Source organism: Rhipicephalus microplus, chromosome 9 (genome assembly GCF_043290135.1).
Source record: "Rhipicephalus microplus isolate Deutch F79 chromosome 9, USDA_Rmic, whole genome shotgun sequence".
NCBI lineage: Eukaryota > Metazoa > Arthropoda > Arachnida > Ixodida > Ixodidae > Rhipicephalus > Rhipicephalus microplus.
Genome location: NC_134708.1, coordinates 13897046 through 14041224, shown reverse-complemented (window position 1 = coordinate 14041224; position 144179 = coordinate 13897046). Strand labels below are relative to the sequence as shown.

Below are 144179 nucleotides of genomic sequence, written 5' to 3'. Positions count from 1 at the left end.
TCTTTGATTACTTTTTCCAACTGCTTTTGTTTTTCTTTGTTGGCGGACGAAGTGTCAAGTACTTCAAGAGCATGCTTTCATTTTGCTTTTAGAAAATTTCAGCATTAGTTATTTTCTTAGCTAGTTTCTGAGCCGAAACAAAGTTTTTTTTTTTCATTCCATTCCATTCCTTCTAAGCCACTTAGTTGCTGCTTCAGGCGCAGTCTCAGGGTCTTGATGAACTACTTTTGCTTCGTTTATCCACGAGGCTGTCAGCTCGTCCGTCTCGTTTATCAAGCGCGTCGACCTCTGAGCAGGCTTGTCTCTGCTATAAACACTCGCTGTGCGAGACTTTGAATAATGTACGATGATGTCAGGCGCTGCGAACGCTCCCCGGGAATGTGCGCGGTGTGTGTCGTGCGCCGGCGGCGCGAATTCGGGCAGTGTGAACCCTAGCCGTGCGACGAGAGGCCGAAACCCGAGACCGAGACCGAAACCCATAATCATATGGTGGTTTTGGGACGTAAACCCCCACAAATCAATCAATCAATCATTCCGAACGGCATGGCGGCGACCGGCTTCGCTCGTGTCTGATTGAAGTGTACTTATAAAATATCTGCTTTGTTAACACAATCTGTTCCTTTAAATGCAAATTTATTTAGACCCCCTACTAGCCAGTGGCTATGGGTCTAACCGGTGTTGTGTATTTTCATGTAATAAGAGAACTTGAAATAAAATAAAATGAAAAAAAAATGTTCGTGAGCGACAGCGGCGACCCGCCATCTTCCGCGCAGCGCACTGACATCTTCGCTTCAGCGCTGAAGTCCCTTTATATTCACGTGACGCCATCAGATTTAAAGCAGCGCAAACTACAGGAAAAGAAGTAGGCGCTCACAAGTGTTGTCAGTGTCTGCTTCTTGTTAGACGAAGAAAGTGCTTAACAGCGCAAACGAGAAGAGGGGATAGATATAGACGAGAACAGAGCGCTGAACTATAACAACCACTGGCCAACTGTCCTGTAGTTTGCGCTGCTTTAAATAATATGGAATCATACCAACGACTAACCCAGCTGTCGATATTGTTGCGTCATATATGTATCAAGGGCTCTTCATTAGAAGTGGGGGACAATATTCACCAATGCGCCTCCCCCCCCCCCCCCCCACCTTCCCCCGTTGGTGGAGTCTGCAAGAAAAGAAGCGTCGCTATGGATGCAAACATTCAAGTAAACGAATCGTGCGCTGCTCGTAACGTCTAGCTGGTTTCGCTCTTCAACGCTTTCAGACACCACTTATGAAGAACTGTGTGTCAAATATATGCAACGCTTTTTCGAGGCACTCAGTATTATATTTTAAAAAATGTCAATAAATTTTAATGTGTATGTGTTATAGGAAGTATTTCAAACGAAACTGCAATTTGGTGTCTGCTTATACTGTAAAACGGCAGGAGGGAGGAAAAGGGAGCTTACGATAAAAAAATCCGTAAACAGGAATCGTGTGCCCGAGCAGACGTTTCGACAAGCCGACATGTATCGAAAACATATTGAGCGCTTCATAACAGGGACGTAAGAGAGGCAACGCAATGTGCGTGTGTTGTCGTCTCCCACGTCCCTGTGTGCTGGTGATGATATGTTTTCGAGTTACGTTTACCAACACGCTCCAAAAAAATGGAAGGACTTGTCTTTCTTAAGGCTGGAACTAGAACATAACTGTTCTAGCCTTGAGGAAGGCAAGTCCGCTTTTTTAGACGGTGGTTCGAACACACAACTCCTATTTAAGGATTTATTCAACCTGTAGTCATTCATGGTCTATTTTGGCAGATGTAAAATAAAATATCAGTCTATAAATGCAGTGCAAACTCATTTTTGCAGTTCAAACTCAACTTTACAGTACAAACTCAAAATACAGTGCGAACTCAAAATTTAAGAATCCATCCAGGACGACTGGATTTACAAATATTTGTCACACGCTGCAGTGGCATTCTCTCTTCTCTCGTCTTGACGAAAGCGTTGAAAGCTAAGCAGGGAGGTATGACAGGGCCATGGAGAAACGTCATGCGAGCCCCGTGACCTTGAGCACCTTTCCCCCCTTTTTTTCTTCGAATGCGCGGCTTTCTCAGTGTGATCGCGCGCGCACGCTTGGACAAGTAGCGGCCTCCCGCGGCGATCTGTGTAACAAGTGAGCCCGCCACATTCAAATCAGTCAATGGCTGATAGATTGGCTTGCTACGTGGGATTTTTGGGTCTATTGCGTGATTTGTCGAGAGAAGAGAAAGCAACTTTGAGCTGACTTTGATAATTCATTGTGAATTTTAGGCCACGCGCGGCGCTATAATATTTGGCTCGCGTGTTGTCGGAAGCCTCTAATACCGATCGGCAACGTTTTCTGACCATGCTCAAGAAGTGTTGCAGGGTCCTTTTAATCTGAAGACGTAGCAACATGGCCAAGCTTGAATTCCATAGTGCAAGGCTTGAAATTGCGAAGCTAGACAATCCCTAAATCTTGTTGCTTCTGGGTGGTAGCTGGGGTTTAGATAGGTGATGCTGGGTTGTTCCTGTAGGCTGGTTCTCAGCGTAGATAGGTTCGAGCTAAATTACACAATGGCACGGACACGACACGAATTTCCTAACTACAGACACAGAATGAATCACGTTACTGAGCCTCTGCTCCTTCCATGGATCTACGGGCACACCGTCGTTCGCATCCTGTACGACTGTCCGTTGTATGACATCCAGAGACAGTCACTGGCATCCGTTCTTGCGCGCATCGACAACAGCCAAATGTCTGTGGACCCTATTCTGTCAAGTGCCCGAGAGAAGACATTGCAACAGAAGGCGACGAAAGCTCTGTTGAAATTCCTACGTGACACGGACTTGAACAAGCGGCTGTAACAGCAATGTCACACACCGCGAAAGACAAGACTCGACTATGACTGAGTGTGCGCGCGTGTGCTGCAGAATGTGCTGTGTTAATCTTTCTTCCCTCTCTGCTTCTATCCTTTATCTCCCTGTATCCCCCTCCTATGCGCAGGGTAGCAAACCGGCTGCATATAGTCTGGTATACCTCCCTGCTGTTTTTTTCTTCCTATTTTGCTTCTTTCCTTCGTCGTTCGCATAGTACTTTCATCGCTTCGGGGTTTTCTCGCACTCAATGTTTTCCAAAGGCAGTTTTAGAATAGGGGCCCCGCAAGCTAGGTGCCCCAAAGTCTTTCGCGTGTGCTCGCTTTGAGTCGAGCAGGAGCTGGAAGTTTTCGAATAGGGAATGTGGCAACTTTGCAATGGATACTCCTCCGACTCCAGGTCACTTCAAGTCTTGGCGGTGACCCGTCACTGTACTGCGTGCAGTCATGTTCGTTTGGGGAAGGATTTCGAGCTCCAGCATATCAAAGCCGGTTGATCACAATGTGTGCACTACCAGAAAAGAGCATGTTTCTGACATCTTTGGAGGGCAAAGCTGGCTTCACTATTGCTGGTGAAGTGTTTTTTTAACCTTTTTGGTTGTCACCGATTAGAGTGATTTATATATAAGGCGCCTTTTAGAGGGATGCCTGGATGCCCTAATGTTTAAGAGAATTTTATTTCTTAAAAAAAAAGCATACATACACAGAACACATTTATGTGTTACATTTTCGTTCTCAAGACATTGCTAATATATGTCAAGATATATTCAAATGCACAACAGGAACCGTTTGTACCTGTAAACAGAAATTCGGACGTGCTGAAAGAAAATTATGCGCAGGGGTGCGTACAATTCATGAAAAGGAACAAAAAACCGCATTTTTAAAAAATGCGTGTGTGTTTGGAAAAAGTTGTTGATGGTTTAGAGCACCTGGTGCTCTACTATGTCATTGTGTCGAATTACTTGAAAGTTTTATTTTTGCCATGATATGCCAGAGCCGTTCTGGCTCTTCCGCGTGACTGTTATCTGCAACTGCAGCACTTCACGTGCAAAATAGCTGCATCTGTCATTAGCTTATATTCTTCGGCAGCTGTTGAACGCTGCAGGATGCGAGGGCCCTGAAGTACGTCCACCGGGCGTGTATGTCGCGCAGATTTGCTTAGAGTTTGTAAGTTGGCAAATTGGTAGTGCATTAAATACTAAAAAGGTCGCTCGGTCCCTTGACCATTTGGCTGAGACAAATCGGAGCTGAAAGCCTTCTTTTAAAATACTGCTCTTATAGGCATGCATTACCGTGCGGAGCTTAAATTCTAGTACGTGAAACCGCGGTTATTACTAATTACTGGCGCTGTTTTGCCAAGTTTGATCAGTCATGTCCGCAGGCTGATGGTCGTAAGCGCAGTTAATCTATCAACCCCGATGCCAAGTAATATTTGGCTCACGTGCGCTATATTATAGGTGTCCGCCTTGATACGTGTCTTTAGGTGCGGTAGTCGCGTAATTGTTATGAGAAAGGAAGCAAGCAAGCAAGAAAGAAACAAAGAAAGAAAGAAAGAAGGAAAGAAAGAAAGAAATGAACTGGGACAAAACATCCAATCAGTTTAATCAGCAACTCTGTTAGCGGCGTTCCGCCAGTTCCACCCCATATACCAACAGTGGTGTGCTCAAAGGCACCTCGTACGTAATTAACGATCGAACCCCGAGGCTTGCGTAGTCAGTCGAAGCGCGCGGCAATTCTCGCGAGCGTTATCACTTCGCACAGTATATTATACCTCCGGCGAGTATGGCTGGTGGCAGGGGCTTTGGGAACTGCACAGCAGTATAATACAGGGGAAGTCGAGAAAGCGATGTACCGAAACTCCGCTTCACTTTTTTCCGACGTCATCACTTTGTGTGTGTGTGTGTGTGTTTGTGTGTGTGTGTGTGTGTGTGTGTGTGTGTGTGTGTGTGTGTGTGTGTGTGTGTGTGTGTGTGTGTGTGTGTGTGTGTGTGTGTGTGTGTGTGTGTGTGTGTGTGTGTGTGTGTGTGTGTGTGTGTGTGTGTGTGTGTGTGTGTGTGTGTGTGGTTTGCTCCATCTTTCCACTTCCTCATTAGAGATGCCGACCGGGTAGAAGCTCCGTGGAGTTCGTCTAACGATATACCGAGGAGACTGTCTCCTTTCGTGTGATCATGCGCGCGCTTCTCGTCGTAATCGCATTCGAGGTTCAGAGAGCTATTCCTGTCAGCCTCCCGGAAAATCGCCTCCACTGGCGCTGAAAAGAGCCCAGGGAAACCCCGCTGTATCGTATTGAGAAATACCTGCGATTATCAGAGTGTGCAAGAGGGAGACGGCGAGTGTGAATGCCAGTGAAGCCTGTAGCATGCGTTACCGGGGGGCTGCAAAAAAAAAAAAAAAAAAAAAAGACCGCGTGGTATTGCAGAATTATGAAATATAACTACCATCCAATTGTGCTTCACTCGTGGAAGTGAAAAAAAGTGTGCTAAGTATAACCGTCGTGACAATTGGCTAGCCAGGCGGGGGGGCACAATTGCCCTATCCCCTGATCATAGACCTGCGCAGGGTTCCCCATCAGGGGGGGGGGGAGGCAAATGTTCATCACAGTGTCCCCACCCCCCAAAAAATTGGCAGATTCCACGCACTGTGGGAATAGATGATATGCGAAGCACGAATGAGAAAGGTTGATATGTCACTTTAAAATCAGGAAACGTTAAGAGGTGGAGGTAAATGATGCCGTACATGACTTCCGTGTCATGATTATCATGTTTGGATGCGTCGCTTACCTTCGTAATCTATTCACGTCATGTGATACCAAATCTAGTATATGTGGAATTAGCGAAACGGCCGTGAGCACGCTATGAGCGTGGTATGTTGTGATGTTCTTACATGACACGCGTGTCAAGATTATCATGTTTGCACCAGTCATATGTTTCGTCATCCATTGACGTCACGTAACACCAAATTTGGTATATGTGGAGCTAGCCAAACGGCTGCGAGCACATTATGAAGGGCATAATATACTCCAATGTAGCGTTGAAGCGCGCGCGCTGGACACTATGACGCTACGTTAGCAGAACGCTGACGCCAGGCGCGACCGGAGCCACCGGCGCGACCAGCGTCCGTCGGCGCGGCCCGACGGCAACCGGCGCGAAATGCGACATGCGGCGTTTCGCGCAGATGCGTTCCCAGACAGCACTGCGTCTCCCTCTTTTCGTGACGGAGGGACGCCGGACGCGCTGAAACGCGCATGCGTCAAAGCACCCCGGCGCGGCGAGCACCTGCGAGTATATGGCGGGACCGGTGCCTAGCGTGGCAACGCCGGCTTGACGCGTCGAAATGAACGCCGGCGAGCACACACACCGCGTCACGTCGAATTGTATTGGCGCCTTGACTGTGGCATGTATTCATGTTCTCACATGACACGAATCTCATGATTATCATGTTTGCACCAGTCACGTACCTTCGTCATTCATTGGCGTTACGTAATACCAAATTTGGCATATGTGAAGCTAGCACAACGGCCACGAGCGCAACATGAGTGGGGCATGTAGTCATGTTGTTGCGTGACATGCATGTCATGATTTTCATGTTAGGGTCTGTCGCTTGTGTTCACCATGCAATCATGCCATACCATACCAGTTTTGCGACATGCCACGTGAATGAGACCGCCAAAAGAGCAGCAAGACCATGAAATGTAATCATGACATGCATGACATACATATTGCCACGTTCCATTTCACAAGTTTTTGTTATCGTTCCGAAACACCACACGATTCTCGGCGCAAACCGCGCCTGCAGGTTTCGAGAAGGTTCCGGACTGTAGTAGATCATTTCGATAAGATCACGCCCACTGTGCGAACGGTACAGATTGTTCTGGAACATACGCCACCGCCAGCGATAACGCTAGAACATTCGACGGCAAGGGTATAAATGCCGACGCGCTTCGCCGCTTGTCAGTTGTTGATCGAAGGCCGACGCTGCGTTCGCCGCTATCAGTCCGAGACTGCTATCGGTGCAAGACTGCTGCTGTAATTAGACTTTCCCTTTACCGGGCACAGGTTCGCCCAAATAAACAGTTAAATCCCAACTCGAAGTTTCCTGTCTTGGCCACGTCACGACCCAGTGACATCTGGTGGAGGTGCTGCTTCGTTCATGTACCGGACGCCCCCGTCAAGCCGTGAACCCAGCCCCCTTCGCGGAGAAGACACCGACGCCAACCAAGAGCAGCGAACGAGCCGCCGACAGCAAGGTCTCCCACCGGAGTACGGCCTGCTACAAGACAAGGCGCGGAAGACCAAGACCATGACCTCGACTGCAGCGACAATGACAACCGGAGCATCCCAGCCCGCGATCGTCATTCGTCAACCCAGGGAACCACCGACGTTCCATGGCTCATCCTTTGAAGACCCGGAAACCTGGCTAGAAACATACGACCGTGTGGCCGCCCTCAACCACTGGGACAACGAAGAAAAGCTCCGTCGTGTGTACTTCTACCCCGTGACAATATGATAATTTTCATGTTATGACCAGTCAAATATGCTCGTCATACAGTCATGTTATGCCATACCAAGTTTGTTATCGATACCATTATCGAAACGGCCAGGAGAGCTAAAAGTCGTAGGCGGCTAGATAGATAGATAGATAGATAGATAGATAGATAGATAGATAGATAGATAGATAGATAGATAGATAGATAGATAGATAGATAGATAGATAGATACGCACGCTCGAAGTCGCTGAAGTTCGCTAAGAAATGCTTCGCATTTAATACCTTAATTGCATTGGGCAGATCTTACGCCCCTCTTTCTTAGGTTACCAGGGGGTGGTGCGTCCCCCCCACCTTGTGCCTTGTGATGACTGTGATGTATGGACCCCAATCAAAGTTACGCCATTGGGACATGAACTCGAGACACCGGAAATGAGACCACGTGCATTACTGAGCCCTAACTTTTCGCGTTTCCACCCGTGAGTAGCCGCTTGAGGAACTGGATATAGCCAGGAAACCGGTCATTTTTCATTGGGCTTCCTGGATGTAGCCAACAGTGAACCAGGACCTTATCAAGAGTGTACAGTACACGTGTAGTGGGATTATGTGCATTCATTCTTTCGCTTACTTTCTATTTGGCCCCTCTCTCCTCCCCACTTGTGGTTTGGCAATGTGGACAAACTGCAGTAAATGTGACGCCTGCCTCTCCGGTGTGCCCCCTCACTCTATCTTCCCTCTGATGAAACAAGATTTCTGTATCTATGCTATCCATATCTATATCTCTGGATATACCACTATGAATGGACTTTCTATATCTGCAGGTATGCTATAATAGCGAAATTGTGCAGCTCACTCGCGTGTTGTATAGTGTAATGAAGGTTGGGAAATGAATGCGAAATCGAGGATGAGGGAAAGCAGGCGGGAGACGGTAAAGCATCGTATGATATAGTATAGTATAGGTTTGGGGTGCAGTGCATAGGTTTCTGTTTGTGTGTATGTTTGTATGTAGAGCACTTTTTTTGCTGCCAATTGTGTAGTTCTATTCCTTTATTTATTGATCGTATGTGACGTTACACCTGTACGTGCAATGTTTTTAAATTTTTTTCTTCTCGGTGACTACGCTACACTTTTTTCTGCTTTGTGTTGTGATTTATTTACTTATTTACAAATACCACAGGCCCGACTCGGGCCCAAGCAGAAGTGGGAATATCATTAAAAAACAATACCAACAATAAAGCTTGGAACTATCGACAACTTAAGTAGTAAACCACAATTACCAAGCAAAAGAAAATGAATAAATAACTAAATATTATAAGTGATAAAACATGCACGTACAATATTTCAACACATGTCACATAAATATATTTTTTGTGGGGCTTCTGATGCACTGAAGCTACAGTTTAGTAGCTTTTGGTCTTGGGCCCCTTCCCCCCTTTGTACGAAACAAAAAAAGAAAATTATTATTATTATTATTATTATTATTATTATTATTATTATTATTATTATTATTATTATTATTATTATTATTATTATTATTTTATAGCATGATCATGTCGATGCGTCCGAGGAGCATATTTTTTTTATATTGTCCCTAATACGAGCAACAACGCGCTGAACTGAGGGATTGCTTTAACTGACTCGGCAGACGACCATTTACGATTACAAAAACACTTGGACCGTGGCTGCATTCGGATAATCAAAAGCGCGCAGTGAGCGCCATCTGTGATTTTTTTAATGGACACAAATCTAATGAACTGTCTTTAGTTCATGTTATACCTTGTCGGTATTTGTACGGACTCTATCCGCAATGTGATCCCGATATATGAACTGGACTATGACCATACATATTAAGCTCATTCGTGCTTTATAAGCCCTATATAGTACGCTACATATTGTATATAGTAAATACAGTATGTATATGTACGCTACATATTGCTTCTGTATATAGTACCTATATAGTATGTATATAGTACATAGTATGTAGTACATGTATATAGTACGCTACATATCTCTTCTGATTAGTTCTTTTTTTCTTATTTTATCCTTAATTTTGCTTTTTTGTGTTTACATTGTACATTACTGTTATGATGTTGTGATAGCCGGCTCTAACGTAACCTACCTTCCCATGTTCTGCCAAATATAAATAAAAAAATGGGGAAAGTAAATGAGGGTGAGGGGAAGGAAAAAGAGGAGATGAAAAAACCAGAAGGGGAGAGTGCGTTACATCATGACAACTGAAAGCTTCTCTCCATGAATGCCAAGCAGTCTGCACGTTTGAAAGGCCCGCACAGGTGAACCCCCGCTCCAAACTTCCTGCAGTTTTCACGTTGAGGGCAGCTGCATACATTTTTGTTTTGTCCGTGTGTGGTGTAAATGTTGACACTGATCGGTTACTTTTCGCGTTTGGTGGCGCATATCCGGATTTCGCCTTAAACCTTCACCCCGTTCACGACTGGATCCAGCAATGAGAGACATAGCAGGGACCCACTGTTAATACAGGCATTGGTAAAAGTTACGCAGCCGCGTTTTTTGCTACTTACTACCCGGGTGGGTTAAGCCATTAATCTTGTCCAGGGTGAGGGGCAGGTTCAGCTACACTCCATGTATGTTTGTGCATCGTTTACATGAGCGCACGACCATAAAAATATGCAAAACTGAGACATTCAGGCTGCGGGGAGGAGTCACCCTTCGCCCCTGTAACTGCCCGTAGCTCTGGCTACAGTAGCGCTACATACGATTTCTTGGAAAAGCATGTATACATACTATGATGACAGCGCTGTTTCCAGGACTGAGGTTGGCTTGCTGCAAGTGCAAGCACAGACGGGAAATATAAAAAAACAAAAACAAAAAAAAAACAAATAGACCTGGTTCATGGTCACGTCGTCCTAAGAACGTGGCCGCAGGGGTAAATGAAGTAAACGCACGGTTGAAGAAAAGTAGGGTCTAGTGCGCATAATTAGAGGTTTATAATGGGTAGCCGGGTGATAAGGTAGGCAATAAAACGGAAAGGCTATACGGACGCAAGTGAAAACAAAGAAAAACCCCGGCAGTTATAGTTAGGCTGGTGGGACTGAATATAACTAATGTAAGGATGAACTCGGCTCGGCGCTCGCGCGGAGAGACACTGATGAGTGGGGAAAGGGTGCCTGCGGGTCCTTCATTACGCTCTAATTTGGCACTGGATGCAGGGGCGAACACTGATTACATGACACGCATGACGGAATAGACGAATTAACCGCGACTGCTGATGCATCCAATAATCCGTCAACGGGGCAAGCGGAAGACAGGCCAGTGATGGAAAAAAGAAAGAAAGAAAGAAAGAAAGAAAGAAAGAAAGAAAGAAAGAAAGAAAGAAAGAAAGAAAGAAAGAAAGAAAGAAAGAAAGAAGAAAAAAAGGAAGAAAGAAAACTTATTCGAGTTGGGGTGCGTTCATGTTTTCTTTAGGCCGCTTTGTCCCCTGTTCTTTCTCGCAGTTAAAGAAAGATAGAAAGATAGAAAGGAAAAAGAGAAACAAGAAAAGAAAGGCAAAGGAAATAGCGTACCCGTGACCGAACCACCATCATTTCCGATGCAGCATCACCGGACCCGACGCGGTCGATATTTCTTTTTATTTTTTTGTGGCCGTCTCCAGCCCGTTTCCGGCGAGTATGGCAGCCTCCAGCGCAAAATACTCTTGGTACTGTTGTAGTGCAATGCATAATGGGCAAATGACGACGGATGACACAGGGCGCAAAGCGCGCACTCGGCGATGGGGGGGCTTTTGGGAAAACGGTTCGCAACGCCCCCCGTCTTTCTCGCATTTTCTTGCAGTGCCTTCGCGCTGCTTTTATTAGCGTCGTATTTGTATTTTCACTGCTTGCGCTTGCGCGCTTGCGTGTGTGAGTGTGTGTGTGCATCCGCCAGGAGGCAATGGTAGTGCATTCGCCCGGCGCGCTGCCGGGATCCCGGCACTTCTCGGAAAGCCGGGGAACTCGTGCAACCAGCCGCGAATTCTCGAGAGGCGGTACTGGTGTCGCCCTCTGGGGCCCTGCTTGAAAAACTTCGGCTCGCTATCGCTCGCACGAGCCTAATGGCGGTTTAGCTGACTCAGCGACCGTATGAAGGTTTGTTCTTCCCGTTTTCGCTTGTTCTTTTCATTTTTTTTTTTGCTCCTTGAACATGCGTAGGAGGCTTTTGGCAATTTGCGGCACTCTAGCCCGGATTTGCTTCTATTGAGATTACGGCAGCGCTTTGCTGTTGCAACGGTCGGCGTGCTCCAATTCTTAGTATTTGTATGTTGAGTGCCGGTGCGTACGGGCTTTCAACGAATGATATATATATTTTTCTTTTGCTCTAGTTGAGTGAACGAAGACACGCAAGCCAATAAAAAAAAAGAAAACATTTGCAACTCGTGAAAAAATATTGATGACCAGAAGCGCTTGCTACTTCATTTATTGCCAATCCAGCACCACTGATTATTTCGAGAAGCCGGGGTGTAATCACATTTTTTTTTTCCTTAGGGAGAGGCGGGGGGGGGGGGGGGGCGTGTGGGTCTGAATGTCTTCGTGCACGTTAGTGAAACTCATTGGGTTAGTTAGTGCGTGTTTCTTTCGCCTATATTTTTCCTGGTGTTTTGCGTCGTCTAAGTTTTTTGGGGCTCGAATAAGTATGCGAAACGTATAAATTTCGGTGGGAAAGGCGTTTGAAACCCATAGCCACCTCTGGCTGCACCAACAGCAAGTTATTAGTTAATTGGAAAGCGTCGCTTGTGATTCGCTAAACGTAACCGATCCTAGAAGTGCGGGAACAAAGTTCGTTGTATTTCGATGAATATATATAGTCTAAAAGTATCGAACAACTGCAGTAGTAGTAGTAGTAGTAGTAGTAGTAGTAGTAGTAGTAGTAGTAGTAGTAGTAGTAGTAGTAGTAAACATTTATTTAGAAACTGCAAGAAATTCCAGCGTCAGTAAACATTGTTTGTGTTTCGCATGTGTGTCCTCTTAATAAACAGCATACAACGACAATACAGAAGCAAACGAAGTTATCGAGCCTCTCCTTCGGGAAATCCATCCGAACGAGATTTGCTCGGTCGCGGCATTCGTGGTGACGCTCCCAGCTATGAATACGTGGCCGGATCGGAATTACAAGCCTCCCGTGCCGGCCTGCACGCAACTGCGCTGCAACCGCCTCAAATTGCAAGTGCGTACGTATTCGCGCACGCTACGGCAGCGTTTCCCCTTGGCACCAAAAACCGTGCAGTGCTGTGGAATCCAGACGGAGAGTTGCATGCTGCTCTTGAGGATTGTCGCTACCCAACGGATTGTCACAACCTCTCTTGTTTGGCCGTGACGTTCTGCCTGGATATATTCACTGTCCACGTGGGAGGTAGTGGCCAGATACTGCACCAGGGTGGCCAATCCTTATCTGGTGAGGGAGCGGGTTACCGGTGGTTCTCACCGGTGAGGCCGCACTCTAAGCCTTTAATGCGAATCCATAATCACGCGGATAACTTCTTTTTTGTAGTCCAGTGGGGAATCGCGTGGTACCGGAATTCGAACCGCGGACCTCTTGCACGCGAAGCTGATGCTCCAACCACTACGCCATCGCTGCTATATCGTGGTAGCAGCAAGCACAGAACATAGCTGCCTGATGGAACATGGGAGAGGCCTTTGTCCTGCAGTGGGTGTACCCAGGATGATGATGACGATGATGATGATGATGATGATGATGATGATGATTTACAGTCAGGTCCGATGCAGTACGCTTGCTCATTTTGATGTTCATTGTTGCCATTCTCTGTGTCTCTGTTTTGTTGTTCATTTCAGCCCATTATTTCTCACAGCCAGAGTAGCTGTAGAAAACTCCAGTACAGGCAGAAATTTTGTTGTTGAGCACCCGGTTCCCTTTTACGGATGTCTCTGCGCATGTTTTATGGACAGAGGTCGTGCACTTTTTCATCCAGCGGCCGTGGCATGGGTGCGCGTATATACACACACACCCAAGGTGTAAGATAATCGGAGAACGTGTGTCCTGGATCCCTTCAACACTCCTCCCTTACAACGCCGTCTGGTGGACAGGTCGGAACCGCTCGATTCGCGCTGCACCATTTCACTTGAACATTCGTCGAAGCGCTACGATTATTAGCAATTACTGAGAACTCCGATGAACATGAATGCAGTAAAATAACACAAAATGAAAAATCAGACAATGGTGAATATTGGAAGGGTTGCATTGTCATGTATACTGCCGTGACCACGTCTGTGTAGAGCGCTCGAACTGCCGGTTTTCGCTCCGCGGGCCGAAACCTTGAGGCAGTTTTGGGCTCTGAAGTGGTGTATCAGGAGCATGCACGGCCTAGTTGTCAGGCTGACCACGTCAGAGCCATTATACTGCCCCAAGGTTTCGCCCCGCAGAGCAAAAACCGGCAGTTCGCGTGCTCTTCTACACAGACGTGGCTGTGGCTGTACACTGTGTATTACCCGACTTTGGCGCGTTGCTTCTGTGTTAGCCACGATCATCATAATCATCTTCGTCATCAGCATCCACATCACCCTTTATTACGCCCCGCCGCGGTGGTCTAGTGGCTAAGGTACTCGACTGCTGACCCGCAGGTTGCGGGTTCGAATCCCGGCTGCATTTCCGATAGAGGCGGAAATGTTTTAGGCCCGTGTGCTCAGATTCGGTCCCTGCACGTTAAAGAACCACAGGTGGTCGAAATTTCCGGAGCTCTCCACTACGGCGTCTCTCATAATCATGTCGTGGTTTTGGGACGTGAAACCCCACATATCAATCATCATGCAATCAACATTTCATTAATATCAAATCGAATTTCATTAGTATACATCAAAATACACCATTTTTGTTAGACCCATAGCCGTAGTATAGTTGTTAGTGCAAAATTAACACGTCTAATGGCTAGAACAAGTTGTGTTGGCAAAACGGATATTTTATAAGAAGTGCACCTACATGAAAACAAGACGTATTTTTATTTTTGAGAACATGGGAGAGGGACGGTGGTACGACGAAGGTGAAGGAAATAGTTGCTTAGTTGATTAAGAGAGGTCCTCAAGATAGCTCGTGTTTGGGTAAGGGGAGTGGGAGAGTGGTGCTGAAACATTGCCGGACTATCCTCATCAGGCGCTGCTCATTCGAAACGAGACAATGCAGCAGGAATCGACCGTCGTTCACTGTTCGCGAGTGACCTATCTCCAATGGCAAGGGTAAGCCTGACGCTGCGTATAGCAGCGCGTTCACGCCAGAGCATGTGACATACTTAGGAGCCCCAACTAGGCACTGCCTGCCAGGGCTGTAGCCACAGTTGCAAGATGTTACCTACCTAGAGAGAGAGAGAGAGATAAAGATGCAAGGAAAGGCAGGGAGGTTAACCAGACGCACATCCGGTTTGCTACCCTGCACTGGGGAAGGGATAAAGGGGAGAAAAGAGGTTGCAGAGAGATGAGAAGATACACACAATCACGAGCACACTCGGGGAGCACACCCAGTTTACAGGTGGTCGCTCAGGTTTGTTGACTTTAGGTAAAGTAGCAGTGCTTTAGTTGCTTTCTGCGCAACTGAGGCAGATGCCCAAGGTCCGAGTATCTTCTGCACACAAAATGGTCCGGGGTCAAGTTGATTCAAAACCATCCGGAGCTGGCATCGCTGTGTGTCGTAGCAAGCGCAGCTGCACAGGACGTGTTCGATGGTCTCTTCAGCGCCGCAGTAGTCGCATGTAGGAGTATCTGCCATACCAATGCGAAAGGAGTACACCTTTGTAAATGCAACACCCAACCAAAGGCGGCATAACAGTGTCGCATCGGAGCGGGAAAGTTGCGATGGTAGCTTTAGCTTGAGCGAAGGATCCAGTTCATAAAATTGACACCTTTGGAAGCTGGTAGACGACCTACCTACAAGTAAATAAACATATCTGATGCCCTCAGAAAGTGGCGTGACGTTCGCGAAGAAGCCAAAAAGAAGCGGTAATTTAAGGAATTTAACATTCCTTAAAGCATTTTGAATTATCATCAAAATGACACCCAAATATGAAGAGGAGTAGAAAAAAAAGACATCCGTAAAAATTTTGTTCAGATAAATATGTGCTACTATGAACGAAACCACACAGTCACTTCATTACATTGCATTCGGGGTAGTTTTTATTTTAATACACGTTTGTAAGTGCATGATTGACGTTACTTGTTGATTAAACCAACGTATGTTTGTCATCAACACTCAATGCCATAGAAAGGTGCCCTATTGATTAACGCGATGACCACTAAAGCAAGCACATTTGCTGAAAAAAAAATGCAAATATGCCCTCCTTCTCTTAAAAAAACTACAAAACATGTTAACAGGTGACTGTAAATTGTACAAACGACTCGCCGATAAAATTAGCCCAAGGCCGATTTACAAGCGGAACTGACAACTCTGCCCTAGTACTCCACCTACTCCCCCCTGAAGTCGTCCGTACTGAAATATTTTATTAGGACGATATACATTTAAGCGAAGCATATAATACTATTATAAACTAAATAATAATCAGATTTTACAGACAATCGTGCCAAGGAAAGTATAGGGAATGTTATATGAGAGTTTGTAATGTAAAGAACAGCGAACGAAAAGTGGATGGAGAGCATTGGACGCGCTATTCGAAGGTGTCAGGTTCAGTCTCTATTCACGGAAAGTTACCTGTTCATCCACTTTTCTTTCTGCACATTTACAATAAAACTGCCTCATATAGCATCCCCTATACTTACCTTGGCACGATTGTCTGTTAGATCTCATTAATATGGCATCTAAGAACGAAAACGAGCCCTTGAACGTACACTTCTTTCTTTTGTTAATAAACTAGTTGTTTAAAAGTCACGTCATTCACGCTCTGCGATCTTTACCGAAAATAATTACTGCAAAATAGGTGCTTTCCTCAAACAGTCTGAGTCCTCAGCAAGTGCTTCTCCCCATGTTCCTCCAGAAGAGTCTGGCTAGGGTACTGATTGATTGATTGATTTGTGGGGTTTAACGTCCCAAAACCACCATATGATTATGAGAGACGCCGTAGTGGAGGGCTCCGGAAATTTCGACCACCTGGGGTTCTTTAACGTGCACCCAAATCTGAGCACACGGGCGTACAACATTTCCGCCTCCATCGGAAATGCAGCCGCCGCAGCCGGGATTCGAACCCGCGACCTGCGGGTCAGCAGCCGAGTACCTTAGCCACTAGACCACTGCGGCGGGGCTGGCTAGGAAACCGCTGCACGGAACTATGTGCACCGTGGCGGAGTGCGATGCCAAGGGCCTCGCGCAGCTTTTCTTGCGGGTGAGGGAAAGGTAAAGAGAAGAGGAAGGCTGTCATTTCCGTTTTAGAGGAGGAGGAGGAGGACGAACAGATGAAGAGAAAGCTTGGTTTGCGGCGCCGGAAAAAGCAGGGGCCGGCGCCAAGTTCGAAAAAAAAAAAAGTCACGCCACCACCACCAGCACAGAGTAGTAGGGGGCGCGCTGACGAGTCGCAGCGGCGGCGGCCGGACCACCTTGCCTTTATTAGAAAAGGCAGCTGTGATGACGACTCGCGCCAGCAACTGTTCCTGCGAGTCGCCACACCAGCCCGCGCGCGCGTTTCCTTGAAAAGTGTCGGGCGGCCGCCGCCGTTCAAGGCGAGTCGGATACGCGGATTTCGTCACCTCTGACCGGCCGTCACAACACGGTCAGTTATTACGAGGGTGCCACGAATGAGGCCCGCTCGGATTGGTGTCGTTTTCGGCCTCTTAGACGAGGCATCTTACGGGAAAGCAGACGGTGTTTCCAACGGCAGTTTCCGATAGACCAACGAATAAAAGATACGACCTAAGTTCGAGGAATAGAAAGGGGAAAAAAAGTACAAAAAACAAACCCTGGTGATCTAAAGTGATCGTGATTGAACTGAATGCAGGAACAGCGCAACCTAGTAGTAGTTACTTCGTAACTACGGAAGCGAAAAAAACAAGGGCAGCGCTCTTTTCTGTCCTTGTTTTTTTTTTTTCGCTTCCGTAGTTACGAAGTAACTACTTCTAGGTTGCGCTGTTCCTGCATTCAGTTATGCCCTACCAACTTGCCCAAGCTTCATAATAGTGATTGCTTCGTTTTTACGTCCCAAATGACGACATGATGAGCCACGCCGTAGCGAAGGACTCCGGGAGCTTTAATCACCTCAAGTTCTTTAACCTGTCCCTAAATCTAAGTACGATGGCCTCTATTTAGCATTTCGCCACTATCATAATGCAGCCGCCGTGGACAAGAGTCGATCCCATGACCTTTTTTTTATTATTTATGGCGCGAAGTATCCTAATATGTCGGCACCATCGTCTGCTGGTTGATTCCTTATTGCGTGCTCTCCTTTCTATACCTAAATAACGCCCGCGCTGAAAATTTCTGACACCGTGCTTTGGTCAGTCCGGCACACCACTAGACACAAAATGATTTGCATATATGTACCGGAATACCGGGAGATTAACTAGGCATGCTTGTTTCCGAAGACAATGGCCTCACCTTCGAATGCGCTCGCATTCCAACTCAAATTAGCAAGTGGCCGTCGTGAGCTCTGCAGCTCGTTAAGTCCGAACTACGCTTTAATTTACTGCATGTAGATGTCGGGAAGTTCCGACAGCGAGGTGTTCGTGTGGATTCGGAACCGTTATCGAGGGTCATGCTCAAAGAGTCGCGGCTAGACTCGGCAAGTGGTGATTGGCGCTCCTGGAATCTTGGAGGACAAAGATTACGTGTTTGTTAGTCGTCTCTTGTTCTCCATAGCTGGTGCCACGTGGCGGCAGCTGAGACCAATGGCGTAGCTAGGGGTAGCAAACCAGGCCCGCGCCCTCCCTCGCCCGCCCCCCCCTCCGAATTTTTCGTCATTACTCATGACATTCAGAACACAAAACAAGACAACTATATTGGGCTGCCTGGTCCTAAACCATAAATTCCCCCCCCCCCCTTCCCCGGAAAAACACTTCTGCCTATTCCCCTGGCTGTGGCACATGGTATTTGGTACTACGCTACGCCTTTGCGGTACCGGAATACGGTACAGACTAGGAAACGCTAGCATGCGTACATGCGTCAGCTACTGTGCCTCTGTGCTACCGTGCCGAACTCCATTTATGGGCTACACGTAGCAAACTGCGAGAAGTTCCGCTTAGCGAGACATGCCACGCATTTGTTTTATCTCACGCGCAGCTCACTTTCCCCAAGTTTCAACATGGGCGAGGCACGTCGCGCTGTTTGAAAAGGAAGTGTCTGCTGGGATTGGCGTTATCGCGGTGAAATTTCCGGTTCACGGCGAATGCCTGCGTGCTGTTGCCATCGTCCGGTGTTTATCTCATCCCCAGTGCGCACTGCCTCTTTCACTTATCTCATTCGAGAGGATCGCGTGTGCATTGCAAAAGTACCTTGCGCTGCTCAGCCGAGGCATGGAATGAGTCACGTTTATATTGATCGTTACGTCAACGACGCAGTCTGCAGCAGGGCAGTAGAGTCTGATCTACCATACAAATCTCTTTTTGTACATAGACGAGTGTATTTTCTGAGTGAGTGTAAAGCTCAGAAATGCCAATATTAAATTTGTTACAGTGAAAGATATTATGAGGTCACTTTTCGGGTCCAGTGCAGTTGTTGTCCGCCGCCGCCGCCGGTGTCCGTGACTACATCGCGCGAAATTAGAAAAAAAAAAAAAACTTCCACCAATGACACAGTGGGGCTTGAACCCGGGCCCGCTAGATGACAGTTTAGTGTTCCACCACGGAGCTTCACCGCTGCTTTTTTTTTCTTTAATGAATGACATTATCACCAGTAAAGTACACAGAACATACTTCATCAGAAGTCAGGCAAACACACACAAGCGTCAAGAACGGGAAGCCACTCCGGACTTGTTGTCAAACTTGCCTTCGGCAGGCTTGATGTCGGGACAGCAATCGCGTTAATACGACTTATAAATCGTTTTACAACAGCGAAAGAACAACCAGTCGTCGTACAATGCGAATAGCGCAACGAGCTGGCCGTCCAATTCTCCAAATGATCACAAAAGCTTGTTCTTGTTCCCCCATTAACTGTGGCGCATACCCGCTTCAGCCATAATTCCTCATCGCCGTCCGCCACTGCATGGACAATTGGCACAAACTTGATTCCTTGCAAGTGTTTAGCGGTGACCACGCTTCTCAAAAGAATGACGAAAAATAGCATAGCGAATGCAGGCCTACTACCGGAAAGTTTATTATTAATGCCCTAGTGAGTACCAAGCAAGTGTGCTCACAGTACTTACCCATTGAGTGTTTTGAAAAGGCTCTGAAAGGCCACTCTTCTATATAGCTTTCGCCGTGACTGTGCTGTGCCTACCGCGCAGGCTGCCCTTTTTTGACACCCACTCAATTTTCACCCGGTGCATCTACAACATTGACATTACAGCTAAATCAATATTAACATGACGTCAGACCGCAGTATCGATTCTGGTGACTTCACGAACCAGTGTGACTAGATGTGATGACGTCAAGTACCAAACAAGGTAGCCCATTGAGCGTCGCCAACGCAGCCAACAAGTGGAGCGGCCTTGCGAACGTCATGATATATAGCGCGACCACTGGACGAGAAGCTCTTACCGGGTAGTGACGTCAGAATGCGGTAGAAAGAAAAACTAGCTTTCAAAACACATCGTAAATAATTTTACAGGGAGCGCTCACGATAGCCGTTGCATTCTCAAGGCTTTCGAGGGCTCATTCTTTCATAAGATTTAAAAAAAATTGCTGGATTTTTTTGTGGCAACACTGGTGTAAATCATGAGGAGGTAAGGGGGGTCATGCCTCCAAGTGCTCAGGGTGGGGGGGGGGGGGGCGTCTCTTGCAAGTGTCCGTCCTTAAGATTTCTCTTTCAAAGATCCCATGTCCTAATCAGAGAGAAAGAGAAAAAAAGACAAAATAAAATATTTTCTAAACTGATAATGTCCTAATGGCTTGATAATTATTTATAGCGCGTTCAACTCTTTTGATGCCTGTTTTCTTTGTAGCGTGTATCTATGTTTAATACCCATCACCTGTGTCAGACTATAGAAATCTCAACTGCCTCTCGATTGGCGGTTTCAGTAAAAGACGCAGTAGGACAACGCAAATAGGTGAGTTGAATATTTATATTCGTTTTTAAATTTGGTGTGAAGGCATGATCTTAATTTTTAGAAAAGTGAAAACCTACCAAGTTTATGAAAACAAAATGACCGCCTTGACACGGCGTGTCCCCCCTTGTGACTTTTCTGAATTTACGCCACTGTGGGTGGTTACCCGTCCGGGACTAATATATAAGTTCAGTAAGGTGGGTTAGTATAGTCTGATGTAGTTGCAAACAAATTTAGCTAAAAAAATTTATACACTGGCACACCAGTTAGGCAGGATGGTGGTAAAAAATTTCCAATTTCACATGCGTGTTTATATATATGCACACATATAAACGCACGAAGGAGCATATACTAAGTATGTTAGAAACCCCTCCAGCCCCCTGGATATACGATAATAATAATAATAATAATAATAATAATAATAATAATAATAATAATAATAATAATAATAATAATAATAATAATAATAATAATAATTTTGCTACGCTACTGCCCGGGCACGCTAGTGAACCACGGATGAGAATGGGCACTATTGCCAACTGCCTAGTTCACTCAACACGGCACTCAATATAAGTTTTAAAAGTGATTCATATAAACATGTTGCACGCCACACCCCACAGACAGACAGGCAGATGGACAGACAGACGGATGGATGGACCGATGGACGGACGGACAGACAGACAGACAGAGAGACAGACAGACAGACAGACAGACAGACAGACAGACAGACAGACAGACAGACAGACAGACAGACAGACAGACAGATAGATAGATAGATAGATAGATAGATAGATAGATAGATAGATAGATAGATAGATAGATAGATAGATAGATAGATAGATAGATAGATAGATAGATAGATAGATAGATACATGCTGATGCTAGTTTCTGATAGCACTATTTAAGAAGTCCAGTGTGGCATTATACCTGGTATTTAGCCACTTTGGTTAGCTTGCTCGTTCCGTGTAAGTGAAAGTGCATATCCTTGTCGCTGGCATTGGTGTTTTTTTCCGTATCAGGAAGCCGAGATGTTTCGCAATGAAACTTCAAGGCGAAAAAAAAAAGAGCGTGTTCGTAAGTAACGCGGCAATTTTGCGAATTTCACTTAGTGTTGCTACGAGTAATATCTCAGCGGCGCATAAAACTTAATTTAACTGCGCCGCATCATTTCGTTTATTTTGACTGGGTTGATGATGAAAACGGCACCTCAATTAGTGAGCTTTATGTCTATCGCATGTCCGTGTAGTTCTTAGAAACAGCCGACGTTGCGTCCGTATTGTCATGCATGGTATCAGCTGCAGACTCAAGGGCTGGCCGGAAAGTTGCACACATTCGCGCCTTATATTCTGCTTCCTCATCTTTTATTTTTTTATTTCATTTAAAGCAGTAACAAAAGTACACTCAAATGTAGAAAGAGTAATGATTTTGGAGGAAATTACGGAGGAAATTATGATTGATGCGGAGTCACCGGACACCGCCACCTTCCGCTTGAATGTTAAAGCCATTGTTCGAGCTCGCCGCGTCGTGACGGCGAAGTGTTTGGGCCGAGAAGTTTGAGGGTCAGCTGAGCGTTACAGGAGTGTCATTATGACACCCTCGCGTACACCAGCGAAGACAGCCACGGGGTCTTTGTTATTGAGCTGTTAATCTATGCTGTACTAGATCTGAGTATATATCTTGTTGAAGGTGCACACAACACAAAATGATGTAAGTACATGCGAGATATATTAGTGAAGCCCGCATCACCCTGGAGGCGATGTATAATTGGACGAAATAAAAAAAGAGAAGTGGTTCGCACTCATGAGGCAAGTCGTGGTCTTAATTTCGTGCGAAACCCCCCTTGGCAACCTTATGGACAGCGCGGTGAATATATCTTCGCCGACACGTTTACAAGGTCACGACCGGGGCTACGCGCTGGTGAAATTACTATAAGAGGCCTGCCCTATTTTGGAAATTACTGGCTAGGTACACCATGTGATTGATTGGAAAGGGCCTTGAAAGCCCAATGGAAGGTACACTCACACACATAGAGAGAGAGAGAGAGAGAGAGAGAGAGAGAGAGAGAGAGAAGGAATGTAGGAAAGGTAGGGAGGTTAACTAGACTACGCGTCCAGTTTGCTACCCTACACATGGGGAGGGGAAGAGGGAAGTAAAAAAGAGAGAGCAGGATAGACACATGTCACATCACACACACAATGCCGAGTTTCACAGGCGAGAGAAAAATACAGAAAAGGTAGGGAGGTTAACTAGTTCTTCAATGTGATGGAGCGAATAAAACGGGACAGCATGAAGGAACTCACAACGAGATCCTAGTCCGTGTGATGCTGTAAGTTCCTTCATATTGTCCTGTTTCGTTTAGGCTGCGCGTTTGAAAACCTTGAACCAACTCACCAAAATCAAGGTATTATTGCTGGTTAGACTATATTGTTTGCAACCTTACACATGGGAGGGGGGTAACAAGTGGGTGAGAAAAAGAGAGAAAAGTTCGATCACTGAGCACGTTTCGCAATACGCAGGCACATTTCAGCGCTTCACAGGTGCTCGCTCAATGCGTCTTTTTTTGTATGCTTTTTTTTGTGGCGCCATGGCGCATGGGTTTTTTCCCCTGGCAGGAAAGGCTCGAAAGCGGTGGTAGGGTTTCCGCGAGTCTTTGGATCCAGGAGGATTTTGTTCTGGCAGGCCTGGATGTCTCCGATCACCACAGCGCGCCCCTGCGGAAATGGCAGAGGGCTAAAACAAAACTAAAGAGCTAAAGCGGATTTTGTTGCATTGAAGGACCTCAGCGGGGTTCGTGCTCGTTTTCGGTGTTGATTAGCTGTGAGGCCAGGTTACCAAGATCTTTTCCTCAATAAGAGGCTGATCATCAGATATCTTCGAGGCCCCCTCGAGAGTCCGGCGATGTTGGGCAGACTGAGGAGAGTGGTACACTAGGGGATGGATAGTATCCGACACAGTTGCACTTATCACTCATGTGCGAATCATCCGTCATTCCAATGCGATCGCTGAATGAGGTCGGGAATGCTGATGGATAACGAAGCGCATAGAAAGGGCAGGGAAATAAACACGTTGCATCTGATCAACTGCTTTACACTGGCGGATATAGAAGAGGAGTGGAATAAGGGGTAGGAGGGAAACAAACAGCAAAGATAAAGATGTGTGTGTGTGTGTGTGTGTGTGTGTGTGTGTGTGTGTGTGTGTGTGTGTGTGTGTGTGTGTGTGTGTGTGTGTGTGTGTGTGTGTGTGTGTGTGTGTGTGTGTGTGTGTGTGTGTGTGTGTGTGTGTGTGTGTGTGTGTGCGTGCGTTTCTTATGGGGCTTCAAATTCCTGCAACTAACAGTCGCAAAATCAGCATTAAAGTAAGTACGCAAACGCCGCAAAAGTAAGGTACGATTCAGATAAGGTAATGTTCCTAAAGAACAATCATTTTTAGCGTATAACGTGCATGTTCCATACTTTCGAGGGCGTTGCGGTTTTGTAAACAAAACTGCCCCTCATTACCTCGGCCCGGGGCGCGCAGGGCGTCTAGACGTCGGGCGACACTTCCTGCTGGCAATCCGAACTTGGATTGAAGTTATTTGCTATCAAATGCATAAAATAACCATGAAATAACTGCAGGGCAACTGCTGTAGATGTGCCCTGCCTCGGCGGCACAGTAGTTATGGTGCTCGGCTGCTAAACCGAAGGTCGGAGGTTCGATCCCGTCTTTGGTAGATGCATGTCAGCAGAGGTGAAGTCTTTAGATACTCGTGTTCAGGTGCCCCAAAAGTAAAACGGGGTACGTGAGCTGTGGCAAAAGTGCATGACACCGTGCTCTATCAATTAAGTCGCTCTTTTTTTTTTTTTCGAACGGACATGTACCAGGGGAGAACCACTTCTGTGATAGAGCACACTGGCATGCAGTTTTTGCGTAGTTTGGCCCCGGCTCACATGCTTCGTTTTACTTTTGGGGCACCTGTACTGTGCTATCTCAGTACGCGTTAAGAAACACGAGATGGTCGAAATATCCGTAGCCCTCCACTACGGTGTGCTTCGTAATCAAACCACGCTTCTGGCCCGTAAAGCCTCAGATGTTATTTAAAAACTCCATGCGTAACTTGAAGAGGCCGAAAAGATGTTTTTATGTAAGTAAGTTGTTATTACATAGAATATCACACACATTCGTTTACGAAGGCACAATTTCAAGGTAAGGGACAGGCTCGGAGAGAGTAAATATTTTTGAACAACGAAAAATGTGTGAACAGGAGTGCACACTTTTTTTTGTCCACTTCTTCAGTCATTTACCCAATCACACAAAAGGAGAAGCAAGCAGCCAACGCCAGCAAATTTATTCAACAGCTATATTTCAGGATTGAAAGTAATGTGGTACAATGCTATTATCGGGGTATATAAGTTACACACGTGAATGAGAATACAGTGCGCATAGATACATTCACTGGTTATAAGATGAAAAATGTCTCGCTTTCCAACGGTTATAATCTCGTACATGAATAGACTCGTTTTCCGCGCAATATTAGTCACGCAGACAGTATAGGTACCCGGTTCTTGGCGCATGGATTTCGACACTACCGTCTAATCTGCAAAAGCGAATTAACAATTGTGTACGCAGGTATTGGTACGCCCGGACGCGCGCACATGGTGGCCAGCACAAGAGCGCTGGTGCTTTTTTTTTCACTATCTTTGTATGGCTATTGTTGCAAGGGTGCACGGCAGTTGTTATTAGGGCTAATTGCATGCATCCGTTCTTGCTTAAGTATTTTGTTGCTAGTTTCTGCACGACATCAAGGTGCGCATTTGCTCTCGTGCTACTAAGGCTTTCCTTTTCGTAGGCGTTTCACAGGCATACTCATCGCGAAGCCGGTATGCAAACTAGTACACGTCCTTTCTTGATAATCAGTTTACGCTATGCATTGTTCGGATATAAACTGTGGCTACCATCGCAAGGGCAACATGCAAACTACTAAGGCGAAAGTCTTATTTGCCTCGTCAAACACGAGAAAAGGGAGGGAGAGAGAGCGAGTGTAGGAAATGTATGGAGGTGAACTGTAGTACAATCCAGTTTGCTCTCTAAACGTAGGGAGGGTGGAATAAAGGAGTAAAATAGAGTGAATAGAGGGAAATAGAGAGGCCCATTGCACACCACACACACAGTGCTGGATTTCAGAGGTGGTCGCTCAGTGTACTGCCTTCAAGTACTGAAGGAGAACTCGTGTGGCTTTTTGCGCTGATGTACTGTGAGATCATGATCTCAAGATCTTTCCTTGAGTGAAGGGTCTATCATTGAGTCTCCGTACGGCCCACTGGAGAGTCAGGCGGCCTTGTTCGTACATTGAGAACAGTGGCGCAAGAGATGGTCAATAGTCTCTACACAGTTGCAGTCATCACACTTGGATGAGTTAACCATGCCAGTGCGATAGCTGAATAATTTGTTTAGCACCTAATCCACAGTCAACGCAGCATTGTCGCGTTACGTATAGAATCTTGGATGATGGTCATAGTTGGAGTAATGATTCAAAGTTCTGTGAGTGACGAGCGGATTTCACTGGACATTTCGAGTGCGTGCGCGATTTGACAAAGTTCTGTTGCAGCGCCGACTTGTGGGCAGCGTCGTCGATGAGGTACCACTGATCCCACGGTGACCAGGCCGCCATTGTAAGACTATGCCGTGTCCTTGATTAGTTTCGAAATGACCCATTTCATTGATTGGAGACGCCAAACACGAAAACCAACTCGTAGCCAAGGCGTCAAGGCGAGTGCGATATCTCACTGATTCTCCCAGAGGTTAAAGTGCACATCATTGCTCAACAAAGTGGATGAGAGAGCACCCATCTTTGTCGCTGAATTGGTACAGTATCGTACGCGCAATTAGAAGGTTCTGCGTTGGGATTCCTTCGACAAAAAGGGTACCTTTTGGTCCGCTTTAATTCCGTTTACCTTAGATCATAATAACTAGATTACCGTTGAAGATACAAAAAGGTCACATGTGTTCTTGTCTTGTGTGTTGGCTTAATTTCGTTCAGTCGTAGCTCGTGGCTAGTACTCTAAAGAGTGAGAAACAACACGAAACAAAAAAGGAAAGCGAGCTGCAAGCAAAAATAACAAAATAAAATAAATAGCAAACAAGCAAGTGTATCAATCTTCTATCCGAGCTATGTGTGCATGCCCTGCATTGACTATTTCCTTCAAAGTTGATCACCGTGCGTAAATGCCGTAAATGTGGGCATCCGCTGTTGCGTGTGCGGTATCGCAGTTTCTCGCCTCGGGAAATTATACCTGTCATCAATGCATGTCGAAAGACTTAACGACCGCATTGAGACAAAAGACTCAAGACAGAATAAGACCAAGACGAAATGAAAAGACTTGGCGAAGCTGTATCGCAACGACAGGAAACACTAAAGCCTTTCATGAACGATGTGCCATTGTTTCTGAAAATGTTTCGCATATGTTTTCACGCGTTTTTTTCTCTTTTGACGACTTGCCTCTGTACTGGTTTCTTTCTTTCTTTCTTTCTTTCTTTCTTTCTTTCTTTCTTTCTTTCTTTCTTTCTTTCTTTCTTTCTTTCTTTCTTTCTTTCTTTCTTTCTTTCTTTTCTTTTCTTTTCTTTTCTTTTCTTTCTTTCTTCCTTTCTTTTTCTTTCTGTGTTTCTAGCAAAGCTATTCCTCAATCGTAGAGAGACTTGCCGAAAGCGCTAATAACCGTCGTGCGGGAATCTTCAAACACTCGGTGATAGTCCCAAAGAAAGAAAACACACACTCACGCCCACAAAAAGAATGGCTGATGGGTCTTCAAAGCTGTAGTCCGGGAATCTTGTCTGAATGGGCTGTCACCGGTGTTCTTGCCTTCGGTTTTTTGTTGTTCCCATCTTATACTTTCTCCACACTTTGTTTCTTCCGTTAACTTCATATATCTCTAGGTGCGTTTTTTTTTTTTTTGCATCATCAGCATTTCCCAGCTCTGCGTCGTTCGTGCGACGATCGTAAGCTCAGTGGCTGTATGGGGCTTAAAGAAAAAGAACGAAAGGGAAAGGTGCGAGGCTTAAAGTGTTGTAGGTTCCGGGAAACGTAGGCGATTTAGGATTTCCGATGAGGAGGTTCCACACGACGGACTGGCGATGCTTCCTCCACAGCCATTATTTTCTTAATTTATTTCTTTTTTTTTTGGTCTTTCTGCATGCCACGGGTCTTGTATTGCTTCACAATCTATCTTTTATTTATTTTATTTTTCGTGTTTGTTTCTCTCTCTCCGCAAGCCTCGCTTTCTCCGCTATTGCCGTATACACGTCTCCAAGGTTACGCATAATGCATCGTCTCACCTGCCGTGCCATACTGATTCTTTTCCTTTTCTTTTTACTCAGCTTGTCTAGCCTCGTAAAATGAGCGCTTCCTGTGACTAGACCGAGCTTTCGTCTAAGTTGTCACGAAGGCAGATGTATACCAATCAATTCACTTTTGTTCTTCTCGCTGAACATTGAATTCTTACGTGATTGGTTCGCATCTACTTTGGGTGATTGATCAGGAATTGATTAGCCCACTATAAAAAGACGTAGCTAAGTTGTATGTTTTTTTAAATTATAATAATCGACGTAACCTGATAATGGTAGGTTAGGAAATGGGATGGAACCGGTGTTTACGCAATTAAATATTTTCAGACCCGACAGCAAATATGCCAAATAAAGTCCTAATAAGAAAGCTCCCAAATAAATCTTGAAAAAACAAAACAAAAAAGAAGACTAGGTGCAATAAAAATCGAATAAACGCTGCTTTGATTACTTTTTTGTCTTTGTTAACGAATTCAACTGAATGATAATAGTGATCAAATGATACTTCTTCATCTGCTTCTTCGGTTGTTATTCTTTTTCAAAACTCACATGTCGAACGTTTTCGCGAACATGTCCAGCTTCGTTGTTGGGACATTTGTATAAAATTGACATGTTCCGCCTGGGTAAATTACTTCTATTTGGGTGGCTTAATGATTAGCATGAGTCACAACACTTTGTCAGTCACTAAAGTGGCCTTTTGCTGACCCTGTCCACTTATCTTGCATGCATGATCAACGTGCCGTATACGGTTCGCCGTGGTGGTGTAGCGGGTAAAGCTCTCGGCTCCTGACTCGATGGTCGCGGGTTCGATTCCGGCGGGGCGGCTGCATTGCGATGGATGCCAAATGGTACAGGCCTGTGTCACTGTGCGACGGCAGTGCACGTTAAAGAAAGGGGAGAGGCCGGCCTGGAAAGCGGCTTTCTAGACTGCTACTCCTCACGGGGGTAAGGAAAAAAAAAGAGGAAAGAATGCAGCAATGAAATTAATGGTGGCAGTACTAGGGGCCACAAACTGGACTCTTTCGACAGCCGCGATGGACAATGACATTCGTTTTATGCAGATTAGGAAGAGTTATTACAAGATTACCGCAAACGTGTTTTATTTAATCGAATCTAAGTTGAAAGATATCAAAAGACAATTGGCGTTGTAACCAAGGATAGCAAAAATACTAAATAAAAAACGCAGCGGCCTTGCTGGAGACAAGGGAGCAACACCCGAAAAAAAAAAAAAGAAAATAAACGTGTTGCGAATAGGCACGTAAGCAAGGGTGTTTCAGCTCCACTAACGTGATACCTTAGTATGAGCGAAGCGTGCAGTGTGCGCCGGTGTTGCCCACATCAAAATATTTTATCTTTACTCGCCACTGGTCCACTGACACACCACTACTTTGCAGGTTCTGTACGTTTCGAGAAGCGGTGCTTCAAATAGATGACTGCACTGTGGAGTGCACATTTGTGTCACTGGTTTTATGTGTAAAAAGATTGAGTGCCTTGGTGAATTTCGCTGGGAATTCTGCCACCGCTGCGCAGCCAAGAGTGATGTTTTAGACAGTAACGACAAAGATTTAACTCATAATATACACGTACCGGTGGCGAGTAGTGGCATTTATTTAATTTTTGGTGGCGCGTGCCTTGGTGAATTTCGCTGGGAATTCTGCCACCGCTGCGCAGCCAAGAGTGATGTTTTAGACAGTAACGACAAAGATTTAACTCATAATATACACGTACCGGTGGCGAGTAGTGGCATTTATTTAATTTTTGGTGGCGCATACCACACACACAAGGTTAGCTAATATCTGCTTGAATAAAGACTGAAAGGAAAACCACAAACATTATATGTCCAAACATGCTCGTTATAAAATATAACTGCGTTGTTCTGGGAAAAGGGAAGCGCTCAATGTCTCAGTGTTTCCTTTTTGGACTGGTCTTTTATGGTAGTGCGCACTGGTTTCTCGCTCCTCTTACTTCGCATCGTGGGTGATCTGTGGTATAACAATCGAATATGTAGCTAAAAATATGAAGCTAAAAAGGTTGTTACTGCAAGATCTTGAAGGCTCGGAAAAAGGGTGCACGGAGGAAGAGATGCATTGGAGACAGGGTTCCGGACGTCGGAGTTACAAGATTTGCCTGTATAAGCCTTTCAGACTGCTTCAGAGGAAAGCGGCGCTGCTTTTCACTGGCGAGTTCATTCACGTTGTTCCCCGAACCGCCCATTTTTCTTGCTTTTAGAAGAAAACTCGGTGCATTTGGCTTCGCACGATGAGCTTTCCGTTATCGCTCAGGCTTGGTAATAAGTGACGCTTGCGGTGCTCATTTTTATTTATTTTTTTCTCTAGGAAGCAAAACTGCCGCTATAATAGCGCAAGACGGATGACACGCAGAAAAGGATCGTTCTGGGAGAAAGTGGACGCTTCCTTTCGGGTGTTCTTTCTTCTCTGACTGTGCAGTGGTCCTTCCGAAAAAGAAGAGGAAAGAAATAAAAATATAAAGATGGAGAGCTGAGTGACGAATCTTTCGAAGAAGCCGCTCGGTCTTTCTTGGGCACAGCACAAAAGGAGCCGCCCGGGATAACGCGCGAATCTTTTACAACCGGCTGCAGTGCAAAGACGGTTTTCACGAGTCGGAACGGCTGCGTTTCTTTGTTGGTTACTCTCGGGGCTGGAGATAGGATCGGGTGTGTGTGTCGGGGGAGGGGGGTTCAGAAGTGTTATTGGATGCGAGTTTCCCCGCCGTCTCGGTTATCTCTGCACGAAATCTGCCTGAGTGTAACCAGCGGCAAAGCTAGTTTGAAGGCGGAGCGGTGACAGTGTGCTCCGGTGCGGTTAGGAAGATCCACGTGGAGATAAGATATGACGTGTATTCGAATGGAGGGACGGCGACGTTTCTTCGGGGGTAACAATTACGTAAGTGGCAGGGTACCAACAATTAGTCGGAATTACCGACGTGCGCCTGTGTCGCGTGACGATAGTTTTCGTCGTGCTCGGTTCATTTGTCACGACTCATCATCATGCCTGCATTGCAACGAGTCAAGTTGATAGCTGTAAATAGCAGCTTCAAGCAGATCAACCAGAAAATTAAGACACGTAGAAAATGACAATAACGTTCACGAGTGTGACTCCTCACCCCCTTGGAAGTTTGGCAGCTTGGGCTAGTTGGTATGGCATGACGATAGTTATAGCGCGAGAACAATACGACGACACAGAGACAAGAAGGACACGAAAGGACACGGTAGCGCTCGTGTCCTTCGTGTCCTTGTTGTCTGTGTGTCGTCGTATTGTTCTCTCGCGCTATAACTATCGTCCTAACCCACATTTTGTAATAATAAATTTTAAGTTTCACACGTGTGGTACTCATTCATCTTCATCGGTACGCTCAGACACCGCCTGCTGCTTCCTTTATTGCAGGGTAGCAAACCTTCCTTTAGTGCAGGGTAGCAAACCGGATGCTTGAATTTCTGGTTAACCCACCTGCCTTTCCCTCATTTTATTCCCTTCTCTCTCTCTCTCTCTCTAGAAGTTATGCTGATGAGGAATTGTCGAACAGTGTCGCCGGACCCGACGTTTCGGAGAGAGTTCTTGTCTTCGTCTGACCAGCAACAGATGGGCAGCAACGGCGAGACGTCCACTTGTCGAAACTTCAACTCACTCGCTGTTCAATGATGTATGGTCGCTCAATGCCTCCATCATCTCTGGAACGTCTGTGTTCTTCATTCGTCTGATTGACAGACGACAAGTTACCTAAGTCACAACTGCAAGCTCGAAGATGACGCTGTAAGGTAGAAATCATGACAATTTGCTCATCAACTTTGAACTTCTCAGTCGTTTACTTTGTGCCTTTCAGCTGGAAAGTTACGAGAAACTTGAGTAATATGCGGTGTGCACTTTCTTATGAGGTTTTCTCTTGTTTTACTGTGGTGCACTCTTAAGAATGCATGCATACGTCTCCCAATGCAGTTACAGATATCGAAAACTGCAGAATGATAGCGAACGTCATCGAAGTAATGTAGGTTAGGCAGCGATTATGTCTGCCAGCATCCCTGTGATCTTACGGAAGAGAAACATTTACAGCCGATATGGTTTATTATCTCCTAAGTTATCTCCGCACAGGCCTGGCGTTTTTTCTTTGCTTTTGTCGTCAATTCTGTGTAACATAAAGGGAGCGGGTACGCTATGTTTTAGCCAAAAGCAATTAGGATAGTAGAGAGTAATTTTCTTGAGATTAGTTGCTGGAATTCATTATGTTAATGTATTTCTCGTTACTCTAATAATATGAACAATTTTGTTACTAAGAATAATACTTGAGTTTTTACGTTTCTATAAACTTCGATATGATTATGAGAGACGCCGTAGGGGAGGACTTCGCTAATATTGATCATTTGGTGCCTGTTAACGTGCGGCTTCTAGCATTTCGCATCGGAATGGGACCGCTTATTGGTTGTGGTTCGACCTGGTGACTTTTGGGTGAGCAGGCAATTTTATTACAATAATTACATTACTGACAAGTCTGGTTGACATTGTGGGAAAGGAAAACTGGCTTAGTCTGTCACGCTGGTTTGTTTCGTCGTTCATGGGTCTGTCAGCTGACCTGACTTCTTGGAAAACGAGTTTCACCCCAGTGGAATGACAGAATTCTGACAAGCCTGCACGAAATTCGGTACGTCTGTTTCTTAATTCCGTCTCGTTCTTTTGTCCTGCCCGAACAACCCGCACTTAATTACACATTCAAAGGCGAGCTGTGCTGTTTGCCAAAAAAGCAACCGCGTGACACGCTTTGTGATGCATCACGTGGCGCCTTTCAGAGAGCGCTAAATGAAGGAACTCCTCACCAGGGGTTGAGGTTGTAATTTAGTAGTCGGAATGACTGTGTTTGACGGTTTTCCTGCCAGACGACCCTTCCAAGGGTGTCGCGTGTCTGCGCTTTGTCAGATTCAAAGGCTGGCGAGAACTATTGCTCGTCTTGGACGTCCAGAGTTCTCTGAAGAGAAAAGGAGGGCTCACAACGAGAGAGGTACCACCTGTTTGCGCGTTTGTTGAAGAACAATGAAGCTGATCTTAAGGAGAATGTAACGCAAGGGTCACTGTCTCGCGCGTCTGGTCTTGTCGTAACCCAAGGCACTGGGGAAAAAAAAAAGCACGATTGTCTATTTCACAAATGAACCATTGATTTCCTATGTTCCGAGTGACTCGTTGATTTAGTAGAGTGACTGACAAAGTGTTTGGTTGACTATGATCGATTGTCTGCCTCAATCTTGAATAAATTGATGATCACTGTCTCAAGTGTCTGTTCTCGTCGTAGACTAAAGCGCTGGATAAGAAAGGCGCGATGGTCCATTCCTTAAGTGAACTATTGACATCGTATGGTCTGAGTAGCTGGTTGATTTAGTTGAGGGATTGCGAAAGTGATTGATTAACTTTTGATTGATTGTCTGCCTTAATTCTCGAACTATATCAATGGATAAATGACTGATCACTTGAATATCTGGGTGATCAATTTATTGACTGATAAAATGACCGACTGAATCAGTGGCTAATATACTTAATGGCAGACCTGTGGAGCGACTATTGGGCTTCCTGTTTGCAAGCAGCCAGACTGACTTGTTAGTCAGCGCCTGCTACAAAGACTGCAGTTCACCGGTGCCTGATAACCTATGCATTTCATTTCACGCACCTACTTGACATCTCCGCTTTTTAGGGGCGAAGCTCCTCAAAGCGGCACCCGTTTGTCCCTCGTAGTAGTGCGTAACGCTTTGACCTGCAAGGTGGTGCCGATGGGAGATTTCTCCTGTGCGTTGTTGAAGAATAAAAAAATTCGCAGCGTGCGCGTTAACCAAAAGCCGAATTCTCCTGTCTCTCATTCCCCAATAGCAGCCATTGACATGTACATTGAGCACTATCTGACAAGAAAGGGTTGCTACTTCATACTCGCTGAGCATAACCTCTTTGGTTTTAGAAAGGTTTAGCGAGCGTTAGGCCGCAGTGCCATGAATACAGTGAACTAGTATATACCATGAACTCGAGGTTGTTAAAGATGGGAAGTAGACACGAAGCGCAAGCCGTAAGAAAGTGTGCGTGTGCCACCTCTTGTGTAGTCCTTGGAATGTCCGCTGAATGGCGGTGCTTCTATATGCGGAATATATGATGAAAATATGCGAGATGGTGGTACTCGGAGTGTTGACTAGATGGACGAACGGACACACAGACAGATAGATGCATGGACGGACGCATGGATGGCTGCACGAACGGATGGACGCATGGACGGACGCAGGGGCGGATGCATGGACGAACGCAGGGATGGACGCACGAACAGACGCACGCACGCGCGGTCACACAGACGGACGCATGGACGGAAGGAAGCAAGGACGAATGGACGGACGGATGCCTCGCCCCACTCTCCATCATTCACCCCGTGGATATGCTGCTATTTTTTTTTCCTGCTTCATTTCTGTTTTTCCCTTCTCCGTAAAACAGCATGGCAAACCGGAACCTTTTCTTCAGACTCGCATCCATGCCTCTCTCAATTGGCTGTGTGGTGATTGGCTCTGGCGACAGCTGGTTCACGCTGTCTTACCCAGAGCCAAAACTAATACGCGGCTTCAGATCAGTAATGACGACTATGGGATTCCTAATGCGTCGATATTTGATGTGTTGAAATTGATGGTCATACGCGCAAGCTTCAGACGGATGCCTTCCTCAACCAATGACTTGATGGCTATATGGCTATAATACCCACCCTTCATGACACTACACTGATACTGCTCACACGTGGCGTAAACATTCCCGCAGTTCACTGACGCTTCACAGACGGTAGCTACGTGGGAGTCCCTCCTGTGTACCCCCGACTCGGCCCAGCAGTGCTGGGTAATCTTGTGCGCATCGGAGGCTGCAGCATCCGAGAAGATTCCTTCGCCCTCCTCTTCGAACCGACTATAGGTTGGTCCCTTTTGCTTTGATGGGCAGACGCCTTTGGTTGTCCACGTGACCTGGTAAAATGCTGGATATATGTGCGTGTATCTTTCAATAAAGTTTCGTTGCGAGTTCAGTGCGGGGTCGTCTCTTCCTCTGTCCTTGTCTATATATTTTCGCACTGCTTTTACTTCCCAAGTATAAACCACCAACAAGCCCAACTTTCGCTATTATTGGTCCCCTCTTTCAGGAGAAAAAAAAAAAGTTGACCATCATCATTGTGGGCGGGTGCACTAGGGGGCAAAAGGGCGGAGGTGGACTAATAACATAAGGGGCGATGCTGTCTGTCCCATACGTTTACTCAGTCGCACCTCTCTGGTCTTTGCATAAAGAGCAGGATTGTGGCTGCGCAGGTTCTTGCCGATAATAACAGCTAAAGGAATCTAATATTTCCGATCTTTCCTTCAGCAAAGCATTGGACCAAACGCAGGCCATTGGGAAGAGTACGTCAGTGCCCCTTTTTTTTTTTTTTTGTAATCTCTTTTGGCTGCGGCGGCTGCATTTCCGATGGAGGCGGAAATGTTGTAGGCCCGTGTACTCAGATTTGGGTGCACGTTAAAGAACCACAGGTGGTCTAAAATTCCAGAGCCCTCCACTACGGTGTCTCTCATAATCATATAGTGGTTTTGGGGCGTTAAACCCCACATATCAATCATCATTTGTAATCTCTTTTGAAGCAAGCTGTCTTCTGGGCTGAACCAATGGAAGGAAGGGGGAGGTGGAAGAAGAAGAAGAATAACTTTATTTATGAAGTCCAGCGAAGTTGATTTGGGGCGGGCCTAGGCGTCGGCCACGAGCCCTTGGGCTCGGGCGGCTTCCTCGGCTCGCTGGACGGCCCACAGTTGTTGTTCGAATGAGGAGCTGAGCAGAGCCCCCTCCCAGCGTGTCCTGCGGTCCGAAACTGCCTCTTCGTGGTTTTCATCGTTGCTTTCATCTAAACTCGAGCATTCCCATAGTATATGTGAAAGTGTCGCCCTTTCATCGCAAACCTTGCATTTTTCTGTTAAATACAGATCAGGGTAACAGAGACTAAAGAGAACTGGATTCGGATAAGTATATGTTTGCAGTTGTCGCCACGCAACTGCCTGTTTTTTATTTAACCTGTTGTGTGGCGGAGGGTACTTTCGCCTTTCTAGCTTATAGTGCTGCGTTATTTCGTGGTAACTAGTCATGCGGTCCCCCCACTCCCACTCCCCCCCGCGTGGAACTTCGTCCGAGGCGGCGTCGGCGTTCGCAACGGCTCGGTTCGTGAGTGCTCGAGCCGCCGCGTGCGCCGCCTCGTTGCCGGCCAGCGGGGTTTGTGTGTGTGCGGGGGTCCATATGACGAAAGTGTCATTTTTTTCCCGAATTTTGTCTTCGTTAGTCATTAGGATTCGCAGCGCCTCTCGGGAGACACGACCGTTCGCATAGTTGCGTATCGCTGCTTGCGAGTCACTAATTACTACTTCGGCCTCAGTGGTCGCCACCGCGAGTGCTATGGCCACCTCCTCGGCCGTCTCGGTCAGTGGCGTTTGCACCGTAACGCTCGTCATGCATGTCCCTTTACCGTCGACCACCGCGGCCACGTAACCACACCTTCGCGCGTATCTGGCCGCGTCCACGAATACCGCTTCCTTGCAATTTCCGAATTTTCTCTGCAAGTCCTGCGCTCTCTGGTTTCTTCGGCCGGTGTGATGTTCCGGGTGCATATTTTTGGGCAACGGCGGAATCACTATCTTTTTCCTTACCATCACGGTTATGTCGGCTTTTTCGCCTTGCTGCGTGTGATAGTGGATTCCCAGTTTTTCGAGGATGTACCTGCCCGTTTTAGTCTTAGAAAGTCGTTCATACTGTGCTACGTTGTGCGCTTCTATTAATTCGTCAAGCGTGTTGTGCAAGCCTAGTTCTAATAATTTCACTGTGCTTGTGTTCATGGGTAAGCATAAAGCTTGCTTATACACTTTCCTGATTAAGCAATCTAATTTTATCTTCTCGGCGACGTGCCAATTCAAGTAAGAGGCAACGTACGTGATTCTACTGAGGACAAAGGCTTGCACAAGTCTAATAGTGTTCCCTTCTTTCATACCACTATGTCGGTTCGTAATTCGTTTTAGAAGTCGGATTGTCTGATTTACCGCGTGTTCCAACCTGCGAACAGTTTCGCCATTGTGGCCATTGGCTGCAATATACAAGCCTAACACGCGTATAACGTCTACTTTGGGAATGACGTGGCCTTCCGAGGTCGTTAGCTGTATCGCTTCCTCTGCGTGATTTGCGCTTTGTTCGCTGTATTTGGGCTTTCGACCTCTGCGCGTAGGTCTGTAAACCAGTAGCTCCGATTTCTCAGCCAAGCAGGTGAGGCCCGTGTCCTCTAGGAATCTTTGAACCGTATCGATGGCTCGCTGTAGCGTCTGTTCTATTTGGCCGTCACATCCCCGAGTTACCCACAGAGTAATGTCGTCTGCGTACAGACTGTGGGAGAGCCCGTCAATCTCTTCTAATTTAGCTGGTAACCCTATGAGTGCGAGGTTAAAGAGCAAGGGCGAAATCACCGAACCCTGAGGAGTGCCGGCGCTGCCCATCTCTATCTCTCCTGACTCTAATTCTCCCAATGTGATCCTCGCTGTCCTGTCCGTTAGAAAATCACGGACGTAGTCGTACGTCCTTTTACCGAGTCCTAGTTCTATTATTCGGGTAAGTATAGTCGAGTGCTTGACATTATCAAACGCCTTCTTTAAATCTAGGCCTAAGATTGCTTTGGTAGAAGTGGTCATGCTGTCTATTACCTGGTGCTTGAGTTGTAGCATGGCGTCCTGCGTGGAGAGGCTCTTCCTGAAGCCCAGCATGGTGTGAGGAATCAGATCGTGGTCCTCGAGAAAGTTTGTTAGTCTCGCGAGGACCACGTGCTCCATGACCTTACCAACGCAGGACGTCAGCGATATCGGCCTTAGATTTTCCAGCTGTATGCGCTTTCCTGGTTTGGGTATCATAACGATGCGGGCGGTTTTCCACTATCGGGGAATACGTCCCTTTTCCCAGCATTCGTTAAGGAAAACCGTGAGGTGCTCTATCGATGTGTCATCTAGATTCCGAAGCGTTTTGTTCGTAACCCCGTCTGGTCCGGGCGATGATTTCGTGTTGAGCCTGTGCAGCACCGCGCGTACTTCAGCAATGCTGAAAGGTCTGTCCAAGCACTCGTTCGCAGTGCCTTTGTATTCAGAGTGGAGCACGGGTCTAGTCGGATTAGTGTATCTCATCCTGAGTTCATGCAAGAGTTCTGCGTGGGTGCCTTTGTAGACGTTGATTATCTTGTTGACATTTTGCCTATATGCTGTTTTAGTCTCCTCTGGATCCAGCAGGAACCTGAGGAGATTCCACGCCTTGGTGAACCCTACCCGACTATCCATGCTATTACACGTCTCTTCCCACTGTGACTTGCAAAGCTGTAAAGCGTATTCCTCGATGTCTCTATTCAGTTTAGCTATTCGCCTACGTAAAGTCCTATTGTGTCGTTGTACTTTCCACCGGGCTTGTAGGCTACGTTTAGCCTCCCACATATGCAGAAGCTTACTATCTAGGACCTGGAGGTTTGCTTCAGGAGGGACCTCATGCGTTGCTGCCGCGACATCTTGCCTCAGCATTGATGTCCACTTTTCTATATCTTCGATATTTTCCGAGGAGTCAATCCTATTTTCCCTGTTTTGCCTAAACTTGTCCCACTCTACAAGTTTTAGTAGCTTGCTTTTCTTTTTGCACGGCCCCGCATTGGCACGAATTTCTACAATAGTGTGATCACTGCCCAAATCCTCCTGTGTATTCGTCCAGCATACGTTTGTTATGTTTTTAACGAACGCGAGATCTGGTGACGTATCAGCACAAACACTATTTCCTTGTCGCGTAGGCGCGGAGGGGTCGGTAATGAGAGTGAGACCCTCGAGTAGAGCATCCTCCCATAGGTTTTTGCCTTTCAGGTTTTCGTATTTGTAGCCCCATGCGGAATGATGAGCGTTAAAGTCTCCCGCTACGAGGAGCGCTCGGGTCCCCGCGATGCCGGCCGCCTTCTTGAGTAGCGCGCGGAAGCGGTGCTTAAGTCGAGGGCTACTATACACATTAAGAATGAAAAGACTATTGTCTCGATTCTTTGGAGGTACTATCTCCACCAACAGGTGCGGTATCGCGTTTACCTTTATCTCATGCTGCGTTACGGTTAGGTTACGTTTGACCAGCGTCGCGACGGCCGGTTTGTCCCGAGGAGCGCTATCCTGAAATGACCTGTAACCGGATAACTTAGCTTTAACGTTAGTTTCCTGTAGAAGTATCACATCTGGCTTCTCCTTGTTAATCAGGTACTGTTGAAGATGTCCCCGCTTTCTAGCGTATCCTCTACAATTCCATTGCCAAATTACGTAATTTTTAGTATTGTGAGTAGCCATGATGATAGTAAAATTTAATATTTGCCAGTGTTCTCCCTAGTCTCTGTGTCCACTGGTCTGTGGTACGGTTTCCCAGTCTGTTTGAGGGGCCCGCAGCTGCTAGCTGGTAACCTTCGCTCGTTGTTTTCAACCCTCATCTGCAGGGTGGCGAGTTGTTGCTGTATTTGCTGCATTGTAGTTGTTATCTGCTGCATCGCGCCTGTAAGCTGGCTAAGCATTCGTTCCATTTCTGCTTTACGCGTGTTCTTTTCATCCTCTATTTCTTTCCTGACTATGCTTATGTCGTCTTCGACATCGTGCCGTTTCCTATCCCTTTCCTCTGTTTTATGTGTTTGAATTTCGGCTTGCGCCGGGTCCACTTCAACTGCCCTGCGTTTCGAGGGGGTCGGCACCGTTTCATCCTTAGATAGTACCTCCCCTGGATTGTCCTGCAATCGGATCGTTCCGCCCTTTTTAGCTACCTCATTTTTTAGACTAGCATTTTCCTCCCTGAGTTCCTCAATTACGTTTTTGTATCTAATGTTATCTCTCTCCAATTGCTCGAGTCGTTTTTGAATTTGCATGATCATGTCGTGTTGACCTTCACTGTTAGAAAAGGCAGTGCCAGACCGCGCACGCTCGCCGGAGGCGGCTGCCGCCCAGCTCACCTTGGAGGCTTTGGGTAGACTGTCGTTACCACCGGGTCCGGCAGCTCGCGTCGCTGTAGTGTCGGTACTGGCGGGAGACGTGCCCTGGGACTTAGGTCTGTCCTTGGCTCGTTGGCGCTCGGCGTTCCTCGACCGAGAGCGGGAGTGAGACCGGGACCGGGAGCGGGAGCGAGAACGCGAGGCGGATCGGCCTCGTCTCTCCCCACGCAGCGCCGAACAGGCGTGTCCACTTTCGCCGTACACCCTGTAGCTCTTGTCTGCGTCCTCCTCACGTTGCCTTCTTTCCCACTGGCGTTTCTTCACTATGTAAGGAGTTCTGTACTTGGCTTGGCATTTCCTGTCTCCGGTAGGGTGGTCCTTGCCGCAAAGTCGACATCTGGGCTCACAGCAGTGGTCTTGCGGTGGATCATCACAGCCACAGCCTCTGCATCTTCTACTCTCTGGGTTGGGGCAAACGTCGGATCGATGTCCAAGTCGGCCGCAAGCGTAGCACGTCTCGTACTGTTTCTTGTAGAGCACGCAACGGTGCTCCGTTCCGTTGTAGTATATGTAGCGCGGCACTACACTTCCTTCGAATACGACGATAGCGTGTGCCGTGCTTCCCATCCTCTTCGCGTGCAATAACGAAGGGTTGTGCTCGTTGACGAGGTGTCTCTCAATATCCTCAGGAGAATCTTCGTCGGGAATCCCACGGATGATGCCCTTGGTTGTATTTTCCGGCGCGGCTGCATATGCCCTCGCTGCGTAATCTTTGTCTCCCATGGTTAGCTTGGAGATTTCACAATATCTTCTGGCTCTCTCTTCCGATGGAGTACTCACTACTACAATATTCTGTCTTTCGTTTACGCGAAAGATATCGCCTCTGGTTTCCTCTTGGTTCAGTCCGGCAGCGGCACGTATGCTGTCGCCGATCCGAGCAGCACGATGTGTCCTGGTGCTGAAGCCATCTCTAGGGCGTACGATGACCTTGATGTCGTCCACCGGCAGATTCGGTTTTTTGGTCGCCATGCTGAGTCGTCGCACGTTTCTGGCTGCTCTTTTGACAAACGCTTCATCATCGTTGAGCGCGTCAGCGGTCTGCGCAGCAGGGTCAGTGCCCGCGACGCGCGCCTTGCGTTCCTTGTATTTGGCCCGAACCTCGAGCCAGCCATTCTCCTTGCGGACATCTGTCGGCGATATTTCTTCACCGTCTACATGAACAACTTCCATTGCAGTCGAGGATAAAGCCGTTAAGCGAGTAGCAAAGGGGCGTCGCACTGCTCGCTGGGTTCGGCATAGACGCCGGCCGCGTCTGCAGCGCGAGCGACGGCGTCTACCGGTGCTGCGTTAGGCTTAGTTCGTGTGCCAGTGTGGCACCGCAATAAATGAGCTACAGTGTCCAGAAAAGCGGCTCACCTCCGAAAAACTTGATATAGGCAGGATTCGCTGACCTTCCAGAAACTGCTGAGTAGAATGCCGTTGATCGAAGATCTGAATTTCTGCCACAAACATAAAACATCCGCGGAACCGACGTGAAACGCGTCCGCACCCTCTGGCCCCCTGGCGGCATCTCCAGGGGGAGGTGGAGGTGGTAAAATTTTTCCTAGTGGGGAACCCTGCGCACGCTTGTGCTGATGGTGGTGATGATTGACATATATTGCAGGTATTGAGCCTTCAAGCTTTCTTCCGATCAGACTCATACCAGAAGCTTCGAAGCTGAAGTGTAGTTATGTATTGTAAATTTCTTGCATCTTTTCAAAATTATATGCTTACAAGATCAATGGGATTTTTTTTTTCTTCATTTGCACCAAGTGTGTGTGTATGCTGCCATTACGTGACGCGAGACTGTAACAGGACAGGAAGTCTAGTCAAGCTCTTCTGAGCTTTTAAATGCGGAGCATTTTTTAGTCGCTCGATGTCGCACTTCGGCGTCAGTGCCGTCCACACCCCACTGCGCATGCTCGGCTCGCCTCGTGCCTCATTTCGTCTCCCTCGAATGAGGGCGGAACGCTCACGTTCGGAATGAAGTCAAGGGCGTCTCATCTCTGTCCAATACAACGGCGGCACCAAACAAGAACGACACACTTTAATTAGACTCCTTGCCTCAACTTCTCCTTCATTCAATAAATAAGAATAATAACAAAGACGAAGCAACAATCAAGCGTTCCCAAACCATACCCAATTAAGAAACATCGACGTGATACCCCCCCCCCCCCCACTCTCCGACGTATTTACCTCGAAGTTTCGCCCGTGGGAAGATGCGGGCACCAATTTTTTATTATTCTGACGCATCCTGCTCTCTGAAGTGGTAAATGAATGAAACTACATTCACTCTAAGCCAAAAACGGCCGGAATGGGACCAACGGCTGTTTTTACTCCTTCAGACCGACTGTTACTCTCCGAAAAGACCAAGCGGAACAAGATGGCCGACTTGTTCGAGAATGGGGGAGCAACTGTATTCATATTAAGTTTGTAAGGGAGCAACGGAAGGAGGAACCGCTGTAAATGCTCTCGTCGCGCAACGGTTACTCCCCGGCAGGACACCGCACACAAATATGCATGCCGCCCACATTGATATTCATGGGCCAGATTATTGTTTGTTCTGTGTGCCAAACTTCACCAAACCAAAACAGTGATTTATTTTAGCATCCGTAGATAATAAGATAGCAGCGCTGGCTGAACACAGAAGGCCTGAGAATACAGTACGGCAAGTACCTAACTCACGCAGCAGCAGAATGGAGAGTTGGCACGTCAAAGCGGACCGAACGCCGAAACACGTGCAAAACAACGATAAAAAAAAAAAAGCCTAGACACGCCGTTCGTCCGCGAAGTAAGGGCGTCAAAGTCGATCAAGCCCCGAAACACGTGCATAAGGTGCTCCCCCCCCCCCCCCCCCCGATATATCGGAGAAGAAAAAAAAAAAGCGGACCCAGACGCACTTCTCATCAGCGATACACTTAGTAGCACGCTTCACCGTGTAGTTTGAGGGCAGAATGACAAATCTGCGCCATCTGCGCCCGCACGACAAGTGTGGCGCTAGTGTAGCAAACGATGTAAGTTACAAAGTAATTTTTATTCAGTGTTTATGTTTACTAGCACTAAATAAAAATCACACTCAATTTTTTATATTTATTTATGAGTTTTAGTGTACCTCAGTTTTTTTTTATAAATGTAATAGGAGAACACACTGAAATCATTGCGCTGACGCCTGTGCTGCCACTGTTCGACGTTTTTTCTTTTTTTCGGCGCAATTATTTATTTTATTCCCAATAGCATGGGAATTTCTGTACATTATGCTTTTGTTCTCATTTGTATGCCACTGCTTGTGACCCATTTATTTTTAGGTAGCGGGAGCTAGTCAAGCTGTTTTAGTGCAGCTTTTACTGCCGCCATCCTTCATGTTGTACCAGACATGAAAATAAAGATTCAATTCAATTCAACTAGGTTCGCGTTCGCACTACTGATATACATATGGTCTGTGGTCGGTGAGCACATGGACGTGCGTGCTTGTGAGCTATGTTTTGATCATGTGTGTGTGTCGCAGATTTGCGTTTCTACTTATTCGTGATGAAGGTTAGTGTATATTTATCTTTATGGAGCGCGAAGTAGTTGTGGATTTTGCTGCTGGGTGGAACAAACACATCGTAAAGACGTATTCAGCTATCTGCAAGCCTGTTCGCTTGTCGGACAAAGGACTGTGCATGCATCAGCGTGCAGGTGAGTGGCATTTCCAGCAACATTTATTGCTCTTACAATACATTGTTGAGTGGTTGCGCTATTGAAAGAGAAATGATTTGCTCTTATTCACCGTATCCATTGCTAGCCGTATCGGACTAAATTACCTCTATTACCGCCTGCATACCCTCTTGCTTCCCCTGTCGCCACTGCAGTGCCAGTGTACTTTTGCTGTTAAAAGTTCATTTCCGCAACACTACCTGGCTTGAAAAAACATTGGGGCGGGGTTGTAGCTGCATTCATACTGGCACTTTTTTACCATTGGCTTTATGTAATGTTAACGGCTGAGTGTTGGGGCCTTGGGCCGCATTTTTTAGAGCTGTAAAGTGTATGTAAATCAGTAAGTGAACAAATCATTGTCGCATCACTTCACTGGCATAGCCAGGCGGTTGCGCACAGAATTTTTTTAGGCCGGGCGTCATCATCAGCCTGACTACGTCCACTGCAGGACAAAGGCCTCTCCCATGTTCAGCCTGTTAACCCGGTCCTGTGCTTGCTGCTGCCAATTTACACCCGCAAACTTCTTAATCCCATCTGTCCACCTAACCTTCTGTCTCCCCCTGACCCGCTTTTCTTCTCTGGGAATCCAGTTAGTTACCCTTAATGACCAGCGGTTATCCTGTCTACGCGCTACATGGATAACCGCTGGTCATTAAGGGTAACTAACTGGATTCCCAGAGAAGGGAAGCGGGTCAGGGGGAGACAGAAGGTTAGGTGGACAGATGGGATTAAGAAGTTTGCGGGTATAAATTGGCAGCAGCAAGCACAGGACCGGGTTAACTGGCGGATCATGGGAGAGGCCTTTGTCCTGCAGTGGACGTAGTCAGGCTGATGATGACGCCCGGCCTAAAAAAAAAAAAAAATCTGTGCGCATTTTCTAGGCCGGGCGTAGGGAGCCCAAATTGACCATATTCGCTTGCCCGGCCTATTCAGATAAGCGGACCCCCCCCCCCCCCCTTCCCCGCACGACAAAAAAAAAAAAAATCTGCCCACATCACTGCGTCACTTGCTTCACCTCTGCGCTGAACGTACTATTTTATAAGCGCACCATCAAGCGAGCAGTTTACATATGGACAGAACAATTGGAGGAGGATTGACCCAAATCTTTCAGATTTCTTTAGTGATGCAAAACCTTAGCAAAACTGAATATTGTAACAGACAATCATAAATGCTGTATGTTCTCGTTAGCGTTGTCATTATTCTGCATCATGAAATCTTTATGCGCTGTGAAAACTTGGCATGCCGTTGAAGTCGCATATCGACGTTAATACCAATCGACGAAAATTTTGACGACCTCAATAACGCCGTTTGGGATTTGCCGCATGCACATAATTAGGCTGATTCCCACTTGGCTGTTCTTAACCTGACTTCACTGCTACCAAATGAAACAATATTTGATGCATGTCTTTTACTACTTTTTTTTCAGGGATATGACGCAAATTTGGTTATACTGCAGATAAAGATGCTCCCAACGATGCTAAAGTACAGAAAGCAAGTGAATTTTGGTAAGTGCAGACTTTTTGTACTACGTATATGAAAGCATCGCTTTTTAGGGGCAAACTGTGCATGTGTTGGCCAGAGAATAGTTCATCATGCCACATGGTTACACTGGCACTGACAATTTAGCATGACTCCGCTGGCCCGTGTGTGTGCTCACACTGTTACCGTTAAGATAAAATGTTTATGTTTTCATTGCAGGGATTGCTGTTTGTACTAAAAAGCCAACTGCCAAGATTTGTTTACGCTGGTACTCCTAAAAGTACGCTTTCCCTATTTACATGGATTTAGGCTTGCACAAAGCATAACACTTGGGCTTAGATTCACAAAGCTGTCCATGTTCAGGCCTTCATAACAGCGTTTCTTGACTTGCCTTTACCCTGTTTTCTGCAGATGTTTCGTGGGTTTAAAAGTGCCACAGCATGTTGACCTCCCCCACTCTGAAATATTCGTGTTCAAAGTTCCACAAGAGTGGGCTTAACTTTCGTGTGCACCTCCTTGTTAGTCCAAGATACTGAAGTGTTATGCTCTTACTAGAGGTGGCAGTGTTTCTAATGTTTGTATTTCCATCACATTGACAAAGTATGCGATCTTGGCTTGACTGGTAGCACATCCTCAACAAATGTCTTTGTGGCACATGTAGAAGGCAGTACAAAATAAATAGGCAGACATTCACACCGGGAGCTAACTTCTAATAATTCTTTTTTTTTGGAAACCATGGTGCGCTTATTCCAATTTGTCTAACAAAGCAGTAACCTGTTTGGCTGTGAACCAACAAGACGTTGAACTAAGAAGAGCTTCACATCTTCTTGCTCTCAAATATATATGTATTGGCAAGCTATCTGTGACACTGTCAAACAAAGAATCAGAATATCTGTGCATGCCTTAAGATATATTGCTTCGTTCACATATCTCGTGGCTGTGACTCGACAACCGAGTGAACAAATGCACCCTAGTTTACTAAATTCAAAGCATTTTTTGAAGGTAGGACGGCCTATATTTTTTGTCTATAGTTTTGTCCAGCCATTTGCGTCAGGTACAAAGAAATATACTGAAGATTATCATGTAGCCTCTGCAAATGGTTGCTTTCAAGCAGGCTTTGCATGCTTGGCTTGTGCCTACAGGTATTGCACAATTCAAGACGCAGCAGCGTATGATAGAACAGTAGAATCGAGAGCAACTATGTGCACGAGCTAAATAAGTATTTTAACATGAGCGGACAGTACGTGTTATTTGCCACACACATGACCTCATTTAGAATGCCCACTGGTGAATTGGCTCATAGAATTGTCACTCAGCTGTGTATAGGAAACAAGTTAACTGAACCTAAGGGTATCTTTAACTGCTACAAATATGCCTTGTTGAGGTGCTGCACATTTTCTTCCAGAATATTGCTGTCTGAGACATCATGTGAAGAGCGTCTACCACATCAGCATCTATATGGCTTGCCAAGTAACGTTTGGCCGAACCTTCCTTTTTTTCACATTTCGTTTTGCAGTAGACATCCTAGAATGTAAGCGCTGCTGCAGTGTGTGTGACTCATTGTTATGTATTGATTCTAGCATGTTTAACTTCACACTTCTATTTTTTTTTCTTGCAGCAATGAGATGCTTCACATATGCCTGCGGTGACATTTGGCTGCGCTAGCCTGATGGAAACACCAGCTGGGAAACTTGAGTTCTTCAGAATTGGAGAAGTTGCCCTTCTCTCACCAATGATGACACAGACTGCCCTATGCTAGAAATTCAAGATTGTTTTTCCACGGATGACGCAGAAAACCTTTGATGTATTATGGTGCTTGTTTAGTGCTGGCTGTGGTGTGGTGAAGTCTGCTTTTACGTGTGCTCACACGTCGCCTCATAAAAAGAACAATAAAGCATTTATTTTCCTTTCAATATTGTCCACTTTTTGTGTTAGAAGCACCCAAGCAGTGCTCTTCCAAGGAGCTCTCGCCATGTGTTAAGCGTGTGACAAGCATACTCGAGATAGTCATTTCCCCAAGGACACTGGAAGCATGAGCAGTTGGTTTTCAGAGAGTAATTGCGAACACGTGGGGGGAACGGTAAAGAGTAACTGTTGCTCTTAGAAGAGCAACTGGTGGGAGTAATGGTTGGTCCGCAGGGAGCAACTGGTGGGAGTAACTGTTGGTCTGCAGGGAGGAACTGGAGGGAGTAACTGTTCGTCCCCCAAAGGAGGAACTGAAAGGAGAGCAACGGTTCCTCCCTCTGCAGTTACTCCTTTTAGGGGAGTAATGGGAGTGGCAATGCAATTGCTTCCTGAAAGGAGCAACCCCTATTTTCCTGTTGCTCCCTTTTGGCTTAGAGTGTTCAATGGATGTGCCGCTTGACTACTCGTGTTAATGCTTACTCAAACCACACGTCGGTGCCCCGCCGCGGTGGTCTAGTGGCTAAGGTACTCGGCTGCTGACCCGCAGGTCGCGGGTTCAAATCCCGGCTGCGGCAGCTGCATTTCCGATGGAGGCGGAAATGTTGTAGGCCCGTGTACTCAGATTTGGGTGCACGTTAAAGAACCCCAGGTGGTCGAAATTTCCGGAGCCCTCCACTACGGTGTCTCTCATAATCATATGGTGGTTTTGGGACGTTCAACCCCACAAATCTAATCTAAACCACACGTCGGTGTTCATGTGCTCAACAGTAATTTTTAGGGATTCACGTCCCATAACCACGATATATAGTTATAAGGGGTGTGGTGTATTGTACAGCTCCGAAAATATAGACCGCCTCAGGGCTCTTTGACGTGCGCCTAAATCTGAGCGTATACGGGCATCTAGCACTTCGCGACCTTCGAAAGCGCAGCCTGCAACTCCGGGATTCGACCCCGCGACCTTCGGGTGAGGTAACGAAGACCATGACTATTAGGCCACCTATAGGGGATTTCGGAGTTTATGTCTTTGCCCACTGGATAAGTCATTCAAGCTTTCTGAGCCTGCGCGCACCAGAGACAGCCTCTGCGCTGCCGAGCCCTCACTGAAACCGATCGCCGACTTTCCGGCAACATTGGTCATTGCCACGCTGTGCGGGGGACACACCCGTCATCGCCGCTTTCCGCGTCACACGTCAGACATGGCGGATCGCTTTCGCCTTGCAATGACCCACTCTTGCCGCTGTATGTCGAACTGATCTCTGGCACAGATATTTCGAAACCGGGTTGCGGGGACCACGCCTTCAGAGATGTCAAAGAGAACGAAAAGACAGTCAGGCACGAGGAGAGATGCGTACAACACACATGTAAAGGTGCCTTTAATCCAAGAGGAAATGAATGCTCGTTCAACCTCTACGAAACCGTTTCGCGTGTTACCGATATGTATATCGACGCGTAGCCCATATAGCTGTGTTTCGGGCCCCGTCTCTCACTGACAATTCACGCTTCGCGATGGTATAAGCGTTTCGATCACGCCTGACGCAATTGTTGGCCCCGTCGTAGTCCCACGCGGATCTCGGTTATCGGCAGAGCCATAGTAATCGTTAATTTGTGCCTAGGATTTCGCGGGACACGCATGACGACGCCGATAGAAGTGGCGCGGCTCATGTGTGACGCGGACCTCTCACTGCGCTTCCATCGCAGAGCTGCATTCAGCATCGTCCACGCGATAAACGTAGTGTGCATGGTTTAGCCCACTTTTGTTTGAAGCTTCCACTAGCATTGTTGCTTATCTGACACTGTTCTTAGTTTTTTTTTTTTTCGGGACGCGAGACCTTCTGTGTCGTTTTCTTTCTTAATTTCTTAACTTCGTGATCGCCCCAATAATGCAGGTTATCGCTAAACACCCCACGTTGCCCGTTCAGTATGGTCTTACTGTATATGCGTATTGACCGCCAGATCATGTCTGGCTGAGTAGGCTAATGTCCTATTTTCACTCCATGCTTTCTATTTGCTTCTTACCTTGGCCCGCATTTTTTGCCTTTATTTTTTTGCGCACGTTCATTACTCGATAGGGTTGTCGTTTTGACGACTGATAACCAGTTCTTCGTTGACCTATTTTCCAGCACACTCGCGAATACGCAGGCTACTAACCACGTTTCGCGAAAATCTGCTTGTTCTTCTCGGCAATATGCCACATGTGATCACCTTGAGATTTGCCAAAATCTGTCTCTAACGTAGCAAACAAACATAAAGGTGCTTAAGACTAACACCAAGTATTTCATCACTGATGCGTTATATTAGCTCTTTCACATACTTGGCTGCCCTGTGCTCAGTGCTGATCTACCGGAGCACCAGTATATTTGTTAGTTGACCGGGTTGAATTCGTAAACTACAGTTACAAGCGCTGGTATTAACGCAAGCGTGATGTTCATTGCGGAGGAGACTGTTTTCTTAGGATAACATGAAGTGTCTCGTATACACGCATAACTTTTTTCTTCTCCCCATCGTCACCCATCATCACTCTTTTATTCCGTTCTTTCTTATTCCATGCACACTAGCAGGCTAAGGCGTACTAGCTCACCACTGTTTTGTTCCCTTCTCTCTTATTGCATGAAGAACTAGTAGCAGGCTACGTACTAGCTCGGGCCGACCTCTCTGCATTGCAATAAAGTTTCGCTCTCTCTCCCTCTCGTATTTGATATGTTTTTTTATTGGATTTGATTCAGTACGGGAAGGAGCTCTTTAGCCTTGTTGCAGTGCTTGTTTATGTTTTTGTGTACTCACGATGCTCCGCTGCTGACCAGCAAGTCTCAAGTTCGATCCCTATCGTGGCCTGCAGTATAATGCGATGTCATTGCACGTTAAAGAACACGAGGTGGCCGAAATTTCCGGTACACTCCCCGATGGCGTACCTCATGGTAACATCTTTATTGGGGCTCGTAAAATCCAAGAAATTACATTTTTATTGCTGCAGTCCCGGTGGTGACTTCCTTTTACATATTTATAAGAGAGCAACAAGGTGCATAATTAGACATACATGCTATTATATTTCGGTCGTTTATGCCGACTCACGTTCATAAGCGTAGGTAATATGCCTCACTGCATTCTGTAAATGGACATAAGAAAAAAAGAAAGAGAAAAAGTAAGCAATACCAGATCGACCATCCGGTCCCTGATTATCAGATAAACGTAGTCGCTCACCTGTGACCTTAGAGCGTAAATAGTGAGCCCACTTTGGTGCTCTACTGCAGATGAGTGCTATTTTCCCAATCGTCCACCCAGGGTGGAGAGGAGAACCGGTAACTGGGGGGCCGCGCGCACACGCGCAGGCTGCCAAGCGGCCATTACCGCCCAGGCCCCTGCTGGCCAATATACGTGCAGTGCTGTCGATTCGACAGATGGCCGCAGACGAGGAAGGAGCGATAAAGAGAAAGGATGAATTAAGAAAAAAAAAGGAAGCACAGCAGCGGACGAGTTGGGAACTGTTAAACGTACCAATAAGATCCTGCGCGTAAATATAGAAAAAAAAAATGATGGAGCACGAAGTTTCAGAAGCGAGCAAGAAGTTGAGACTGCATTGTTTGGAAGATACGATTATGTATTTCATGGGTTGAAGCGTGAAAACTTGGGGCTCAGTAATTCATGCATTCTCATTTCCAGAGTCTACTATTGCTGTCATGTCGGCTTAATTTTGATGCGAACACTTACGTCGAGACAAACATTATCTTTGTGAGCCAGATTTACAGCGACATAATTTTGTTATCACACGAGCAATTGCTCATAGCAGTAAAACATTGTAGTTTTACTACTCATAGTAGTCATTGTAACCTTCACTCCCCCCATCAAAACATAAACAAATTATGTTTCGTTTCAATACATCAGTACTGTACGCATACAACGTTGGTCATATAACGTTATGGGAATCATATAGCGAAGCTACAAGAGGTCGCAGTCCTAAATAAATTTTACTTTTATCATATCCCAGACACAATGTAGTACGAAGATTCAATATTGTGTATATTGCTTCCATTCCCCCTCTCCCCCTTTTTTGGCCCGAAAATGTATTGGCACTCAAAAGGACAGACTGGTGAGCGTGCAGTAGCCTAAAGAATCACACGGATGGCTAAAGAGCAAAACGAAACAAAGCCACGCGTAGCTAGGAAGTGCAACACCAAACTCTTGCCCCCTCCTTCGAACAATATGTCGACATGGCATACAGATCAAAAAATGACCATTTTAAGAGGGTGCCTCCCCCCCCCCCCCGCCATTTCTAAGAAAAAAAATTCTCCCAACGTCCCTGAACGCAGCGCTAACTTAGCTGCGTCTTGCTCTCTCGCCGTCCATGCGATTCTTCGTGCGATGTACTTGCGTGAAATAACTTATTGGTTAAGACAACAAAAATAGCAAATGTGTTGATCTACGGCTCTTTGCTAATCCTTCGATGCCCGTCCATGGTGAGATGGAAGAATGACAGAATGAATTAAAACGAAGCACACGAAACGGTAGCCAATCTCTCTTCGCATTTCTCGTTGTCGATGGGCCTGCCTCGACCCGCTTTAGCCTTCAGTGCGCTGCGCAGATTTGTTCGAACACGCGCTGCAGGCAGGCAGGCCTGTAAAGGAAAGAAAGCGGGTCAGGGGTCAGCGCGTATGCGAGAGCAGTGACCCCAGGCGTGGCCTCCTGCCGTGCTTTTCTCTTCTTCCCGGATCACCTTGAAGGAGCAGTGCAGCCGCCTCCGTTGATTCTGCTGCACACCGGACGCGCCCGTCGCCGTCGTGCTTGCGATCGCCTCCTTCCCCTCGCCGTTTCGCTCTTCTTTTGTTGTTGAGATCTTGCTGCGTTCGCTTTCGCACGGGCGCGCCTTGCTCGAGCCCCGCTCGGAAACGGCACGAACACCTATACCGCATTATCTTCCGTCTAGGAGCAGTGGACTCGCTGTGCAAGGACGCACAATACTTGTGACTAAGCAAACACTCATCAATTCAGCGATGCAGGATGTTGGGTTTCTCGATGTAATGCCCTAAAGGTTCATAACTGAGGGAGAAAAGAAAATCAAAGCCTGTTCCGCCAAGAGGACGCTCTACGGACTTCGGAGCATAGATCTCTGTTTCTTTCAATGAGGTTTAAAGCAGTTGTCCCGTGTACGAATACAATTGATGAGCCATACTCTTCAGAAATTGGACCTCGAATGATCTCGCTGCTGGCTTTCACGAAGGCGGTAGAGTGGGGAGCGGGTGGGGAGCGGGTGGGGAGAGCGTCTGCTGCGTTCGGAGGTGGATCCGATTGAGCCAGGTGGTGTGCGGCGCGCGCAGCGAAGCGCGAGCCATCTACCGCCGTGACTGCGCTGCTCCCTGCGCCGGGAGTGCGCACTTGTTGTTTTTGCTCGGTGCACTTACCCGGGGCAGGGAGCTTCGACGGCGGAGTGCGGGCCTAAGCTGCTCTACAGTGTACACTGTAGCTGCTCCGTTGCTAAAAAAATAGAGTAGAAATTGTTGCTCATACTTTCCGAAAGATGGCGGCCATCGTATAAGGAGAGCGATAAACTGCCGGCATTCGGCGAAGAAAAGAGAATGTTTTTTTTTTATCCCACAGCCGACGTGTTTGTTATGGTAACATTTTCAGGTCAGACACTGCACACAGTCGATGTTTGCGTCACAGGATTTTCTTGCGGCTGGATAGAAAGTTGGGCTGGTTGCTACAATTGCGGGATGTTTTTAGCGTTTTAAAGTTTTTTACTGCGATTAGTTCTTTATTATTATCGTTATTCTTATCATTTTAGACGTTCTTTTGTTTATTTTAATCCAGTTTTGTGCATTGCTAGCCTTTTTACGGGCTTGCATTCACTATTGTTAAACTTCTCAGAGCAAAAAACTTCAGACAACGAACACAAAATACGAAGGTGACCATTGTGTTTGTTGTCTGAAGTTTTTGCGCTGAGAAGTTTAATAACGGATTAGCAACTAGCCGGATCCCACACTTTGTAGTGACCACTTGATTTTGAGCGGTATCAACGCAAGTGGAATCAATATATGAAGGGCAAGCCGGGCCCATAAAGTGGTGGGTTTAGACTTTTCTGAAGCTTTCCACAAAGTCTTTCACTCACTCTTGATCATCGAAGGGACACAAACGTCAAGCAATCACGATTTAGTTGGATGCATCCACGCATACCTGCCCGGTGTAAAGGTGCACTGTAAACCAGTTTGCCTCCTTAAGGGAGCTTTGTTTGTCTAACAACCTATGATAAGGGGGTTTTGACACTGCAAAACACTTTGTTAAGGGTGTTTTGGTTTGTCAGAACACACTCATCGTAGTGTGTTAGATATGGACTCGGTAATATATGAAGAAATAAATGGCATAAAATCGAGTACCTTCTCAGTTAGCTCAGGTGTACCAAGAGGTCTGTTTAAGGCCGTGTTTAATATTCAATTGCAGCTCTTGTGATATCAGTGAAGAAGACACGGTGCGTTTGTACGCAGATGTCTGTTTAATATACCGCGAGACCAATGACTTGATTGATCAAATATACCTGATCAATGGCGCTCGCTGCGATTGAAGCGTGGTGTGAAATGTGGGAAATGAAAATACAAAAAAACTGTCTTCGGGGGTATCGAACAAAATAACAAATAAACAGGAACTTTCATGCTGTGTGAACTTTCAAATGCTCGCTGGAATCGATAAGCCTAAATTTAAAAAGGCCCCTAACTAGCCTCTCAAAATACAAAAAAAAGAGTGCATTATTTTTTCCCGGCATTCCTCACCTTATTGACGCACTTCGCGAGGCAAGAACAGTGACTCCCGTGACGCTTCTATAATACACACTCTCGATTGGTCCATTATTTATTTATTTATTCATTTATTTATTTTATTTATTTATTTATTTATTTATTTATTTGGAAATACTGTCAACCCTCATAGAGGGTCATAACAGAGAGGACATACATAAAGAAGGTACAATGTTCATAAAGTTTCTTAATACCTTGAAAACTCACTATGAAAACTCGCTATAAAACTGGTATTTTGTTAATTAACAACTCCACATTCAAAATAACAACTCAAGAACAATTCAGAATTCACAGTCATTCTTCAAAATATTTGTTATGAACATGAAGTCGCTTACATTACTTGACACTGGAAAAAAAAATTAATTTAGCAATCACGTAAATGTGCTTCTACGGCATTTTAGAAGTCAGTGACATCTTTCAAAAAAGCAATTTCGTTCGGCAGTTTGTTCCACATTTCTATGACATCTGGAAAAAAAAGAATATCGAAATGTGTCTGTATTTGTTCGGCTTGGTTTTGTGACGCAAGCGTGGTTAGTTCGGGGATTTCTGTTGTTTGGAAAATGTAAATATTTGAGCTTATCTATATTCAGTTGATCGTGCATTATTTGGACAATACTTTTAGCCCATATTTATTTCTCCGTAGCAGGAAATACACGCGAAATATCAGACGCGCTTTGTCTCCTGTACTCAATGGCCACGAGGCCGTACATCCGTTATTCTTTGTCTCGTATGGCCCCGCCGTGGTGGTCTAGTGGCTAAGGTACTCGGCTGCTGACCCGCAGGTCGCGGGTTCGATTCCCGGCTGTGGCGGCTGCATTTCCGATGGAGGCGGAAATGTTGTAGGCCCGTGTGCTCAGATTTGGGCGCACGTTAAAGAACTTCAGGTGGTCGAAATCTCCGGAGCCCTCCACTACAGCGTCTCTCATAATCATATGGTGGTTTTGGGACGTTAAACCCCACAAATCAATCTCATAATCATATGGTGGTTTTGGGACGTTAAACCCCACAAATCAATCAATCAATCTTTGTCTCGTATGACTATCGCGCGTTCTCACTTCGTTTCGTGCGTTTACGACTGCGTGAGCAGAGATAACAGCGTGCAGCCAGAGAGCGCGAAATACTGATAAGCTCATCTCTTTATCTGGACATTGTACACACGCATTTACGAAATGAGTGGCCAGGAGAGAGATATCACCTGGAAGAAAGGTAGCGAATGTGAAGAGGAAGCCACACCCTCGCATTCGAACGCTGTAGGCGGTGAGGGGATTTTTAAGAATAGCTTTGAAGGTAAGCTGGACAACGCACGTCATAAATATCACTAGCGTTGCCAGAACAAAACTGGTCTCTGTGCGGAGAGTTGAAGCTTGCACCCCGATCTGCCATGCTAATCGCGCCTCTAACCGATGTTAAGCCAACGCTGTAATATGCAAGCATCAAATGGGATTTGTTTCAAGAAAGTCTAATGAACTCGAAAAGGTATAAAAAAGGGCTGCGGGGTTCATTTTGTTTGAATATTTATTGACTGACACGGTAAAATTGAGGAAGAGGAAGAAACTTTATTCAGAAAAAAGAAAAAAAAATTGAAATGCAGGCAGTTTGAAACGGCTTAAACTGCCACCGTTATCACAGCGGTGCGAAGTAGACAGACTATATAATTCGTATTTTAACTTTCCGAGCACCAACTTAAGGTTTATACCTTAAGTTGCTGTACCTTCCTATTATCGTGAACTGCCCATGTTGCTGCTCAAGTAATCAGTTGTTATTTATTTGGACTGACAGACTAACTTACCTTTGTAACATTCGGTTTGTTTTTTGATAACGACTGTTCAAATAAGAGCCTAGTCGTGTTTCCATGTTTGGCATTGTGTGATTGTAATTTCGTTTTAACACCCACTTTACCACTTTGATGTCTTACATCCCAATTTGTAACGGCCTTACTGCCAATAGTATTTTTGTCAGTGAAAAATTCAGCGCAGAAGGTGGGTCATGCAGCGATTGGTTAAAAGTTCGGAGAACATTATTTTACTTTTTCGATTTCGTGGTGGAAAAGCAACAGCGTTGTTGACTGATTCGTGTTCGTTGTCAGTTGAGTAGCAGTCAAGCTTTTTCTATAAGTGGAAAGTGGGGGCTGGTGAAAGTATAAGGGAAACGAAACTTCATCGACCATACTAAGCTTCGAGAGTGTCGCGTACATTCGAGGCTGTGACACTGGGGTACTATGCAGAATTATTCCACAAACTTTTACAAAAAAAGTACGTTCACAATAGGGAGCAGTTTCCTCCTTCATCTAATTGTAGTTATTAAGTATCGTACAGTGTATTGTGTTCTGTAGGTTTCTGGTTCTCCAAGAACTAATTCTCACGTTTCAAAAAAAAAAATCTTAATTCTGCAGCTTGACCTGGTGTCAAGGCAAATTCTGTATACGTGAAGCTCATTTAGTATTTTGAAAGCATCTGTTTCACAAACATAAGGTAAATGTATCTTCAAAATATTTCCCTGTGAAATAGTTATGCTCTGGTAGCTGGGTAGTTGCAATGTGCAGAGAAGACTGCCATAATAATTTATTTGCAAGAGCTAGTTAACAAAGGATATGTACGGACATAATATTGTTTTGTGAAGGAGGCGCGTTTCCGAATCTTCTGAAGGAGGCGAATTCTGTATCCTGCCATACTGTTTGTTGTTTGTTGACTTAGTTAGAGCGGGAATTGTAACGACGTGTTTTCTTTAGTAATGTATTCACCGTATAGTGTTTGTTAGTGCTGATAAGGTACACACTAATATAGTCTGGAAAGCAAGCAACCCGCTTGAAATATTTAACAGCTTCACGCAAGTGAAATGTTAAATGCTGTCCACTGCTTTATGTTAAACGTCGTCGTACTAGGACTTGCATAACACTTCAACACTAGTGGCCAAAATCAAAAGGTAACTGCAAGCATAAGACGTGGCGTGAACCATGGTGCACAGTATTTGTGTCTCGTTTCGGAACTTTCCCGCTGGTGCTCCAAAATATTTTTCCGAATCCTGCCGCACAGTTGTTTGTTGACTTGGAATCGTCCTGAACACAGTGTATGAGAATCTGCCTCCGCGTCTCCTCCTATTAGGTTTACTGCGTGAAACTTAAACGTGAACGACCGCAAAGTCACACCTGCCAGTCGCACCAGTGGCGTGATTGAGTTGGTCGCAGAGTGACCTGTAACTAGTGGTCACTAGTCGATCGCTGCTAGAGTTTTCAGCCGGGCGACTACATAGCTAGCCTTTGAACTAATAAAATGTGTGGAAGTAGACGTGGTCTTATTTCACGGGCCAAAAGGAATGGGAGAAGACATGGATTATGTGTCTTGACCTGTGTACGTAGTCGCACTTAGGTGTGAACTTCGGTCACTTCGATAATCGCATTTTGGTCTCCAGGCGCAAATGGTCGCGTGAACGGCGCTAATCGCAGGCAGGGACGAGGCGACACTGACTGAAGTTCAAGTCAGCCCTCGTCTACGCTTTTCGTCTTCTTATGCGCTGAGCTCTCATGCCGTAAATCTATGGTTCACTGGGCTTAGTTGCTGACGATAAACAGTGCAAAGAAGCAAGACTACGAAAAGCGCGTCTGCTGTGTCTGCTTTTCGTAGTCGTGTTTTTTTTTTGTTGTGTTTACCGTCGGTAAACCAGATATTGCGCACCACTCAGCCGCCTTGCTGTCTCCTGCGCTGCCAAGACCTTCCTGTCCCACTGTAGGGCGTAAAATGCGGTATGGCCCGGCCATGCCCCCCCTACACGGGCGACCTTGGACCAGGCGCACAATTCGGCGGCTGTTGCTTCGCCTGAAAACTGGTCGACGTCTTGGCTCCTTTCTAGCTGCCTGTTGTCGGCCGGTCGCCCTGCCGCCGCCGTTACCAACCTCACCCTGTCGACCGACACAACGCTCACGTCTACTCCCCTTGCCCCCCTCCCCCCCCAAACATACACACACCCCTCGCCTGACGAGCTCTCTCGTCTCTCTTGTTTCTTTTCCGGTAATGATCGGCGAAAAATTTATTGAGATAGTAATTACACGGATGGTGCAAACGGTGGGTTGCTGGGCGCAGAGAAGGCAAGATTCCTGGCGAACGTTTTTGGCCCGGGCCATCTTTGCAGTCTGGGTAACTGGGTCCGTTGAGCACACATATGCTTTCACCTCGAACTACAACAAAAGAGACCCTACGCTCTGTTGCCGGCCGTGCTGGAGCGCTGCGACTGATGGACGGTTGGCGGTGCTGTAAAGAGGGAGGCGCTGCAGCGAGTTTCGCTTCCAAGGCCATGGCTTTGAGAATGGAGGTCCGGAGTGTTATGGCTGTGCCGCTGAGATGCGATTTACTGTTCTTGAGAAAGTGAAGTAGGCCATTTTGCTTTTCACGTTAGAACCAAACGGCGTTCGCACCGTCAAACGACTATTTGTCCAACCATGCGTTTAGCCATCCTTTCCAAAAGGAATGCCATTGGTTTAATGCAGGGACGTACCTATATACTCGGTGAACCTTCAAGACCATTTACATTGGCCTGGGGTATAATTAACATTGGTATATGATCGTGCGCGCGTTTGTGTCTATGCGTGTATGCCACACACATTAAACCAATTACATTTAGATTTATTTGCCTATTGAAACACTTCATTGAACCAGTGGTTATGTCACTTTGAATGATTTTTGTTAGCACGTCAACGGCAGCCTTTCTACTCGAGCTCTTCTTGATTTCAATCCCAACAAGATTTTGTTCATCTCGACGTCGTGGAACCATAACGTCGTAAAAGCACCTCTCGCAGTGGTGAACATCTCTGGCTACTCTGGCCACGAAGGGGTAGCCTGTATAGTCAGTGACACAGAAAGCCACAAGCGCTGCCGTACTTTGGTTCGTGAAGTCCGTGACAGCCTGCGATCGATGGATTAAGTGTGAAGATAATAAACTGACACTATTTTGCGCATCTACCAGGAACTCAGTATGTGCAGCGGTGAGCACTCTTAGGGGGAACACGGGAGCTCGTGGCCGCGCTCAGCGCAGCGCCCGTTTACTGGCGCGGGCGCGCAACGAAGCGTAGCGACGCGTGCGCACACGCGGGAGCTGCTTTACGTCGTTATAGTGGCTAACGTCGTCGGCTACAACGCTTGAGCGCGCCGTTCCGTAGTAATAATGCGCCGGTCTCGCATGCACAGCAAGAGAAGCACGCTCGTGTGCGCCTGCGCCACTCTAATTCGATGCGCGGCCGCACCGGCTGCACTGGCGCTCCGCAGTGCTCTGCCACGCAGAGCCGTGCTCATCCTAACAGTGCTCACCTCTGTACAACCGATTCCATCAGTAGAACCAGCTAGTCCCTGCTCTATCCCTTCTATGAGGAACAATTACACCCTTTCAGCAAAGCTCTGATGCCCCCCCCCCTCAAGTATCGTGGACCGACCTTTTCCCGCTCCCGTATTAAAGCCGAACACTTATCCACACACCCCGGTGCTGTGGTAGCACAACCTCCCGTCCCCCTCCCCAAAGAAATTAAGCACAAATTCCTGTCTTATAATAACGCGTATTACCTCTTTCTCTCTCTCAAAGAAATGCTTGGCATTGGCTCCAGTACGCTAAGCTATTTCCTTTGGTCTGCCGCCACCTAGGTACTAGTCGTCGCCGGTCGTGCTTGCAGAGTCATGACGCAGCTACCTTTAAGCCTTAAATTATGTCGTTTTAATTCTTTCCCTTTCAATACGGCTGCTTTATTATACAGGGTAAACCGGAGATGGTCACAAAGAGAAAGCGTCTAGATCGGCCGTCCGCACGGCTGCCAAACGAGCAAATGGCACCACCTGTGTCTTCGAATAAGCACTGGAGATGTTCCCGAAGAAGCTTGAAAGGCGGAACATTGGCATGTTATGTGACTACCCAGTTGCAAACAGGAGGCGCTGTCGAAAATGCCGTGGCTGTGAACCACGTACGCTAATTTTATTCCCAGATGTGAAACAGGCGCGCGCTGATGGCTGATAGCACGCGAAGGAACATGCCAAGATGATTGATTGATTTGTGGGGTTTAACGTCTCAAAACCACCATATGATTATGAGGGACGCCGTAGTGGAGGGCTCCGGAGATTTCGACCACCTGGGGTTCTTTAACGTGCGCCCAAATCTGAGCACACGGGCCTACAACATTTCCGCCTACATCGGAAATGCAGCCGCCGCAGCCGGGAATCAAACCCGCGACCTGCGGGTCAGCAGCCGAGTACCTTAGCCACTCGACCACCGCGGCGGGGCGTGCATGCCAAGATGGATGATGCGCTTCCAGACAGGCTTCCTGCGGCCATCTCGTTTGCCCTGCGTGATTTCAGCGATTTAAGCAGATAGGCGAACGCAGAATAGCCTCGCTATGTCATCGTTGGGATGAGTATAATGATTTCAGAGCAGCCGCCTTGTCTCGAGGTGCGTTAGTGCTGTGAATAATGAGATGGTGAGAGAAGAAATAAAATCAACCAGTTGCACGCCTTGAGAAAGCCACGCAGGCATGACACACGGCAAGAAGCGGAGCTGCCACCCCCCCCCTCTCTCTAATTAGCTAAAGGGGGTAGTGGTGCAAAATCTGCCCCGTATATCGATGCAGGAGTGGGGGTGAAGCACGGCCATGGACCCGATGACACGCCTATGCGCTAGTCTGTGTGATGGTGGACTAAGGTATCTAGTCTCATTGCCAGCATCATCGTCATTCCGAGCATGAGCGTCATAATTTACTGTCGCCAACATCACTATCTTCATGTTGATGGTCTTCGTGATGACTCTTGGCACGTGATCTGGGCGATTCCTATTACTGCCATTGCTGCTGCAACGACTAGTTTATTACTACGGCTGCTTCTAGCACTGATACTACCAGTACTATTGCTATTACTACTATAGTAATGCTACTGCTGCTACTACTACTACTACTGCTACTACTACTGCTACTCCTACTACTACCACTACTAATTTTTCTATTACTACTTTTGCTACTGTTGTTGTTGTTGTTGTTGTTGTTTTCCTTGTGCAAATGGCTCGTACCCAACGATGGGGATTGGCCGATTATAAGGTGAATTTGCCCTAAACTTTCAGCATTGCGTCATTCCTACAATTTTTTTTTGTAACTTAATTTTGATTTGAAATACCGGTATCAAGTTTGCAGAAAAAAAGAAGAAAAATAGTGAGACAGCAATTTAGCAAGAGAATCGTTTAGTCGCAGTGATGTATTCTTGAACGGCGAATAAAACATCCCTGTGGCTGAAACCCAGTGTAGAGGCCCCAAATGAAAGAAGATCAGGTTGTGATAGTTGCAAGCCCAGTCTTTGAAGAGGTGGTGTTAGTATGCTTTGCCTGAATAAATCGAAACGGCGACAATGTAATAAAAAATGACTGATCGTTTCCTCTTGATTACAGTAAATGCACATAGGGGAATTCAATATGCCTGATCTATGCAAGTAAAAATTGAGGGAGGTAACGCGGCAACGAAATTTCGTGATGACTACTTCCATCATCCTTGAATTAGTCAGTTCACTGCGCCAGGGAAATAACAAGTGCTTGTACTCTGGAGAAGCTGTCAGTGCAGGGTCAGATAAATTTTGCCTGATTTTAAGTGTGCGAAATCGCGCCACCGTAATGTATACTGTATGAGGGAAAATAGGAATAATTGGTGTCGAAAGGAATGCCTTCGCAAGAGAATCAGCTATTTCGTTTAACAACAAACCTTTGTGTCCTGGTGTCCAGATTAAATGAATACTTCGGAGATGACAGGGGATCAACGATTTAAAAAGTTTCACTATAGGTGAGTGACCAGATGCGGACAGAGAAGATCACACTGATAATGAATCAGTTATGACTGATACGACTGGAATGGAAATATTTACCTTTCGCAAAGCTAACATTATTGCCATGAATTCAGCCAGAAAGACAGGAAGAAAGTCCGGTAAGCGAAGTGAAAATGACCAATCAAGTACGGGGCAATATATTCCAACGCCTGATTTTTCATGTGATTGAGATGCGTCCGTTGCTATAATGACATTTGTTGGCAGAGTACTTAAATGGTCCTGCAATAAACCATTTAAAATGCCTGTAGGTAATAGCTTAGCGTGAGTTGGGAAGATATCATGGTAAACAATTTCTGGTGAATTTTGTTGCTCAGTTAAAGGAATCAGATCACGAACGTGTACATTTAGGGGCTCAAGTAACGATTGAACAAATACTATTTGTGGTTTGGTAAATCTGGGCCAATGCACGGAGAAGAATAGGTCAGGATTGGAAATAAAAATAATTTGTTCAGGGTTAAACGGTGCTTCATATAGTCGTAAAAAGGTCTGCACAGTAAGAATATTAAAGCGACATAATAAGGATGGTATTCGTGCTTCAAGGTATAACACTGCATTTGCAGTATACTTTGGAAGTCCTAAGCAGAGCCGTAAAGCCTCTCTTTCCAACAGAACGAGCGGCCGAAGTTTGTAGGCTGGCGCACCAGAAAAAAAGAATGCAGCCAAACTCCAACACAGGTCGAACATACATTTTATATATGATCAAAAGTGCCTTTCTTCTCATACCTGATCTACAATTGCTCAACCTCCGCAATACGCCCATCGCACGTACTGCTTTTGTCGCGATGTATTCAATGTGAGGGCGCCAATTTAGATGTTCATTATACATAACTCCAAGATATTTCAATGATTGTACTTGTGGGATATCTTGAAGCTTGTAAATAATAGATATGTGAACGGGATCTTTGATTGGAAAAACGAGAATGGCACATTTACCGGTATTCAGGTTCAACATCAATCCATCCAGCCAATGTTCTATTTTATTAAGATATGCTTGCAAGATAGTGTAGAGACAGTGGAAGTCATGTGCCATAGCAAAAAAAGCAATGTCATCGGCATAAACATAGGTTTTCACATCTGGATGAACGGGGATGGTACTAAGCAATATGTTGAATAAAACCGGGGAAAGTACTGACCCCTGAGGTACACCTCGGGTTTGCTTGTGCTTACAGGAAGAGAAACCGCCTTGATAACAATAGAATTCTCTTCTACTTAAAAATTCCGTCACCCATGCTAATATATAAGGTGGAAGTCCATGACTCCATAACTGATTAGTCAAGATAGAATACTCTACACTATCATATGCTTTACATATGTCTAACGTTACTAAAGCCGCAAAGTGCTTTTTGTGACGGGCAATATGAATACGACTTTCCAGATGTACATGTGCATGCCATATGGAATATCCAGATCTAAAGCCAATTTGGGAAGAACTCAACAGTTGTTTCTCGTTAATAAACCTAATTACACGACCATGAAGTACCCTTTCAATAAGTTTCACTACATTAGATGTTAAGGCTATCGGTCTTATGTTGTCTAAATTATAGCCTGCCCCCTGTTTCTTAAGCAATGGTATAATTTTCGCAATCTTCCATTCAGGAGGGATCCATGCTCTTTTAAGGGAATAATTGACGAGACTTAACAGATCATTCGGATATTCCCTGTGAAGTATTTTTAGCATTGTATTTGTTATTCCATCGGGGCCTGGTGCTGCATTTGGCAATCTTTCCATGGCCTGATTTAATTCGGAAGTCGATATTTCTGTGTAGTCATAGATGGTTGTTGTGTAAGCCGAATTAGGAAGATGCGTTGAGAACCTGTTTTCTAATTCTTTAGCCAACTGATTCAATGATTCCTGTAGTTCCTGTGAGGTGTAAACTACTGAGTCAACGTTTCCTGGTATAGGGGTCTTCTTCCTACCACGAAGGAAGTTGAATAAAGCACGTTTGTTATTTGATTTAGACAGGTATTCGAAATGTTCTTGGTCATATTGCTCTTTCGCTCGCGATACAGTGCGTTTAAATGTTGCCGCAATGAACTGATAATCCTTCCAATTTTTTGGACTCTGATTACATATAAGTCTTTTCCATGCAGCTTTTCTTCTTCTATAATCTCGTGTGCACTCATCATTCCACCATTTACTAGGTTGGGCACTTTTCGATGACGACGAAGCAATTACAAATTCTGAAGTGTTCTTGGAGATTTTTAAAGCAGAACAGAGATTTCTGCCGAGGTCTTCATTTTGACCACTGGACACTGCCCTAATGTTGGAACGCAAGCAGTCTTTAAATTTTTTGTAATTGATCAATGTTTTCTCCGCCCTTTCAATAGATTTCACAGCACATGAGATTTCAAAGTATACAGGAAGATGGTCACTGTTTGAAGAGAAATCAATTGTTTTCCAAGACTTTATTGAAACATTTGGGCTGCAAAACGTGAGATCTAATACCGATCGTGTCCGTCCGCAAATAAATGTAGGCTGTCTTCCATTTAGGCAGATAAGGTTTTCATGAATGATCCAATCCGACAGAAGAGTACCGGAAGGGTCTGTTCGAAATCCCCATGAAACATGATGTGAGTTGAAATCACCAGTCAGAAGGAAATCATTCTTGCAATTAGCTAAGGCAGTATCTAATTGTTGAGTATTATGCAAACCCGTTGGAAAATATGCGTTTATAAGTGAAAAAGGGTGGTGCCCTGGCAGACAGAGGTCTATTGCCAAAATTTCACAGTCTGTGGACATAAGCTTAAAAGCTATGCTCGCTGTGCGGAAAAATTAATTCGAGACTAGTATAATTAGACCACCTCCTAGTGATGGACGGTCTAACCGAAATGCTCTAAAATTGTTTAAATGATAATTCTTAACGGGTTTAAGCCAGGTTTCTTGTAATAATATTATATCCGGATATAACTGATTAATTAGGCAAAGTAAGTCAGTAGAAGCAGAAATCAAAGACCTACAATTCCACTGTAGTACTTTCAAGGTATCTATGTTGACGAGCGAAACACTTCAGCAACGGCAGCTTCTAAAATACTCTCCTTAAAAAGTGCACTGGCATTTTCGCTGCCCTTTTTGGGTTTTGGGTTTGGGCAAGGAGATTTTAATGGAGATCCAGTGCGCTTCTGACGCCTGAAATCTTGGCATACGTCCATTTCATTCTGATCCTCCACGTGGGTCGACGTAGAAGGAACGGACAAAATTGGGGTTTTCTCCTCTCTGGATTGTCGCTACTGCTACTGCTACTACTAATACTTCTACGATGACGACGACGAAGATACAAGGTAGATTAAGACAGCTTCATTGTAAAATCACCGTCCAAGCACACAGTAAAGACGACGACGATGATGATAATGATGATGATGATGATTTGCAGCCACCCACTACTCTGCCTAAAGCAGGAAGATCACGTGAAATTTTCTTTTAGGTGAAATAGAAGTAGCAAGATGTATATTTAAGAGTAAATTTTAATGGACACCACTGTTACCCTGAACTACGTTGAGGAACCTCCTGATGACCTACGATAATTGTACCAGGATAGCATACTATCAAATTGTTAGTGGTTTTTGATTCAACAAGTACATCAATTTGGCTTGCACATGAACTACTATACAGTTAAAATGAAGTTCTCTCCAGAACAAAATGTGAAATGCGTGGCCCGTAGGGTTGGACCTAAATAATGCTGATGGTGAACAAAAGCCTTTCTCAATTGCTAGTTACGTCTGTCTAGAAGTCTTTTATTCTACTGCTTCACCGAGATAGCTCTTTCCAGAAATATCATTTTTGGCCAGATCAATTTCTTTGGTGCATCCGTTATTGCCCGCGGAAAAAAATCATTTTTATTGGACCAGTGGTCAGTGGGTGAGGGGGGGCGAGGGGGGGGGGGAGAAGGGGTTGCTCAGTATCTGCGGCGCAGAATGATAAACTTCATCCAGAGAAGATGCCGGGGAGTGTCCGCGGCACCTGGCTGTAGTCTCACGACTTCACAGGGATTTCCTGCCGAGTAGTCAATTGCTGACAAGGTTAAAATTAAGTAATGACAATAGCAATTGAAAAGATAACGAATTGCAAATGTAAATAATTCTTCACAGGGTTACGGAGAGGTACGAAACGCCTACTTGACTACTCTGAAACTTCAAAGCAATCAATGGTGTTGTGGTGCCACCTATCGCATGTCATGCAAACCTTTTGCTTGGTCGGCAGCGCGGGAAGTCTGAAACGTGCATCTAAAATGCTTGACGCGAGATCGTCATTGATGACGCCGTTTATGCGCCCGCCATAGGTTTTCCCAATGCGTAACGAATGACGGTATCGTAAAGTACACGTCGTTTTATGCTATAGAGCGTTTCTGCACTTGCGTACACGCAGGAGCTTAGAGCAAGTTGCTTCCGCACACCGTCTGCAACTATATAAAAAAAGTTCAGTATGCAACAGAATCGAAAGTTGGGCTAGTTGGATATGCACGGTATAACTGTCTGTTCAAGCGCATGAATAAATTCTTCCCTTTCTAATAAATCGTTTAGTTGCGAGAAAGCGCTTGTCCTCTCTTCCTTTCTGTTTATTCGTGCGCTTGAACTGACAGTTATACCAAGTTTAGTATGATTAAACATGCCCTTAGAATACCTAATATATTGATATGGCTATTACGAGCGACAGTCGTTAGCTGTTTTGACAGACCTGTCAGAGCGTCCCTCGCAGGTTGGACCAGGGCAGGGACGAGGGGATGCTCAACCGCTCGCGACCCGGCGATAACCATTTCCTACCTCGAAGAACATCAGACTTCAAAACTTGATTCTTATTTAGTGAGTTTTAATGAATATTCAGTTCATGGTGGCGTGACAAAGTGTGACCACAAATTTGTGAGACAGTTAAGAAGGACGTCCGGATTACAGTAATGGGCGAAGTACCAGTGTACCCATGCAAAATCTCATGGTCAATGTTACGGACTTTGGAACAGTTATTTCGAAGCCGCGAACGAGCAGACAGGGGGACACTGTCTCACACGGTGTTAACGGCGCTATTCACTCGCAGCATCGGCGTGGTTAAGAGACGATACAGAAGCTCGATCTTTCTGGAACGCTGCGTCAAGCGTTGCAAGGCCGTTCCAAAGTGTGGTGTATATGTGTTTGTCATCCGCGCGACTACCACAGCCTGCACTTGGCGCCGGGATTCATGTAAGTGCCCCTGGTGCAGGAGAACGTCTCGGCGAACGTGTCGAAGTGACGCAGCGGGATGTTCACCCTCAGCGAGGACGGCAACGCAACACGGTACCGGAGTCTGCGCTTGTCGAGTGCCGTCAGTCCCTGGCTGCTGACCGGGTCGCAGTGGGAGGCGGCGAGGTTGACGAAGAAGAGCATCTCGGGCGTCAGGTCGGGCAGTCCGGGGATCCGGAAGTTTCGCTGCATCGAGTGCGGCGCCACCAGGGCGCGGATGTAGGCCTCGAACGAGGGTTGGAGCGCCGCGATTTCGGCCATGAAGCTGCGCAGGAACGGTGCCATCGGGGACTCCTGCGCGCGCAGGAAACGGAGTAAAAGTGGGGCCACGTTTTTGTGGCGGTAAGTTGGTTTACGCTAAGGCGGTTACAGTTGCTTACACCATGGTGGCAGTTAACTAGAACTATACAGATACTGGCCAGGTGATTACTGAAGCTGGACGGATTATGCGTACTCGGACACGTGCATCAGTTTTGCGGTGGCAGCGCTGACAGATTAAGAATTGGCCTTTTTAAATAGCTAGAATGGCGGTAAATGTTCGATTTTGATGAGAAAGCTTTATTGTTAACAATGTGGGACTTGCGCAGTAATAACCTTTGTTCGTTCGGCCGCACATATATGAACCCATACTATTGCTAAAAAAAAGCCTAAACTTTCAAATTATTTTGAGTTCAGCGTATGTCCTGTCAATTTGTTTTCGCTGTTTTTCCACTCATACTTCTAAAACAGAGCTAGCCATTCCAGTTTATACTAAGAGTCATGTTTGCTAATGCACCGCAGCGGAACACAAAAATGAAGAGAGAAAGATGCGCCGAGCGATAGGCACACGTGCCGCAACGCTTGCTATGTGTACGCGTGTCTCTCTTTTCTTTCCTTGTGTTATGTTCAATCGCTCCGCTTTTAAGAGTACGCTTAAGGATTCCGCCCTTTCGTGGAAGTGTCCTTGGGACACACTATATGCAATAACTGACGAAGTATTATAGCGGTGATGGTATCGGCAGTGATCGTTACTTTGTCTATGCCCCGCCGGGGTGGTCCAGTGGCTAAGGTACTCGGCTGCTGACCCGCAGGTTGCGGGTTCGCATCCCGGCTGCGGCGGCTGCATTTCCGATGGAGGCGCAAATGTTGTAGGCCCGTGTGCTCAGATTTGGGTGCACGTTAAAGAACCCTAGGTGGTCGAAATTTCCGGAGCCCTCCACTACGGCGTCTCTCATAATCATATGGTGGTCTTGGGACGTTAAACCCCACATGTCAATCAATCGTTACTTTGTCTATCTTCTTTTAAAATGTCAGTTACTAGAAAATGACGACAAGCTCATTGATAAAGCCAAAGTTCGAAGCTATGTTGTCATTTAAAGGCGGGTGCCGAGATGCAGAGATCGCTAGGCGTGGGTGGCGCCATTGGTAAAAATGCAGATGAACGCCTTAATAATAGCAAAAGTTGGGCTAGTTGGTGGTTCATACTTGGAAAGTAAAAACAGCGCAAAAATATAGACGACTCACAAAGGATTCACCGCGCTGAACTCACAACTAAACTTTATTGAAAGATACACGCACATATAAGCAAGCCGCCTGTGGCCTTTGGTGAAAAAGAAGTTCGGTACCTGGGTTCAGCGCTGCCACGTTAAAGTGATTGTTAGTTTGTTGGAGACCATTTCGTAGGTTTTTGGCAAGTAGGAAGGTACGTTTTTTGTGTTTTTTCGTGGTTGCTACACACGTGTTGATTATCAATATGATTAGGCTTGTTTCATACCTTGTTTGCTTTGATGCGCAGACACCTTTGGATTGTCTACGTGACCAGATCAAATGCTTGATATATGTGAGTGTATCTTTCAATAAAGTTTAGTGGCGAGTTCAGCGCGGGTTCGTCTCTTCCTCTGTCCTTGTCTATATTTTTGCGCAGTTTTTACTTCCCAAGTGTGAACGCCTTAGTTAAAGCGGCGCTACAAGCAAATAACAATTTATGGCGGATTGAAAGCTGAATGCTTGAGGATCTCGAAAACGACAATATTAGGAGCGTAAGAGCTTTAACGATGAAGAAATTTGGTTAAGCGTAGAGCATGATTTGCACCACCAATGAACCATTCTGGAACAAGAGCCGGATTAGGTAGAACGTCCTCAAAGCAATGAATATATGTTACTCAAAGCACTCATGACAGGAAATAACATTGCAATACATTACGAGACGGAATAAAAAGCAACTTGTGCGTTTTAGCTTGACTAATAGAGAAACAGCTTCACATTAGCCTTGAGAACGATAGGAGTTCTGTATTCGCCGGGCTGTGCTTTGTTGAGCCACCTGTCGGCCATGCATGGCGGATACTACGTCACAAGGCTGCTCTCTAAGGCGGACGATTTGAATTGCATTAACAATATGCAGAACACAAAAAATGTGATTTCCTTCCAAATTAAGCATTTCCTTGGCATGCAACGAGCACGATGTCCTTGGAGGGCAATTTTAACAATCAATGTCGACTTAATACGAGTGTGTAGAATACGCTTAAAATGTCGTAGGGTGAAGTCGAAACTTCCGCCGACTCGCCTACGCCACTTGCCTGGAAGGTGCCGAAGCGCTGAATGCTCTCCAGGTAGTTCTGCGTGAAGCACTTCTGCAGTTGCCGGTATCGCACCAGCGTCTCTCCGCTCCACCACGTTTCGGGCATGCCGCGCACGTTTATGGTCGAGCCGCGCACATCGATCGCCTCGTACATGCCTGTTCGCGCGTCACAGAAATCCGCATGGCACAGAAACATAAGGTGAGTAACGTTGACAGGCGAATTGGTGATGTTTACTTGTGAAGCAGCGCAAATAAACTCTCAACTAGTTGCGAGTGCAGCGGTTGCCTGTCTTTTCCTTTTTTTTGTGCCTTGTCTCTGTGGGCTGCTTCACGAGTAAACAGGAAGATATGAATGAATTGGTGCACCGAAGGTGTGCATCACGCAAGGCCAAATTGTCAGGCTACACGACGCACGTACTCTGTGTTGTGAGAATGTCTGTAAACAGATTTGTGTGGTCGAGCCGAAGTTTGGACAAGTGGACTAGTCTAGCCTTGAAGAAGACAAGTCCACGTGTTGAAATGGCGGCTCGATCACGCAACCCCTGTTTACTGATTTTTTTTCGTCGCAAGCTTCTATCTTCCCCTTCATGCTGTTTTTCTTTTTTTTGATAGTCTATGTTACTAACTCAGCTGTTATGATAGTCATACCACTGCGGTGGTACAGCATGAGAGGATATCATGACGTTACGACATTCATCATCATCCACGAGGTTGAGTGTCGTGTGGGGGAACGTCTCGGAATAGGGGGGGGGGGGTACAAGCGCCGTGTTTCAGATAGCATATCTGCCCCGCCACGGTGGTCTAGTGGCTAAGGTACTCGGCTGCTGACCCGCAGGTCGCGGGATCGAATCCCGGCTGTGGCGGCTGCATTTCTGATGGAGGGTGGAAATGCTGTAGGCCCGTGTACTCCGATTTGGGTGCACCTTAAAGAACCCCAGGTGGTCGAAATTTGCGGAGCCCTCCACTACGGCGTCTCTCATAATCATATGGTGGTTTTGGGACGTTAAACCCCGCAAATCGATCAAATCAGATAGCATATCTGACTGAAGAAGCAAGCAACACGCGCCTTCCACCAGGTGGGGCACGATGTACGGTATCAGGATCGCCGGTATGGCCGACTGGGCCACACGCTGTTGGAGGGCGACCACGCCGAACGGCACGTGCAGCACGTTCTTGCCCGCGTTGTACTCGTGTCCGGGCATCAGACAGGACACGTGGTAGCGCGCGTCGTAGTCCGCGTTGTCCTTCGAGAGCCAGTAACGCGACGTGGTCTCGTTCAACAGCGCCGTGTAGTCGCGCAGCGTCGATTCCACGGTGAAGGCGACCTCGACTCTGCTCTGGTAGTACCTGCGCCCACGAGTGCGCCCGTGCGCTTGCGAAAACAGTGTCATGATGTCTAGAACACTTCGGGACATGGCGGCGCACATATGGTCACGCTTTAACGCGACAGCCTTAGGTACCCTTTCAAAGGCGCAAGTTGACCCGCTGGTGGAATGAACGTCGGCGTGTGAATGATGTGATGCAAAAATTGTCACGCGATCACGCCATCATTTGACCTCGTTGTGTCATCAGACATCGCAAACACTGTGTGTCATCTGATGATTCCACATAACGTGACATCACATGACGCGATTCGATGAAGTCGTCGCTTGGTCAGAGGAGGACCCAACCAAGAGATAGTGCAAAAGGATGCGAAGTGCAGAGCCATAAAAAACATATCTTGTCCGCGAGGATATACAAAACCAAGTGAGGTGCACAAGCCTATCAGAAGGGGTGGAGGAGAGGGTCAGCGCATTCGCTGCAAGGAAAATAAAAACATGGCTTTTGCCTAAAAGTGATATTAGGCCAATGTGTGAGGCGCCCTGTGACTTTTTTGATGAGTGTGCTTGCTGGTCCCATTTCTCGACACTCCTGAAAAATAGAGCGTATATAAAGAAGTCTCAGGTATACAGAGATTATGGCCGTGAACCTTGCCAATATGTGTTTCAGCTTTCCCCAAAACTCTTGACAGCTTTTAGAAAGAAAACTGACGTGCTGGTCGTTCTTTTTGTCCCGTTTCCTATATATATATATAGGAAACGGGACAAGGATATATATATATATATATATATATATATATATATATATATATATATATATATATATATATATATATATATATATATATATATATATATATATATATATATATATATATATATATATATATATAGCGCTCTTTTGCAGCACGTGCTTCTTTGTAGGTCATATAATGTGATACCCTGCTGTCGCTTTCATTCAGTGAAAGCTTGCTCAAAACCGACTAATTTCGCTTTGCTCATATTGGGAAGTTTGGTTTCTCAATGTCTCGATTTCCACTGATGGATTACCGAGATTTCAAGTTTCGTGTTATTAACTACTGACTGTAAGCTGTACAAGTGTCGTTGGCACGTAAAAAACTCACAACTTTTCCAATGAGACGTATACACAATGCGAGAAATTCATGTGTAGTCAAAATTCTTGCGTATTAAAAACACAGTGCAGACTCGCGTTTTGCGTTTAAACGCTTCGGTAATTGAGTGCCGGGTAATCAAACAAGCAAACTAACAAACAAGGAAGAAAGACTTACGCGTTGATAGCGTCCATGTGTTCCTTGGCACCTATGAAGTCCACTTCGAGACTTTCAATCTTCTGTGTCGCCATGTCAGCTTCAGTCTGTGTCAGCCACGGGGCACGAGCCACAGTCTGGGACACCACTCCCTTGACGCTGCTGACCATCTTGTCCAGGTTGTGATCGTACGCGATCTGCTCCATGGTCGTCTTTCCCATCGCGGCCCTGGCTATCTTGCGGATTCCGTAAGGATACAGGCGCTCCGTGAGATGCATGCACGCCTGCAGACGAGCGTTGTACTTGTGGATGTGGTCATCGTAACTGAGTGGCACCAGGAACTCGGCTTGCTTGGGCAGCAAAGGCGACAGCAGTACGAGTATTCGGAAGCCGATGTAGTTCAGCAGCGTCGACAGTGCCGTCGATGTCAGGATGCCGGAAAGCTTGTTGATAAAGGCCGAGTTGATAACGATTACCTTTTCGGACCCAGGTTGTAGGTATGTGAGGTAAGCGTCCCACTCGAGCTTGCCGGCACGCTTGAGGTTCACGATAGACACTGTCGAATTGAGGATGGACACGAATCTCTTGGGAGGAAGTGACGCTTCGTCGAGTTTCCGTTCGAACTCGAGCACATCGTCGGCGATGTGGTCCGTTTCGACTTTGCTGCCGAGAAGCGTGAATGCGCGCTTGATGCAGTTTTTGTACTCTTGGAATCCCTCGTCAAGAAAGGTCATCTGGTGGCGAACCATGGTGAGCTTTGGTGAGTCCAGGTGCAGCATGTAGCCTTCGTTTTCGAAACGCTTACGCAGGGTTACGTGAACGACGGCGAGCAGGTTAAGCCTCTTGTCAACTAGCTTGAGCACGTCCTGAAACTTGCCGGTAGGTGGATCGGTCATGAAGGGCCACTTAGTGAGCGAGTACGACTCGAGTACTTTCTTTATATCTTTCCAATCGTTCTCATCACTACTCGAGTTTCGCACCTGAATGCAGCTTTTAAGGAACATTGAAGAATGTGTGATGAATGTTGAGGACTGATCCCTCGTTTTCGTCTGAAGCAGAAACTTGGCAATGTCTAGTATGAGCAGCCCTGGCCCGCTGACCACGTAAGGCCTGCTTTGAACTTCGAGCTCACTGTTGTACCACCGGTTCGAACACACGTACGCGTAGAAGTCCTCGCACGGACCAATCGACTGGTTGATCTTGTCGTAGATGAGCCGGCTCTGCCATAGGCAGGCGTCCGTGCGGCACTCGTACGTGAAAGCAGACTTCCGAGGTACAGGTGCTGTGACCTCGGCAGCGATAGGGCTTTTCGGTTCTGTCGCAAAGTCTTTGATGGCGCTGATGTTGATCCTCGTCGTGGTCAGGGTGCTGTCGAAAGACGTCGTCGCGTCGGTCTCTTCGACGAGCACTCGTCCGGGGACCCTACGGAGGCCGTGGGAGTGTCCCGAGTGGGTCGGTGTGAAAGCGAACTTCATGAGCACGCCGAGGAAGGCGCTGGCCACCATGACAGCGGCTATGATCATGTAAGCTTGGCTCTGCTGGTAGGTATCGCTTTCAGAGCCCGTCTTCTCCTTGTCATTGCCCCACTTGTCGTCCTCACCCGCGGAATCGTCGTTGTACACCTCCACGATCTCGTACTCGGCGGACGAGCTACTGCCGTCGTGCGCCGACTCTTCGGACGAGTGTCGCGGACGTTCCGATGGCGTGTCTTCGAAGCTCACCGAGGAAGAGCGCGGCCTGGACCGTTCCTCGGATCGGGAACGTCTCCTGTCGGAGCGCTGCGCTAGGGAGGACCGGCGTCGCTTGTCTCGCATGCTGACACATGCCTCAGCAACGCCCGATTGGTGTGCACCGCTTGAAGTCTTGGTTTGAGGGACGTCTACCGCTTCGAGCGCCCATTTCGGACGCGGTGTTTTCTCTTCTTCGTCGTCGCTGCCTCCATTTGTCAACGAGAGTGTTGAAACACTCTGCCTTCTTGACAAAAGCCCCATTGTGGGTAGTAGCCATTTCCAAGGAACAAGCAAGTAAGCGAGCAAGCGATAGCGATGAAAGTGAATTGTCCATGAACACTACAGTCAGCTACAAGATAATTGAGAATGTTAAGACGTCTCTGTGTGAATGACGTTTATTCAGCCACGAATTGGGGAGCGAACAGGCGCCACGGACGCGGAATTAAGCGCAGACCCGGGTACGATGATGATGATCATAAACAGATGATGATGATTGATTAACGCACAGATGAGAAAGAGGTGCATATTAGATGCCTATAATACATGAGGAGAGTTTTTTCAAAATGGGCCAAATGGAAAACCGAAACTAGCTCACATAGTGCTCTATTGGCCTACACGTACTCTACCATTTCCTAAACACATTAATAATAATTTATTAAGAATAATGAGTAATTTATTATTACTCCTTTAGAGGAAAGTTGAAAGTATGTATGTGCCAAAACAGGCTTATAATTAGCAAGTACCGGTTTTAGATTTGGCCCATTTTGAAAAAAAAAAACAAGCTCCTCATATATATACAAGCGCCTTGAAGTTGAGCAGATTCCTCGCAACATGCATCCTCAACATCCCCGAGCAAGACGGCCCGCCAGGGTTAACATGATTAGGAATAACTACCGCGTAGACCCACAGGCGAGATTTGTGGACGCAGCCAAGTATCGGGGACGTAATGTCTTCGCGATTACCGTCATAGATTACAAGGGCACGGTACTGGCATTTGCGACCATCCTCGCCAAACGTGCGGACACAGCTGAAGAGGCTGCTATAGCACTCGCCACTCGGACGAGTGATGATCCCATCGTGGTCTTCACCGACTCACAAACAGTGGCACGTAACTATATCTGAAAGGCAGGAAGTTACCAAAATGCACGACAATACTCCTCCCTACACATGCATCGTGTGGGCTCCGGGTCACGAAGGTCTCGAAGGAAATGAAGCGGCGCACACTGCAGCCCGAGAATGCGTCAACCGGGCATCCCCGTACGAGATATGAGGCACCTCCCACTCAACAACAGAAACAAAAGCAGTAAAATCTGTGAGGTATAACTTCAACATCATCGGCTCAAACCCAGGTCACACCCTCTGCCACATCCAAATCTCACAAGAGACGAAAGCACCGACTACAAGCGCCTTCAAAGCAGCACGTTCACTCACGGCGTACTATTGCACCATATGAGGCCAACGTTGAATGGCTACATCTGTCCTCCCTGCTATGTGGCAGAGACTCTGGCGCACCTCCTACTGCAGTGCAAAGTAAGCGTCCCAAGGCTACAAGACGCAGCACCAGATGCAGACCAAGATCTCCTCAGTGAAGCCTGGGAGGCTGCGATCTCCCAGCCAGACCTGGTCGACCAGCGTGAACTCGTTGCTCGAGCCCGGTGGCCAGTCCAGGCAAGAGGGTTCCTGGAATAAGAGACCCTCCTACCTTCATTGACAAACTTTACTCAATAAATGTTTTTCTGTCTCTCTCCACCGACAACCACCACTGTCCCCCCCCCCCCTACCGGAAAGAATTTGCATTTGCTGTTCATCTAGTCACATTGACTCATTTCCGTGATAGCAAGCACTCTTTGCTTGCTTAAGATATTTGATGTGCACACAAAGATGCCCGTTCGTGTAACTGCTTTCCTCTCAAATACTTGAATGCCATGACGAACTTTGTTGTATCCATTGGTGGAATTCGACAAGAGCCCCTCACCCTCCCCCCAAGTTGGGTTGTACTCGCCGGAGAAATCATCAGAGTGGTAATATTCCGTTAGATCTTCTATAGGAAGGAGGTGAATGTGATTGTGCTAGCCACGTAGAACGGCTGCCACTGCTGATGGCAATGTTTCGAGGTGGTGGCCCCAGCCTCGCTGACTATTGACGACCGTTTGGAAAAGCCATCGCTTGTAACTAGGGGCCAAACTGTCGTAGTGGTCTAGTCGTTATGGTGCTTGACAGCTGAACCGCAGGTCGAGGGATTGAATCCCAGCCACGGCAGCCGCATATCGGTGCGAATGATAAGACAGAAGCTCGTGTACTTAGAATTAAGTGCATGTCAAAGAACGTTAAATAAAGTTAGAACTTCTGGAGCCCCCCACTGCAGCTTCCCTCATTATCACATCGTTGTATTGTGGCATAAAAACCCACCAATTATCACTAATCCAGTGGCCCTTAGCGTGCTGAGAGTGGGATAGTGTGACTTTATTGTTCAGACTTGTTCATATTTACTCAAGCTATACGCGGAGATGGTCAGGTCAATCCAATCACGGTAGTTAACGATGTTTGTGTAGACCCCCGGCACGCCGTCCATGTTGCAGCCGTTTCCGAAAGAGACGAGACCCGCCATTTGAAAAGCGTCGCCCTCTTTCAGCATCAGAGGAGCACCGGAATCGCCCTGAAACGCAAGATAAAAGATGCGTAATTACTATGCGGCAAAAGAAGTGTACTTCTATGTGCGGGGCAGACTATTCTAATGTCCAACCCGTGTTTAGAGCAAGCACATGGCCAGGATTTGAGGATACGTTCACGCAGCGCCATCTCTTGTCTCGCCTCAAAGGACCTGGACCAACAACGACTTCTGGTCGCCAGGGCCAAGGAGGCAGCGAACGCCAGATAGTTCTTGGAATGAGGACACCTCCTACCTAGAGTAGAAGCGGAATTTCCACCGCTATACCATTTCGTGACATAAACGTTTATTCCTCCTCCAGGCGAAAAAAAAAAGCTAGTTGCCAAAAGGAGTTCCGGTTATCTGCAGCAGAGACCCACGTTCTGGTATGATTACAATTTTGCACTTCGAGGACTTAATGAAAATAATATATATTGTGCTTAATATTTAACAATGGGGACCATGTACTTCCGATAGGCGGGGTTCTATTGTACTGGGAGGTGGTGGTGAAAACATTTAATAACCATTAAATTGTTACAGAGAGGTGATTGGGTTGGGGCCTTATTGGCCTCCTACCCTCACAGCACTCGGTGGAACCCCTATTCCGGGGCTCCATTGGCAAGCAACGCCGCCCGCGCCCGTTGAACCAGAGCCTCTCGGGCCTTCAGGTCTTGACAGCCGAGCAGGGCCGCCTCCCAGTCCTCTCTCGTGGGATTGGGGTTGGGGGGGATAGATGGATTAGACTGGCACGCCCAGACGATGTGAAAGGTGTCAGCCACCTCACCACAGAACTGGCACGTGCCATCAAAGGATGAATTGAAATGTTTTAGCACCGCCGGGCACAGTACGGTATTGGTAAACAGTTTTAAAAGGAGGCGCTCGTCAGCGCGATGCAGTCCCTTACAAGGGTCTGGATAGCGCCGGTGCTCCTCCTTGTGGTAATTGGTAATATCTTTGAATGAAAGGGCCGAATTGTCTGATTGCGAGTAGGCTTCCAAAGACAGGGAGATAGCCCGGGAAGAGAGTGCGCGGGCGGCCTGATCGGCCTGTTCGTTACCCCTGAGTCCTTGGTGACCGGGTGCCCAAACCAGATTTCGCGGAGTTCGATTAACGTATCGGCAGCTAGGTTCCAGTATGCGCTGAGCAAGCGGTGAAGCCTACCCTAGCTGATAGTTCCGACAGGCCCCTCGTGAGTCGGTGATGATATGTTTAGAAGAGGGATAGGTGAGAGCCAGAGCGATGGCAACCTCCTCCGCGTGTGTTGCGCTGTAGGCTTTGAAAGTGAGCCCGTTTACGGTGTTTGCGTTGTGTATGACTGCGGCAGTATACCACCCCCCATGGTGCGGGCCGGCAACGTCCACGTAGCACACGTGTTCCTCTTGACCAAAGTGTCGCTGCAACGCTTCCGCGCGCGCCTGGCGGCGACCACTGTGGTTTTCTTGGGACATGTTGCGGGGAAGGGGTCGGACCCGGAGGGCGCGTCTCCAAGGTTCTGGCACTCTCACCCTTTCCTCAATATAGTAATCGTGTTTGATGTGTATTCGGTCCAAGAGGCGGCGACCGGAATGGGTCTGTGCAAGGCGCGTGTATTGGTTAACGAGGTGGGCTTCTCGAAGTTCCCGGTAGGTATTCACCACGCCTAGGGCCAGAAGTCTCTGGTTGGACGTGGTGATAGGGAGGTCGAGAGCCCGCTTGATAACTTTACGGTGGATGACCTCGAGTTGATCATCCTCGTGTTTGCGTAGGTGCAAGTAGGGAGTCGAGTAGAGTATTCTACTCGTTACGAAAGCATGGGCAAGCCGCATTGCATCCCTGCTTCGTAATCCGCCCCGCTTGTTAGAGACCCGGCGGACCATACGGCCCACCTGGTCTCCCACCGTGCGAAGTTTGGCTATTGTGGTGTCGGCCTTGCGTTGGTGGTGTATGAAGAGGCCAAGGACGCGGATCTCCTTGGCCTCACGGATCGGTCCCGAGGGAAGACTGATATGGAGCTGAGTTGTGTCCTGAGGGGAGGGACGTACGTGCACAAATTCTGACTTAGCCGGGGCACACTGGAGTCCGCAGTAGGTTGCGTAGTCGTCGACTACAGTCGCTGCTGCTTGCAGGCATGACTCCATGTGACCCAGGTTACCTTGCGTGGCCCAGATCGTGATATCATCCGCGTAAAGAGCGTGATATATCCCTGGTAAAGAAGCCAATTTGGGGGGAAGATGAAGCATGGCTATATTAAATAGGAGGGGAGAGAGGACCGCGCCTTGAGGAGTTCCCCTCGAGCCGATGACGTAAGGCCCATGTTCCTCATCTTGTATGCGTATGTAGGCTCGACGGTCTGTAAGAAACTGTCTAACATAATTGAATGTTTTATAACCACAGTTGGTCTGACTGAGGTGGTCAAGGATTACCTCATGCTTCACGTTGTCGAATGCCCCTTTAAGATCCAAGGCCAGGACTACCTTGTCATTGTGGGGGCATTCAACAGGATCTAATATGTCATGGTGGAGCTGTAGAAGTATATCCTGGGCTGACTTCTGAGGGCGGAATCTAAACATGGTGTCCGCAAAAGTGTGCTGTGTTTCTAGAAACTCGGAGAGTCTGTCGCGCACCATCGTTTCCATCCGCTTGCCGACACAAGACGTGAGGGAGATGGGGCGAAGGTTCTCCACGTCAATAGGTTTACCTGCCTTCGGGATGAAGGTCACGAGAGCTGATTTCCATTCAAGAGGGAGAGGAGTTTCTCCGTCCCAAATGCTATTGATGTATTTGAGGAGCGTGGCGTAGGCTGCGTCGGGAAGATTGGCCAACAGTTTGACCGTAACCTGGTCACGCCCTGGTGCAGTGCCACGCTTAATCTTGCGTAAGGCCGCCTGGAGGTCGTGGAGCTGGAACGGGGTGTCCAACTGCGTGTTCTTTTTGCCTGCGTAGGAGTATGCGGCCGTCCAGGGGTCCTTGGTGGTGCACAGGTATCGGTCCCTGAGCGTGTTTGCCAGCTGTGTTGTCGTTCCTGTAAAGTTGTGCATGACCTTATGTAAGTGACGTTGAGTTTCCGTGCGTGTTTGTGTTGGATCGATGAGAGCGCGAAACAGGCGCCACGTGTTGCGACCAGACATCTGGCGTGCAGCTGTGTTGCACCTGTCCACCCAGTTAGTGTCGGCTATCTGAGCAGCATATTCCGCAGCTTGCTCCGTGAGTTCTAGGATGCGTTTCTTGAGGCGTCTGTTATGTTTCTGTTTTTTCCATCGTTTGGTGAGGCTGCGGCGGGCCTGCCAAAGATGGAGGAGGTGGTTGTCCACGTCCGTTTGAGTTTCCGTGAGCTGTATCAGCTGTTCGTGTTGTTTCAGTGTAGACGTCAGTGATTTAGACCAGGTGTCGTATCCCGACTGGAGAGGGTCTACAATAGGTAGAGTGGTGCGGAAAGTTGTCCAGTCTGGGATACGAGCTTGTGTAAGTGGGCGTTTTAAGGGACGCATGTACACAGTTGTGTTTAATACACAATGATCACTACCGAGAGTGTCCTGTGTGTTCAGCCAGTCGGCATGGCGTATGTTGCGTGTAATTGTGAGGTCCGGGCAAGTATCTCGTTGAACAGAGTTGCCTACACGTGTTGGGCTGGCGGGATCAGTGTGGAGGGTGAGTCCAAGTGTAGAAAGAAGTTCCGCAAGCTTCCTTCCACGCGTGTCCTCTCGTGGGTAACCCCATAACCTGCTTGGGGCATTGAAGTCGCCGACGATCAGGAGGGGGTCCCGTCCTGCCACCTGCATAGCTTGTGTGAAAGTTTCGCTGAACGTGACGTTCTTAAGCTTTGGGGGACAGTAAATGTTTAAAATATGAACAGGTGGGTCAGATCGCCTTATAGGCAGCACCGACACCATTGTGTATGGGAAAGGCGGTGTTGTGGGGAGTGTGACTTCCTGGGCGGTATATTGCTTGTGAACAAGTATACATGTCTCCGGGTTGTGTTGAAATGTAGTGTAATTTGTGAGTTTGACGTCCGAGCCGGGTTCCTGAAGGGCAACCACGGCAACGAGGAACTCAAAGGTCTCAAGATAGAGGCGGAAATGAGCCCGCTTCTTGTGGTTCTTGAGACCTCTGCAGTTCCACTGTGTTAGTAACAACGGCTGAGTTGCTCTTGTACTGGGAAGCTACGCACTTTGTAGTGCGATCCTAAAATTTAGCCGAAATTCTCCAGTGGGTCTCCGCAGCACATTACCCGGAGTCGCTTTAGGGGCGAAGTTCCTTAGGGTGTGGTCTGTCCATCCTCCTATGGTGTATGTAGCCACCTGTGGCACATACCCGAAAGAGCGGTCTTAAGAAGGTTCACTGGATGGCGGCACTTGTATAATACGTGATGAAAAGATCTGAGATGGCTGTACTTGGAGTGTTCACTAGATAGACGGATGGACATACAGATAGACGGACGGACTGATGGACGCACAGACAGACAGAAGTGTGGACGCACGGACGGGAGGACGGACAGACAGACAGAAGGACGGCCGCACGAACAGACGTACGGACGGATGGATGAACAGAAGGAAGAACGGACGTACGGATGGACGCATGGAGGGACGCACGGAAGGACGGATGCACCGATGGTCACACGGATGGACGGACACACGGACGGACGCATGGACGGACGGAAGCAAGAACGAATGGGCGGACGAAAGCACGAATGGACTGACGAACGCTTCGCCCCACCAATCATCATTTTCACGCTGTGCATATGCTGTGATTTTTTGATAGCCAGCCACACATGCTCTTATTTTCAGACGATAGTCTTTTTTGGGATACTCAAACGCAGAAACTTTTGTCTGTCTGTCTGTCCGTCCGTCCGTCCGTCCGTCCGTCCGTCCGTCCGTCCGTCCGTCCGTCACACGATTCAACCACCCAGTCAAAGATTAAGCACTTGCCGAACGCCCAGCCATCTTGAACTGACGACTGCGTTCATACCAGTGAACATAGTTGATCAAAAAGCAAATATTACGCATATCTGAAGTGCAACTCACTACGTAAGTATTAGGTGGTGTGTTCCCTTACTAGAAAATACAAAGATGCGTAATTCTGAAGACCTTAGTGAATCTTAGGCAGCGCTAAAAATGCGTCTATCTGCACGAAAAAAAGACCGGTAGAAGACGGTCATCTTTCGATTACATTTGCAGCGAAGGACGCAAACACGTGGCCATTTTTCTTCTTTTTTTTACTGCTGTCTATTCGGTTATGGCAGGATGCTGTTGCTGCCGTCAAAAGATATGGCGTCCCGTGCAGATATCTCCGAATTCCGAGAACGATATGTAATCAGAACCCTGTGACCTGCCAGCGTTATTAGCATAAGATCTATCGGCTTTCTGGATACGTGGTACGTGATATAAGCTATTGTTCGTTGTTTTTCGATAAATATAACCTGCGAATATTACAGCACAATTTGCCTCTCATAATAAAGAACTATAGAGTTCCTCATAAAGGAAACTTCAGATGTGTCTGTGAACATGAGATGATTCGTTGAATTTTTTATAGATTGATGTTCTTTTAACACATCGAATGATGTCCTGTTCTGGTAACCCTTGCGTATATTTCTCCTGATCTATTGGATTTGGTTTCTTTTATTTTGCCTAGTCTTGTGATGTAGTACTTATGGTTTTTAAACAATTTATTTGTTCTTAGTGCGTAAAATACTAATATTTCTTCAATGAACCACCGTGTGTGCGATGTAATGAACTATAGGCCCAGTCAAGGTGTTTTTCTGCTAGTCAAGCAACGAATCCTGTATTTTTGAAAATAAATTAGAATTGTAGTGTTACGTGAAAACCGTTGACGAGCGAACGCTGGAGTAAAGCAGGTGAATGCAGATGTGAGGAAGATAAAGGGGGGGGGGGGGTCATTTGTCCTGACTCCCTTTCCCTCCTTAATTTTCCAATGTGTGTGATGTCTGAAAACTGACAACACATACTCAAGTTCAAAGCTCACCCTAAAAACGTGGTTGGGGTGGAACAATCGGGTAAATCAAATTTTACCCGTAATCGAACAACCCTATTGGTATCATCACGAAGGCAATAAATTAGCCGTGGCGTGTCCTTTTCACGCGCATTTCGCAAAACGCAAGGAGAGGGGTGGGCAATAAATTTATTGAAACCAAATGTAGAAACATGTATCTGCCATGCTAAACGCAGAAAGGTGGAATAAACGTTATTGATACCAAATGGAAGTGGGAAGGGGAGGGGGAGAGGGCAGGCTGGTCGAGGAAGGTAGATTGGGACCCTGCAAAACGCGGCGCAATGGCATTGCGCATCAGCTGCTGCCATCTCTCGAACTGTTTTGCTGTGGTCACCGGGAAACGTTGAGCTCCTATCATCGTTCACAGATGGCACCACAGACACACATTGACTTACCATCCGGCGCTCTTTTTCAAATACAACATGAAGTTTTGTGCAACTAACTGGCAACAGGCTTCGTGGTAAACTTTATTTTTTGGAAATTGATTGCATCGTCGGCCAATTCGAGCAGCAACTGCTCCCCGCTTTCGTGAAATATTTTCACAAATTTTTACTATTTTGCATCAGTGCTGTCCTGCGTGGGTGAATATTTAAGTGCTTCGTACGTTCGAGCGAGTACGACGATATTCGAGTTTGCTTCTACACGAATCTGGACTGCTAGAAATTTCTAAGTATTTGGAATGAGTGAATAGAACTACATGTGACTGCTTGTAACCCCTCGAAGAGTTGTTTCACTGCAGCAAGAACGTGTCATGCCATGAAACCATCATCAAGAGAAAACATGCACAGCCGTGAAGCCACAGCTCAAGGCTAAACATACAATTTTTTAGCAACTCGAATAATTATATCTTCAAGTGCAAAGTTCGCTATACAGGCCCATATGCGCCATGTAAGGAAAGACTTTAAGCTTAGCGTATTTTACTGCAAATAAATTGCACCATATTACCATGAAACCCGTACATCTATTCGAATTTTGTTTCACTTTACTTCTAACCACACAGTGACATTCGCACACGCTACGATTCTTTGAAATGTTGTGCAAGTAGTTTGGTCCATGCAGATACTATTTTTTTATTATCATAAGTGCTTAATACATGTAGACTATACCATTCGAGATTGCGCGACAAAATCACTATCCCGTCCGAGTTCTCTTCGAATATCAGAATTACAATAATCCAATCCCAGCGCCCACCTTTGCAGCATAGCCGCACCATGAGGTCAACCGTACGTCAAAACAATATTTAAAATGTTCGAAGTACTTATTTAACGAGTTCGTAGAGACTGCTGTGGTCAGCTCACGTTCCGTCATTTGTACGTTCAGCCCCGGTAACAACCAAGGAGACCAATAAAAAATTGTTATAGGTAAAACGTCTTATATTCTAGCATGAATTCTCTGTACATGTTTGAAGTCCTTTTTTCGTCCTCGAAAGTTTCAAAGAAAAAAAAAAAGAGTGCTTCTTTCATTGGTTTAGTTATTGATGTGATTGGTCAAGTTTCGGTGTCCTAATGTCATGTAGTATTTATGAGGTTATATGTGTAGTTCACATTTGATTTTGTACTGATTCACGTGTTTTGTCAGCATATACGCGAGTATAACTTACATGAGTAGTATTCAGACTTTCGTGCATTTTCATTTGCTTCAAGAAGTGTGTTAGTCCTCGTGTTCGTTAGCGGCTTTTAATGCCTTTTCTGTACTCGTTAGCTGAACAGAGTTAACGTTCGTAATAGTAAACTGTTTCCCATGCCTTTAAATGTTTTGTGTCTTAATGATGCACTGGTTTCTCATGTCGAGCGCATAGATGTAACCGGCGTCAACTCCGCTCATTATATATATATATATATATATATATATATATATATATATATATATATATATATATATATATATATATATATATATATATATATATATATATATATATATATATATATATATATATATATATATATATATATATATATTCAACTTAGGCTAGCACCTACAATGACCAGTTCCCCGTTATGACTAAGTGAAGTGAAAAGATAGTCCTTTTTTTGTTGTGGAGAAAGTTGGTGGCATTTCGATAGTTCGATAGTGCGTTTTCAGGGTACTAAAGACACACAAAGCTAAGAAGCTCAGCAACACAGTGTGCGTCTGTGTGATCCACCCAGTATAGTAAACATGAATAGAAACGCAGCTTTTTTTTTTTTTAGTGCAAAGACTGTTATGAGACATTGCTTGTGATAAAGCCATCTCGTTGGTGTCTTTATGATCGCTAGAGTTTATTTTTACGCTTACGTAAGTGTTCGAGCTAACATTACGCCAAAGACAAGACGAAGACAAGAACAGCCTAAATTATCGTGTTTCAAAGTAAGAGTACTGTACCTTGCAAGCGAAATTAGATAGCAATCGATTGATTGATATGTGGGGTTTAACGTCCCAAAACCAATTTAGATAGCAATCGTGTATCACTTTGCTAAATTTATTAGGCGCTTCTACCCTTACGAACAGTTTTAGAATTACAGCCGGTTGGTGTCGCTGTGGTCTGCCGTACCATGCATCGTAATTTTGACAATGTTGCAAACGATTAGGACCGTGTTCATTAAGATCAGCATTTGGAGCTGAACAGTGAACCTCAGAGCATAGAGTCATGCGACTACCGCCCTTCCGTTATGCATTCACCACGACAGCATTTGGTTTGCTTTTGAACATATAGGACCCTTGAGCCCGTGCGAGGAGTTCGGCGGCGAATTATTCGACTGGAGCATGTAGCAGTGACTGAATGTGACTAATTATAACAGATTATAATTAGACTGACTGCGATTGGGCTAGTTGTATTTGGTTCACGGTGAATGGTAGGAACTACCGTAAACATAGGAAATCAAGACGAGCAACGAATCACTCGCGTGATTCGTTTCTGTTCTTGTGTCCTTGTGTTCATAGGGGTGCACATGAGGAAAGCCGTGGGAGAGTGCCCCTCCCCTTTAATCATATAATCAAGGTGTTACGAAGTCACATAGTCCGAAGTCCCACTGAGTCGGGCGTGTCCCGTTTTTGATTAAAAGCAGGGTTTCGGACACGTTGGTTTTATGAGAATAATGGTGTATTAAGACAACTGATGTTACATTCCGAGAGCTACTGTTTGATTCTCAATGTTGACTGCCGTAAATTGAGCGACTGAAGGCAGGCAACCTTGTGAAGCACATGATTGATTGATATGTGGGGTTTAACGTCCCAAAACCACTATATGATTATGAGAGATGCCGTAGTGGAAGGCTCTGGAAATTTGGACCACCTGGGGTACTTTAACGTGCACCCAAATCTGAACACACGGGCCTACAACATTTCCGCCTCCATCGGAAATGCAGCCACCGCAGCCGGGGTTTGATCCCGCGACCTGCGGGTTAGCATTCGAGTACCTTGGCCACTAGACCACCGCGGCCGGGTCATTGTGAAGCACATCTTTTCTCCATTTTCGTATCTATTGTTAAGCATGGTGAAGTTCGGACTTGAGCAACGAGATTGATAGGGGAGGGGGGGCAGCTGCGCTAAAACTTATGGAGATTCCCCCGCCCCCCTGTGGTGAGCCCTGCACATGCATATGCCTGTGTTTGCCCTGTATGTACCACACTCCATCATTACAACAGCGGATAGATCTGGTTCAGATCCAGACCGTAGTTTTTCCCTTTCTAATTATATTACAAAGAAACTGCGCCCCAAGTCAGAGGCGTTCCCACTAGCTCATCGTCCTCAAAAAGCACAAGGGGGCTCTCATGGCCTGGTGGGCTGTCGAGAGACGTGGAAGATGCTGCAGACGCAGCAGCGTAGAAAGTGGCCGAGTATTCAGTCGCCGCAATGCTGTAGTAAATTCACTCTGTCTCTCTCTTTTTCTCTTCTCTCTTTGTCATCTTTTATTTCCCTTCCCTAATCACCAGTGTAGGGTAGCCAGCGGAAGTCTTTCAGGTTGACCTACATGCCTTCTGCCTCTTTCTTCGCTTCCTTCCTTCCTTAAAATCCCGAAGGGACTCGATTTGCGCTTGAAATGACTCTATCCACAGAGGAAAGCATTAAAAAATAAATACCAATGCCTAGAGTTTAATGTTCGAAAACCACGACTTAATGACATTAAAGTGACTCTAAAAAACTTTTATGTTGACGTTGATTGTTGAAATAGTGGTCCAGAAACCCCGTAGCGTTACTTTTGGCATGACAATTATAGCGCGAGAACAAAACGACGACACAGAGACTCTGTGTCGTCGCTTTGTTCTCGCGCTATAACTATCGTCATGCCATACCAACTAGCCGAAGCTGCCACACTTCTAAGTTACTTTTGGGCCAAGAAAGGGCTTAATCATTTTGAAATAAAATCACGTTTTAGGGGTCCGCATGGAGTTGGCGCAGTTGAAATTACTCGCCTCAGAAAGCGGAACGTCTCACGTCACTGTTGCCGTGCACAACGTTGCCCGGTGTTACTGCGCGGCCACCGATAATAGTAGCAGCAGAACGAAAGCAGCTAAAGTCCCAGCAGCAACAACGGGAATACATCAATTTCCGGTCATTGGCTCCGAGGCGGAAGACGTGTTTTGGTTCAACTCTGCCCCGCTACATGGCACGACCTGTTTAGTTTAACCCCGCGAAATCTTAAGTTTTGAACCACTCGCGCCATTTGCCATAATAACGTCTGGCGGTTCTTTTTCCATGAATCAAACAGAAACAAAGCAGCAGCATTTTATTGCGTCTCTTGATGCACGGAAGGTTGTTTATTTAGGGCAGCCATATCGATTACAAGTGATTAATTGTAGGTGGTTCGTCTGACGTCATCGGGATCATTTTGAGAATTCCCTACGGCGGCGCATGTATTCTTTGTGCGTTTACCTTAATTTCTAGGTAAGTAGGACGCTGCTGTTGATAATATTGTCGCTTCAGATGTTGTCATACATTAAGCTTTCATTTTGACGTAAATTGCTATTTGAATTTAGTGCCCTTTTAAGAAATACATTCAAGCCGCTTCTTTTGTTGCGTTGCCTCCCCCCCCCCCCCTTTTTTTTACTGCACTTCTTAGTGTGTCGTTTTTCTTTATTCTCTCATGCGTACGTGTTCTCGTATTTATCTGGCGACTCGATGGCATCCCGTATCCAGGTGGTGTACATCTCGATGTTTGTGTAGACTCCTGGCACGCCTTCGACGTTGCAACCGTCTCCGAAAGACACTAGGCCCACAATCTCATAGACGTCCCCGTTCTTGAGCGTCAGCGGGGCGCCCGAGTCTCCCTGCAACGTGGTGCACAAGTCGCGTTCACTGCACTTGCAGTAGGAAGGTGAGGCTGACCAGAACGTGCTCCTCGGCTAGCTGTTACATATTTCTAAAGAAACGAAGGCATGCGAAAAAAACACGGACAACACGAGTGCTAACGTCCTACATTTTTATTTAGAAAAAAAGATATTTTTATGCCAAGGTAGGCTTCAGGTGAGTGCGTGTTTACAATGATTGATACAAGTGAAAAAGTGAACAGTCCCCTCAAAGATCTTTCTGGGGAGGGCGAGCGTTTATTGTGTGCGAGTGTAGATGTGTGCGTCAACAAAGAAATGCTAAATAGCACCAGAGTCCTTCAAAATTAAGGGACTGTGATAGCACTAAATATTGCATTATGACTAATTACCAACTAGCCCAGCAGCAGGTTCAACCAAGCTATACTTTGGCGGCAGGTATACGTCCAAGACATGCCAAATCTGTCATGCAACCCTAATTAAAAAAACAATTTTTTTCTCACTTCACCCATGTGCGAGATTAGCATGAGTCATTTTTTCTACTTATAAACTCTGCTGCGCATGCTCCTGTCGATTTATGTTTATGCCAATTCTGTTTTGCTGGCTCAGATAATTTGTCCCTTCGCTTATGCACTACTGGATGTCATTCACTACGATTCATGTATGAACTATGCCAGCTTTAAAAAGAAGTACTAAGATACATTTTATAAATTATGGGTACTGCGGCCCTAAATAACAACATGGATTTCGAAAACTCTAAAAAGAGTGCCGTTGTGGTTGGAGATGCATTGAATATATTGACCGCGAAGCCAATCTTTGCGTACGAGCTAGCTAGCTAGCTAGCTAGCCAGCCAGCCAGCCAGCCAGCCAGCCAGCCGCCTACGTCTGGGGGCTCTCGTGATCACCGCCTTAATATGCAGTGAGCCAAAATTAGCATGGGAGGGTAAGATTGACGATTATGACATGCTGGTCATGACATGAAGAATGTGACAATCCCGTCGCACACGTCATCAAACCCCTTTCACCAGATGTGTGGCACGGCGGGCATGTGCCATAGGTATGCGGACATGTGCCGCGGGTAATTGAAAGTTTATATCTGCACAAGAATGGCGAGAACAGACATTGGTAGTATTGACCTGAGAGCGCAAGAAAAAGCTAACATTGGCAGCGTTCACCCGACAATTGAATATAATACATATCAAAGCACCTGTTGGAATCGAACCAACGAACCAAAGCATTCTGCGGGGCAATAAAGTATTCTAGCATATATCCACGCCTGGTTTCGGTACTGCTAGGGGAAAATGAACTATTCAGGCGTATTGTTCACTAACCCTCCCTGGTTGCAATGCTGGCTATCCAACTTTATAAACATTACATAGGTGCTTCTATGATGCAACCTTATAGTCAGGTTAACGTCAATTGTAGTTAAGTGCCATCGACTGAAGTTGATTTATGTAGCAGTGTTCAGGGCTGCCTTCCTCGCGAGCAGAAGCACTACATATGAGCTTACCGCTTCCAGTGTTGCTACTGCTCATGTTACTGTTGGCATCATTGCGCAAGTGTAAACAACTGCTTGTATAAGAAATATGCGACCGTTCAACAATACTTATATCTGTGTGTAAAACATTTGTACGTATATTTTGCGTGGTTTCGTTACGTGTCGCTCAGTAATGATTTACAACACCATCACTTTCCCTCCGCATGTTTCGCGTAACGTAGATTCCCAAGGTACGTGGGATCTGCCGAATATTTAAAATAACGCACTGTTAAAAAGGCTATATTTCGGTTTCAGTATAAAGGGGAAGGCTTCGAAGTGGCGTGTCCACACAAGTCTGACCTCACGGGTAGACTGCAACTTGCGACGTGCTATACTAGTAACAGCTGTCAGTGTGACATCAGTCGCACGTGGTTCGCGTAGACAATGATCAGCGAATGAACGTCCGGAGGCTCTGACGGCAGTTTCTGCAATTTAGGCTGCGTGCAGTGCGCAGATTTTGCAAACCCAGTAAACTGTGTCGACTTGTGATACTGTCCATTGCGGCGGGGCTAACTTGCAGATGCTGCGCGACAAGTACTTAAATATCAAAGTTAAAATATTTTAAATGTGTAGTCTGGCTCCAATGTGTGGACAGCGCTGATAGTACGCAGCCATGGAAACGACAAACACCTCTTTTGGGATGCCTCATATCGTGGTAGGACTTTTTTACTGGTTGTCATCTCGTTTCATTGCTTGTAGCGCATCAGCATCCTGGTGCATTATTATGATCTCGTACTCCTCCTCAATAATAATAATAATAATAATAATAATAATAATAATAATAATAATAATAATAATAATAATAATAATAATAATAATAATAATAATAATAATAATAATAATAAAATCGATCAATCAATCGATTGTGCGAACTGTCGGCATACACTATTGTCCACGATGCATCGTGCACACATTGTCTGCCTGTCTTTAAGGTGAAAGCCTTAAGTGTCTCATACAACGTGAAAACTGACCATCGTCGTCTGGAAAAATCATGCAAAAAGCCATCATGTGAGGACGTGACCATGTGACGTCATCCTAACGTCACAGATAGCCTGATTGTGGCGTCGTTACGACGGCTCCACGACGTCATTGTGACTGTGCGTAACGTGGCTTCTACTGACGATGTCAGTGCATGAAATGGGCTTTTGGCCCCAGATGTGCCAATCCCGGAGGCATTGCGAAATCCCTTGATGTGTAGGAAACTTGCAGTGCCTACGATTTCGGATGCAGTGCAAGACCACGTAGGCTGCGAAAAGCTTTCGAGGGCGATCAGTACAATCTACTGACATGAAAAAGAAGGCTTTAGCCACCGATACCTTTTATGCCGATGCGTAGAGATCAACTGTTGTTTTTTTGTTTCTCTCGCACTGCTAAATTGCGCGCCGTAAGACCATGTAATTTTCTTTTCCGATCCACACTCATCTAGTAACCGTAGCAAATGTTCCTGGCAAGCTTCCTGTCAAACGTTCCTGGCAAGCGTTCCTGGCAAGCTAAACGTTCCTGGCAAGCTTCGTACGTGGGAAAGCAAGCGATGAAGAACAGTGCGACTTACCTGACACGCGTCGGAGCCCCTCTTGTAGGCACAGATTTGCTGCGGTGAATAGAATGCTATTCCTCCGAGTCCCTGGATGCATTGCTCCAAGTTCCAGACCACCTGGGTTGTGTACCGTAGCACAGGCGAACCGGTGCCATCTGCAAATGACACGTTAGGTGTGGTCGTGTTTAGGTACCTAGCTGCAGACTTTTGAATGTTGACACCGTGTGCATATGAACACTAGTAATACTTTTTTTATAAAACACAAATCCAAACAATGCTCAACAAGTTTCAAAAATCACAAGCAGCGACACAGTTCTTGCCATATCAGCCATTTAGTTTTCATGATGCAGATTTGATTTGTAAATATATAAAATTTGAAGCATGCTTTTGAAAACGAACCTAGATAAGCGAGCATGGATTAACAGCTCACGTAATTGCATCGTGCCATTGAATTTCCTTAAAGGTGGTCGAAACGCAGTTGCCATTTCAATAGCTCTATACGAATGAAGGGGACTGAATACATGTATACAAACTACAAAATAGAAGGGCTTTCAAATTGGATGTGAAATATCCTCTACAATTTGAGTAAGGACCTCCTAGGAGACAAATATATGCATTCCGCTAGCATAGTCCTTATGCTTCAGTTAATCATGAAAAAAACAATGTATACTGTTTGAAAGACAAATATTATTAGGGTGTGGTGGTGGGGGGGGGGGGGCACGGGGCCCTTGCAAGAAGTGTTGCCTCTACTCTGAACAAGAGAAGGACCTGGAACGTCCGCACAAGCAGCTCGCATGGCATAATCGAAATGCAAGCCTTAGCATCGAAACTTTTGCTTCAAAAGCATATTCGGATAAAGATTCCATTTTGATCGCAAAATTGATTGGTTTAGCAACAGTGCATGGAATTTTCAAGACTGTACACCCACATAAGGAATCAAAATAATACAGATGCATTACACATTTTGCAATGCTTGTCTGCCAAGTATACTCAAAGGTGCATTTCATTGCTTCGTGCGATGGATTAGTTTGGTATATTTCACACGTTGAGTGATAGTTATGCTACTACTATAGTGGTACTGAGTCGTTGAGCTAGAGTTGACAAAACTGCACTTGAAGTTGCTATTGATTTAACAGAAAGAGGTAGGTGCTACTTCGAATGTTTTGGATACCGCACGTAAGAACTACAATTTCCTCCTAGCATTCGCGCTCAGCTTCTGTTTTTCTATTACCTCCGGTGCCTCACATATCTCAACTTTGCCACTGGGCTTTCGCGTGTTTACAAGGGACAAGCTTCGTTTCAAGTAACCTTTTATTACTCGCTTTGGTTATGGCAAACCATGAAACTAATGCTCAGTATGAGAGATAATTTCACAATTACCAATGAATAACCATTCAAAGAACCCGTACACTTTTGCAAACGATAGACATCACGTGTAAGGAAAAGCACCAAGGGCCCAACACTACCGGGTCCCCGCGCAACGGGTTGGGAGTCCTCCAGGCAGAGTAAGCTTCACCACTGGGGTGACGCGTCACAGCCCCTCGAAGCCCGCCTGTACCCTGTTTAGCTATACCGGTGTGCGGCCGGCCGGCACTGGGGATCGAACCCCGCACTTCCCGCAGCTGAAGCGGACACGTACGTGCAATGCCACAGCTACGGTAGCTATTACATAAACTGTTACAGCTGCTTATCTGTTGCATAACTTTCAGTGACATGCGTCTCCCGCGATCTCTTCTACAAGGTTCTAGGCAAATGCATTTGTCGTGCAACTTCAAAATGGAAGGGCTGTTGATGATTATGATGATGATGATGAAATCGACAAGCTCGCTCACTCTCTGTGGTGACTCCCCAGCCGGCTACGACCACGGTCTTTCCGACGAGATTCTGAGGCGACTTCGGTAGGCAGATGGTGCGAGCCTTGGGTCCCAGTTTGATCGGTTCATCCAGCCACAGAATGGCCAGGTCGTTCTTGAACGTTTGGAAGTCGAAATTCTCGTGTCGGTAGAAGTGCTTCACAATCACCTTGGTGCCAGCGGAGAACTCGGAGGCGCCGTACAGCATCACGATGCTCGTGGCCTTCTGATTGTTGGTCCTGAGTGGCCATGATCGATTGCGCCGTTCAAATCAGACATTTGGGCTGTAGTTTGGGATAAATGAACTTGTATATCTACAGCAGTGCATTGGTTTAGGCTAGTCGATTAGGTGTCGGACTTGTGAGCATATTCTGTGTTTATTTGTCCTTTTGTCATTGCGCTGTTACTACATAAAACGTCGGAATATACATTTTAATGAGCACAAAGCAAGGCATGCAAGGAAGAGACTCCGCCCTGTTTCCGTGTACCATCCGTGTGTGATCGGTGCTTTGAGCTTTGGAAGATGCGTACGTTCAGTTACACTGACCACAAAGCCTTTGCAGGAAACATGCAGTGACGTAATCGAGGCTACCTTGTTGCCAGACATTCAGCCCACTGAGAAGCTTGGTTTTACTTCAATCTGTTTATCCCCAGAAGCACATGGGCAGTGCAGTGGATCATGCAACTTAGTTGTATGATGACGTCACGTGAAGACTTCCAAATGTCTACGGGCAGGATATTACTTTACCTGGGTGGCCGTAAGGGTTGTGGAGCACGCGCACGAATGGGTATCTGTCACCATTTAGTAGAGGGTGGGCGAGGTCCTAATAGAGAAGTACCACGTGTCTAGTACATCTTGCTCATAGCTTTGTGTGCATAGCAATTGTTGGTAACAATACACACTACCTCTCTATATTAGTTAACTGATAGAAGGCCTCATACATGTGCCTGTTTCTCGTTGAGCCCGTTTTGACTTTGCAGGGGAACCTTGCAGTTATGCAAAAATGCCCCATTCGCGCCCCCTGCCGACGCTCACGCTACCGACGAGATAGCGGGAGCATCCTGCTCTGTGGTTGTTATTTGAAAGATTTAAGTAATATTGTTAAAGCGAAATATCGGAAAATCATATGAAAAAGCACACTCTAGTGCTTACAGTAGCATAGTGGGACAGTGCGTTGTACGCTAGAACGAATTAATCTGGGAACGTTCTGTCGTGTTGCAGTTGAGTGAAAATAAGGGGTGACATGTAGTTTGTTGCTGAAATCGTTACGTCAAAAAATAAGGCGACGACGTCAGGGGCTAAGCAGTGATGTAAGCGATAGTGAACGAGTTTCAGTCAGCACCTACAACTGGATGTCAGCAGTGCGCCGCCACTTTTTTGCTCGCGTCCTGGTATTTCTCTAATACCACAACGCAAAGCGAAATACACAGAAGCCTGGAATTTTAGCTTAAATTGGAGGTAAAGTCTGGTATAATACACAATATTTACATTTTACTGCATCCACGCGAAGTTACGTGTAAGAAACTTAAAGAGGATTAGAGACGATGAAGTCACTCTTGAATGGGATTCAGTTGCATTACTAATTACATTCCCAGAGTACTTTAAATGTCATTGAACTATGTTACAACAGCACAACTACAGATTGCTGAAACCAGTGACATTACATTACTATTACTTTTGAAGATTATTGTTCTAAACTAACTAAAGTAAGCGAAGGCAACTTCATGTAAGGTTCAGAGTTGGATTGCTCCGTGGCTTTTCCGTGGGCCTGCCTCATTCTCGTGCTGTAGAGGTTCGACACACAGGCTCAGTTGTCTTAGCTGCTGTTCTTTCCTTTCTTGGTGAAATTTTACGCGACAACGAAAGCGGACTTGCTGCATTTTAGTAAAAAAGAAGCGGAAAAGCAACGAGTAATTTACTTGAATTTACTCACTTGGAGTAAGTCATTACATTAATAAACCACTGGCTCCCGAATGCAACTTCCTAACATTACCTATTACATCAAGACGTAACTTATTTGCTGTAATTGCGTTACTGCAAAGCTTGTAGAAAATGTATAGAATAACGGGGAACTCAGCTAGCTGGTAGCTTCCCGTCTTCTGGAATTTTCTAAATCCAGTTTCCCATCCCTCTGCAGAGCAGCATGACAACGGTATGTAAACGCTGGTCAAGCTGGTTAAAATCAGTTTTCTTTCTTCAAGTTTAAGGTCTCTCTTTCTGTGTCTCACGTTAGAGAGCACGTGCAAACATGCACGCAAGAGAAGGGTCAATACCATACCGGCTTGACTCGTCCAGGGGCGATAATTGTGGTTGTGGTGAAACAACGCAGACAATGGGACGAATAACACAGATGTCGGAACACTGGGTCCTATACACCAGACCTGTTTGGCTCCGCCGCGGTGGTCTAGTGGCTAAGGTACTCGGCTACTCACCCGCAGGTCGCGGGACCGAATCCCAGCTGTGGCGGCTACGTTCCCGATGGAGGCGGAAATGTTGTAGGCCCGTGTGCTCAGATTTGGGCGCACGTTAAATAACCCCCGGAGGTGGAAATTTCCGGAGCCCTCCTCTACGGCGTCTCTCATAATCATATGGTGGTTTTGGAGCGTTAAACCCTACATATCAATCAACCAATCAATACACTGACTTGTTTGTTCTGCGTCGCTTTGTCTGCGCTGTTCTGCCGCAATGTTCGTGAACTATCTAGCCCACCTAAGCACCCTTTCAAATGGGTTGTCTTTACTTATTTTGGTCGTACGTGTTAACACGCCTTGTCTTTTTTTAATATAATTACTACCTAATGACTGAAGCGCAGTTATCTGTATATAGGCGTAGGTGCTGGGCGCTCTCACCATATTGTGCAGTGGCCCGCTGTGAGGATGTGCCTTGAGGTAATGATCGATCCGGCACACCGAGTTACTACGCTGCGGTAACGAACCCGGAGGAACACCTGCAACGGAAAAGGATTGGTAGGTAACTCAACAATGGGAACGCAAACCTATCGTTGGATGTCAAGCCAAAAAAAAGTAAGGCAGCTTGCACTGGTGGTGCCAAAGCCTGGTGGAAACGTGGAGCTGGGCAGCCTTCTGTGTTTCTCTCGGGTTTTGTCTTTCTTTCCAGCTCTCTTTAACAGTTCTTTTCTTTTTTGATTTATTTCTATCATCATCAACGTGCTCGAAGAACCAGAGGAGGAAGACTTCGCTTCAGCGGGGGCGCGTGCTCAGATAGACATGCTATATGTGCTTGTGCTGCGCCAAGCTATGACAGCCGACGATGGTCCGGCCCGCTGAAGTGCTGTGCACGAATAAACGGTGCCACGTTAACTGAATTTTTGACAGGAACCTGCACAGGTTCCCAAATGTAAAAAAAAATGGTTCGTTTGTTAGACTCGCTCAGTGACTGTAACTTTTGCTAGGTTCGACAGAGTCTGAATGAAACAGTTTCTGCCGAACCTTTTCTTGAAAAATTAACGAACAGCGCTGCAAAAAAATGAACGTATACCGACTAACCATCTTCTCGATGCTTCTACTTACGTGGAAACTTCGCAGCGGGCAACGGGACCATGTCGACAAGCTGCAAGTCGCCGCTATTTCGAGAACGTAGAGTGAATAACTATGTGATTCTAAGAGAGGGAAAAGAAGAGAAAATCGAACCCCATAACTGTCTGCATCACGATGCGACACCTCAACAGTAGCTCACAGGGGATGGGGTGAGCAGGGATTAAAAGGATAGAAGTAAAGGTACAGAAAAAGAGAGAATCGCTAGACCAGCGAGCGAGGACATATCGAGGGAATAGGAGAGATAGGAAAGATGGAAAGACGGTCACAGGAGTCCGAGGACGGGGCACCACTTGCGAGAGCTCTTGTCGGCGTCAGGAGATAGCGTAGGGCAAGTCCAGTAGGTCAGAGCTGCGCTGTCGTCGGAGATCGGCGTCAGGAGATGACGTAGGGCCAGCCCAGTCGGCCAGAGCTACGCGGAGGTCGGAGATCGCGAGGGCACAATCGGTCGGCACGGAATCCAGCGAGCGAGTCAAGAGTGAACAATCGCCCATACATAACTAATCGTAATACCAATTGGTGTTTCGCGTCCGAAAACTACGATATGATTGTGGGGACGCCATAGTACAGAAGGATCCGGAAACTTCGACAATATGAGGTTCCTTGACGTACACTGACACAGTAGTCAGGCCTCTACCGTTTGGCCTTCGCCGAAATGCGACTGCCACGACCGGTACCGAACCCGCAACCTTCGGTTCAGCAGCTGAGCACTGTAGCTGTTCCACCGTGGCGGTCGCTGATACATAACTGCACAGGTGAAAGGAACAGAGATCAACTTGGAAATGAATTATTTTAAGGTGCGAAGAATCGTCCGTCATGGTGGTGCAGTAGCTGCGGGGCTAGTGTGCTGACCGTGAAATCCACGGGCTTGATCAGGGCCGTGGCAGTCGCACTTCGATGCCGAAAGAAATTCTAGAGACCTATGTACTGTGTGATGTGTGTACACGTTCAAGAGCATCAAATGGTCGAAACTTCCGGAGCCCCTCCGTTACGCCGTCTCTCATAATCATTTCGTGGTTCTGGCGCGTAAAGCCCATGAGGCGAATAGGAAGAATCCGTCGGACCTCTACAGCGTCTGCGCAGTAACTAGCGAGATTTAAAAAAAAACAACAACGTGGAAAAGCAGTGAACAATAAAAGTTCAATATAATGAAAGGACATTTTTTGTTGAAGCGCTCTAAAAAACGGACGGACAGATGAGGCTGACAAGGTCAGCGCTTCCTTTATCAGCCTCCTCTGTCCGTCCGTTTTTTGAGTGCGCTTTAATAAAATTTTTAATTATGAACGTCGTCCAACTGGCCCACCTTGCCATCTTGGACTATGACTGAGTGTGCGCGCGTGTGCTGCCGAATGTGCTGTTTCTCTCTTCCCTCTCTGCTCTCTTTCATCTCCCCCATCCCTCTCCCATGCGCAGGGTAGCAAACCGGCTGCCTATAGGCTGGATAACCTCCCTGCCTTTCTTTTCCCTCTATTTTCCTTCCTTCCTTCCTTGCTGCTATAATGAAAGGGGTTGATCATGAAATGATACCGTGTCGACATAGGAAAAAAAAAAAAACACAGCTTTAGAATGGAAGGGCAACTGCGACAGCATATCTGTGTATTAGTGTAGCTTCTGTATATCTAAAAGGGAAGGAATAATCCTATCTAATGAGATAAGTGCTTGGAATTAGAAATCACTACGTCACCTTCGCCACGTGTCGACATGCGTCACGATGAAGGGATAGGTTGTTTTTTTTTTCGTCTTTTTACGTTTTCATAAGAGGCGTACCAGTTCTCGCGAATGCGCTGTGCATGCACTTCTTGCGTGTGCGTCTTAATTTTATCCAGTTTCAAGTTGACCATCTTTCCTGTCAGTATACTTGCTTTCAAGTAGAACTTTTTGTTAGGCTAGTAGGTCCATACTGGGCGCAAGGAATAAGGTGCCTACGAGCGTTCATTAGTGTCACCTTTTGTGTTGGTGCCATTGGTGTTTTATTTCTTCAGTTCTGCTATAACATATTTTTCGACGGTGTGGCTATATTCATCGGCAATTCTCCTCTATTGAGACGAGAAATGTTCCACAAAACTAGCCGAATGTATCACGCCTTTACATCGCGGGAAACCTACAGGTAATTTATTTATTATTATTTTATTTACAAGTACTGCTGTCCCATGCCTGGGACATTGCAGGAGCGGGTACAGAAAAATCAACGAAAGCACAGAAACAAACAATAGTGCGCACAAATTTATGTGACTAACACATAAAATTTTTCCCGAACTCTACAGTGTTCAGTCTACGCAATGCACCATCAAGCTTGTTCCAAATAAGCAGTACTATGGATTCGATCAAGCCTAAATAAATGATGTATGGTTGGACCGAGTCGACATAGCTTTCAGGTACGTCGAATCCGTTCGACTGACTCTTAACAGAATGTTCCTGCGCTAACATTTTGCACTAAGAACGTTATACTAACAACGTTAGCTAACAAAATGTTAGTGGCTATTTCGAAGGCCTTTTTTACACCTTCTTTGTGGGCCATTTCTGAGAGAGTTTGGCATCAGGATTCGAGAAACAAATCGATACTGCTCTCTGCAATTGTATCTGCACGCCGATTCTTTAACGTAGTTTTTGTTCCACGGTTATGTTTTGACATGCTGATACCAAGTGGGGTGCCTTAAGGAAAAAAAAAAATTCGAGAGCTGTCACATCTGTGTAGTCTATGAAGTTACTTATGAAAAAAAAATGTAGATCAACTGGACGAAGACAATCATTTGGGGGCGGCGTCGCATACGCGTCACGCGTTTGCGAACCCTGCGTTAAAGCATTAAAAAGTTAGCTAAGGTTGCCCTTTAAGCACCCTATAGAGCTGCGGGATACGAACTTACCTACGCCTTTCGTCTGAAAAAAAAGAAGAAAACATAACTGAAGGAAGGAAAGCCTGATCTTACCAGCCATGGAAACCTCTCGATGTCAGCTACGAGGCCATTTACTATGCGGAAATCAATAGACGCAATGCCGCACGCTGGAATAAAGAAAAGGAAACGTTTTATGTACACTTTGTGAGGTTAAAGTGGCCCGGCCTGCACTAGTTTTCGAACATCGAAAGAAAATGCTGCTGATTGGAAGTCGAAGTCCCAGCGAACTTCGCTGGAGTTTCGACTCTGTTAATATACTTGGCTCGCCAAGCACTTTCATGGAGCTCGCCGCAGATAATTTATAATTAAATTTCAAACTCAGCTGGAAAGCATGTGCTCTTCTCTGAAGAAATGGTGGCACATACTTAAAATGAATTGCCAAGGACACGGCCATTTGTTGATTTCGACATGGAAACATCTGCCGCAGCAAATCTCTTCATTCATGGTATACTTTTCGGTCATTTATTTTTATTGATTGATTTATTTAAAAATACCTTACAGGCTCTATTACGGAGCATAGAGTAAGGGGGTACACATAGGAAAGAATGCTAGTGGGTGATACTTCTGTCACAATACAAAGCAACTACAAAGGAAAGCAACTACAGAGCAACTAATAACTAATAAAAATACAAAGCAAGTAATAACATTGGAACTAATAACAGTGGTTGCACAAATAACAAAGAGGGGCTTCAAGCAACAACAAGAATTTCCCAGCCGCAAAAAAAGCACAATGGGTAGGACCCATTTTCGCTTTGTGGAACACATAATTGGCACGTATTGGTTAGGTTTGTGCAAAGGTCACGCACATTGGTGGTTGATGCCAACTTCTCCAGGCTGAAGACCGTCTAGCGCCTCAACTTGCGTTGACAAGAGCAAGCACTGCAAACAGATGAAGGGAGTATTAGCGAGAACTGACACTGAACTCAAGGAAAGAAGTGAGGCGCTGACTGACACTTCCTCGTTTGAAACGCAAGTGTGTACACTATAAAGTGAACGGAGTGATGCCCACGGCTGTAGCTTTATTTATTTATTTATTTATTTATTTGAAATTACCCTCAGGGCCAGATGCATTATAGAAGGGAGTGGTAAATTTAAAAGAAACACATTACAAGCTTTCTTCTATACCTACAATGTTAGCTGAAAAATAACAGCACAAGTCGTAACTATTCAGGCGAGAATCAGACTGTTAGTGAGAAAGCATATTAATAGTAAAAACAAGTTACAGTAGCAGTTTTAACACACCAACCAAAAATAAGACAGTTTGCCAAGAGAAGAATCACATAATTGGTTACTTGCATAGCAGTACACTTGAGTTTACAACGTCATGAAAATGAGAATGATGGACAGTCGACGTGATTGATCCTGGAAGATTGTCCCAGTCTTCTGAGGTTCGGGGAATGAAGGAATCATAACATGTGCGAGCTGAACATCGCAAGATTCCCACCTTTTGGGGACGGTCAGAACGAGGAGAGATGTAAGATGGAGGGAGAATGAGGTTATCATGCAGGGTGTGACTGTAGCATATTTTATGAAAAAGACGTATGCGGGAGAATTTACGGCGACAGGCGAGTGACGGAAGCTCTAGGGAGTCTTTCAATGAGGTGATACTTGCGGTGCATCTGTAATTTCCAAGGACAAAGCGGACAGAATTATTTTGGACTAGCTCAAGAGCAGAATTACATATCAGCTCCAAGTTATCTTGTCGTCCATTTTTCTTTCTTCACATTTATGTTACAAATACAATTAACAACATACCATACACTTTTTTTGGCCTCATTCTCGGTTAGTTCTCATTCATATTGTGTGAAACAAAGAAAAACGAACCCTTAAGTTTTCACTTATTTCCTTAAGGGAACATTGGTGGTTTTACACTCCGGATTTACATTTTGCAAAATTCACATGTGCGGATTGGTGTTAAAAATTATAGCGTTCCTGCACGTGTGCTGAATTTCGTAAACAAAGAAAAAACAAAACGGTGATTACGATTTCAGCAACATCATTTTGGGAAATAACTTACGATGGACTTTAATGAACTGCTCTCACAGATGCTAAAACTTGCGCTTTCGAATGAGATTGTTTAAATGCAGACGATGGAGGCAGAAATGTTGTAGGCCCGTGTACTCAGATTTGGGTGCACGTTAAAGAACCCAAGGTGGTCGAAATTTCCGGAGCCCTCCACTACGGCGTCTCTCATAATCAAATGATGGTTTTGGGACGTTAAACCCCACAAATCAATCAATCAATGTTTAAATGCAGAAGTAACAATAGTAATCTAAAATACTTGTAGTGGTTTCACGTCCCAAAGCCACGATGTGATTAAGAGATACGCTTTAGGAGATCGCTGCGGAAACTTCGGAATTAGGACAGTTACCGACTGAGTTATACGCACGTTTGACGGCTTGTCTAAAAAAGAACGAAAGGTTGCAAACTATAACTTGTATGTAAATGTAATTACTGCAGTTATAGCCACTTAAGTTCGCCTCAGGGAAACAGTGAGAGCTACGATATTCGTGGGGATGCAACCAATAACCACTAAATATTGTACAAAGCCAAATTAACAAATACGTCATATAGCGTATCGTAGACGATATATTCTGAGGAATCATTCAAGAATTATTCTCGATGCAGCAAATGTTTCGACAAATGAACTATCGTCATCTCCCGGCACTTCGAGACTTCGTACTCCCTTGAATCTCTATGTCGCAATACCTGTGACATCGTCCCACATTTTTTCGCAGTTACGCAGATGCTGTTAGAGGACACAAACAAAAACATGTAACATTTGTTTAAGTTCGAAGGAGCCTCTAATTTTGCAATTGTAGGTTTACCCAGCAAAGGAATAGCGACCATGTGGTACTTGAACCACAGCACACTTACTTGAACAAGAAGTAGTAAAAGCAATGCCCCTAAGCCTGTGTTATCATTGCAACGGCGCTTGCAGAGAGCACAGACCACAACTAGTCTGCAAGCAAACATAATTGTAATAAATTGCACTAAACATATAAAAAAATTATAACTTCCTCGCAATTCGCGTTATGTCATGTGGCCCGCTGTTGCACGCCGGCTGGCGCGGACAGCGTAGACGTGGAGGCCCACGTGACCGCTTAAGGGCTATTCACAGCTCGGGTTCAATCAGCAAAAAGCAGTGACGTCAGATCCGCTTGAAACTGCAGAGCAATAAACAAAACGGTCTCTTTCGTCTTACTAGGCGGGCAGTCTTGAAACAATGAGTGAATGCACACGTGCCCGACTCTTGAAAAGAGCGTAGAAGCGGAACAACGATCACGACTGCACCATCTGGACTCAGCGCGTCGCTCAGGCCGTTGCGAGGAGCCGCGTAGACTCTTTACGACTTTTCAATTCACCGAGGACACAGTAACGAGATGGTCTGCATGTTCGGGGCTTGCAACAGGTGCTTTTCTCGGGCCTAATACGGTTCGGTTGATTATTTAAAGGACGTGCCAAGAATCTTGTCGCTTTGTGATTTCGCTCCCGCCCAGATGCCGAGTGCGGGAGCTGTTAGGATCAACGCAGGCTACCGGACGTGAATACGAGGAAGCGCGCGTTTTCGTGAAAGGTCGCCAACAGGTGTTGTCGTTTTTGAAGGTAGTGAAGACTTTAAAACTTTCATCGGTTTGCAGCAGGCTGAATGTTTCATCAGTGATGTTGCTATAGCGCGTGTGTCTTGTTTTAGAAAAAAAATGGGCATTATAAAACGCCGTGACAAAAAGGTGCAATAAGTTTTTTTTTTCAAATTCATAGAAAGGCCACACAAAAAAGTGGCACTTGAAAACACTAGCTAAGCATAAAAAAATAAAGGACATGACACCGCACTTTCTGTTGAATAACTGACACTCGTGTAAGCAGGAAGGGGGAAGAGAAAGGAATATGGTGGGCGGGTTTGAGCTCCCCCAATTTAAAAAAATGCACATGTATGTTAGATGCACACGTACAAACGCACGTGCGAACGTACATAAGTAGGGTTGATCTCCCCCTCCTCTCCGCCCCCAAAAATGTGTGCTAGAGTATACCGGCACAATACTGCATGTGGAATTGCACACAAGCCGCCGTCTTATGCATGCTTACGTCGCGTTTTGCACGATTTTTATTTTAAGAGCCTGCTCGTGCTTAGGTAAAAGCAAACAAAGGACATTAGCTAGAATTAGGAAAGAGGAAACCGGGCGGGGCAATTGCCTGCAAATTACGCAAGGCTAGATCCGCCGGCTACCTTCAACATCCCTAACCTTAGCATGCTAAGACATGCTAAGCTGTTGCTAATTTGCAAGCATGGCTATAGTACTGGCTGTTCGCTGATTTCGTTCGGTTCTTCACACTATACGCACGTGCTACGTGGTTTTGGCGGGAATGTGTGACGTGGCTATCTTGTCAATTTTGCCACGTGATTAGCGGTTACAGCGTGTCACGTGACTTGCGGCGTGATGTAACGTGATATTTAGCCACGTGATGTAACGAAACCTTTGGTCGCGTGGCCAGATCTTGCGTGATTTCACTACGTGACTCGCTGTTACGTAGTTTTTGCGGGAACATACTACGTGAGTCGTGAGTAGCTGTTACATGATGTTGCGTGATCGTAGTAACGTGTCTAGTTACGTGGTTTATGGCGGGGATAAGTAACGTGACCAGCTTTTACACAATGTGTGTAATTTAAGTCACATGATTAATTGTTACGCGTTTTTAGTCCCGCGACTAGTTCTTACACGATGTTACATTAATTTTAGTACTAGTTGTTACGCGACGATACGTAATTTTTATTCTTTTATAGTTGTTACGTGATTTCAGTCAGGCGATTAGTCACGTGATATGTAATATTTTGTCCCGTGACTAGCTGTTACAGGATGTTACCTGATTTCAATCACGTAATTATTAGTTGTTCGATGTTACATAATTTTTAGGCACGTGAGTAATCGTTCCGTGGTGTTACGAGGTTTCAGCCCATGGCTAGTTGCCTAGCAGACTCTTTCCGTTCTTTTTCTTTTTTTCTTATTTTTTTCTGTTTGTTGCTTTTTCTATTTTTGTTATTATTTCGTGCCCTTTCTCTTTCTATCTGGCACGTGTTGTTTATTTTTTTTCTTCTAATTTTACACGTTGGTTTATCTGAGTTACGTCAAGAGAACTATTTGTTTTCTTTTCGCATTATCGTCAAATCGCTAGAAGGACAAAAGGAAGAACAGTTATTCTTAGCGTCAGCCCGTGCTGAACGTGTAATACACACAGAGCGTTACGCCAAACGACCACGGCAGCATATGACAGCATACGACGGACCGGTCCCCTATCTGCTTCTTAACTTCGAAAGTTTGATCAACGGCATACATATTTTCAAATTTGCAGATGGAGACCGGTTTCCGCCATATACACTAACAGTGCTCTATGGTTGGGCCCATACAGCCACAAATCGTAGTCCGGGGGTCTTGTCGGATGAAGCTTCACTGTTGTCCCCTATAGTGCTGAGCACTCAGCTTAAGTTAGACTGCGGCGTTCTACAGTACTTGGCGCATGATATCAGGCGCGTCACGTTGAAGTCGTGGTGCATACTAAAGGCTTGCAAGTACTGGACATGCAGTACCTGCTCTGCGGACTCGGCGTATGGGTGTTACGAAGAAAAGATTGTGTTTCCCTTTTAAGTTTAAAAAAATTAGACGCTGTGATAACGATAATAAACTGTACATTTACCTTCGTGAGGGCATTCCGACACCCTGTGGAATACATTATGTATGTACTTCCCCGGCTCAACTCAGCCGCAACTCGTTCCTTGTTTATTCTGGGCCGTCCTTACCTCGAATTTCTCACACGCGTGCCTCTGGGCTAAAGGTTGTCGCGCAAGCCACTTCGCATTGTGTGCGTACCGGCAACAATACAATAGAAAAACAAATTTTGCCAGACCGCTTTGTCGCCAAGGGGGCTGATTACGAAATGCAGGCACGCAACGGGCGAACGCGATGGCGATTTCGCCAGCGACCCCACGCGGGCGAGGGCGAAAGTGCGTGACGACGGCAAGAAGGAGCAAATAAGGCGGCAACGTTGTCCCCTTCGCGAGCCCCCTGGGCGATGACGTTTGGCCCGCCAGAGAACAATCGCCATTGTTCGGGACGCAAAATGGCCCGTAAACGAAGCTTAGTGCTTGTTGCGCCTGTAACCACGAGAAGCGCGCTTTCGCCCCTGCCCCGCTGGCGTATTCCGCTCGGCGTTGACTGTGGATGCGGATTTCAGACGCCTCGAAAAACTGGTGACGTGTTCGCGCGGCTTTGAAGTTGCGACTGAGAAGATTGCTAAACGTGACGGCACACTTCAATGGAAGGGATGCGAAAAAACCCTATAGCATCGGTTGACGTCACCTTATGACGTTGCAAGTCGTCAAAATTTTAACGTCATCATTACGTCACATACGTCATGATGTGACATCGCCGATTGGATCAAGGTTGACCGATCTCGGAGGCTCTGCAAAACGACGTGAGGAGTAGAAAGCTTCCGGTTCCTCCGTAGAGGCAGTGCGAAACAACGCTGACTGCAGAAACCAAAAAGGGGAGGGAGGGGGGCAGCACCGTCTTTCGTCTCTGCTTAAAATAGAAAGATGACTTTCGCCGTCAAGTCCTCAAGGTGATAACGGATCGTGTGGCATTTAAAATTTATTTTTTTTATTTGCAGGTACATCAGGGGATGAGTATAACTCATCCCCTGATGAAGGGAGGACCCCTCCCGAAACTGTTGGGAAATAAATATATTTATCCTTGTTGACAACGCTCCCGTTGTGCCATATCCCATACCTTCACGAAGACTAACTGGCTCATTGAGTTATTACTCCCACTTTATATATATATATATATATATATATACTCGTAACAAGTACACGTGCTACGTGACGCCAAACAGGCCCAAAAGAGTGTGCCACACTCGCCGCCATGGCTACTGGTGACGCCGACTGACACTCCCACGTCTAATTCACATATAAACCCTATAAAGTGGCTGGGGGGATAGCTGTCGTGGTAGAGCATCGAACGCGTCATTCGAAGGTCGCAGGTTCGGATCCTGCCCACGGCAAGTTATCTTTTCACCCACTTTTCTTCATATTTACATTACAATTTGGCCTAATATCTTCCCCTATACTTTCCTTGGCATTATTGTCTGTTAGATCTCATTAATATTGTGTAAAAACACAAAAAACGAGCCCCCTTAGGTATACACTTCTCACCTTAATATATATATATATATATATATATATATATATATATATATATATATATATATATATATATATATATATATATATATATATATATATATATAACTGCGAAGAATCGAGCACGAGTCAGATATTGATTGATCTATTCATCGACTTTCCAGTATACGTACAGTTACGACTTAGTGTATAAGGTAACAGGCGTAATGAATAACGTCTTTGGGGGTGGGGGATCTTTGGTGTTGTTTTCACATATGACTATTGGTCACACTTTAACATACATGTAAAGCCTGCATTAGGAGTTCCTATCACACTTCTATAGGAATATTGGCGCTGGGCATTGAACCCGAATCCTCCTCTCATACAGAGAAACGCCGGGGCAACGAGGCGAACAAAAAATGGCAGATCCCACGTACAGTGGGAATTGTTGATATGCGCCGCAAGCACGAATGAGAAAGGTTGATATGTCACTTTAAAATCAGCACAAAGTTACGAAGTGGAGGTAAATGATGCCGCACATGACTTCCGTGTCAAGATTATCATGTTTAGATGTGTTGTTTACCTTCGTCGTCTATTCACTTCACGCGATACCAAATTTAGTATATATGGGGCTAACGAACCGCCCACGAGCACGCTATGAGCGTGGTATGTTGTCATGTTCTTACATGTCAGGCGTGTCGGAATTATCATGTTTGCACCAGTCATATATTTCGTCGTCCATCGATGTTACGTAACACCAAATTTGGTATATGTGGAGCTAGCAAAACGGCCGCGAATATAGAGTCCAGTGTAGCGTTGACGCGCGCGCGCACTGAGAATAGCGACGCTACGTTAGCGAAACGCGAGCACTCCATAGTCTGACGCTGCAGGCGCGACCGGCGTGACCAATGTCCGTCGGCGCGGCCCGACGGCAATCGGCGCGAAATTGGACATGCTACATTTCGTGCCGATGCGTTACCCAGACAACACTGCGTCTCCCTCTTTTCGTGACGTAGGGGCGCCGGACGCGCTGAAACGCGCATGCGTCAAAGCAACGCAGTGCGGCGCGCGCCTGGGAGTATAGGCGCCTGGCGTCGCAACGCCGGCGGGGCGCGACGAAATGAACGCCGGCGAGCACGTGCACCGCGTCACGTCGAAACATATTGGCGCCTTGCCTGTGCAATGTAGTCATGTTCTCACATGACACACATCTTATGATTATCATGTTTGCACCAGTCACATACCTTCGTCATCCATTGACGTCACGTAATACCGAATTTGGCATACGTGAGGCTAGCGAAACAGCCGAGAGCACACCATGAGTGTGGCATGTAGTCATGTTGTTACATGACATGCATGTCGTGATTATCATGTTGGATGTGTCATTTACCTATATCGTCCGTTCGCGTGGCGTAATACCGAGTGTGGTACGTGTGAATCTAGCGAAACGGCCGCGAGCGCATCAAGAGACTAGCATGTAGTCATGTTGTTACATGACACGCACTGCGGTCACGTTTACTCGCGTTTGAAGCTTATTGCCGCCTTCCCGTTCCGATTTCTAGATTTCTCCACTTATCAGCGCATTCTCGAAAAGCTCTGATTTGTACCACGAATATTGTCGCTAAAACACAATAATGCAACAAGTTTTTCTATATTACTGTATGACGGCCTTCGGTTGTCTATTTACGAGATTTTAAGAAAACTTGAAGATGAGGTTTTTTTATTATTCAAGTTTCACTGGAGTACACTTTTGCCAATATGAGAACTTTGAGGCAATATATAAAAAATTACATTTGCCCTACAGCAAGAATAATTTATATACCTAATAAACACATTATGTCCTTAAAACGTGTCAAGTTTGACAACGCTGCTTGCATTACTTTCGCAGAAAAAAAAATGGGGAATACGTAACTTATTTTAAACTGTCGCAAAATTAGACATTTTTAAAAGTTATTTTTTTTAATGTCTACAAACTTGAAACCGTATGAATTCATTCTTCATTAGAGATGCATTTCACGTAAAAATATCTTCCTTGAAACAAAAATATTTGTCTTTTTTAGCATCTGCAATTTTTGAAAATGACAGGTGACGAAGTTGCGGCCTCCGTGTTGGTGAAGTTTGATATCTTTTTCTCGTAAGTCATGCCGTTAATCATAAAACGAATTTGACTTTCGGGCTACCTGGTGAGAGGTGCACGAAATATAAAATACTCAATGAAATCTGAAATATAAACTTTTGGACCCGTGTCGATCTCTCGTGGAATCACCCGGAAGAAAATTCGTCCCTACTTTTTGCACAACAAATATGCGTTGCCCGAACTATTGTTCAATCCAGGAGGAAGCAGGCTTGCTTATTAGTCACAAATTTCAGCGAGGAGTATCGCCATCTTGTCAAACGCACTGCGACCGCATACCTTGAAGATATGGCCGACGTCCCTGGTCCCTCAACATTATCTGCCCTTTCGTCGTGCGACCATTCCACCATCACACTCGCAAGCACTCTCGACGTAAACCAGGGTCTACCCTCAGCAAAACGGGAACGTCTTTTGAAGATACTCGACTCATTTCGCGACTGCTTCGCTACGACTTCGAAAGTGAACCAAACACCGCTTGCAAAGCATCGTATCATCACCGAGCCTACCAAGAGACCCGGTCAACAATACGCCTGCAGTGTCTCGCAAAAAGAACAAGACGCTAAACGCCAAGACGATGTCACCCAGTCATCGACCAGTCCCAGGGCGTCCTCAGTTGTGTTAGAGCAAAGGAAAAAGGTGGTACCCCGCGATTTTGCGTCGACTACTGAAAGTTGAATAAGATGACGAAGAAAGACGTGTATTCTTTACTATGAATAGATGAGTCGCTGGACCGCATTAGCAACGCTCGTTACTTTTATTCCATGGATCTACGTAGCGGCTATTGGCAAATTTCTGTTGATGAGCGCGACCGCGAAAAGACCACCTTCATTACTCCTGACGGATTAAACGAGTTCAAGGTCCTTCCCATCGGCTTATCCCCGGCACCGGCTACATTTCAAAGAATGAGGGACATGGTTCTTTCTGGGCTAAAATGGCAATCGTGTCTCGCCTACCTTGACGATGTGGTCGTCTTCTCGGACACGTTTGAGCAGCACGTCTAGCGCTTACAGACAGTCTTCAGGTGATTCGAACAAATGGAATTTCTCTCAAAACTGAGAAATGCCATTTTGCTGTCGAGGAACTGAAGTTTCTTGGTCACGTTGCAAGTCACGCCGGTATACACCCAGACCCTGAGTAAACGAAAGCTGTTGCCGCCTTTCCTGTCCCAACAAACAAGCGGGATCTTCGCGGATTTCTGGGACTGTGCACCTATTTCAGACTGCTTTGTACAAGGCTTCTCTAAAATCGCTGAACCTCCAAATGAACTTACAAAAGACGGCGTACCATTTGTTTAGGGTCAGGATCAGCGTCACGCCTTTGACACGCTACGAAGCCATCTCCAAGCCCCACGTGTGCTTGGTCACTTTGACGACAAGGCTGCAACAGAGCTACACACGGTTTCAGCAACGTCGGACTTGGAGCTGTCTTGGTTCAATGACAAAATGGCATAGAGCGCGTGATTGCTTATGCAAGTCGAACATTATCATCCGCAGAGAAAAACTACTCTGCAACAGGAAAAAAAGAATGCTTAGCCGAAGTTTGAGCTATATAACAAGTACCGGCATTATTTCTACGGTCGCCCATTCATGGTACTTAGCCACCACCATTCTTTAGGCTGGCTCGCCAACCTCAAAGATCCTTCCGGTCGTCTAGCACGGCGGATCCTTCGACTGCAAGAATTTGACGTTACAGTCATTAACACGTCAGGGCGCAAACACACCGATGCTGACTGTCTGTCACGTGCACCAATCGGAAGTACGAACGCGGACGTTGAAGAGAACGACACATTCCTTTCCTCTGTATCAGCAATCGACTTGGCTCAACAACAACGCGATGACATGGAGCAAAGCCTGCTGATTGACTACCTCGAAGGCCGAAAAAACAGTCTTCCTCAAAGCTTCGCACGCTCACTGGCCTCGTTCTGCATCAGGAATGGAGTCCTCTATAAGAAGAATTTCGACCATACCCAGGCTACTTACCTACTGGTTGCGCTGACCTCGCTTCGCGACGATATTTTACATGCTTCTTACGATGAACCATCATCCGGACACCTTGGTTACACGCACACCGTGAAAAAAAATTCGCCGCTCCTACAACTGGCCATGCCTTGCGAAGACAATCAAGTAGTATGTCCGCAGATGCCACGACTGCCAACGCCATAATACTCCACATGTCCGAACAGCAGGACTACTACAGCCTATCGCCACACCGAAAACACCGTTCCATCAAATTGGCATTGACTTGCTCGGATCCTTCCCTACGTCTTCGTCAGGAAATCGGTGGACTGTGCTTGCCACCAATAATTTAACACGTTACAGCAAAACAAAGGCCCTGCCCAAAGATACCGCAGCCGAAACCACCCAGTTTTTCACCGCCAGCATTGTCCTTCATCATGGAGCGCCAGCTGCGATAATTACTGATCGTGGGACAGCTTTCACCACAGAGATTCTCGAAGAAGTGCTGAGACTAAGTGGTACAGAACATCGGAAAACAACGGGTTATCACCCCCAAACAAACGGACTCACTGAATGGTTGATCAAAGCCATTGTAGATATGCTGTCAATGTATGTGGCCGTCGATCACAAGAACTGGGACGATATACTCTCTTACGTAACTTTTGCTTGCAATACAGCTGTCCAAGGAAGTACAGGTTTTCCCCCATTTTGTTTAGTTCATGGTCGAGAGGTCACTACAATGCTCGACGCAGTGCTCCTTCCCAACGACCTGGGCATGTATTGTGTCTTAACTTCTTTCTTTATTGAGTACTTCTGTGACACCAGCCCATTTTTTTTTTTTGCCGTACGACGCACTTAGATTCCCTAGTAGCGTCTTTGTTTTCTCTTTTTTTCAACGCTTATCACCAGCATCGAGACGTTGCTTTTCAAGGCGAGGGAATAATGTCACAGGTGAATGGGTATGAGCCATCAACTGTAGCGTGAAATAGCTCGGAAGTGGAGAAAGAAGAGGGTTTTGCGTCCTGGTCTGGGTCCGGGCAAGACGTTGATTCGTGGCTGTCTCTATTATTTCGTTCGTGGCAATATATACCTGAAATTAGGTCACAGTGAAAAACGTAAACAATATTTATTGTGAGCTTTCGGCCGGGTGCCTGGCTTTATCAAAGAGCTTTGATAAAGCTGGTCTCCGGCAGAAAGCTCAGAATGAATATTGTTTATGTTTTTCACTGTTACCTTCCTTCATACAGTGAAACCAGTTTGCCAGGAACATTCTCGTAAAACTATATGTATGTATGTATATATATATATATATATATATATATATATATATATATATATATATATATATATATATATATATATATATATATATATTATCCGAACATAAGAAGGAACCCTCCAAATTTCAGGAAAAATAAATTTGGGCATACGGAGCGCTATGTAATTATGTTGCGGTGTTTCGCGGTTGGGGTCTCTCGAATTTCGAAGTGGACGCAGAAAAGTCACTACGCGTGTGTAAAACAGTGCTTATCTGCTCCTGCACGCATTAAATCTGGGAATTTACATTGACTGTACTGGCCACTGTTATGTCATGTTCAGAAGCTGTGGCAATCGAAGCAAAGTTTTAAGATGGTTCATCACCAACGGCTTCAAAGTAAGCGATCGCTGTTCGCCTAGCAAAATGTTGGCACTCACCACTGAAATTTGTGATCAGGAGCCGAGTAATCCTACGTCTTCGTTGGGTGATACCGCGGGTGATTCGGATTTGCTGAACTAAAACCACCCATAAATAGGCTTTCGCAATACCATGACTTCTATTCCTTAAATAGATTCCAGGGACCGCACCGCGACTGGTATTTTCGGAGTAGCTCTCCACAGTTGCCAGTGTACCGATTTGCGGTGGATGTGTGATGGGCTCGTCAACAATTTGAAGTGCTGTGCTCTGCGTATTGGTATCCTTTCGTTAGGGCACATGATCGTCAGAAAGCGTAATAAGCAGATCTCGAAAGTTGATAACAGCTGCGAGCCCGCGGAGGAAATCTATTCCGAAGATTATTTCCGAGGAGCATTCGCGCATCACAATAAAAGGTGGAATGTAGGCTACGTATGTTTACTTTAAATTTTGGAGTCAGGTGGTGCATATCTCAGTCACTGTCAAAAGGTGACCTCCTGCTGCCCGGAGGTTTGGTTTATATCTTCAAAGTGTCATTACATTTCTCCATTCAGCATTAAGGTAAGCAGTGAAAACGTTATAGTAGAACCCATATCTACCAAAGCAGCTACCAGATCGTGGTCGACAAGAATGATTATGTCTGCAGATACATGTTTGTCGTCGATGGTATGCGAAAGGAAGTCATCGGATATCGGCAGGTGGTTCAGAGCAAGGCATGTTAACGGTCGATGACCTCCTCCCTGGAGGTCGCTGTTCCTAGCTGGCTTCTTGGGCTATCGCTTGGGAAGCTAGGCAATCGTCCCGCAACGACGTCGGCAAAGGTCTTGTTTGTGTCAGGTGACGTGGAGAGCCGACGAGACAGCGAACGAGACTGGCGTCGCTGAAGTGTTAACGACTGCTGGCTTGGCAAGTACTCAGTGATAGCACAGGGCCGCCTACCATCCTTGGATCATGGGGCATCTGAATAAAAGTCGCGGTGGCCCGTGTGTTGGTAAACGTACACTCGTGGTAGACGTAATAATAATGACCGCAGTGGTAACAGAGAGAGATCATTGGAGCGCGCCACACACTGGATTTCCGCACGTTCAGTCGTGGGTTCTCGTAATGCGGTGGGTCTGAGTGCAGCAGTGTCGTAAGCTTGGTGGACAGACAGATTGCCGACTGCCGGTGCAAGAGAACGTAACTTTTCTCCATACGTTAAATGTGGAGCCTCGGCAGGGGGCGCGTACACGAAGGGTTGCGCCTGCCACCGGACTTCTTCGCGGAAGTCATCCGTTATAACAGCCGGATAGGGCCTTTTTCAGAGGTCATAATTTATGTGAAGATGAAAAAGTTGCACATACCGAAAGGGAATCTGGTTACATGACTGCACTGTTCCCCGCTGTCGGGAGTTTTCACGGCGCCGTTAAGATAGCCATAAGGTATGTTTCGAGAACTGGAGTAAAATTAGGCTGCCCTGCTGCGGTGGTCTAGTGGCTAAGTTATCTGACCCGTAGGTGGCGGGATCGAATGCAGGCTGCGGCGGCTGCACTTCCGATGGAGGCGGAAATGTTGTAGGCCCGTGTGCTCAGATTTGGGTGAATGTTAAAAAAAAACCCAGGTGGTTGAAATTTCCCTCCACTACGGCGTCTCTCATAATCATATGGTGGTTTTGGGACGCTAAACTCCACATAGCAATCAATCAGTGAAATTAGGCAGCCTCATGGTGAACGACCAGCCAAGCGAAAGGGGGACAAATCCTCCTGCGGCAGTTTCTTTATTCAAGGGAGCATATGTGATTATTATGTGATGTGTTTGTGCATGTACGAGGTAATAGGGAGTTTTAGAAAAGCGCACCGCGAGCCCACGCGGTGCGGTCGCTGCCACTGCGCATGCGTCGTAACGTGATTCGGCGTTGGCGGACCACACGCAAAAAATCCGAAATTGCGTGCGGTGATGGTGGCCCGCAAGCGCGGGTTTCGAGACTACGGTGTCGCTGCGATCGTGCGTTGTGGTTCGCAGAAGGGCAAAGGCTATTCTAATGCTCATATGGCGCCCGCGACGCCCGCAATGCCCGCAGCGCTTGCAAACGGTATTCTAAAACTCCCTAACGTTACCTGTTCTTGAATATTTTGTAGATGAAAATGCAATCATATTGAATAATAATATTGTCACGGCTAAAGGCCGGGCAAGAAGACAAAGGACGACGAAGTGATGAGCGTGGACAGCACCCACGATTCCTCTGAGAAAGAAGAAGTCGAAGTGGCTGCTCTTTTGTTCTGGTAATACAGACCTCGTTTTTCTGGTCGCACCGTCGTCCTGTGCTCTGTTATTTTCACCTAGCGACATTGGTGGAGGTGCTGGACTTCTCCAACTGATGCTTGGGACACCTCCGCGCCCTAGCACATCGAGTCCACCACCGCAATCCGTTCCTGCAGTGGATACTCCTGTCCACCGCTACAGTCGCCGACAGCGAGGCCTTAGTCCCGAGGTGATCCCGCTCGAACTTCTCCAGCAACACACCTTACCGGGAGAAATGGCTACCGGAGGGCCTTCAGAGCTTACTGTTGATCAGCCTCTAATTCCTGAGACCTTCCACGGTGAGGTTTATGAAGACGTCGAGGACTGGTTAGCCCAGTATGAGCGAGTCGCCAAAGCCAACCGCTGGCCAACTGAACAAAAGCTATCACGCGTCTACTTTGCTTTGGCAGACAGCGCTCGTACGTGGTACGAGAACCGCGAGTCAACGCTGTCTTCGTGGGAAGAATTTCGGCAGCAAATTCTCGGGACATTCGCAAACACCGACCGCTGTGATTCTGCTTTGCAGCTCATCGAGGCACGCATACAGAAACCAAACCAGAGCGTCGCCATGTTTGCGGAAGACATGACCCGCCTATTTCAGCGGGCCGACCCCGAGATGCTTGAAGGTAAAAAACTACGACATTTGATGAGAGGCGTCAAGGAAGAGCTGTTTGCCGGTCTCCTACGCAACCCACCAACAAGCGTAGCCGAATTTGTCAAAGAGGCTACAACAATCGAGCGAGCACTGCAGCAACGGCGCCGATACCATGACCAACCAATCAAAACATCTCCCAGTCTCTCTGCTTTGAGCGCCGGTAGTGAGTGTTCTCTGCGCGAACTCATTCGTGAGGTCGTTCGGGAGGAGATCCGAAACCTCCTTGTGACTCCGCAAGAAAATACCATGGCTTGCGTTGCAGAAGTTGTGCGGCAAGAACTCCGCCAGGCATTTTCGTTGCCCGAATCACCCTCAGACCAGCGGTCTGTGAGCTACGCATCAGCTGTCCGTCGACACACTCCAGTGTCCTACAACTCGTCACCACTGGCTTATCGTGACGTGAGCCAAGGGCCTTACAACGAGCCGTGGGCCCCAGCTCCCAATCCGCTGCAGCCGTATCCAGAATCCAACGTGCCTATGCAAACGGCGCCAATGTACACTCCGCCGACATCTGCATCTTGGTCGCAAGGTATGCCCACCAGTCGACCATTCATCCGTAAGACGGACTTGTGGCGCACCGTCAACCGTCGACCACTTTGCTTTCATTGCGGAGAAGCCGGCCATATTTTCCGCCATTGCCCGTACCGTGACCGTGGACATCATAACTTTCTACAAACCTCCCCTCGTGCCTATTTCGATAACCGCCGTGACAGCAGTGCAGGCCCGCAAGCACAGCAACCCGAAGTGCCGTATCGTCGACCCCGCTCTCCATCACCTGCACCGAACTCGCCGCCGCAGCGCAGGTACTCCGAGGTGGTCCGGGGCAGATCTCCTAGCCCTCGTCGGGGAAACTAACAGCTGCGACCTTTGGGGGGAAGGTTGCCGCCCGTCGAGATGCTAACACACCCCCAACATCTTGTCTACGACGTGATATGACGAATGATACCACGGATCGTACGACGCACGATACCAAGGACGATACGACGTCACCGACATCAACGGAAATCGTAAGCGCCAATCTAGACATTTGTATAGACGGACGCCCAATAACAGCACTGGTAGATACTGGTGCGGACTTCTCTATTATCAGCCGTAAACTCGCCGACTGCCTAAAGAAAGTAAGAACAATATGGACGGGACCAAACATTAGAACCGCAGGGGGTCAATTGGTGACGCCGACAGGCAAATGTACAGCTCGAATTAATATCGGCAGTTCAGATTTCGTCGCTACTTTCGTAATTTTACCGGAGTGCTGCAAAGACCTGATCTTGGGCATGGACTTCTTGCGTGAATACGGTGCCCTTATCAACATTCCTGAGAGATCGGTTACGTTTTGGACGGCCCCAGATCAAGTTTCGGATGTGCCCTGTACAGACCAGCGACGTCAGCCTTTGCGTGTCTTCGAAGACGACGTGACCATCCCACCGCGGTCGAGTGCACTCGTGGCTGTGACATGTGACACGTCGAGTGATTCTGAAAACATCGCCGAGCAAATTCCAACACTGCTATTCAGCCATGGTTTATCTATCGCAAGAGGCGTCGTAAGCATAAAATGCGGACACACGCACGTCCTTATTACGAACTTCAGCTCTGAACGCCGACATCTAACGAGGGGCATGGCAGTCGCGTACGTTGAAGAGCTCGCCGAGATGACAGACTGCCTAACTCTTGAAAAAGATAATTCAACTGATCTCACCCCTGCACCTCTATCTGTTGATATTGGCCCAAGTTTGCTGCCGGCGCAGAAGCAAAGTATCATGCAGCTTATTAACAAGTTTGAAGATTGTTTCTCTTCGATTTCCAGGGTCCGTCAAACGCCGCTGACGAAACATCGAATTATAACGGACGACATGACTAGACCCATCAGGCAAAACCCGTACCGGGTAGCTCCGCGAGAACGTGAAGCCATCGAAAAGCAGGTGCGACAGATGCTTGAAGACGACGTTATTCAGCCGTCGAAAAGCCCTTGGGCTTCGCCGGTTGTATTAGTGAAGAAAAAAGACGGCACCTTACGTTTCTGCGTGGATTACCGCAAGCTGAATCAGGTGACAAAAAAAGACGTCTACCCACTTCCACGTATTGACGATTCACTCGATCGACTACGGCACGCGCGTTATTTCTCGTCGATGGATCTAAGGAGTGGGTATTGGCAGATAGAAGTCGATGAAAGAGACCGGGAGAAAACAGCTTTCGTGACACCTGATGGCCTTTTTGAATTTAAGGTACTTCCATTTGGCTTGTGCTCAGCACCGGCAACGTTTCAGCGGCTAATGGACACCGTACTATCAGGCCTCAAGTGGCAGACGTGCTTAGTGTATTTAGATGACGTCATCGTATTTTCTGCCACATTCGACGAACATGTCAGGCGACTGCACTCAGTATTTCAAGCTATCCGTTCCGCCGAACTAACACTTAAGCCGGAAAAATGCCATTTCGGCTTCGAAGAGCTTCTGTTCCTGGGGCATCTTGTCAGCAGTGAAGGTGTGCGGCCTGACCCTGAAAAAATAGCTGCCGTTACGAATTTTCCAGCGCCAACTGACAAAAAGGCCGTCAGACGGTTTTTAGGACTGTGTGCTTACTACCGACGCTTCATTGAGAACTTCTCGCGCATTGCCTCGCCGTTGACTCGCCTTACCAGAGAAGACGTCGCATTCGTATGGAATGAAGAGCAGCAAAAATCATTCGACGAGCTGCGGCAACGCCTTCAGAAGCCACCAGTCCTCGCACACTTTGATGATGACGCACCGACAACAGTGCACACCGACGCTAGCAATGTCGGCTTAGGAGCTGTACTCGTGCAGTGGCAGGATGGCGCCGAACGAGTAATTGCTTACGCGAGCAGAACTCTTTCACGTGCGGAAGAAAATTATTCCACTACGGAAAAAGAGTGCCTTGCGGTGGTGTGGGCGGTTATAAAATTCCGCCCATACCTGTATGGTCGTCCTTTTAATGTTGTCAGCGACCATCACTCCCTCTGCTGGCTGACGAATTTAAGAGACCCTTTAGGACGGTTGGCGCGCTGGAGCCTGAAGCTTCAAGAATTTGACATGATGGTGGTCTACAGATCGGGGAAGCGACATTGAGACGCCGATTGCCTTTCTCGTGCGCCATACGAACCTGCGACGGCAGAAGATGACGATACAGCCTTTGTCGGAGTTGTAAACACGGCAACTGTCGCACAGCTGCAACGAGACGACCCCGAACTAGAACCCATAATACGTTTTTTAGAGGGTCGCACTTCAGCTGTACCTAGGCTGTTTGCGAGAGGGCTTTCGTCATTTTGCTCGCGCAACGACGTCCTTTATAAGATGAACTTCACGCCACACGGAAACGACTACTTACTCGTCGTCCCAACATCTCTAAGGAGCGAAGTATTACAGGCATGCCACGATGAACCAACATCCGGCCACCTAGGTTACACGCGTACGTTGTGCAGAGTGAGGCAGAAATACTACTGGCCACGACTGACGGCAACCGTTCAACACTATGTTCGGACGTGCCTTGATTGCCAGCGCAGAAAAGTTCCACCCGTCAAACCAGCAGGCCTCCTCCATCCTATTGACGTGCCTGTTACTCCATTCGCTCAAGTCGGAATGGATCTTTTGGGCCCATTTCCAACCTCATCAGCAGGTCGCAGATGGATTATAGTAGCCACCGACTACCTCACTCGTTACGCCGAAACCAAGGCTTTGGAGAGGGGCACGGCAAGTGAAGCAGCCCGATTTTTCGTAGAGAATGTGGTGCTGAGGCATGGTGCTCCATCAGTGGTAATAACTGACAGGGGAACTGCATTCGCAGCCGAACTATTACAGACAGTTTTAAGACTTAGTGGCACATCCCACCGGCGAACAACGGCGTATCATCCGCAAGCGAATGGTCTTACGGAACGTCTCAACAAGACACTAGCGGATATGCTCTGCATGTACGTCGATGTGGAGCATAAAAACTGGGATGAGATCTTGCCGTATGTCACGTTCGCCTATAACACGGCTTATCAAGAAACAACAAGAACAACGCCATTCCGCCTTCTTCATGGTCGTGAAGTCACCACTATGCTGGATGCTATGCTGCCGCACGAGTGCGAAGACGCTGAAACGGATGCTGATTATATCACTCAGATGGCCGAAGAAGCCCGACAAGTTGCACGCCTACGTATTAGTCGCCAGCAGGACTACGATTCAAGACGGTACAACCTTCGTCACCGACCAGTCTCCTACGAGCCAGGAGAGAAAGTTTGGATATGGACACCTATTCGGCGCCGTGGCCTCTCAGAAAAACTGTTAAGACGGTACTTCGGTCCCTATAAAGTTCTGCGACGTCTCAGTGACATTAATTATGAGGTTGTTCCTGATACTGCGCACTCTTCAAGGCGTCGAAGGTATGCTCCAGAAGTTGTGCACGTGGTACGCATGAAGCCTTATTTCGCCGAATGAACTCATGCGTTTCCAACGAGTACAAACCGCTTTGATTATAAAGCATCGGGACGATGCTTTCTTGAATGGGAGGCTAATGTCACGGCTAAAGGCCGGGCAAGAAGACAAAGGACGACGAAGTGATGAGCGTGGACAGCACCCACGATTCCTCTTAGAAAGAAGAAGTCGAAGTGGCTGCTCTTTTGTTCTGTTAATACAGACCTCGTTTTTCTGGTCGCACCGTCGTCCTGTGCTCTGTTATTTTCACCTAGCGACAATATTGTGATTTGAGGCATAGTCACAACAATCTCTCTAATTTTCACATTCATGGTTTCTAGTTTCTTTAGTACAAAAATTACCTGTTGTGGTTGAAACCATGGCCTAATCAGCGAGAAGACTGGCTCACTACTAAGTTCGTATTCAGATCTTCTTACCAGCGAGCAACACAATTTTAGAAGTGTTTGTACTGTTAATACATGGAATCGATAAAGCAATGCTGGAAGGTACGGTCCCTGATAAACAGCATTATTAGCTGCAAACCCAGGGGACCCCTGACACAAGCGTCGAGCTTCTCCCTCCAAGAGAACCAGTGGTAAGTTTCATGACCAAGACAGCCCGAAAGTAATATACATAAAAATTCTATATGTTAGAGGCATATGCGTCTTGTATAACATTGTCATGTTATCCCTATGGACACTGTATTTTCTATTCATCGTGCTGCGCAATAAGCCAAACGCACTTTATGCCTCAGCTGCCACATAACACACATGAGGCACTCCAGTTAGGCTTTATTAAGACAGAATACATCATTTTGGTGGAATACGTTACCGCTCGTTTCTTTATTTAAATGATTGTATGCATTAGATCAAGCACTACACTTTCCTAAGTTATCGGTAATCTTTCTATTATATCTACATTATTCTAAATCTGAACAATTAGTTTTAGAACCACTCGATTCTTGGCCAATCACCTATAGTGGTTATGTGCCACGATGAATTGGTGAACAAGGCAAGAGCATTAACGCTAAAATTAGCCACACTACTGTGTTACCCGGTGAAAGTTTAGGCACTTTCTCAACACCAGCCATCTTGGTATTCTTGTGAAGATTGTCAATCAACAAGCAAGCGTTTCGCATATTTTAGGTAAACATTTTGGTTAAAAAATATGAGCCGAGTTGGAATCAAAAAAAAAAAAGCGCGCAATTTACATGGTCACTTTCATTCGCGACGAAGACTCGCTCTGATAAATACTTTTAAAGGCGTGATCGCAAGCTGTCACTGCAAGAGGGAGATCGCGGCCAACTGGGTCTCAGATCGAGCAAAACTACGACAAACGGTGTCTGCGGGACAGCTCGCCATCTGCGCGTTCCACGGAGATTCCAAGGGAGCGCCACGGAAGCGAGACGGCACACTGAGTTGAGCACAGCTGCGGTGAGCAGGTGCTCATCAACACGCGCTGCTATGGCACATAAGTAGTCTTGCAGCCTTGCCTCAGTTTTTCTTTTCGCATAGGCAAGTCGTGGCGACGGCGAGGTTCCCCTCTGGCGTGGAAACACAGAAGGAACATCGTCACTGTTCAGTCGCACACACTAGAACGTCCATACCAACGACTGCATGAGAGCCGGGCTTCGTATGTAGTCGCTATCAGGGAAGTGCTTGGAACACGGCACTTTTTTGTTTTTCTCGTAGACTTGAAGCCTTTAGTTTTTACTGCGGTAACCGATTTTTCAGTCATATTTTGATCCCGAGGAATCTTGTGAAAAGCGACCTGATTGCGGCCTAAAGTGCTGCAGCAGCCACATGCCACGCATCGATTCGACATCGCGAATCCACTTCGACACCGCACAAACACAAATATAGTGAATGACGGAAGGCGAAAGTCTCCAGCTATAAGAAAATGGTGTAATGGTAAAAAATTCCTATGAACTGGCAGAACTGATGCTTCGTTAGGCAGCAGATCGCAACAGAAGCGAGGAACAATCCCGAAGGTAGCAAGCTGAGTGGTCCGGGTGGCCCGACTCGATCCCGAAGCCAACGTCACCTGCCCACGTGTCTCTCTTTCTCTCCCGCTTGTCCCCTGCGCTCTGGGCGCGCAGTAAGGGCGAGGGACGTTCCTTCGGTCAATCATTCCTCGCTCATAGCACCGTTGTTTACACAAAAGTTTCAAAAAACACTGCCGTAGGCGGGTTGTAAGATGTCGTATATGCACGCAAAACCGCCTCAGTGCCACTTTACAAACTTCGGCAAGTGCTCCCACTTCTCCCTCCCTAACCGAAAGAAATTCCGTGCTATGGCTCTCCCCCCTATAACCACACAATGTAGGGTGCACAAATAAGTCATCTACCTTTCTCTCCTGTTTTCGTTCTGTTTTTCACTGTATCTTTCTCTTTTCGTCCCACTCTTTGTTTTTCTATCGCTTTTTCGTGACGGTTCCTTTCCATCTCTTTCTCTATATTTCTAATCTTTCTCGTTTTTTGCATTCGTTTATTTATATGTTCTTTTTATTTTCTCTAGTTTTCTCTTTCACTTTATATATATATATATATATATATATATATATATATATATATATATATATATATATATATATATATATATATATATATTGCAAGGGGGTTTATTAGCGACGCCAGGTAATAGGCAGACAGCCGGTACAGAAACAAATGCTCGGGCAGTCCACTGTCTACAGCTCGTGCTCGCGCTTCGCACTCAGCGATGGTCCCACTATCATTGCCTTGCGAATTCCCCACTACAATGCCCCGGCGACGAAGACGAGCCATCCTGGCGACTCAAGGTGACGAGAGAACAGGAGGGTCGTAACAGGGCTTGAGGCGACTGACGTGGACCGTCTCACGACCAAGGCGGCGCTTGTCCGTGGACGGCTTGAGTGGTTCGATCACATAGGTGACAGAAGAAGGGTGCTGTATGATGCGGTAAGGGCCCGTATACTTCGGTGCAAACTTGGGAGTCAGTCCAGGAGAGTGGAAAGGCAGTCGGAGCCACACGAGAGAACCGACGGGGAAGGTATTCTGAACAAGATCATGGTCGTGGCGATCTTTTTGGAGGGCTTGGTTATCGGCTGTGAAGGACCGTGCAAGTTGACGACACTCTTCGGCATGTTCAGCCATTTCAGAAACTGGGCTGAACTCTGAGGCATCAGGATTGTATGGCAAAATTGTGTCGAGTGTGTTGCATGGGTCACGACCATATAAAAGAAAAAATGGAGAAAAGCCTGTTGTTGATTGAATCGCCGTATTGTAGGCGTACGTCACGAAAGGAAGAACAACGTCCCAGTTGGAGTGGTCGGAATCAATATACATCGCGAGCATGTCTCCGAGGGTTCTGTTGAAACGTTCCGTTAGGCCGTTTGTCTGAGGGTGGTAGGCTGTTGTATATATATATATATATATATATATATATATATATATATATATATATATATATATATATATATATATATATATATATATATATATATATATATATATATATATATTGCAAGGGGGTTTATTAGCGACGCCAGGTAATAGGCAGACAGCCGGTACAGAAACAAATGCTCGGGCAGTCCACTGTCTACAGCTCGTGCTCGCGCTTCGCACTCAGCGATGGTCCCACTATCATTGCCTTGCGAATTCCCCACTACAATATATATATATATATATATATATATATATATATATATATATATATATATATATATATATATATATATATCTGTTTTCTCCTTTCTTTTAATTTTTTTCCCGTCTCTATTACGTGCTTTTCGTAATCGCTTCACCGAGCACAAATCTTTTGTTTAACGCTCACCCCTTCTGTGCTAGTCAGTGGGGCTTGCCCGATTCCTGGGGCATGCCCACCGGTGGACCTGCGCACGACAAATTAGAAGTTGCCGATAGCTTAAACAGCCTCACTGTTAAAAAATACATCTCACCTTCCGTGCCCCAACGTTTCTCCCCTTCGAGCTTTCTTTTTTTTCTTCATTATACCGTATATATGCCATTCAAGAAAGACACGTGGAACAAAGGAAAACGACTGATACTTTATCAACTCATGTTGCGGCTGGTGGAGTGGCCTTGTGAGGCCTTTAAACACCCTTTAGGAGGGGGGGGGAGGTACAAGAGCAGAGGAACGCGCGTGGGGGGTGCTACAAATATGCCCGTGAAAAGACTACATTTCCGGTTGTGGTGACTCACGACATCACGCCAGACCCATATGAAGGGAAACGCGTGGATGTATAATAAATGTATTTATTGGTGAAGCTTGTATGCAGCGCAAGGATTGAAACGGTGAAACTGGAAGATTCTGATGACTAAATTGGTTGCTTTTAGGTTGTTTGCAAGCATTCCCTATAGGTGATACAAGTTGTTCTAGACTACTATGTTGCCACTAAGCCTTAGCTAAGCTTTGCTAGGCTGTTTCAATGTTGATTCTCACGCGCAGGTTTGATCTAAACCACGAACAGTCACAAACAGGACAAGGATTCCCAAACTTCAGTGGCAGAAACCCGCGTCCAAACTAAACGTTAGCAGCTCATAAATATACGGGCACGTCATTGCTGGCGGAGCTCTTCAATCACTTCGGGGTCTTCTGGAAGCCGCCGTTGCCTTTCCAGTTTGCTAGTAGTCTCCCGTATGAAGAACACGTACGCGTTGTAACAAATTACAATGTGAGTCGACTTCGTCTTCAAAACGTTATTCTCATAGTTGATATATGTGTGTGTGTGTGTGTGTGTGTGTGTGTGTGTGTGTGTGTGTGTGCGTGTGTGTGACGTGTGAAGTCATGGTTGGTAGAGGCAGAAGAAGAAGAGCTTATAGAATAAACATGGCGTATGAGCCACGCCACGTCTCCCAGTCATCACAGCATCACACGAGTCGACAGGATGAAGACCTGGCGGCCACTTCATCAACCGGCCACCATCTTTGAACGTCTTAGCAAGACGCAGTGACCGAACGTGGACCACAAATGTACATCCCAACTCCACACCAAGACCAGCATCATGACAGCACCATCAGATGACCTTGACATCCCCAAGTACAGGACTGGTTTTACCTATTCGAGCTCCACGCTGCCGCTGCATCCTGGTCGGAACGGGAGATGATCACAAACTTCACTGACTACATCTCAGGTGAGGCGTTTAAGTTTTACCTCACCCACATCTTTGAAAATGACGAATCATGGCAAAACATCAAAGAGATGATTACCCGTTTTAACGACTATGACCAAGACCTGCTCAATGCCAACCATCTAGAGACAACCGCACACGATCGTCAATTCCTTAAGCAGTCCTCAACCATTCGAAAGCCCAGCGCGAATCGACAACTGCCTCAAGACGAAGTGGCACATGAGTTTACTTACAGAAGGCGATGCGTATATTGGGAAAAACCTAACCATCAAGCGCGCCTCCCTTCTGCGCGAAAGTTAGCATTTCCGAAGTCATCGCTTCAGCATATGACCCGAGACGTTGCTCAACCACTTGATGCCCTTCACTCTTCGTCTCGCATACGTGGTCCACCACCTGGGTTTTCGTCACGCGGTTTTTCAAGTGCTCCTATCGCTCACCATTCGCCTCAGAAGGACGCCGCGACCTCGGTAGACGACGTAAAGCTTCACGAAAATACCCTGTCAAGCCATGCTCTTTCCGGACATGTTCATTCATCACCGTGCGGTGCGCACACACTGGACAGTCGAAGTAAAGCAGAAGGCTCAGACGCATCGAACGTCGCAAGCTACCAGGCGCAAGAACCAATCGCAGTGAACTGCGAAAAAGCCCCTGAAGAGCTTCGTGTCGTTTCTGCGGCACCACAGACTTGCCAAAATCTGCAGTTAAAACTTAGTAATGCCACGTCACCTGTGGTATCCCTATACATTGCTTACAGCTCCAAGAACCGAAGAAATGCAGAAGTAATACATACACCAAACCTCACACGCAGCTGTCTGTCCGTAGCGTTCATATTGGAACACCTTACCGAAGTCTTTGAAGAGAATAATGATGGCACATTGCCAACTATTCCCGACAAGCAAGACACCAGCTCACCATGCATCAGAAGTCTACAGGACGCGTCTAACCTCGAAGGAAATGAATGCCCGATTCCAGAAAGGGCGCCACTACAGCCATCTCCTGAGCAGCAGCAGCAAAGCAAGCAAAACGAAGTTCACAAACTCAGAAAACAACGAGAGAGACTGCAACGAGGGCATCGGCGAACGCCAAATTCAATGGAAGCGCGTTCACCAGTTGAAGAACATCGAAAAATAGGATCTCCAAACCAACAAGACGTCAGACACTTTCGGACAAAGAAAAGTCGCCAGAAACGCTACCAGCGCCTGCTATTTCGCCGACTGCAACATCACAGAAAGCGCTGAGAAAGACGCGAAAGCACTGCTTGCAAACCGCAAGCACTCAGGCACTCCATCGCAGTCTGTCGAAAAGCACGCAAGCAAGAAGCATCAGGATTGCACCATTCACGGCGAAAAATACAACCCCGACGACATCCGATCTGCCGATGCAACAAGGCGTTCCAACCTTGGTCAGCCCGAACAAGAGTTCTAGCAGTACTGTCAGTATCCACGTGTATCCCGCTCTGTCCGGAACGCAACAGTCAGCCTCGCCCACCAGAGTTGTTATAGAGTTCACCGGAATGCTCCCTCGGGCTTGAAGATTTAAAGAGACTGTGGAACTCCGTCGGGACGTGATACTGTGAATTTGGACATTGTCTGTTTATTGGCTTCTTCAATTTTTTGTAGGTTATAAACGGTGCCATCTTTCGGGGGGAGGGGGAATCGTGTGACGTGTGAAGTGATGGTTGGTAGAGGCAGAGGAAGAAGAAGAGCTTATAGAATAAACATGGCGTATGAGCCACGCCACGTCTCCCAGTCATCATAGCATCATAAATAAATGAATATATATATATATATATATATATATATATATATATATATATATATATATATATATATATATATATATATATATATATATATATATATATATATATATATATATATATATATAATATATATATATTATATATAAGGGAAAGAGGTGTATACCTAAGGGCTCGTTTTTCCGCGTTTTAACACAATAATAATGAGATATAACAGACAGTAATGCCAAGGAATGTACAGGGGAAGTTATTGGAACCAATGGAATGTAAATAAGAAGAAAGAAAAGTGGATGAAAAAATAATCAGCCGTGAGCAGAAATCGAACCTACGACCTTCGAATAACGCGTTCGGTGCTCTAACCACTGAGCTACCACAGCGGCTTTCCCTCCATCCACTTTTTTGGGTTTATATGTGAATTTAGAAGTAGGAGTGACTGTCAGCGCCATCTATAAGCCAAGTGACGAGTGTGAAAACACTCTTTTATGCGCATGTTTGGCGTCACGTAGCACGTGAATTTATTATGAGCGGGCAGCTGATTAATAGTCCCTCGTATACAACCTAATGAGACCAAGTCTGCCAGTACGAGGCCCTCGTTTAATGAAATAAAGGAAAGATGTGTATACCTAAGGGCTCGTTTTTCCATGTTTTAACACAATATTAATGAGATCTAACAGACAGTAATGCCAAGGAATGTACAGGGGAAGTTATTGGAACCAATGGAATGTAAATAGGAAGAAAAAGGAAGAAATAGTAAGATATATATATATATATATATATATATATATATATATATATATATATATATATATATATATAAATGAGGGAAAGAAGTGCGTACTTAAGGGCTCCTTTTTCCATGTTTTAACACAATAATAATGAGAACTAACAGACAATAATGCCAAGGAATGTAGAGGAAAAGTTATTAGACCAATTGTAATGTAAATGTGAAGAAAGAAAAGTAGGTGAAAAGATAACTTGCCGTGAGCAGAAACCGTTATTTGAAGGTCGCAGGTTCGGTTCCTGCTCACGGCGTTATCTTTTCACCCACTTTTCTTTCTTGACATGTACATTGGAACTCGTCTAATAACTGCCCCTATACATTCCTTGGCATTGTTGTCTGGTATATATATATATATATATATATATATATATATATATATATATATATATATATATATATATATGCGGGTGTGATGCAAAACTGGCGAGTCTTGCGTCATTCGTTTCTCATTCCTTGATGGCACGCTTCAATGCACGCAGAACACACACGCATGGCGAATTTCCCGGCAACGCGCTAGAAGCGGATGACGCAAGACTTAATGAAAGCTCGATTTAGTCTCCCTCTTGATAAGTGTAAGTCCTGAGATTGCACTAAAGCTATCGCCAATAAGCGAATAAATAAATGCTGGTACCTGAAAGCGCTCATCTCCTTGCTGGTGTTGATGACAGTGGTACGCATAACAGATGCCCGTCCCTCGACATCATCGTCGTGGTAGACCCAGAGGCCTCCCAACTCTGCGGACCGCTCGTACAGCACCACGTCGAACCCGTAGTCGAGCATCTGGCGGGCGCAGGCGAGACCGCTGGGACCGGCGCCCACCACGCAGACTTTTTTCGTCGACATCTTTCGATTCTGAAAAAGATGAACGCTGCCTGTTGAATGAAGGCAAATTTCAGCGAGCGGGAAGGTATATATGCATTCCTGCAGACAGAGATAGCGAGAGAAGAAATAGAGCAGGAGAGGCAAGGAGGTTAGAGCCTATCAGCGGAGCCACACACTGGCTCCGCTGCTGGCTGCTTGATAACTACCATTCGCAACCGACGAGCGAAATCGCCCACCGGTGGGCAATTTACCGCCCGCACGGTACCTCCTTAGTGGCTGTCATTAGCGGTTTTAATATAGTACTCAGTTTGCTAGACCATGGTTTGGATGACGCAACAAATACTGAACGTTTGTGACCAATTCGCGAAGCTTATGTGTTCTAGGTCGGCACGAACGACTTTTCCTGTATTTTATTCCCGCATTGATCAAATATACTGACTGAAGACGAAAAACTCCGATGGTAAATATATAACCAAAAGAGCGGTGACATTTTAGTGCGTTCTCATGATTTCTACTGCAATACTTTGAAAACGTGGCTAATCTAGCCTTATATAACTATAAAAATAGTCATACCATCATTCGTAAAGAAGCGTTTGCACAATTCAGAACGTGTGGTAGTTGCTCCGGGTTTATTTTGAGTAATTTCAGGAACAATATAGTGGCTATTTGTGGAATTTTCTGTGGGCAGAAAGGAGCGTTTGCAGGTCTGTTTACCAGATGGCACCACCGTATCAATGTCAGTCAAAGTACTAGAGCTCTTATCTACGCCGCCACGTCTTTCCGCGCCGTCAACATTATCGCTTATCACGTCTTTCTTTCGCTTTGCCGGCTCATCCTCCTCGCTAAATGGCTCCGACGCACGATAACACCCTTTCTCTGACTATGTCACATTAACCTTGCGCAGCTTAACCTCGCGCACTTTCATTTTCATTTTATTATACTCCTCAGGGCCAAAGACGTTACGAAGGGGGAGTGGTAGCAACACTTCGACACAAAAAATGCATGAAAAAAAGCAAAAAGAAACAATACTTTAAAACAAAAAGTAAAACAATACGAATATATAACAATGGAGCGAAATTGTACTTACAGTAATTTTAGAATAAACCTGGGTATACAATACTAGCTACGAAATTACAGAACAGACAGACAGACAAAGAACTTTATTCAGGTCCTGAGGAACTGCTTGTAACGGCCCCGTTTAGGGGGAATCCGTAGCAGTCGCGGGCCGCTCCCACGTAGGAACCGGAAGACCGTGGCCCTCCGCCCTCTCGCAGGCCCTCTGGACAGCCCGTAGTTGAACCAAGAGGTCCGCGCTGTTAAGGGCTTCCTCCCAGACCTCTTCTTTGTTGAACTCTGCGTCACGTAATGTAGGACATTGCCAGAGCATATGAGGTAATGAGCAATACGCCTCACCGCAGTCCGGACAATGCGGCTCGATGTTGGGCAAAAAATGGCTGAACCTGCCACGCGAAGGGAAAGACCCCGTTTGGAGCATCCTGTAGGCCGATGATTGCGGTCGCGTAAGTTTAAAATGAGGAAGTGGAAAAGTCCTCCGAGATAGATGATAATGAGTCATGATCTCGTGGAAAGTGAGTAGCGAGTCCCTGTATCTTCCGGCGTCCCCGCCTGCGAATCTGCCGGGACCGCCGCGGTGAGCGATACCTCGCGCACGGTCATGGGCAAACTCATTGGCGTTGGGGACATCAGGATGTACGTTGGCCCCCATGTGGGCAGGGAACCATGTTATGGTGTGAAACCCGGCAGCCCCCTCACAGCTGAGGATGGCCGCTGCCTCACGCGAGATCGAGCCCGAGGCGAAAGCCCTAGCTGCGGAACGCGAATCTGTAAAGACATTAGGACGCGATGGGTTCTTCATTGCTATGGCGATGGCGATTTGCTCAGCCACCATTGCCTAAACCTTTCTAACCGAGGCAGAGCATAGGAGTGTGCCACTATGATCGACCGAGACCACTGCGAAGCGATCCGAACGCCCGTACTGGGCTGCATCGACAAAGGTCGCGAGATGCGGTCTGTTTGCAACTGATTTTAATAAGGAACGGGCCCGAGCTATGCGGCGCCCTACATTGTATTGTGGGTGGACATTTCTTGGAAGTGGAGCTACCCTCCCATGCACCACATGGTGATATCGTCCGCGTAGAGAGCATGGTTAACCCCGCGCACCGTAGCGAGTCGCTCCGAGAGGCCCTTCATGGCAATATTGAAGAGTAGAGGAGAGATAACTGCCCCCTGTGGGGTGCCTCTCGCTCCTAAGGTAAATTCCGTGGATTGGATTTGACCGATCCTAATGGTAGCCCTGCGATCCCTGAGAAAAGACCTAACGTATGCGTGGAACCATTGCCCTAGACCCATAACCGAAATTGCCTCAAGCACAAACTTGTGCGAGATATTATCAAAAGCTTTGGCTAGGTCTAGAGCTAGTATGCCTCTAGTATCCCTGGTGTTGTTGTCAATGATTTGTCTTTTGATAAGGAGCACCACGTCCTGTGTGGATAGTGCAGATCTGAATTCTACCATATTGTGTGGAAATAGCTCTCTGCTTTCAATTCTCCAAAGCCAGAGGTTTGCCTGGCTTTGGGATAGGCGCTACCGAAGCTGTCTTCTAGGATTCGGGTACGTGCCCCGTCTCCCAGATCTTGTTGACTTCCTCGGTAAGCTTCTCGATGGATTTGCCATCCAAGTTACGTAAGAGCTTATTTGAGATTCCGTCCGGACCCGGTGCAGAGCGTCCGTTGAGCTCGTGGAGGACCTTACAGATTTCTGGTTCAGTGAAAGGTGCGTCCAGCTCCGCCACCATTCCACCCCTGTAATGCGGATAGTCCGCATCGCCAGAAGGGCCCAGCGGAAGATAGCTGTCCGCTAACCTCTTCAGGAGGGCCTTTTCGGACACTCCCTTCGCTTTTTGGTTGTGAACGATTCTGTCAATAGCCAATCGCTGATTTCCCTTCGACTGTGACTCATCAAGTAATTGTTTGAGGAGGTTCCATTTGACCCCCACTCTCATCTGTCTGTCAACCGAAGAACATACTTCATTCCACTGCTGTTTGGAGAGTTCAATAGAGTAGGCTTCGATCTCGCGATTGAGTTGCGCAATTTTCTTTCGAAGTCGGCGATTGAGCCTTTGCGTCCTCCACTGGGACAGGATGGAATTCTTAGCCTCTAAGAGACGCGCGAGGCGTGCATCTATCCGATCAACCCTCAGGTTCGTTTTGACAACCTTGGTCGCAGCATTAGCATCCTCCTTGAGCCTTGCAAAGAGGCTGTCTAAGCTGTCGTATTCATCCTGGTCCTCCTTCCGCAATTTACGAAAGGCATCCCAGTCCGTTACTTTAAATTCCTTGGGGGGAGCTGCATTGACTGCTAGGGTAATAGCCACTATGAAGTGGTCGCTACCTAGATTCTCTTGCAAATTTTGCCACCCTGCTTCGGCGACGTTCTTGACGAACGCCAAGTCTGGAGTTGTGTCTCGGACCACCGATGTGCCAATTCTTGTCGGGTATTGCGGGTCCGTAATCAATTCAAGAGAACAGCTAGATACGGCCTTTAGGAGGTTGTTGCCTTTGGGTGACTACCTGGCGTATCCCCAAGCGTCGTGCGGAGCATTAAAGTCTCCCGCTACCACGATGGGGGCCCCCATGGCCAGAGCCACCGCTTTTGCCATGATCGAAGCGAACCCCTGCCGCTTGTCCGACGGCGAGCTGTACACATTCAGGAGGAATACGCTGTTCTTGAGCCAGCTGTTGGGGATTATTTCGAGGATAATGACCTCAGCCTTGCTGTTGCTAAGCTGTAGTTTGTGTTCTTGAAAGGAGCACTTTTCTGCGACCAAGGTTGCCAAACCGCGCTTCCCTTGCTCGCGCACCGAGACGACTCGATAGCCCGGGAAAGTTAGCGCATCACCGAGAGTTTCCTGTAACATAATTACGCGCGGTTTGACCGCCTGAGAAGCAATAAAGTGCAGCAGTGGAGCCCTGCGCCTTTTCAAACTGGCACAGTTCCACTGCCACACGACCAGTTCATTAGTGTTGTCCGCCATAACTACTGTTCTGAGACAGCCAATCTCTTGTCGGGTTGACTGTTACCGCGCCTGCAGGCGACTGTGCCCTGTTCGGGCCTATCGGAGGCGAGCTACCCGTAGCTAGCGCTGCCTGTGTACCTTCAAGAGACGACACCCTTTTCAGTAGGGTATAGTCATGCTATCAGCCAGCTGTTTAATCGATTGCTGCATGCTTTCGAGAGCCTTGCTGTTGGATTCTGTCTCCATAGCATCCCACTACCCTTGGGGGGTGAGGCCCTACGTTTTCCCGAGCGCGCCTGCACGTCCCCTGGTGGGAGAATCTGTTGTCTCTCACCCTGCGAGGAGTAATGTTTGCGGAACGACTCAAGGTCAGCCCTCAGCTGTTGAATCTCTGCCTTAAGGCAAGCATTCTCTTGGATCAACTTAGCTACCCTGGGGTCTTCCCTATGCTCTGGCAATGGTACCCGCGTTACCTCTGGTGGCGGCGCCGCTGGCTTCGGCTTGGCTCGATCCGCCCAGGTAGGTACTTCCTGGATTCGTGCCCGGGAGCAAGAGCACCCTTTGGTGCGAGCGCGGCCCCTGGAGCGGTCGCACCGGCGGCCAGCCGGCGTGACGGAACGCCCCTGCCTGGGAGCACTTGCCACGCTGGAATCCCTTGACCGGTCCTCTTCGGCCAGCTGTTGCTGAGACTTTTTGACGCGCTTTCGGCGCCGTCGTCTTCTCCGTCGCACGACGTAAGGAACTGTCCGCCGTCGGATGTGGGCCTCCGCAAAGGGCACATTTCGGCGAGCACTGGTGATCGTCGGGTGGAGACACGAGCCCACAGCCCCTGCACACCCTCTTGTTTGGGTTGGGGCAAACGTCGGCCCTGTGACCAAGTCCTCCACACGCGTAGCACACGTCGGTTTGGCGCTTGTAGAGCGTGCAGCGCAGCATGCTGACGCCGCATATGACATAGTTTGGTACCTTCATGCCGTCGAAAAGTACTACCACAGTGGTGGTGTTCTTGATCTTTTTGGCTTCTAGGGCCTTCGGATTTCGCTGGTTGACGATCATCGTTTGGAGCTGGGCCTCGCTGATGTCAGTGTCCACTCCTCGTATGACTCCTTTACACGTGTTATCGGGGGCCGCGACATATGCCGCCACATGGTACATTCCTTTGCTTATCCGAATCTGTTGGATTGCGGCGTAGGCGTTTGCGTTCTTCTGCTCCGGTGTGGAGACTACGAGAATGTTCTGGGCGATGTTTGGGCAAACGATGTCCCCTTCCGTCTCTGCCGGGGCAAGAGCAGCCGCCATGGCAATAGCCTGGGCGAGCCTAATTTGGCTTACTTTTCTGGCGTCAAGTCCGTCCCTCGGCCTGACGATAATTCGTATGTGGTCCCTCGGCAGCCGGGGGAGCCTCGATGCAGCTGCGAGGCGCTTCATTGCACCTTGCGGGGCTGCCGTGCGGTGGCCTCCCTTCGAGCCCACATGTGATGCGTTGCCCTTGCGCAGCTTAACCTCGCGCACTTTCATTTTCATTTTATTATACTCTTCAGGGCCAGAGACGTTACGAAGGGGGAGTGGTAGCAACACTTCGACACAAAAAATGCAAGAAAAAAAAGCAAGAAGAAACAAGAAATACTTTAAAGCAAAAAGTAAAACAATATGAACATATAACAAGGGAGCGAAATCGAACTTATAGTGATTTTAGAATAAACCTGGGTATACAATATTAGCTACGAAATTACAGAACAGTACTGAAGAAAAATGTTCACAACAACCGAGCGAAGGCCATTCCAATCACGAGAGGTTCCTGGGAAAAATGGATGATAAATGTGCGCAGTATTACAGGAAGTGGGTCCGACTTTATGACGATGGTCTGAGCGAGGGGATACATAAGATATCTCAGGGATGAAGGCGATCACGTAGTGCAGGATGATGATACATTTTATAAAAAAATGCGTGACACTTTTCTGCGCGATGATAATGATGGAAGGGAAAGGTCTGATTTCGAAGAAGTTATTTATTTATTTATTTATTTTTCAATACTGCCAGTCTCATTCCGAGACCATAGCAGGTGGGCGTACAGATTGTACATGCAGGTGGTACATTAACAGAAACAGGAATGTAGTGAAATGACAGTCATCACAAAGTACAAGCGCGAAAAATATACAAATTGTTTACATCTGCAAAGACAAACAAACCATCACCAAAAAGAAGAAAAATTTTGCATGAAGTGCAGTGGTACACAGGCAAACAAATAGCAAACTTCCTAAGTTATACTGGCAGTGTGGCTGTAATTAGAGTGAATGAAACGTGTGGAGTTATTCTGAACCATTTCTAGAGCAGAAATTATGTTAGCTTGGGTGGGATCCTAGATCGGTGTAGCATACTCCAGTTTCGATCGAATTAGTGTTTTATTGAGGAGCAGTTTCAAGAAGGAGGAACAGGATAAAAATTGGACGAAAGTAACCTAACAATCGATTTGCTTTTTTAAGTAAGTGCGCAATACGAGTAGACCAGTTGAGGTTTGCTGTATGTACACGCCGATGTATTTATACGAATTCAGTGATTCTAAATTAAGAGAGAGAGAGAAACGAGAAATAAGGAAGGCAGGGAGGTTAACCAGATGCTAGTATCCGGTATGCTACCCTACACTGGGGTTGGGGAATAAGGGGTTGAAAGAGAAAGGGAGAGTAAAAAATAAATGAGAGAAAACCACCGACACACACGCACGCACAAAATCAGTCCACTCAGAGGCGTTCCGACAGGCCAATAGTTCGTAAGAAGCCCAGACCAGTAGCGCTTGCACGGCTTTCTTCTGTGACGATGAGTCATGACGATGGCGCAGTATACTTTCTTCTGACAGTGGCTGGTCATCTAACCTGTTTATTTTATTAGAAAGGTGTTAATGTTGGCTATGTAGCAAGGTGGTGGGCAGGAAGATTTTCCAGAAACGTGCGTGACTTTATATGTAATAATACTGTCACGGGTTCGTGACGTGGCAGAAGGAAGGAGACTGGATGGTCAAATCAAACTGACGACTGAAAATAGCGCTAAAAAACGAGGACACAAGAAGAGGACACACAGCACAGGCGCAAGAAGTTGGTCAGCCTTTGTGGCCTTCATAACCGTGACGAAAAACCTAAAGGGTGTAGTAAGAAGCATCGAACTGTTTATGTCCCCTGCATCATATGCGTTGTTTATCGTATCCCGCTTTCTTGTGGTAAAGAGTACATTGGACAGACGGGCCGTTGCCTTAATGATCGATTAAGAGAACATTGTAATAATGTGAAAAATGGCCAGGGGAGTTGGTTGGCCATACATTGTAAATCCTGCGGCTGCGCGCCGATATTCAATGCATGCACAGTTATCAAAAGAATGTTTGATAAGCTTATTAGAGAGATTATTGAGGCTGAGGCTATCGCTTCACTGGGGTTTAAGTGCGTCAGCACTCCCTCTCTTACGCTTAGTGATAAAGAATTGTATTTTCTAAGAAATTAATTTTTTGTGCGCATCTTTCATGTCATGTGATATTTTTTTTGATATAGGCGAGCGTGCGGTGGTAATAAACATTATGTTGGAAGTTAGCGCCTGTGCTGTGTGTCCTCTTCTTGTGTCCTCGTTTTTTAGCGCTATTTTCAGTCGTCACAATGCACCAACAAGCCCAAATTGCGACAGTGTCAAATCGAACTGTTTATTTCGGCGAACCTATTTCTGGTAAACGGAAGTCGCGTTTAAGTAGCTCACTTGCACTGATAGCAGCGAAGACAGCGTCGGCCGTTGATCAACTGACAAGCGGCGAAGCATGTCGGCATTTATACTTTTATTTATTTATTTACAACATACTGCGGTCTTAAAAAGACCAAGCAGGAGAGGCACAAAAATTAAGTGGAAAACATACGTAACCGTGATAGATGAATGTTGTGCACAAAATACAGAAGATAAGTACATTATACAGAGATATATAGATGAGTTTAAACACAGCTTAATACGACCTTCAAAAGAAGGGAGATGGGTCTATCTCCCTATTAAACATTCACAATTGCGATAAGCTGTAAAGCTAGTCGAGTGCAGACTACAGTACAGAAAATATGGCACGCTCAAAATGGCAAGTAGACTGAGATGTGAAAACCACTTCAGGCAGTGAATTCCATTCCGATACTGTACGTGGGAAAAACGAATTCTTAAACATGTTTGTGTGGGCTCGATACGGAAGCAAATTGTACGTGTTCCGATGTCTCGTGGGGCGCGATTGAAATGGATGAATATATACCGATGCATTTACCTTTGTGGAACCAATATAAAGAGCAATTAGCAGTTTCAGCCTATAGATTTTTTGTCTATCTTCCAGGGTTGAAATGCTATTCACCAGCATTAGAGAAGTTGGTGAGTCGGTGGTCCTATATTTGTTGAAAACGAAGCGTATAGCGCTTCTTTGCACCATTTCAAGCCGGTACTTATCTTTTCTAAGGAAGTGGTCCCATACGACTGAAGCGTATTGCAGTTTAGGAAGTATTGTCACTTTGAAGGCCAGTAATTTGACGTGATTTGATGACGCTTTGAGTTTATGCCGTAAAAAGCCTAACTTGCGTGTGGCAGATGCGCAGATGTTTTCTATGTGCTTTGACCACGACAGAGTAGTGGTGAACGTTATCCCGAGGTATTTGTACTGGCTTTTTTCTACCACTGGTGCACCGTTTAATGAATAAGAACACTGAAAGGGGTGTATTTTCTTCGTTACACGAAGTAGAACTGTTTTGTCAGCGTTCAAGCTCATACCCCAGGTAGTGCACTGACCTATTCCCGTCATATTGCTGTTTAACAAGACTTGGTCATCAGTGCCCGTCATTTCCTTGACAGTAAGACAGTCGTCTGCAAAAAATTTTACGGAAACTTTTGGGTCAATAGCAGATATCATGTCATTGATATAAATTAAAAAAAGAACCGGTGCCAAAACACTGCCCTGTGGAACGCCAGATGTTACACCAAGTCTTTCAGATACGCACCCGTCGACTTCCACAAACTGTGTTCTGTTTGTTAAATATGATTTGATCTACTTAATTATAAACGCAGGAAGGCCCAAAAAAGAAATCTTAGTGAGTAGTTTATCAGGGGGTACGCGAACAAAGGCTTTACTGAAGTCAAGAAACACTAAATTTGTTTGGCTGGATGAATCTAATGGTTGATTGATATGTGGTGTTTAACGTCCCAAAACCACCATATGATTATGAGAGACGCCGTAGTGGAGGGCTCCGGAAGTTTGATCACCTGGGGTTGTTTAACGTGCACGCAAATCTGAGCACACGGGCCTACAACATTTCCGCCTCCATCGGAAATGCAGCCGCCGCAGCCGGGATTCGAACCCGCGACCTGCGGGTCAGCAGCCGAGTACCTTAGCCACTAGACCACCACGGCGGGGCAGCTGGATGAATCTAAAGCTTGTGGGATTGCATGAGTGGTTGTAACAAGTTGAGTAGTGGTAGAAGGGCTTTGCGGAACACATGTTGGAACTCGGAAAGGACGCTGTTTGTTTACAAAAATTGTTAATAAAAGAGGCGATTATGTGTTCCAAAATTTTGCAGCAGGTCGATGTTAGTGAGATGGGTCGATAATTTTCCATTTTCAAGCTATTTCCTTTTTTAAAGCCAGCCACAACGCGAGCTAGGCGCCAATCATCAGGCAAGACTCAGTGGCGCAAGCATAAACGAAAGATGGCGGTCAAAATGTGCGATATCGGCTCGGCATAACGGCGCAAAAAAGCAGTTAAAGTTAGGTCTGGGCCTTCTGACGACTCTTAGTTTATATCCAGCAGAAGTGCAAGAACGCCTTCGCAAGATATAAATTCAGAATCAATATCAGTCACATTCGTGAACAGGCCGTTTGTTTCAGTATGGGGTGAGAAGACCGAATGGAAATACTTGTTCATTGTATTAGCAATGGTCTTCGGTTGAGTTATAAGGACGCTGTTCTGTTCAATTTGTTCCAAGCGTTTTTTACTGCCGCCCAGATAGCGCCAGAACTTTTGTGGTTGTGTTTTAATAAAATTTGGCAACATGGTCAAAAAATATTTCTTTCTGGCTGTAGATAAACTTGCGGAAAGCTGTGTTTTAAGACTCTGAATGAGTTCAGCTTGGGTCATTTTGTTTTCTTGGCCTGTTTCAGTTTCCGCTTTAAATGAACGATATTCCTGTTTACCCAGGGACTAGCTCGGTTTGTTTAGATTTTTTTACGAGGGACATAGGTACGAATACAATCGAGGACCATCCTCTTAAATTCAAGCAATAGTGAGAGGGGATTTTCAGTTGATACGTTGTCGGCAAACGCCCAAAGCTCATCTAAGATTGCCTGGTCGTCAGCACGGGCAAAGTTACTAATAACTTTTGCCTTGGGCTTAGCGTTTTTAGCACAGTTTTCAACGGAACAAGTAATAAAAACGAGCTTATGGTCCGATATATCCTCTTCTATGCAAACATCATGCTGCAACGTAGCTTTGCTGATAAAAACGAGATCCCAAATTGTGTCACCATCACCAGACGGACGGGTGACCTCCATTACCACTTGGTCCAAGTCACATGCCATCATTATGTCATGAAGTGGGCTATCCTCTGTTTGGGAAAGGTGGTCACTCGTCCAGTTGATAGATGGCATGTTAAAATCACCCGCCATAATAATCTTGCCGAGATTTGTTGCTGTCATATAATCCAAAAGCATCGTTAGAAACTCGGGAGGGGAAGACTGTGGCCTGTATACCGCGCAAACTGTAAACACATGACTCCAGAAAGTTACTTTCAAAAAGAGGCTTTCATGAGAATCAATCTGTGGAAGTAGAGTGACTGAGAACGATTTTTTTTAATATGACAGCAACTCCTCCTTCCCGAGAAGAGCGGTCGCGACGGAATATTCGGTGCGAGTCAGTTACAATACAGTCGTCGCTGACACCATCGTGCAACCATGTTTCACTTATGATCGTCAGATGGGGATCACATTTGTACAAGAGACTTTCTAACTCGGCAGTTTTATTTGCTATGCTTCGGGCATTCACATTTAAGGCTGGTGCAAACCGGTGACTAGCAGTGGTCGCGCGACCATTTGTGACTGGTCGCAAACAGTCGCGAACGGTCGCAAAGTGACTGCTTTGGCTAGTCGCTTACTGACCGATTTTTCAGTCGCGCGACTGTGGTCGCAAAGCTGCTGGAACCAATCAGTGATGCTCAATTTTTGTTGTTTGTTTTTTCATTGTGCTGGCGAGAACGGATAAAAACAAGAAATGCGGCGCGCTCCGTTTGCTCCGCTCACTCAGCTGGGGGCGATCAGCTGATCGGCGCCGGTCTCCAGAGTTCTCGCTCATAACGAGACCCGGACGTGACTCTCCGCTATTGCGACTTCCGGTCGCTCTCATGCATCCTCTGACAGTGTGAACATCAGTCGCTTTTCGGTCGCCAGTCGCAAATGGTCGCGCGACGGCTGCTAGTCGCTGGTGTGCACCAGCCTTTAGGATCCTTAGCTGTTTTGGTGCACCGCAAGCTTCCCATCAACGCTCGGCAGATGTGACTTTGTTTGCAGATGTCATGTGAGCAGTACCCGGAAAGGTTTTAAGACGAGTTACACGAGTGCTCAGGGCAATGCGTTGTTGCCTAGTGTCATCCCAGGTATAACTTACACCATCGATCTTCAGCTTATCATAGATAAGAGAGACGCTTTTGCCGTTTGCCTTGTCGGCTTTCGCGGATTGCCAAACAGTTTGCGCTTGCGTAGTGTGGATTGACTGAAATCGTTTCGGATTAATATATTAGTGCCTTTGAGTTTGCTGGCACTACGTAGGATAGCTTCCTTTTCTAGGAAATCCTGGAAATATACGATCACTGGTCTATTTCCAACTCGCTTCCCGAGACGGTGAATTCTTGCAACGGATGTGCTGTGTTGTTTGAGTATTTTTGTGACCACATTATCGACGACTTGCGCACGCAACACTTGATCACTTTCATTTGCCTGGTCCTCAATACCATAGACAACAAGATTGGACCGTCGGCTGCGGTCTTCAAGGTCAGTTATTTTTCTTATCTGTTGCTCAATTACATTCTCAAGGGAAAGTACTTTATCCTGTAGTGTCTGAATTTGCGAAGATTTTTCGCATACATTGTTTAATACCTTATCCAGTTCGGTCCAACTTGTTCCGTTGAAAACTGTGCTAAAAACGCTAAGCCCAAGGCAAAAGTTATTGGTAACTTTGCCCGTGCTGATGACCAGGCAATCTTAGATGAGCTTTGGGCGTTTGCCGACAACGTATCAACTGCAAATCCCCTCTCACTATTGCTTGAATTTAAAAGGATGGTCCTCGATTGTATTTGTACCTATGTCCCTCGTAAAAAAAATCTAAACAAACCGAGCTAGTCCATGGGTAAACAGGAATATCATTCATTTAAAGCGGAAACTGAAACGGGCCAAGAAAGCAAAACGACCCAAGCTGAACTCATTCAGAGTCTTAAAACGCTGCTTTCCGGGAGTTTATCTACACCCAGAAAGAAATATTTTCTGACCATGTTGCCAAATTTTATCAAAACACAACCACAAAAGTTCTGGCGCTATCTGGGTGGCAGTAAAAAACGCTTGGAACAAATTGAACAGAACAGCGTCCTTATAACTCAACCGAAGACCATTGCTAATACAATGAACGAGTATTTCCATTCGGTCTTCTCTCCCCATACTGAAACAAATGGCCTGTTCACGAATGTGACTCACATTGATTCTGAATTTATATCTTGTGAAGGCGTTCTTGCACTTCTGCTGGATATAAACGAAAAGACATCAGAAAGGCCAGACCTAACTCCAAATGCTTTTTTGCGCCGTTATGCCGAGCCGATATTGCACATTTTGACCGCCATCTTTCGTTTATGCTTGCGCCACTCAGTCTTGCCTGATGATTGGCGCCTAGCTCGCGTTGTGGCTGCCTTTAAAAAAGGAAATAGCTTGAAAAGGGAAAATTATCGACCCATCTCACTAACATCGACCTGCTGCAAAATTTTGGAACACATAATCGCCTCTTTTATTAACAATTTTTTGGAAACAAACAGCGTCCTTTCCGAGTTCCAACATGGGTTCCGCAAAGGCCTTTCTACCACTACTTAACTTGTTACAACCACTCATGAAATCGCACAAGCTTTAGATTCATCCAGCCAATTAAATTTAGTGTTTCTTGACTTCAGTAAAGCCTTTGATCGCATACCCCCTGATAAACTACTCACTAAGCTTTCTTCTTTGGTCCTTCCTGCGTTTATAATTAAGTAGATCAAATCATATTTAACAAACAGAACACAGTTTGTGGAAGTCGACGGGTGCGTATCTGAAAGACTTGCTGTAACATCTGGCGTTCCACAGGGCAGTGTTTTGGCACCGGCTCTTTTTTTTTAATTTATATCAATGACGTGAAATCTGCTATTGACCCAAGAGTTTCCATAAAATTGCCCCGCCGCGGTGGTCTAGTGGCTAAGGTACTCGGCTGCTGACCCGCAGGTCGCGGGATCGAATCCCGGCTGCAGCGGCTGCATTTTCGATGGAGGCGGAAATGTTGTAGGCTCGTGTACTCAGATTTGGATGCACGTTAAAGAACCCCAGGTGGTCAAAATTTCCGGAGCCCTCCACTACGGCGTCTCTCATAATCAAATGGTGGTTTTGGGACGTTAAACCCCACAAACCAATCAATCTTTCCATAAAATTGTTTGCAGACGACTGTCTTATTTTCAAGGAAATCACGGGCACTGATGACCAAGTCTTGTTAAACAGCAGTTTGACGGGAATAGGTCAGTAGTGCACTACCTGGGGTATGAGCTTGAACGCTGACAAAACAGTTTTACTTCGTGTAACGAAGAAAAAACACCCCTTTCAGTGTTCTTATTCGTTAAATGGTGCACCAGTGGTAGAAAAAAGCCAGTACAAATACCTTGGGATAACGTTCACCACTACTCTGTCGTAGTCAAAGCACATCAAAAACATCTGCGCATCTGCCACACGCAAGTTAGGCTTTTTACGGCATAAACTCAAAGCGTCATCGAATCATGTCAAATTATTGGCCTTCAAAGTGACAATACTTCCTGAACTGCAATACGCTTCGGTCGTATGGGACCACTTCCTTAGAAAAGATAAGTACCGGCTTGAAATGGTGCAAAGACGTGCTATACGCTTCATTTTCAACAAATATAGGACTACCGACTCACCAACTTCTCTAATGCTGGTGAATAGCATTTCAACCCTGGAAGACAGACAAAAAATCGATAGGCTGAAACTGCTGTTTGCTCTTTATATTGGTTCCACAAAGGTAAATGCATCGGTATACATTCAACCATTTCAATCGCGCCCCACGAGACATCGGCACACGCACAATTTGCTTCCGTATCGAGCCCACACAAACATGTTTAAGAATTTGTTTTTCCCACGTACAGTATCGGAATGGAGTTCACTGCCTGAAGTGGTTTTCACATCTCAGTCTATTTGCCATTTTGAGCGTGCCATATTGTTTGTACTGTAGTCTGCACTCGACTAGCTTTACAGCTTATCGCAATTGTGAATGTATAATAGGGAGATAGACCCATCTCTGTTCTTCTGAAAGTCGTATTAAGCTGTGTTTAAGCTCATCTATATATCTCTGTGTAATGTACTTATCTTCTGTATTTTGTGCACATCATTCATCTATCACGCTTACGTATGTTTTCCACTTAATTTTTGTGCCTCTCCTGCTTGGTCTTTTTAAGACCGCAGTATGTTGTAAATAAACAAATAAAAGTATAAATGCCGACATGCTTCGCCGCTTGTCAGTTGATCAATGGCCGACGCTGTCTTCGCTGCTATCAGTGCATGTGTGCTACTTAGACCCGGCTTCCGTTTACCAGAAACAGGTTCGCCGAAATAAACCGCCTGATTTGACCATCCAGTCTCCTTCCTTCTGCCACGTCACGAACCCGTGACAGTATTAACAGATGTAAAGTCACGCACGTTTGTCGAAAATCTTCCTGCCCACCACCTTGCTACATAGACAACATTAATTTATAATCACTGAATTCATATAAATACATCGGCGTGTACATACAGCAAATCTCAACTGGTCTACTCATATTGCGCACTTACTTAAAAAAAGCTAATCGAATGTTAGGTTACTTTCGTCCAATTTTTATCCTGTTCCTCCTTATTGAAACTGCTCCTCAATAAAACACTAATTCGATCGAAACTGGAGTATGCTACACTGGTCTAGGATCCCACCCAAGCTAACCTAATTTGTGCTCTAGAAATGGTTCAGAATAACTCCACGCGTTTCATTCACTCTAATTACAGCCACACTGCCAGTATAACTTCTTCGAAATTAGACCTTTCCCTCCCATTATTATCATCGCGCAGAAAAGTGTCACGCATTGTTTTATAAAATGTATCATCACCCTGCACTACGTGATCGCCTTCATCCCTGAGCTATCTTATGTATCCTCTAGCTCAGACCATCGTCATAAAGTAGGACCCGCTTCCTGTAATACTGCGCACATTTATCATTCATTTCTCCCAGGAACCTCTCATGATTGGAATGGCCTTCGCTCGGTTGTTGTGAACATTTTTCTTCAGTACTGTTCTGTAATTTCGTAGCTAATATTGTATACCCAGGTTTATTCTAAAATCACTATAAGTTCAATTTCGCTACTTTGTTATATATTCGTATTGTTTTACTTTTTGTTTTAAAGTATTTCTTGTTTCTTTTTGCTTTTTTTTTCTTGCAATTTTGTGTCGAAGTGTTGCTACCACTCCCCCTTCGTAATGTCTCTGGCCCTGAGGAGTATAATAAAATGAAAATGAAAGTGCGCGAAGTTAAGGTGCGCAAGGTTAAGGTGACATAGTCAGAGACAGGGTGTTATCGTGGGCCCCGCGACGGTGGTCTAGTGTCTAAGGTACTCGGCTGCTGACCCGCAGGTCGCGGGATCAAATCCCGGCTGCGGCGGCTGCATTTCCGATGGAGGCGGAAATGTTGTAGGCCCGTGTACTCAGATTTGGGTGCACGTTAAAGAACGCCAGGTGGTCAAAATTTCCGGAGCCCTCCACTACGGCGTTCCTCATAATCATCTGGTGGTTTTGGGACGTTAAACCCCACAAATCAATCAAATCAATCAGGGTGTTATCGTGCGTCGGAGCCATTTAGCGCGGAGGATAAGCCGGCAAAGCGAAAGAAAGACGTGATAAGCGAGAATGTTGACGGCGCGGAAAGGCGTGGCGGCGTAGATAAGAGCTCTAGTACTTTGACTGACATTGATACGGTGGTGCCATCTGGTAAACCGACCTGCAAACGCTCCTTTCTGCCCACAGAAAATTCCACAAGTAGCCACTGTATTGTTCCCGAAATTACTCAAAATAAACCCGAAGCAACTACCACACGTTCTGAATTGTGCAAACGCTTCTTTACGAACTATAGTATGACTATTGTTATAGTTATAAAAGGCTAGTTTTGCCACGTTTTCAAAGTATTGCAGTAGAAATCATGAGAACGCACTAAAATGTCACCGCTCTTTTGGTTATATATTTACCATTGGAGT

General features: G+C 46.3%; 3 protein-coding genes across 5 annotated transcripts; all 3 read right to left on the bottom strand.

The window, feature by feature from the left end:
• Positions 1 to 66277: 66277 nt before the first annotated feature.
• On the bottom strand, positions 66278 to 69438 carry LOC142771550 (neprilysin-1-like). Its single transcript, XM_075873171.1, has 2 exons — positions 69258 to 69438; positions 66278 to 66996 (listed from the first exon to the last, which is right to left on the bottom strand). Exons 1-2 carry the CDS (start codon positions 69411 to 69413, stop codon positions 66631 to 66633), a joined length of 522 nt encoding a protein of 173 aa, XP_075729286.1. The 5' UTR covers positions 69414 to 69438; the 3' UTR covers positions 66278 to 66630.
• Positions 69439 to 69655: 217 nt separating this feature from the next.
• Positions 69656 to 73837, bottom strand: LOC119164884 (neprilysin-1). Its single transcript, XM_075874351.1, has 3 exons — positions 71868 to 73837; positions 70326 to 70606; positions 69656 to 69678 (listed from the first exon to the last, which is right to left on the bottom strand). Exons 1-3 carry the CDS (start codon positions 73835 to 73837, stop codon positions 69656 to 69658), a joined length of 2274 nt encoding a protein of 757 aa, XP_075730466.1.
• A 2181-nt stretch (positions 73838 to 76018) lies between these two features.
• Positions 76019 to 127993, bottom strand: LOC119164885 (trypsin alpha-3). 3 transcript variants are annotated; one of them, XM_075873169.1, is made up of 7 exons: positions 127405 to 127993; positions 99637 to 99709; positions 98864 to 98937; positions 95232 to 95329; positions 92361 to 92620; positions 90544 to 90683; positions 76019 to 76232 (listed from the first exon to the last, which is right to left on the bottom strand). In XM_075873169.1, the coding sequence occupies exons 5-7, from the start codon at positions 92587 to 92589 to the stop codon at positions 76047 to 76049; spliced, it is 555 nt and encodes a 184-aa protein (XP_075729284.1). In that variant the 5' UTR covers positions 92590 to 92620; positions 95232 to 95329; positions 98864 to 98937; positions 99637 to 99709; positions 127405 to 127993; the 3' UTR covers positions 76019 to 76046. The 3 variants fall into 3 exon arrangements, with proteins under 3 accessions (XP_075729284.1, XP_075729283.1, XP_075729285.1); XM_075873168.1 differs by lacking the exon at positions 76019 to 76232 and adding an exon at positions 86898 to 87457; XM_075873170.1 differs by lacking the exons at positions 76019 to 76232; positions 99637 to 99709; positions 127405 to 127993 and adding an exon at positions 86898 to 87457 and having other exon boundaries at positions 98864 to 99004.
• Positions 127994 to 144179: the final 16186 nt, after the last annotated feature.

What these genes read in the sequence shown, in the direction of transcription:
- LOC142771550 (XM_075873171.1), bottom strand. Translation starts at nt 69,413, where the DNA reads ATGTACGAGGCGATCGATGTGCGCGGCTCGACCATAAACGTGCGCGGC. An exon ending in AGCGCTTCGGCACCTTCCAG is followed by an intron (nt 66,997 to 69,257) that starts GCAAGTGGCGTA and finishes CTGCGCGCGCAG; the next exon opens with GAGTCCCCGATGGCACCGTT.
- LOC119164884 (XM_075874351.1), bottom strand. Translation starts at nt 73,837, where the DNA reads ATGGGGCTTTTGTCAAGAAGGCAGAGTGTTTCAACACTCTCGTTGACA. An exon ending in CACATGGACGCTATCAACGC is followed by an intron (nt 70,607 to 71,867) that starts GTAAGTCTTTCT and finishes TCGTGGGCGCAG; the next exon opens with GTACTACCAGAGCAGAGTCG. An exon ending in CGTGCCCCACCTGGTGGAAG is followed by an intron (nt 69,679 to 70,325) that starts GCGCGTGTTGCT and finishes CTCACAACACAG; the next exon opens with AGTACGTGCGTCGTGTAGCC.
- LOC119164885 (XM_075873169.1), bottom strand. Translation starts at nt 92,589, where the DNA reads ATGCTGTACGGCGCCTCCGAGTTCTCCGCTGGCACCAAGGTGATTGTG. An exon ending in CTGGGGAGTCACCACAGAGA is followed by an intron (nt 90,684 to 92,360) that starts GTGAGCGAGCTT and finishes TGTCATTTGCAG; the next exon opens with ATGGCACCGGTTCGCCTGTG. An exon ending in GGGGCTCCGACGCGTGTCAG is followed by an intron (nt 76,233 to 90,543) that starts GTAAGTCGCACT and finishes CTTGCGTTTCAG; the next exon opens with GGCGATTCCGGTGCTCCTCT.